At 42.4% G+C, this 141561-nt stretch overlaps 3 protein-coding genes across 8 annotated transcripts; all 3 read right to left on the bottom strand.

Moving 5' to 3' along the window:
* Positions 1–20889: 20889 nt before the first annotated feature.
* WTIP (WT1 interacting protein) lies at positions 20890–103717 on the bottom strand. 5 transcript variants are annotated; one of them, XM_031051874.2, is made up of 8 exons: positions 101971–103717; positions 71655–71756; positions 45098–45165; positions 32281–32343; positions 29750–29880; positions 28599–28650; positions 26691–26759; positions 20890–24872 (listed from the first exon to the last, which is right to left on the bottom strand). In XM_031051874.2, exons 1-8 carry the CDS (start codon positions 103439–103441, stop codon positions 24720–24722), a joined length of 2109 nt encoding a protein of 702 aa, XP_030907734.2. In that variant the 5' UTR covers positions 103442–103717; the 3' UTR covers positions 20890–24719. The 5 variants fall into 5 exon arrangements, with proteins under 5 accessions (XP_030907734.2, XP_033928905.1, XP_033928907.1 ...); XM_034073014.1 differs by lacking the exon at positions 101971–103717 and adding an exon at positions 76609–76720 and having other exon boundaries at positions 23752–24872; XM_034073016.1 differs by lacking the exons at positions 71655–71756; positions 101971–103717 and adding an exon at positions 60329–60379 and having other exon boundaries at positions 23752–24872.
* Positions 103718–112697: 8980 nt separating this feature from the next.
* On the bottom strand, positions 112698–129743 carry UBA2 (ubiquitin like modifier activating enzyme 2). Its single transcript, XM_005152177.4, has 17 exons — positions 129517–129743; positions 125798–125881; positions 125479–125549; positions 124294–124358; positions 123725–123825; positions 123438–123559; positions 122729–122796; positions 120375–120496; positions 119442–119541; positions 118747–118907; positions 117776–117869; positions 117570–117682; positions 116952–117107; positions 116301–116397; positions 115574–115679; positions 114634–114770; positions 112698–113776 (listed from the first exon to the last, which is right to left on the bottom strand). The coding sequence occupies exons 1-17, from the start codon at positions 129664–129666 to the stop codon at positions 113595–113597; spliced, it is 1929 nt and encodes a 642-aa protein (XP_005152234.1). The 5' UTR covers positions 129667–129743; the 3' UTR covers positions 112698–113594.
* Positions 129744–131609: 1866 nt separating this feature from the next.
* Positions 131610–139226, bottom strand: PDCD2L (programmed cell death 2 like). Of its 2 annotated transcripts, XM_005152378.3 has the most exons (7): positions 139083–139226; positions 138802–138965; positions 138598–138667; positions 135815–136215; positions 134649–134762; positions 132847–132995; positions 131610–131766 (listed from the first exon to the last, which is right to left on the bottom strand). In XM_005152378.3, exons 1-7 carry the CDS (start codon positions 139194–139196, stop codon positions 131636–131638), a joined length of 1143 nt encoding a protein of 380 aa, XP_005152435.1. In that variant the 5' UTR covers positions 139197–139226; the 3' UTR covers positions 131610–131635. The 2 variants fall into 2 exon arrangements, with proteins under 2 accessions (XP_005152435.1, XP_030907701.1); XM_031051841.1 differs by lacking the exon at positions 134649–134762 and having other exon boundaries at positions 131623–131766.
* Positions 139227–141561: the final 2335 nt, after the last annotated feature.

Below are 141561 nucleotides of genomic sequence, written 5' to 3' on the forward strand. Positions count from 1 at the left end.
TCAATCCCCTTCATCATCTTCAGTGGTTATAAAGGTGATATCAGATAGCATACAATTTTTGGTTTGAGCTAACCTCTGGGAGATAGAGGTAAATTTTGGCTGCAGATTGTTAGTAATATTTCTCTATGGCTAGAAATGGGTTTCATTTAAGCAGGATACTGTAAAGTAAAGCTGTCTTTCCACAGTCAGTGTGATTTACTTTGAATGCTGCAGCTCTTCCTGTTTACCATCTTGTTTTATATAAACTTTGTCATAGAAACAGAAGTTTGTGTGATTTTCTTCTTCACTATATCATATTAGTCATAGATTTCTTTGGTGGGTTTTTCCTGTTTGTTTTGTAAACCACAGCGAAATGTCCTACTCCTTTTGTTTTAATTCCATGTGCAGCATACCAGGAGAATGAGGTGTCACAGAAACATCTCTTCCCATCTGAGTAGATGCATTTCACAGCTAAAAGAGTGTGGGGTTTGGTGTGCCTCTCTCAGCAGCCTTAGTCATGTAGCCCAGGAACAGGGCTTTTTTGATCCATTAATTCGACAGCACATGGTCCCTGTAATGTCTACAAAAAAATCATAGAATCATAGAACAGTTAGGGTTGGAAAGGACCTTAAGATCATCCATTTCCAACCCCCTTACCATGGGCAGGGACACCTCAAACTAAACCATGTCACCCAAGTCTCTGTCCAACCTGGCCTTGAGCACTGCCAGGGATGGAGCATTCACTGCCTTCCTGGGCAACCCATTCCAGTACCTCACCACCCTTACAGTAAAGAATTTCTTCCTTATATCCAATCTAAACTTCCCCTGTTTAAGTTTTAACCCATTACCCCTTGTTCTGTCACTGCAGTCCCTAATGTAGAATCCCTCCCCAGCACCTCTGGAGCCCTGCTTCAGATACTGGAAGGCTGCTATGAGGTCTCCACGCAGCCTTCTCTTCTCCAGGCTGAACAGACCCAACTTTCGCAGCCTGTCTTCATATGGGAGGTGCTCCAGTCCCCTGATCATCCTCGTGGCCTCCTCTGGACTTGTTCTAACAGTTCCATGTCCTTTTTATGTTGAGGACACCAGAACTGCACACAATACTCCAAGTGAGGTCTCACAAGAGCAGAGTAAAGGGGCAGGATCACCTCCTTCAAGCTGCTGGTCACGCTCCTTTTGATGCAGCCCAGGATACATTTGGCTTTCTGGGCTGCAAGTGCACACTGAAGCTGGCTCATGTTCATTTTCTCATTGACCAACACCCCTGAGTTCTTCTCTGCAGGGCTGCTCTGAATCTTTCCTCTGCCCAACCTGTAGCTGTGCCTGGGATTGCTCCCACTCAGGTGTGAGACCCGGAATTAAAAAAAAATAGAATAAACTTGTGGTGCTTCTCCAAGGATGCATGGTCTGGTCTTCTGAGATAACTGTAAAGCCTTTCCCTGTTTCATTTTCTAGATGAAGAGGGTTTTTGTTGAAGAAAGGCCCAGTTACTTTGTCTTGTTTGAAAACTGGCCCAAGTGCTCTTCTCACCTTGGCACAGCCACTGGCTGGAGGCACCTGAAACATCACCTATTTTCTATAAAGTCTAAGACCTCAGTTACTCAGGTAGATGGACAACTTGATGAGTTTCCTAGGGGCAGAGTGGGATTCTCTGAGCAATCATTGCAAATAATGCAATAGCAGACAAGCAACACACCTATGTATGAGAATACATGATATTGCAGTATAAACATGTAGTGTTGTCTTTTTGTGAAGCATCACTATGTTCCCAAGGAAGGGAATGTGCTGCGTTGCTTCAGGTATTCAAGGATAATGGAGTCATAACTGTAGCTTCATAGAAATTAACCTGTGCAGTGGGTATTGTGCATCTACCAGACATTTAAACATAGAGAGTGGGCATTTTTAATGTTCTAGAAGTTGTTCTGAATTAAATAAGATCTTGGAAATTAAATTAAACCGTTGTGTAACTGTCACTTAATTCTTTACAAGAAAATATGCATCTATTCCTGTGAACTATTTTAGCACTTTTCCTTCTAAGAAACAGGTTTTTTTCTTGGAAAAGAGAGTTATTTTTACCTTCAGAAATCTGCTTTTTGTCTTGTAACTGTTTGAGATGCTAGGATGGATCTCAGTTGACTTCAAAGTCAGATTAAAGTATCCAAAATATTTGCAATGACATGTTCTGCTAGGAAACAGCTTTCTAAATTTCATCAGATAATGGAAAACAATCTGTCTTGCCAAAACTTCCCCTACATGTTTAACAGGATTTTGATTTAAAAAGTCTATTTTGTACTTAATAGCAGAACCACTTCATTTTGAATGCAAGGTGATTTCATATTTTGCTGTTTGGAAAACTTGTATTCAAATCTCCTGCAGTAAATGTAACTGTTTGTTATGTGTCTCTGTTTATCAAACATAATATTATTATGTTACTAATACTTGTATTTTGGTGATTTCAGTGTTTTGTCTCAATCGTACCATCACCTGAGGCATGGCTGTATAAATTTGAAAATTGCAGAAAAGAGTTTTAAAGTGTCACCATATTTTGATGCAAGATAACAATATAATCTGAAGGAGCATATTTTAGGAAAAGATGGGTGCAGTGTATTTGCCATTTTTTAAATACAATCTTATTTTTTTATGAATAAAAGTATAAATTGCACTAAATACACAGTCAGTCTGTGTTAGGCAGGGTCCCTTGGGCACTAATTCAAAGGCTTTTGTTAGCTCATTTTGAGATCCATGGTAAAATGTTCTACCTAACCTTTAAATTAAAATCTTTGTCCCAGTTTTACTTGTGCATGTGGATTTTATCTGGTGATTCTTGATGATCAGCAACATAGATATCTGCCTGTCTCCTAAGTATAAATATTTTGCTCTGTGCTTTTGTATCCAAGACAATAACTTTTCACACAGGACAAGTCGAAGTGACATGACCACAGGGAGTAAGGACGTAAGATAAGATTAGAGATAGTCAGACTAATCTTGGCTGAACAAAACGTGAACAAAATGTATCATGTTACTGGAACATCTCTGTGACAAGTGAGACAGGAGAGGAAACATGGGGAGAAAAACTTTGATTGCACTTGAGACATGAGAAGTACTTGCTATGTTTGAGACAAAGTGGGGTTTTTTTTTCACTCCAGGTCTGACAAGATGAGCCTTGAGTGGGGCGCATCCCAGTGAAATCCCCAGCATCTACTCTTGTGTGTCTTAATGACCATTACTGTTTGTTTAAAGATATCATGCTGAAATGTCAATGCTTTGCAGGACTTGTGTTTCTTGTGCTGTGTGGCTTTTGGGAAAAACTAAAAAGGAGTACAAGATGCAGATACTTACAGCTGCAACAGAAGAGGCTTGTTCTTGATCTGTTTTAGTCTGTATTGAGTTCAACTACTAATTAGGTCTGGAGTTGGCTATGTTCTTTCAGTGTGACTTCTGTGAGAATTATTGCTCAGCTGGTCTTTGGGAGCTTCTGGCTGGAGTTTTTTTGATCATACTTCTCTCTGTAGAAAGGTCTTTTTCTCCTGCAAGCCTTGTGTTCCTTCCAGTCTCCACCACTGGAAATGTCAAGGAAGAGAACTTTTTCTGCTCTGCTGTTGTTTCTGGGACAAGAGTGAGCAGGACATGGGCAGAATGGTTTCCAGAAGAGTGAACCTGAAGCTATGAAAGGAGCAAGAATTAATGCACAAAAACAGTAAAGAAAATAGATCTGAAATATTAGCAACAAATTCTGGACTGCAGAAAACTGTGGTTTGTCTCTGTGTCTTGCCAGGCTTTATCAGCTGGCCTTCACTGAGGTAGAAAGCGGTGTGGGATGGTAACAAGAATGTACCAATGACTAACCATAACTAAAAACTGTTCCAGATAAGCAGCTTGTAAGCGGTTGTCCCAGGCACTTTTTTATTATTTGCTTATTTTTTTTGGTTCTCTGAGATGAACAACTTGTAATGCTCTGAAATTGTGCCTCCTTTGAAAGTTGGAGTAAATGCCCATGTTATGCAGACAGTTTTCAAGTCTTGATTAAGGTATTAAGGCAGTCAACATTATGTTCTGCTGGTTCTGAAAAGCTGCCTTGCAGGTTATTGTGGTGTTGTTTGACTCAGTGAGGCACCAGTCTCTGAATCCTGATATGTGGGAAAGGAGCAGCAGGAATATTCTGAGATTTAGGGCCAGCAGTCTGTGGAAACACAGATCAAGGCTTTGTTGTGTACAGAAACTTCTTGTGAGTCTTCCCTCTAATATTTGTTAGTAGTATCCTAACTTTATTGATTTATACAAGAAATTCTTCCTCCTTAAATGTCAGCTGTGTGATTCTAACACATAGTATATGAGGGTTTGCCTGCTGAAGTGCAGTCCTTATGTCAACTTGACTGGCTGTCTTCTTTTACCCTTGTCCTAAGGAGGAAAGAAATGTTCAGCGCAAAACATCTTCTCTCTGTTATCTCACAAGCAGTGCTGGGGATACTACCATACAAAGTATAGTCATAGAATCAAGTAGGTTGGAAAGGGCCTTTAATATCATCAAGTCCAACAGTTCCCCCACGACTGCCAAATCCACCACTAAACCTTGTCATTAACTGCTCGGTTTACATGCTTTTTTTAACAATTCCAGGGACAGTGATTCCACCACTTTCCTGGGCAGCCTGTTCCAATATCTGACTATCCTTTTGGTGAAGAATTTTTCCCTAATACCCAATTGAAACCTCCCCTGCTGCAGCTTGAGGCCATTACCTCTTGTCCTACTGCTTGTTACTTGGGAGAAGAGATCAGCCACTTTTTCACTCATCCCCCTTTGAGGCAGTTGTAGAGAGCGATAAGGTCTCCCCTGAGCCTGCTTTTCTCCAGACTAAACAACCCCAGGTCCCTCAGCTGTTCCCCATCATGCTTGTGCTCCAGACCCTTCAACATACTTGTTGCCCTTCTCTGGACCCACTCCAGCAACTCAGTATCTCTCTTGCATTGAACTCTAAGGAAAAAGAACATAGACCTTCTGTTGTAGTTTAGTTTGTTCTGAAACCATCCTTTAATTATGCTTACCAAGTAGGTCTCTGTCAGACGGATTTGGATTTATATAAGTACTAAATATTATATGTTTACACATTCACAGGTGGTTTGGGTTTTTTTGCCCTCTCCACAGACATCTGTTTCTAAATTTTTCTCTGGTGCCCTTCACTACACAGTCAAAGCATCTTACAGACATCATTGACAAATTATTTCTGGGGGATTTCGGCTTTGTGGACGGGTTATTGAGGATTAAGCAAATTGCTTAAAGAAAGACAGTGAGATAAGGCAGGAACAGAAGTGTTAAGTGTTGTCCCTGCACCCACTCACCAGGGAGGGCTGCGCAAAGGAGCTATCCATTCAGCTGACAGAAACGCACCCTGTAGTATGACACTGTCTCCCTTCAAAACTTTATGTCAACAGGCCAGGCATCCATGGTATCCACAATGGACTTGGAAAGAAATGTCTGTTTGCACTCTGAGCCCTCCTCTTTTTGGAAATCTCAACCTTGGAAACTTGTTCTACACAGAATTAGAGGGAGGCTTCAGTTTCAAAATGCGATTCTCATCTTTTTTTGTCATTTTGTTGACTCTTCAGCTCTGAGGTTTGGTGTCGGCTGTATGTAGCCATAGTAAGATTGCAGAGAAGTCTTTTCTGTATGTGTGCAGGCCTTGGCAAAATGCTCTGCAACTTTAGGTGAAGTTTTTCCCTATTAGAAAGGGCCGTTACTGCTCTTCATATAATACTTAGCTTCATTACTAAGAATTGCATTATTTCACCTATTTAATTTCTTTCTGAATATCAATTTTACATGCTAACTTGTGGACTTGCAGTGCTTTTTTGGGTTCTGGATATAATTATTGTCCTTAAATTCTCTTTCCCAGTGTAACCGTGTGATCATGGTTGTAGGTTGCTTGCTTATTCAGCTTCTTATGGTGAATGCTAGTGTAATTACAAATGTTGCTTCACCTCAGAGAGTCAGTTCTCTGATGCTGATAGCACTAACTTACCAGTGTTCTGCTTTATTTGTGAGGTGTCCCTGCCCATGGCAAGGGGATTGGAACTTCATGATCTTAAGGTCTTTCCCAATCCTAACTATTCTATGATTCTAAGTCCATGTTATCAGGATAAGTGTGTAGACCCAACAACTTTATTTCTACCTGGATTCCAACAAGTCTTTGTTTTGATAGAGGAAAATGTAAAGGCTTAGCTTCTGCAGGAAGCTATTCATGTAGTTGCTCAAAAATTATTTACTCGCTTTCAAACACTCACCAAGTGATGCTTTGATCCGTGAACAGGATATCTTTGTGACATCTCCTACACTATTCTCTTTTACAGTCTGCCTTTTTTTTTTTTTTTTACTTCATAAAGTCATCTGCACCACTTAAATTTCTAGAGTGAGACTTCAGGAGGTCAAGCACGCAGGAATAAATAAGAAACAATATTGGGTGTGTACATTTGGAAATTACAGATTGTACCTTTCCATTTTGCTTCCATTGTTTTCCATTCAGTTATGAGTTACTGAGTTATCATGTGATAGGGGCACACCAGTGATTACTGCACAGTAAACCATGATGTGTATGTACAGTCTGTACCTGCACCCTTAGAATCAATCAGATGGGAGATGAGGGAAACTTGTTTCTGAGGACGTAACCAAACTGGAGTGTTCTGCTGGATTGCCAGAAATGTCCTATTTCCAAAAAGTCACAGTAGAGAATATGAGCTTTTGCTTTTTTGGCAATATTATTATATTGCTGTCCTACAAGCAAAGCAAGAAAGCAGTAAATGCATAGTTTTAATGCAACAAAGGTATGCATATAGATAGATGCTTTTCTGGATGGAAATGAGGTTCACCATTACTGCCCATGCTGGTTGGGCTAGCTGTGGTGCTTGCTGGTTATGTACAGGAAGGACAACATGCAAATACCTGAAGGGAAGAGAAAGACTAGGTTTGGGAGGGATCTCTGTAAATGAGCAGATGATAACGACTGCCAGCAGGAAACTTGAGGAAAAGTCAGGTGTGCAAGCAGCAGTAGTGCCAGCTGGTGTGGCTGTCAGTATTTGGCACTGGTGTGGTATGTTACTGCCACAGAAATGGTTACAGGGCCGAGGTCCTCCTAAGGACAGCCAAATGTGCAAGGAGAGGTGCAAGCAAGCTTCCTTGGCATCAGGAATCCGTCAAAGGTTGTCTTGGTCCAATCTCCCATACAGAAATGTATCTGGTGAGTGAAAAGCTGTTTGGTTTGGCTAAAGTGTGCATGGTAAACAAAATATCAAGAAAATAAAGCAGGAAGGCATCTGAATACAAATTCTTAAAGCTCTTAAAACCTCACATGGAGTCTAACTTAGCAACTGAAATCTTTTTAGATGTATCTGATTTCTTGAGCCTGCAGTAAGTATTCTCATGGGTTACATTTCAAGCATTTATGCTGTAGTCACATAGACCTCTGCATATATATTTGAATTCCTTTTTCCTCCCTTGTATCATTTCAAAGATTGAGGCTACAGCAAAAAACAAATGTGGAGGGGGGAAGTGTTTCTTAGGGTGGGTTGGATGGTTTGTTTGTTAGTTTGTTTACTACTCCTCATGAGCCCTATGAAACATTCACTACCATGAAGAGGCTTTGTGAATAATTTGGGGGAGCTATGGGAAAACAGCCCTTCTGATCTATTTTAGTCCTCCAAGATGGCAAAAAATACCCTCAAAACTGCAAAAGTAACTTGGAGGTAGGAGGTTTACTATTTCCCCTTTGCATGCCACCACTGCTGCTCTGGAGACTTTTAAAACCCCTGAATGGCATGAAAGGTAGATGTGACATTGCGCAGGGAGTTGCAGATGGTAGGCTCCCACAGGCCCATGAAAGTAAACTTTCTGGGGGCAGCTGTTCTGTGTCACTGCTGTCACGCTGTTGTTTAACAGGAGGCAGCAGTAATGAAAGAGAGATGGTGCTGCACAGAGCTGCTTGCTGCCAGTCATACAGGGAGTTTTACCCAAACAAGGGTGTTTGACAAATGGAAAGAGAATAATCATCATCATCAAAGTAATAATGCATTAATTCAGGACTTTGCTTGTTTTGCATTGCCATACTCTGCTGTGGGACTTTCAGATGCAACAAGTTACAAATGGGGAACTCCAAGCCTCCTGACTGCTGTTTCTGAGCACCTTTCAACCGTCCTGCTTCTTGCAGATAACTCTGAAGCTCTGCTGCTTGGAAATGGCTGTTCTGGTCACTTATGGCATGATTCAGAGGCTTAAAGTTAAGATGATACTTTAGGACTCTACCTGATACCCTTTTTTGGAGAAAGAGGGTTTGTGGGGAAACCCAGAATACTCTGCTGCATCATTGTCTTTCAGCGATAAAGTGCCATTTAAGACACTTCTGATGACACTTTTCTCCATTTCATTGATACAGAAGTAAAGAACAGCAACCCATACAGATATTCTTATTAGTACATTTGGCTGAAGTTTAACAGGTTTTCTGGAAAAGCCTTTCTTCCATCAGAGCATGAAAATCGTCTTTCTTCTGTGCTACAGTCATGCCAAAGGGCATGTATAAATGTATATACAAAGATCTGGGATTAATTTTAACCTTTAGATTATCATTGCTGTTTCTTCTTTTTCAGTACACCGTGTGTGTGTAGATTAACTCATGAAAAAAGAATAAATAACAGACTGTCTGTGTAGGGCAGAGTTGCAGATACTCTTTTAATTTTGGCCAAAAAGGAACATTTGCCTTTGTTCGGCATGAAAAATGACTTGCCAGTGAATCGTGATTTTTGCTGATAAGACAAACCTTTAAAAACCATCCCAAGCAAGTCCACTGGCAAAAAATGAGTTTACCATTAATTAAATTAATATTTTCATACCACTAATACCAAGCTGATGCTTTACATGTTACAGGAGAACTAGCCTTCAAAAGCCATTTTAAAAATGTCTCTCCTATGTAAGGCAGAGCTGGATTGCTTTGGTGCTACTTTATTATGTATCCTCATCTAGCAAATTGAGATCTGGGGGGGTTCCCACTGAAATAAGTGTTCAGAACACATGAGGAAAATGCTGCAGTTGTCCTGGGAGACACCTGTGGGTGTCTCTACCTACTAACCAGCAGGAGCAGGAGCACTGGTCTTGGCACTTTCATTTAGACACCATAACATGTAATATTTCTCTGATGTCCTTTTGGTCCTTTTTCTTGAGGAACTGCATCTAGTGAAGCCATTACTGTAAACACAGGAGACATTCAGTGATGTTCCAAAGTGCACATTTTTGGCAGCAGTAAGCTTTCTCCAGATAGCTGCCTGGGAATTTACAAATCGGTAACATCTGAACCCATTTTATGAACCTTACTTGAGTCCTCACCTGCCTCCAGAGACAGACACAAAGAGAGAGGCTGTAGATATGTTATCCATTTGCTGATGCATAGTTAGAGCTGAAAGGAAACAGCCACATTTTAATGGTCCAGTTACAACACCTTGGGTGGCAGGACATCATGTTGCTGGTTGGAAGGAAGCACTTGGTGAGTCAGTTCTGCTTTTTTGCTGTTTCCCCCTGGACTACAGGGGTGTATTTTTTCTGAATGAAGCACAATTTTCTCCAGGTTATTTTTGCTGAGAAGAGCACACAAATACAGAAGTAATGGACACTGAATCACCAAGCTGGAGAAATATTCCTGGCACCGTGTGCTTATGCATTGGAGCTGATACTGGAATAAAGAGGGCAGCAGCGAGTCATGATTGTGCAGGGTTGGACAGGATGAACCTGGGTGTGCGAGTAACACAGCAGAAACCTCTTTGAAAGATTTGAGTATTGAATTATGCTAAGAACACTGCACCAGTGTTCTGCATGTTTACTGGTGAAATATAGGCCACAGCAACTCTTCCTGCAAAAATTATCAAAATGTTTGTCCATAAAATATGAAAGCTTGTTTATTACTGGCATATGGCAGGTTGTCCTGTTAGATTCAGCTATAGAAACTGAATTTAAAGCTTACTAGCATATTTTCAAAGTGATTTGGTTCTTATTCCAGCTCAGCACCTTTGGAAATGCACTGAAATTCTTTTAAGAACCACATAGGATTCTTAGTTGATTCATTGCTTTTTCTATCTGCAGGGCAGTTTCATTACTGACCATGTCACTCCACACTTGTTGTATTATGCGATTGTTATAGGAAGATTGCAGGTTGTTTTGGTTTTAATGTTGCTCTAGTCCCAGGTACAACTTGGTTAATGTGAGTGCTCACTTACTAGTGGAACTGAATGCTCTGTAATGACAAGAGGAGACTGAAAGCCTCATTTCTTGGTAACAGCTTTTGGTCAGCGAGAAAAACAAACCCAGACTGTTCAAGGCTGGATTTAAGTCCTTGGGTGCAGATGCTTTTATAGCCCCACTGGTTTCAATGAGATCAACCACAGAGGTATGAAACTATGAGGAACTGACAATTCGTGTTCTTTCATGATTTCCAGAGCTTTGGGAGGGGCTCTCCTGACCCACTGTGTCCCTAGGGCGTTTACTAAGAAATACATCTACATGGGCATATACACAAACACATACATACTGGCTAAAACAAGTGCTTTCTCTCTAATTCTTTTGGAAGTCATCCTATCAATGCTGGCAACGACATGAAGGTAGAGTATCTACTGTTTTTCTTTAAATAATTCTAATATCTGTTTTCTAATACCTGTTTTTAGTGGGAATAGCATCTCTTAAAGTCTTCCTGGGGTTTCATGAAGAATTCCAAATGTAATTCGTGATGTAGCCTCAGGGAGGCAAATATTGCTCTACAGATACAAAAGGCATCTGTACAATTGCAAGGCATTCTTTACTAACAAGGAATTAAGTTTTTTACAAATAAACTGTTGAATTTTATCAGTTGTTCTCCCTTTTTTATGGCATGAACTTTGCTGAAGAAGTTTGAGGCAGCCTAATGGTGACACTCTGTACAGTACAGCCTATCTTCACAACAATTTACAGTATGTTTTGTTTCTTCCCCTCCTTGTTCCTGCTTAAATCTCCCGATAAAAGCCTGGTTTTATCTGGTAAGGTACCAATAACATCTTTCACACCTCAGCTAAATAATTGTTCACATGGCAGCTTTAAAGGTGTCTAGGTTTATTGGTGGAAAAAATGCTTGGAAATGAGAGATTTAGGACTTTAAAAAGTGCTGATGGAATTTTTCTTTCTTTTCCCATTTTTTTTTTTTTTTGGCTGGGACTTGTTCTCACAGAACTTCAAGCTGGATTATTTGTGTTAAACTTCCTGACTGAATTCCGAACAAGTCATCCTGCCCCACAACGCTGACCTTTAGTACAAGGCCAGAATAATTTTATTTTGTTTCAAGTTTTCCTTATAAGCAAGAGAACAAGAAACCATACCCTTCTAAGACCTGGTTAGCTATCTGCATGGCAAAATATTTATGAATTCAAAGGGGAAAAACCCAATAAATTTGGATATTCCAAACTGACATCCAAAGAGCACACTTCCTGAGCAAGGTCAGCTCTGCCATCTTCCAGGCAACCAGTCTGAAAGTTATGGGAAAATAAAGACTTTAAAGAAAGGTATTCACTAGCTAGCCTGGTTTTAATCAGGGTTGTCCCCTAATGGAGGCATCACAGGGCACATTCTGTTTCTGGCCACAGTGGAGGCAGAGATGGTGAGCTGTGCTGTAGTTTGCTGAATACATCAGACCTGGTGCTGGTGCTGCCTGCAGCCTCCTGTTGGCACAAGCATCTGTTCACCTATGCAATGAACAGGAACCAGGTAATTGATCTTGCTGAGCACAAACCTTTTTCTTTTTTTCTTTCTTTGCTGGATTAGTTTTAAACCAGTCTCATTCCCTGATCTGCTCCAGTGCACATCTGCATGATTGCTTGTGCCACCACCTGGGAGGAGGTGTATGAATCTAGGAGCAAGTGACTTGGAAAGAACACTCTGTGGTTTTATTTTATAGCTGTGCTTATATGTGAGGATAGGCAATCTTTGTCCTGCAATTCCAGCAAGGAATTGATGAGAAATGAGAAGATTTATTTGAAGCAAATTTTGATAATTTCCTTTTAGGAAGAGAGCAAGCTGTTTGGAGAGCCAGAGCAGGGAGGGTCAGCAGTGGGGTGGGCAGCTCTTAAAAGAGTGGGTATCCTTAAAAATAAGTATATATTAAGTATATACTTATTTTATATAAGTACATACTAAGTATATATTAAGTAATATTTAAAAGTAAGTAGATCTACTTGCTACTCAGCCAAGCAGCACAGAGGAAAGATGCCACAGATAACAACTGCCAGAGAATCCACAGTCAGTATCCATGTCTGTTGTGGGATGTTTCTTTTTTCTTTATCAGGATAAAAGCACGTTTCCTGTGTGCATAGTTCATCAGCCGTTTTGTTCTCAGACTTACTGCTGCCCATAACTGGAAGTGTGCATTCTTGACTTTTACAGAGACTTGGCTTTTGCTCCTCCTTGCCCGACTCTTGGTCTCAAATACACTTATGGGACTGCAGAGGATAGTCACAGAGTGGGGAAAGAGATTTTGTTTCCAGCACTAGGTGGCTGTATGGAGTTCTGCAGCACCCTACACACAAAGACTCTAAAAGTTGGCAAATGGGCCATATCATCTAACAGAAAATCTTCTGCCTTTTCACAGCTCTTCTTCAGTATGACTACTTTTTCCTTCTAAGTTAGAAAATCAAAGAATACAGACTTTTTATTTATATAAGCTTGCCACTGGCTGCAGACACCTTCTTCTCCAAGGAGCCCCGGTGGGTATGCAGCCCACCACAGAAGTGACTTAGGCTACTGGACAGTGACTGCTAGAGTTGGCTGGTGTTACTGCTACTGCTTTTTTCTTAGAGGCTTGGTTTTAAGTATTAAAGGGATAGCCTGTGTGTGCAATATCTGGTCCTGCTCTTTCCAAATGCTCATGCTATTTGGAGGCCTCTTGGTGCCCTATACAAGACATGAGGATGGCTGGGTGGAGAGTGTCAAGTCCCATACTGCAGGTGATCCTGAAGTGCTGTGATGGGTGCAGAAGGACAGGATTAAGTTGTCCTAAGACCTGACTGTGCCTCTCCCCAGGCTCAGTGGCTTTGCCAACACTAACAAACTGCCTGGGGAGCCATGCTTGGCTGCTGTTTTTTTCATGAACCCCAGCCCTGAGAAGCAATTTGTCTCCAAATGAAAGGCAGGCAGTTGTTTTCCTTCTCCCTTGCTGTACTGTCTTCTTTCCTTGCTTTTTTCTCAGCCATGATCTAGTCTCTGTGCATTTCCCTGCACAGGATGTGCCTCTCATGGGCAAACAACAAGACCAAGAACTAGATTTCAGTGTAAAAGGGAATATAAAATCCTAGAGTAGTGGCTGTGCAATCTATCATGTATAAAGACTGATGCAGTGGGGGTTTGGCAATATTTGGTGGTGCCTCTCTTTACTTCTTTGCAGTTAATTGCAATGAAAGCTTTTACAACCAGGATCCTTTACATGTTTGAGCTTCACCTTCTAAATATTTTATAGTGATTGAAGCTACTGTAATTTTCCTCATTCCAGAGGTCTCAGGAGTATAGCTCATGTAACTCCACACCAAAAAACCACGATGATATGAAGCATTTATTTTGCATTCTTATGGTGCCACATCCAGTGCAATGATAAATATTTTTAAGGGAAGATGCCCAGGGTGGATTAAAGATGTTGGAGTATTCAAAGCCCCCATAAATGCAAAAGGTAGGACATCTAATGAATTATCGGATCTGCTAAAACAAAAGAGTTTATTAAACCATAAAGCTTAGGTGCTTAATGATACATTGGGTCTTCAGTGTGCTGGGTACTGTGTGCAGATAGCAAATGGCTGGTTTAGGCACCAGTGTTTTTTGTAAGTCTGCTTAAATTTTTAAATGACATCACTTTGCAGTCTTGTTTCATGCTTGCTTCCTCTGAATGCTCTTGAATGAAGACCCCCAGGACACAGGAGTAACATGCAGGAGTATTTGTCTGCAGGATTTTGCACAGTTGATCAGACGTGAAAGGGAGACGCTGCAGTGACTCATCTGACCTTGCAGACCCAAGGCTAAGAGTGACGACAGTGGTCTCTCACTGAGGTCCTCATCAGAAGAATGCAAAAGCATTCCAGAAGCTTTCCTCAACAATTCTGGATAGTGGCCAGCAATTTTTCTCACCAGTCTTATCTATAATGGACAGAGAAAGCAAAAGACTAATTGGGTAAATTATTGTGAACTGCTTGTGAAAACTCTCTAAGTTATACTTACCCACTGCAGCAATGGTACTGCTAAGGAAGGCTGTGATGGGTTTCTTTTATTTATTTATTTATTTATTTAGTTAGTTAGTTAGTTAATGAGGACAGATTTCAGTGCTAGACATAGAAATAATTCCTATAGCAGAACTGCACTACATTAAGCTAAGAAGGTTCTGGCAATATTGAAGGATTTGTTGGCATTTAATTGTAAGCTTCTTGTAGAGTTGCAAGTCTCTCTTCCTTGTAATTAAAAAATGACTTTTTGCCCTCAAAAACTTACTATCCAAATTTAAGATGGGATAGATGGGTACAGATGGTAGCCATAGTGTGCTACCGGCCCTAATTGGCAAAATTCATTTAGATATCACAGCAGATGAGGGTATTTGGGAGGGATTTGAAAGAAGATAATGAGGTAAATTACTGCAGTTTCTTCTCAACACCAAACCACCATAATTAGGAAGGGCCTTGCAGGAGAAGGCACGTAAGAAGAAGCAGGCAATAAGCAGAGGGCATGCTGGTAGCTGGTAGTGGGGTTTGAGCTCTGTCACAAATGCTTACACGTGACTTCAGTGGGATGTGAGCTTCCAGCCCTGGCCAGGAATGTATCCAGTGGTACTGACAGCAGGAGGGGAAAAACCATAAATGCTGGCTTATACAAACCAAACCACTCATATACATGTGAAGTACTGTCGTGGAATATGTTTAATGGAGAAGTAGTAGTGCAAGAGTTTGGGTTTTGTTGGGCATTTTGGAAAGACTCCTCCAGTGCCTAATCTTCTATTGAAATCAAGGTTTGTTGTTTGCTGTCTGGAGGCAGCAGCCAAGCATGATGGGTCTCTGGGGGGGCAGCAGTGCTGGACGGAAGTGGCCTGCCAGGGCTGCTCTGGGATTTGTTTTCTTTTGATTATGGGAAAAATAACCCGAGATATTTCTGTGCATGCAGAGCATTCTTAATGACTGAAAAATCTCCTGTCAAGTAGGAGCAAGGGGAAAGTGCCATATTGAAGGATGACACAAATATGTGTTTGGATTCCATTTAAAAACACAGATATATTTTTAGTGAATTCCAGAAGCTTCTAAAAAAAAAAAAAGAAACCAAAACAAACAAAACCCAAACTAAAAGAGAGTTGCACAGCTAAACCTGGGTTTGCTGTGGTGGAACTCAGTGGAGTCCAGTGCAGCTCACAGCAGCAGGCTCAAGAGGAGGGTCTCCTCCATGACATCTCAGATATTAGTTACTGATATTACCCAGGTAAGAAACATGGCAGAGGTGGTGTTGGGCCTCTTTGGGTTACTTATACAAAAATGAGTCTTTGTGCCAGCCCTCCTTAGAACAGCCATTTTGGAAGAGGAGAAGAGGGACTGGTGGTGCTGCTCTTGCCCTACTAATGTTTGTTTGCTGTGTACACCAGGAAGCACTGGGGAGGATGGAGTATACACCTCAGGGGTGTCTGTTTTGCAGTAACTTTGACATTTCCACTGGAATAGGAAAAGGGTGACATTCCCATGTCCTTCAAAGTCAGGGCATTGGCACCACGTGGGAAGCTGAGCAGTGGCCATCTGCCCCTCCAACCAAGCCATTGATTGGTCACCTCCATCTCTCCCACCTTTTGGCCTTGTTTACGTTAGTCCAACATGCTGCAACCATGTCTTTCTCATCTGAGACCCAAACACAACAAAGGCCAGCAGGGTGCCTCTTATTGTTCTCACAAGCCTATGCTCTATTGCAGCAGGCTGTGGGGCAGCACCTAGAAACAACCACCCAAAGCAGTAAAAAAGTTTGATCCCCGTCATTTGCCGCAGCCCTGCCCCAGCTTGTGCCCCTCCACAGCTGCAGTGGGCAGAGCTCACAGATCCCGCGTCTGCTGCCTGTCCTTGAGCGTGTATCTACAACTTGGACAGGGAGAATTCCCTCCCTGGTAAAATGGGATAATTAGTAAACTTCAGCTGAAGAGGGAGTGAGGAGTAATATACACTGCCAGATAGCAAGAGGGAATGTGCTTATGTATGTGTAAGCATTGCTACCACCTTCTTCCAAAGAATAATATTAAGATACATTTAAAATACTCTGAAAACCTTTGCCAGTGAACCTCCTGTGGCCTGCTTCCCTCTAAAATGAAATCTTTGCACAAACCAGCCATTCAGCCCACTTACACTTCTATATGTGGATTTATTATTAATGTATATTGTGTACAGTATAGACAGTAAGTTCATCTATGTGGGTTTGTTTTCATTTTGAGTTCGGAGTAGTGTTAGGACAAGCAAAACCTTTGCCATTTCCATGGGCAGATACAAAGGATAGAATTCAGTGACAGTAAAGCTGCAGAGATTGTGGATGAAGAGACTACTCTTAAACCACAGAAGAGCTAGTGGCTTGCTTTGCTATTCCTCTGCAAACAGGGATGGCAGATGGCAGGTTATGTACAGTCCTGCTCACCTCTTCACTCCTGTTCAATACAGAAGCATTGCTGAGTGTCTGCAGCATCCACTTTACAACACTGCTTTCTTTTGGGCTGTGTGATTATACACAAGGCTGCAATTAAAGATAGGCTCAAAGAAAACATCAGTCTTTGGTACGTGGGGTGCAAATAAAGCCATAGAATTTTTGAAAGGTGATCTGGAAATTACTGATTGCTGTGCAGTAGGTGCCGAGCTTCAGACTATCTTTTGGCTCATCAGCAAAGGAAAAGATTTCACCTTTGAAGATGTTATAATTAGTGAAAAAAAAAAAAGAAAAAGAAGAAATCTAATTGAAGGTCAGCTATGTCATGGAATCCAGCTGCTTTAGCAAAGCATCGTCCGGTGGCTGCCAGAGACATTGATTTAGCAGATTTTCTGCAGCATGTTGCAGCTTACAAAGAAACATTTAAAGAAATCTTTGTTTGATCTTCTTTTTGGATTCCATTTGGAAGATGCAATGGCACGTTCTTTAAGGAATTCTGCTTCATTTCAGATGCATTCATGTACTCTTACATATAGAAATGTTAGTTATTTTTTCCCCATTCTGATGGGACTTCTAAAAAATAATTAGCAAATTACACATTAACTGGCTGTGAATTTATTAATTTTTATTTTTTTTTTCTGGCTTCAAAAAAACCCATGATTTTGGTCCAGAGCTTGGAAAATGTGCTGTGAGCAAGAGAGCAGCCAGCAGCTGATGCAAGGCAAGTAAGTTATTTAAAAAAGGTTGCAAACATATTTTTTATTTAATTAGAGAATGAAATAATGTTTATAATGAACTAAAGGCAGATCTTACTACAGCTGAATGTCTGTTATTTTTACCATTAAGTGTGGTATATTGGGGTGATAAAAGAATAATGAGCTATATAAACCATTAGGTATAGCTTTTATGGGTTGGGAATGTAGGTAGCAAATGATCTATTCCAAATGATAAAACATTGCTAGAAGCAATAGTGTGTATAAAGTGGCCAAAATGTTTGTTGGACCAAGACTTGCTATTTTGATAAGAGGAATCCATGTGTGACAGTGACCACTGGCAAGCAGCCTGTGCTGAGGTGCCAGAGCCCTGTGCCAGGCAGGGTGTCATCTTCCTCTTCTTCCTTGCTCCAAAGTGGAATGGGATAAAGTTCCTAATAAGGAATGGAAAAGTGAATGGTGCATAAAGCTGTGATGATTTTTTTCTTTTCTATTCTTTTTCTGATGTAGGAGGGAGGACTGAGGAAAAGGGCTAACTCCAAGTAAGCCCAGGTGTGGAGGAGTGCCACAATCCTCTTGGACAACACTCAGCAGTTTCTGGTGCCCTTTTTTACCTCAGCACTTTAAAGATGATCTGTGAAAAAAAGATCTGGGAGCCATGTCCACTAGTAGCAGTAAGTACAGTTTAAACATGTGGCTTGCAGGTATTGAAGGTAAGTCTTGTTGCTCTCTCCCCAGCGTTGCACCCTGCCACACAGGCCAGATTCATGTTTTCCCCTATTCTGTTGCTGTATGCATCCTTACACATAGTGTGTGACTTTTGCAAACTTCAGGTAAAGGCACTTTGGTGAGACCAGAGCCACACAAGAGCTGCCCTTCCCGGAACAAAATTTACTGCTGCTTTATTTCCCCTCTGTAAGCTTCTCACACTTGACTCATGAAGCTTTCAGCTGCAGAATTTAGGTGGTAAGAAACACAGCTTGACACAATAATTTTCTTTCCTGTTCTAATGCCCTGTGTTACAGAAGGCATGAGACACACTTAGCATGAGCCAGCTTAGCTTCTTTGGTTTTAGTAGAACAAGATCCAGTTACACTAGTTGGGAACTGAGCATGTCACTGTTCCCTTACTATGCCTGGAAGCACTGAGGGGTGCCTGTGGCTCACCAGAGCAGCCAGTAATTAACTGGTCAGTTGGCTTTAACATTCCTGCAATAATTTAAATGTGCCAATTTTTTAATGAACGGTCCTTTTTGGACAGTCCATTTAAGCACTTGAATTACTGTAACTAACCAATGCAGTACTTGTTCTCCGAGGTGATGACTTCCCAGACACTCACATACAAATATGGGGTTTTGTGGATTTTTTTTCAGCCATGAGACAAACCTTTAAGAATTTGTTGTTAAATTTATTGCTGGATAGATACTTATCACTACTGGAAAATCAGCTCTCCATATGGTTTCTTTCTTTTTGTACAGTTTGTACTTCTCCTTTGCTGTTTATTTGAGTACAGTGATTTATGTTATCTATCTAACGCAGTGTATTTTCTTCTGATGAGACAAAAAACTGCCAGCACAGGAAAAATGCAGGTATGTGCTCTTAAACAGTATGGTAACTTCTTTTTGTTATCCTAGTGTTAAATGAAGAGATGGCGAGAACTGCACTGAGCACTAGGATAGGATCTTGAATTTGAGTTTTGAATGGTAAGAAAATATTTGTTGTTTTCTGCAGTTTTCCCAAAAATTGTGGTTAAGTCCATAGCTTTTGAAATACGTTAATTCAACTGCTGATGAGCCCTATAGCAGTGACTGAGGTGTGACCTCCAATTTATTCCAGAAACTATGCCCTCTGCCTCATGTGTGACACTTTTATGTCCAGCTTAAGGCATCCAGAGACAACTGATGTGTCCTACTCAATGTCCAAGCTGTGCAGACCCCAGGAACATCTGGTAAGGTGAAGCACAGGGCTAGCAAAGCCTCCTGAATAATCTGCATGCCAGATTTAGCAACCATTCGTCACGCAACAGCTTCCAGTTACACACTTCCCTGTGGCTCAGACACCATGCCAGGGAGTCCTACAACACTGTGGACTTCTGTGGTGCTCCCCTCTGGGAGCTACGTCCCGACTCACAGCCTTCCTGCAGTGAATGTATGTTCATTTTCCAGTATATGTTTCCGGCAGGGAGGCCCATGAGGGGCAGTTAATACATTTAAATACTCTGTTCTTTTCTATCAGGCTTGTTATGGGTTGGTATCAATTCTTAGTGCATTAAGAATATGTCCTAGATTCCACTGACTACATTTGTGTCACCTTTGTGTTAAGAAACTGTGAAAATTCTTTTCAGCTGGCCAGCCTTTGTCATTCCCTCCCCTCTCCCCTCTCCCACCTTTTTTTTAATTCAAGGGCATGAATTGCTTGTTTTGAATTAATTTTTAAAAAATTAGGAGAGTGAGAAAATAGCATGTGTGTGAAGACCCTACAGCAGTGCATACATCTGTTCCAAAGCACAGAAGTGCAGACTGAGTCTCTGACACAGTTGTGGTGTTGGTAACTCCTTCTGTTCTGACTGTGCAAAAGAAAAATTTGCCAAAATAGCCACTGTGTGAAAAATGCCTGAAAGTTCCATTTCCAAATGTGAAGGCAGTTGTACTTTGCAAAGCCAGGGTGAGAGCGCTGCAGAGCAGGCCTTCCTCCACTAAAGTAACAGCTTGTGAATATCTGCACTCTGCCAGTCACTGGAGGAAAGAGCCTCCCCAAGGGTGGTAAACTGACCAGCTTAATGGAAACCCACTAAACATGAGAAAACCAGGAAGAAACTGGTTATTGTACCCTTTACGTGGTCATTCACTTCTGACCATAGTTGGAGACAAGATACCAGCGCTGATGAACCTTTTTCTTGACAGATAAGAGGTGCTCTTGCAGGACCACTGTGTGCAGAATATAAATGTAACCCATCTGTGCCATGAAGATGGAGACAAGAAAGTGGCAAAGAAGTTTGTAAAGGTAAGATATATATATATATAAGCATAATTTTGATCCTGTGAGAGCTCTGGCTGAATTACTGTGACTTAGCACGAATATTGATAAAATTGCACCCCCACCTCCACCCCCCCACCCCAGGTCTGAGAGCTTTATGCAAATTTATAGCCCAGGCAACACTCCTTTTCTGGAACACTCCAGAAAATTATATGAGCCTTAAGAAGGAAGTGTTCCCCAATACTGACTGTCCCATAAGTGAGCTAGCCACACTGGTTAAAGCTTAATTAGAAATTGCCAGAGTGGCTAAATTCTTTTCTAAGTGCAGCTGCAAAATGTTAACTGTGGGCATATTTTACACATTAATTAGTAACACTTGCACTGGAGGACCAGAATCTTTCATGAATGCAGCTGTGATCAATTAGTATCAGTTAGGCATTTCTGTAGGTAATACAGGGGTCTCCTGAAAACTGTTTTAGTGCCCACCTAGATTAAAAAAAACCCAAACCAATTTATATGCAACAAACTACAAAATCAAAGATCACTACAAAGTGTCTTTATTGAAAAAAAGCAGATTATAGCATCTAAGGTTAAATGAAACTTCTGACTTTAATATTAAATAACTTAGAATGATAGGAAGTAGCTTCTTCTTTAGATAAATAAATCTACATTTCCCAATTTTTTTCTTCAACAATCAAGGGAATCAAACACTGAAACACAAAACCACAAGTAATTCTAAAGACTAAGACAGAAGCACATTGAAAAGTTTTACAAGGAGATATATATATACAAAAATAGTTAAACTAATGTATATTTTCAGCATGTAAACTAGTTACATGATATACAAACTGGGAATTTATATATTTCCTACAAAATAAAAATCAACGTTGGTCCAAGTTCTTGGAAGAAAACTATATTCTTTTAAAGAAAATGAAAATATTTCTTAAATGAAAACTTAATTTAAGTCAAATTATATACTCTAGTTATGGCATTAGTTACAGGATGAATCACAAACTTTTAAACTTTTCTTCAAACACAAGAAAGCAGCTTTTGTCCCCTTTAGAGCTTTGGTTTACTTTACTACTCTGGAATTTCTGGTCTTAAAGAGCTCCTCTAACCATGTTTTTCTTTTGAAGCTCCACCTTACAAAATACATACACACACGTGCACACAAGTTAAAGGAAAAGGAAAGAAACCCAAACAAGCCCTCTTTGAAAGCTCAATTATCTGAGTGCATTCTTGTTTTGTTTCATGTTATTATTTTGGTCCTTTCTTTGGAATGCGTCCTCCAGTGCATGAGGAGACTCTTGAATTGCCTACAACAGCTTTGCGCTGTAGGGACTTTGTAACATTCATTACCAAAATGGAAAGGTGTTGTCCTGATGCAAATGAGAACAAGTTGTTATTGTTTTAACTTTATGGAAATAGTCTGAAAGTACAGCAAAGGCTTCTGAAGAACAATCACATAATAAAATTATGTAAAATTAAAAAAAAACATAAAAATGTAAAAAAACTACAGAAAGTTTACATCTGTGTTGAACTGATTTAACATAATAATACTCTTTAAGAAAATCATTAAGAGAAGCTTTTACATCTACATAAATCCCCAGACAAGAGGTAAAATGTGCAGAAACTATCACTAGCACGAAAGAGTACAGCACATCACTATTTTAGATCTGCTTTTATTTTTCTTTTTGATTGAAAAAAACCTAAAAAACCCAGCTGACAATTTTCACTCAAGCTTTTTATACTAGAAGGTGGAAAAGCAAAGCTGTACTTTGTTATACAGTAATGGAATGCACTTGTCTATAGAAAATACTGGAATAACAACTGCTGCTTTCTGGTTTTAAACAAATTGCTTACTCTATATAGAAGTATTGATGATACTTAACAGAACTGAGAACTACAAGAAACTGACAAATTAACATGTGAAATATTATTCTGTTCTACTGTATGATTGTTTTCAAAAAAGAATAAAAGGTATGGTATGTACATGTTAGCCAGTGTGCTGTCCCTTGAAAACTATGTTGCAGTGGAAACTTAAACTTGCCACTTAATTTGGGTCCCTTAATATATGTCATAAAGACAAGCAAGTGAAAATGCTTCAAAGCTAAATGTGGTCCAAAGCAGCTTCCTTACATGGAAAAAGTATTACATTGCAGCTGATGCTAAAAAGTGTATCCTGAAGCTCTGATATCTTCCATGTTTGTAATAATCTTAAAGAACTTAACTAGAAATACACTCCAATTTAAGGCATTTTTTCTCCTTTTTCTAGCATTTGCTGTTTTGGCAAGAGGCACACATGTACTTCCACTTCCTTCTGAGGCTGGGCTGGTGATTATGAACACAGAGGTAACATTTGCAAATGCAGAAAAAGTGTGCATGTCCCCAATGGCCTCTCTTTTAAAGGCCTCTTAGGCCAAACTGTAGAAAAGAGGCACTAGATGCACTGCATTTACTTGAAAACATGTCTATCACATTAAATATGCTAATCATAAACTGATACATATTAATTAGAAAATGACTTTTTAAAAGAGCATCTGACTTGCCAAGGAGCATTCAGTAGGACAGGTTAATCTAGGCCAATGAAAGTTTGGCAAAAGTTCAGAAAACATACCTTTTGTTCCTTACTATCAGAAAAAAAAACAGAGTTCACAGGAACTGTTCCTGCCCCTCCCTTTTCCCCTTGAGCAAATTCCAGACTATCAAAAATTTCTGCTAAGGGAGTTAATTATTCCATTTAGGAATTAGTGTCCATTGGATGGTCTTTGTATTTTTTGAGAGGGGCTTTCAGAAAGTCAATGGAGCATAAGAAACTAAACAGCAATGGTGTTGCCAAATAAGTAATTTCATCAGTCTGCATGCTGACTTTAACTTGGGATCATTTCTGAATGGATCCATCAATATCCCCATGTTTTGAGAACTGTCATGGAAATGTCCCAATTTACAGATGGGGAGAATCTGGTGTGGTATTTCCACTGGAGCAGAATAATTTTATTTTATTGTAATTTTTGGTACAGTTGAAGACAGCAATGATGGATTTATTTAAAATATGAATTCAGGAAGGCTGGATTAATTCTCATGAGAATGAAGGGAATTTTTTTAAACATACAGATGTGTGATTTGCATGTAAATTGTCAACACATGGTAGAAAACAAACCATAAAAAAGATTCATTTAACTTCCTATATGGAAGACATATATTTCCCCAGAGCTCTGAGGTTACTGTAAAAGCTTATGCAAAACATGAAAGTGTGTACATTCTATGTACATCTAATACTTGTTATACCAATGTTTCAATGGTCTCTCTAAATTATTTTTCTGCTAAACTGGACTTTGTTTTCCAATTAAGACAATCATCATAATCAGTTCAAAAGTACATCTAGAAAAGAACACAAAGCTGAAAAGATAATACAAAAACAGTCCCCTTTTTTTTAATAACGTATCAACATACAATCATAAAGCAGTTGGTAACAAATGGAGTCTTGTATAAAACAAGTAGCATAAATACAAGTGTACCTTTGCATAGAAAGGGGCAGCTAACCCTATTAAACAAAAAACAGCTCTGAAAGATGAATTCTTTATTAAGTGCCAAATCATCAAGCTGATATGAATGCATTTTGAAACCATGGCTACAGTTGTATGCAGCAAGCAATTACAGAGGTCTGTAACTTTCTTCAACTGTTACGACCCTGCATGTGCCATCTTTTGATATAATCCTCTCTAACGTAGTTTTTGAGAGATGCTTGCTATGTTTCTTCAACACGTCTTTGGATGACTGTGGAACCTTGTAGGACGGAAAGCTGGCCTGATGCTACTTTAGAGAATGCTATTACTTAACCCCTGCTGAAAACTGTCCTTACTAAAAACACTTGTTTACTTCCTGTTACATACTTTTGGGCATCTATGTTTTAAAAAATGTGAGCCTGTATTCTCCAAGCCCAGAATTCAACAAAGCTATCTAAAATACTAGCATTTATCTTATCAAGCTTGCTGCAATATGATAAGGTGCTAACTTTTGGAGAGTAATTCAACATTCCTTACTCAAGTGAAATCCCCACTGGTATAAAGTGAATAGGGAGTGCAGAACAGCCCTTTGTACCATTGCTTTTAGAAATGCTGCCATTTACAATTACAGTTTAGTGCTGAATTATTTGTTCAAGTAGATGGTGTCTCAGTGAAAACATCTAGATAAAAGAATGCATATGTACAAGATCAGAAAAGGACCCCTCACCTCTGATTTAAAAAATAAATAGCTGGTTTAGATGGCTATTACTGGAATCTCATCTTTAAAGGAAAGGAAAGGGAAGGAAACTAATTTTTAGATATTTGTCTTCTCTTTCAAACGGCTTATTGGTAATGGAAATGTCTTTCAGAGTTCTGTGACATGCATCGGATAGCTCGGAGGTGGATGTGATGGCAGTTTAATATTAAGGCGCCTAATATGACAGCCATGGCAGAGCAAGTGGCCCTCTAATGGGTAACAACGATGGCCTTCCTCATCGTTGAGCTGCAAGCCGCAATCCTGGAAGAAACATATGCATCTCGTGTTATTGAGTGATTCAGGTGTCATTGCACAACAGTGTTGACCTACCTAGCCTATGAAGCCAGCAAACTCAAGAGTTCTTGGCAGGTGGACTGTGACTATCTCATATTATGCAAAATGACATTGCTGAAATCAAACAGGAAGTCTACAATAGTACACAGCATTTTTTTTTCCTGTTGTTTTCTCATTCTGGTCTCTTATCGAATAAATGTTGATGCAAATCAAACAAAAAAAAAATCAAACAAACAAACAAAAAACCAAACAACCCAAACAAGGCCAAGGACTGACCCTGACACATACAATCTGGAAGAGGTCAGGAATGAGAAGGAGCCAATTCTACAACAAGGCAGCAAGCAAGAATGGGGGAGCATAAGTGAACAAAATGGGTGAACAGCAGTGGAGGAACAGAGACAAAAAGAAGAATAACAAACAATGATCCTGCCTACTATTATGTATGCTTCAATAGAGACAATCCTGGTTTTCAGTTGTTGTCATTATTATTTGGGCATATAGGTCATTTTAGTATTGAAAACTGCTGCAAAGTTTTTAATTGGACACAATTAATTGATCTATAACCCTACTTAAACTTCTCAGCGTAACTTAAGTGTGTTACGTAAGCGTAACACAAGAAAGAGGTCATAGAGAAAAGCAGCAAAGTTTCATCACTGCCCACTGACCTTTGCAAGGCCACCAGGTGATGATGACTTTTAACAGCATTTCAGAAGTGGCTGGTCACAGACTTTGCAGAAGTCTCCATGTGAATACCTCAAAATACTGGCACTAACTTTTCTAGCATGATTCCAGGACAGCAGTGACCCAGCATGTACAGTTTGAGAGCCTGATTTGAGACCATGAGGCAATAACTTACCCCTGTTAACATATGGCTAACCCCTCATTTCTGTACATAGATGCACTCTGCCATTCTGGGCAGATGTGGAGGCAGCTTGATTTGCCTCAAACTGGAAGGAGAATGGGGAAATGAGTAATGAAACAGAACTGAAAATAAACCCCCATTGGGACATTCTAACATAAAGTCAATAGCCTGAGAGAGAAGGGGAGGGAGCTGTCATTTTAGGTGAAGCCTGCACAAAGCAATCGATGGGGGAAGAAGGAGGAGGGAAGTACAGCTCTCCAAAATAGTGCAATTTCCTGTGCCAATTTCTTGTTAAAATTTAATAGAAAAGGATGGAGTATCAGGTATCTCTGTTGGAAGGAGATAGCTGAGTGGAAGGGGTCTTCTTTACACCTAGGTTCATATGCTTTTCAAGATACTCCAAATGTTGTTATTTTCTCTCTCAATCAGAAGTCACTTTATAAAACTTTTTTTGTGCAATAATGCATGGAAGATAATATTGCTGTATTTCTGCCTCTGGTGCTAAGACAGGTAGGATCTGTGTGGATATTTTGGGTTGATTCCAAATTAAACTGTTTCCCTCCTCATGCCTCTGGATGCAAAGCTAGGACTGAACTCAGCTCTTCTCTCCAAAGCAAGGACACTAATTCCACAACTTAATCTGCCTCAGTAGAAGTTTAAATTTTCTGCACAAAAAAGAAACTACTGCCCCAAAAGTAACACAGTGCTATCCCTATCTATTTTCTACTAAACCAAAACAGGGATGGCAGCACCACTTGCAGACCAGCTAGCACTCATGCCTCCCTCCAAGAGCCAAGGGGCAGAGCCCTACCTGCCCAGGCATGTAAGAGCCAGCAAGTGCACCCTGGGGTGCAAGTCAGGCACCTAGCAAGAGGCTGCTAGGTATTAGCAAAGCCTTGCCGTGGGTTGGGCCGGATGCTTACCTCACAGTGATAGCACTCCACATGGTAGTCTTTGTCCATTGACACCACCCGAATGGTCTCCTCAGAGCCCTATTGCAGAAGCAGAAAGACGGTAAGAGTGGGCTTGTAAGTGGTGTTTTCTCCATCTTCTCCCAGTGCCCAACCTTTTGCTTTTCAGAGATGCTTCCCTGGGGGATCCCTCCTCCTTTGTAAAGCAGGGCTCTGTGACCACTGGAGGTCTTGTCCCTGGTGCACCCCTGGTTTTGATGTAAGGAGCCGCATGGGTGTCTGACATATCTAAGCTGTAGAGGTCATTTGGGAAGTGTAGCCAACACTTTATCCTCAAGGGAGAAACTAGTCTTGAAATCAAATAATTTTCCAAGGGCACCCAGGTTCTGAATGAATTACCAGCCAAAACCTATGATCTGCTGACTGGGTAACTTTTCATTGTAGACATCCTGGCCTGAGTTTTTCAGGGCTTGTATTCCCCTCAAACCATCTGCTGCACAGCTATTTTGCACATGCACATGTCACTGTATGTACCCCACACAGAGTTACATACCAGTTCGGCAGGTAATCATGTGCACCAGCCAAAACCTCAGCATGAGAGTGGATATGGTGGAGTTGTGTAATTCCTGGCTGAGCCCCAGGCCCTGCAAAGCAGCCTGTACCCTTCTTGTAACCTCACAGACTCCCTGATCTGCTCTGAAGCCTCTGAAGACAGAGCTCATTAAATCTCTTGCCTTTCATTGTTTCCAGTTCTAGGTGTGGTTTAAAGCATCAGATATGACGTAGACTATGTCTGAGAGAAGCTATGGGCAAGTTAGTACCTGCACTGCTAGACTTGAACTACCTAAGAAACCTCCATGGGAAAGAATGTGGAGTCTACCCTGCTAGCCATCAAATGAGTCAGCAGTAGCACTGCTTTTTCTTTCCCCCCTTTTTTATTCTTTTTTATTTTTAACTAATTTTGTAAGACACAAATCCAGTGACATTTACAGAGGGGTTTTCTCCTCACATCCCATCACCAGAACAAGCAGTTCTGGCTCAGCCTTTATGAGGTTTTTAATTATGTGAGACCTGTCCATGTAACAGAAATAATAATGACAAATGAGACTAACGTGCAGAGTGATGAAGGTGGGCATGCTGAGAAGCTCTAGCCTCAGGCACAGCAGCTTATAGGATGCAAGCTCTGGCTCTATAAACTTGACAAAGAGGAAAAAGAGGGAGGTGCTGAGGCCCCTGCTTACAAGTTATCTGGTCAGTGACCTCAGCAATGGGTCCTGCACCCTGAGAGTCTGAGGGACCACCACTGCAGGCAGGCAGAAAAGGGATGTCTTAATGCAGAAGTCTTATCATGCTAACTATCCTGTCAAGATAGGCTGAGGTTGCAAGTATGTCTTCACTGGGCTTCCCTCTCAGCCAACTTTTCTGCTGCCTTCTTCACCCTTGTAAGCACTTTTATTACGTTATCACACCAGGACAAGAGACTGTGGCCTTCTCACAGGGTGAGGGTAACTCTCAGCTGCCTTTTCAAGTTTGAGCATCTTAACAGATCCACATCAGAAATGCAGACGTAGCAGACAAGGAAAATTGTTAATTGAGCTAACAGGAGATTCTAAAAATAAGCAAGGCTTCTTGGGTTGTCCTTGGAGCCCCAGTCAGGGCTTTCAATTAAATGAGATTTATAACAGCATAATTAAGAATTGGAAAGCACCCTAAAGATACAAAGTACTAAACTCCATAAGTAGTATGACTATTACAAGCTCTGTGAATATTTGGGAGTGACATTGCTCTGAACTGTATTTTATTTAGTATCTGACAGTATAGATTCTGGGAGAAGGAGGAAAAGCATCAAATGTGTTTTTAGAAAGTGTTCATATGCCAACAGCTGTTTTCTCTAAAGAATGGATGCATGCTAACATGTACCTGTGCTGGGAGGATCGGCTGGTTACAGGAAGCGCATTTTGGTGCAAAAACCCTAGGGTGCAAGAAGAAAGTGTTCAAATCACATTTAAAGCTTCTTCAAAAAGTACAACCAAAAGACCTATTCTGATCATGCCTTGTTTTTATCAAAATGGAGATCCACAGGAGTCAAAACTACCCTAAGTGTTTGATGATATTCAGAGAAAAGGAGACCGATGCTAGTACAGCTTTATTGCTTAGCTCTTCCTGACCGCTAGGCATAGTGAACCCATCCCTCTTCCCACATACGCCACTTCTTTTACCTTCTTTTACTCAGAGTCATTCAAATTCTTCTAGAGATTCACTGCTTTGACTGCACAGCAGCTCCTGACTTTGGGATTGTCACTCATGTCAGGGAGACATAACTATGCTAAATAGAAGAGGGGCTGCTCGGAGTTAGGTTCTACTTAAACCAAATACATCAACTGGTCTTGCTATCTACAGCTGCATTTTACAACAGTAACTGGGCCAAAACCCACTCTGTCCTTGTAATACGGCTGTGTTGGTACCAATAGAGTTGAATACTCTTGCAGCATATGCTGAGTTACTGGTTGACTGGAGCTAAGAGCACATTACCTTTGAGCGGAAGAAGGGAGTCCAAATGCAGTCACTTAAACCACAAAACTTTCTGTCAGGTGAGGCTGTAATCATTCTAACACTAGCTGCTAATTACATGTCTACTATCCAGTCTAAACTAACCAGATTTGCACTCACCAGTGTCATGCACTACCAGAAAGTCAATTCTTAGGAACATCCAGTAGAAACCTACCATCACTTGCAGAATTAGCCTGATCTAATACTGGAAGTCCTAAAAGAAGTAGAGAAACAGCCACAAGAAAAGTACATTCTCTGACATTTTCAACCTCACTTGGTGACTGTATGTTGCGCTGGGCCCATGAAGTGACCTTTAATATAACTCTAAAAATCTTTACAAATGCCCATGTGTGAGAGCAGAACTTAGACATCTGAGCAAACAGGAATGACCCTTTTTATCTACAACTTACATAGGCTTATAATTATAAGGTTTATAACTATAAGGCTTATACAGGCTTATAACTATACCAATAATTTAACTACTATAATTTTACTAAGCATCAGTGGATTTGCATACTTACGTATGGTAATCTTTGACACAGTAAATATTGTTCTCCACATCTACAGTGAAAGGGACTCCATCCAAACACTCATTACACACCACGCAGCGGAAGCAGCCAGGATGGTATGACTTTCCAAGGGCCTGTAAGATCTTAAGAGGTGGCAAACAGCAAAATAAGCAGATGCCTAGTTACATGAGATCCAACCCTCATATACTGCTGTGTCTGATTCTTAATAACGACAGTGAGAAAAGCTCTTCAGGATGAAATTACCACTCCACAGATCTGTCAGCAGGAGGCTTTTAAAACAATCAACTTGCTTATTTCAGTGGGTTTCAGTTGGCTCCCAATAAAGAGAGCTAACTGTGAAAATCAGTCTAACACCCATCAGTCGTAGCTCTGCAGGGCCAGTACTGCCAACAGAAATTAAAAACGACTTCAGAGACCACTTCTTGGAAAATCTGTGGCAGCCAAACACAAGTTAATGGGATACAGAGTTAATTCACAAAACTCAACAGGCTCTAACAGACAGAATCCAAACCAGTCATTACTCAAACTTTAAAATACCAAACCAACCAAATAAACAGGTGTCCCTTCGTTAATTAAGGATCCTAATCCACCAGTTACTGACTGGTTATCACTCAGTCATAGGGGCCCATCAGTTTCTGTTAAAATTCCATCTGTATTCGTGTGTACAGATACAGATTCATCCATCTGCCCAGGCTTTTCCTATACTGACCTTCCCTACTTCATCTTAAAGGTTTCAAGCGAAGTGCCTGATGCAGTCAGTTTCAGTTACACCACCACAGAACAGATCCTCACCCTCCTGGCATCCCTGTCTATTACCCTCACTGTGGCACTGGGCCATCAAGGAGGCAGCACCAAGCCCATGAACAGGGAGATATAGTATCATCTTCAGGCAGCTGTCAACAGATTATAGCACCAACTGTATACATTTCAGGTATAAGAAGTACCTTTGGAAAGTAATTTCAAAAGTATCTGCTAGCAGCAGTACTCAGCTAGGAGCTGCTAATAAACTGGAGGTGAAAAACCTCCACGTGCCAGTCTCCATGGTCCTGTAGATGATTCTATGAATAACAATCAGATCAACAAGAAATAAGAAGTGCCACATAGAAAAAATGTGCAAAGTCAATTGAATTTAATCTTCACTCTCCCCCTTCTAATTGAGCCCTATAGTTCAGTTCTGGTTTGCAACCCTGTTCCTAGCCAGAAACAACTCACCTGTGTGTGTTGTGATCGAGGTAGATATGCTACACACATATGCCATAGCCTGGCATAGTTGTGCAGCCACCTCTTTGCACAGAGTAACTCCTAATTCAACAGCACTTTCAGCCCTGAACATCTTCAGGTGTGCCCAGGGCTGTTGTGCAGCTCCCTGCTCCTTAGCTGCACATGGGCACCACTGCTGTGCAGTCATTTTTATTTTATGTGCACTCCCAGGGAGCAACACGAAGGAATCAACCAAACAGGACTGCTTAATTCCTGGAGCTCCCAGAGCTGTTTCCTTTTGTCAGAACACACTTCCAGAGGGGAGGAGGGCAGACAAGCACCTGACATGCTTCCAGCTACAGAGCTCCACCAATTATGGACTCTTGCCTGGGATTCTGCCATTAAGGGCCAGCACAAAGCATGCATGTCAGGATACCCCTCCCAGCATGACAGAACTCTAGAAATTTGCTCTTGGGCTAAAACAAACAATATCCTTGTCCAACCAGTGGTGCCAGGATATGAGCCAAAATCCTTGTTAGATATGTCTCAGTTCCAGCTCACGCTGAACCTCTGTGTTTGCATCGCAATAGTTATTTCCATTAGGCATACTGAAGTTCACGTGCCTTTTAAAGAAAGAGGAAAATAGGTATACTACATGATCTGCACTGCTTTAGTGTGGAAGCTACTTCATTTTGTTTGGGAATTTCTCATTAGGACGAACAGACTTGATTCTTCCTATTTTCACCTACTGAAATAAATGATGCCAGCAGTACCTGGCCCAACCCCCAGCCCTTTGATTCTGACTGCTGTCTCCCTACAAATCCCAGGGCAAAATGCATTTTAACTAACATGGAGCAATTGGCAGAAGGTAAATAAAGTAAGCAACATATCAGGAAACAAACCTCAAAACTACTGATACTGTCTCCTCTCTAGCCCAGTTTCCATCCACCTGAGCTCTTGCTATTCTACTGTCTTACACTGCACACCCTGTTTTCCTTTACCATGTTCTCATACAAAGCTGTGCTATATTTTCCCTCCTTGGTATTAAAATTCTATTTATCTTTTTGTCCTTAAACTGGCATGTGGCAGAACAACAGCTTTCCATGATCCCAGCTAGAAAAGAAGCCCAACTTACTGTACTTTAAAAGTAATAGAGCATGAAGGTATTTCTGTTTATTTACTGCCTAAGTTTCAAACTATAGGTTGAAAGTGGTGAGGACACAATGACAGTCTGACTAATGAAAAGCACAATGTCTCACAATGCAGGGCCTGAAGTACCTTAACAGCAAGCTGCTCCATGATTAGGGATTTAGGTCTCTTACCATTTCCATTATGAGGTGTCCACAAACAAAGCACTTGTCCGCTGTTTGCTGAAAACCTGAATACTATTCAAATGACAGAAAAGAAAGGATTATTAGTAGCCACTCCTCTAGCTGCAGAAATACCTTTTAAGTGAGTGCTATGCTATTTTCCAGCCTGTGCTACATATGTGGCAACAAACTTATACAGTAGGTTTGCTCTTGCAGCATGCTCAGATACCAGCTTGGCTATCCAGTGCAAGGTTTCCATGAGATTTTCAAAGCAGCAACACTACTTTAAAGTTTGATTTTTATTTTGGAAGCCCAATTATCGAGTTTGGTGTATTAGAACTCACTTGACTTAACTCTTTTGGTTGATATTGTTGGGTAAGTAACACAGGACTTCCCTCCCAACTCCTGTTCAAATTAGTGACCAGATGCTACTGATCTCTACCTACATTTCACTCTTACATGCAGGCTAGAAAAATGAATACAGGCTCAAGGAGGATTTAGCTGTCTCATGGATACCAAACATTTTATCCAGGGAACTCCAACCATAGGAGCTCAGCCTCCCTGCACAATGTGAACAACAATGAGGTACCTCAGAAAGATGATACAAACCCCATCCACCAGCCTGTGCTCCAGCCTTCAGTGCGAAATGGGAACGCTGGGCATGCCTGGCAGCAGAGCCCTCTTGGGTTCAAATGCCAGGAGCACAGCAGCAGGGAGTCACTTGGCCCACCTGGGACCATGTGGAATCAGGCAGGTTCCCTGCCTCAGTCGTTTTGACCTTAACTTTGTACTTGCATCCCCAAAGTAGACCCTGTTTCAGATGCCAAAGTCTGTCTTTAGCCTTGATTTAAAAGTGTACAAAAATACCAAGGTTATCAGGCCAGACAACTGACGTACCAAACAACCGCCCTTAGAGGCAAGAGGAACTCCAGCCATGTAATTTTGAAACTGGTATTTGCAGTGGCTGAACTTTACCCTCAGCCACTGCAGTTCCATATAAGCAAAGTTGTGTGTGCTTACTCTTTCCTGCCAGAGGGAAGGGTGCCCTGTTATTTGTACGCTACTGCAGAGTGATGCTTATTTCAGTAATTAAGGTTGTAGCAAAGCTCACCTGAAACGTACTTCAGTTGCACAAGATAAAAGAGAGGGAATTGGGAGAATGACTATAAACTGGACTCTTCTCCCAGAGCACAGGTTAACTGGCTCATGCATCTTCAGAGCCTCAGCCCAACAGAGCTTAGGGCTTGCTCCATCGTCCCTTGTATTAGTGAGGATTAACCGTCCTCTCACTTCACAAGCAATTGGTTCCCACCTAGAGCTGCCATATGTTTTCCTTTTTATTGGTGCTAGAGGTTCCCATACTATTTCCAATCAATACATTGGAGACAAAACTACTGTTGCTATGTAACAAAGTAATTATAAAGGTAAAGGTCTCTCAGACTCTCTGATGGACCCAGAAAGTCAGTACATGACAGTATGGCAGCTGTCACAGCTTCAGGTTTACTACAGCTTAACTACTCTGTGTTACTACAGAGTAACACAGCTTACATAATCCTAAAAAACTGAAACTCCATCAAAAGAGACTGGGGTGCTGAGGAACAAATATAGAGTCAGACAGTCCTAGCTGGCTATTACTACAAGATACTGGTTTGTCTTTTTCTTACAGATGCAGAACAAAAGGCCTCACTGCTTGGGATGCTTCTTGGCTGCACTGTATCTGAATAACCATCTGGCTAGACTATTTCCTAAGGTTGCAAACTCGAGGGTTACTGGAAACAGGTGGGTAGGTCCAAGTGGCGCAGACAGCAGAAGATTAACAATAGTACAGACCCAGCTAATTCTAAAATCCTGCTGGAATGAATTTACCAGCTCCATCTGGCTGTCATTTGATAAGGAATGCAAAGAAGCATTTACCCAGCTATTGATTAAGAGGGAACATTATTCCCCTGGAACAGAATGGTATAGTGGTCAGAATAATGTCATTTATTGCTAACTAGATTGTCATAAATTACACTGTTTGCCTGAAAGAAAGGTTTTGCTGACACAAAATCACTCTTTATATGACTAACCCTATTAAATTAAAACCATGATTTGTTTTTAACAAGAGAATTGTTATTTGTCAAACACATCCAGAACTGGATTACCCAATTAACACTCTGCAAAAGGGCAGTACGTCTAATAGCAGTGATTACATATTTCATGGGTTTGGGGAGTTGTCCTTTACCACTACACTCTCTTCTGATCACAGTCTTGATCCCAGACAAACAGTGAGATCAGAGTTTTGGATTCATCTCTGCTTGTGTTTTAAATCTACTTGGACTGGAACAGAGAAACAGCCTCAGATCCCTGCAGCAGTTTCCTACACGATGGTAGTACTGTGAAGATTGGTGTTTAAATGTAAATAATAAATAATTTTCTCTACTTGCCAACTTCTGCTTTGCAGTATGTGTTCTTAACTTGGAGACTTCAAATAGGGCTCTTGTGCTAAGTTTTCAATTTTAGGAGTAGAGCTTACCCATGAAGTCTTAAAATACTAATTAAAATTGGCAACCTCTGTCTTTGAAGCATTTTATTATTATTAACCTTCAGAAATCCTGCTTGTGCAATGAGAAACTGTGACTTGCTTCAGACTGCAGACAAGGCAGAATGGCCTCTTTATTATCTCTCAGCACACCCAAGATCTTCCCCAGTGGTGTATGCCCAGTGTGGCTGGGTGGAAGAATCACTGGTCCCCCAGAGCTTGTGAACTAGGTAACTGCAAGAGAAGAGGAGGTTATGCTCTACAGACTTGTAGCCTCTTTTATTACTGACACAGTTGGAGCAAGAAAATGAGCTTTTGCACACACCAGCCCTCCCTTAAAACCTGGAGATGTGAAAAACAAACTGAGGTGAAACAGTGAAATAATATGGGCTGATAGGCAAGAGCCTTCTGGAGAAGCTGCCAACTCGCAGCTATGCTTCCTGTGCAAAGGGTATTTTATATTGCAGTTTTGTTTGGGACGTAAGCAGTCCTGGGCTCAGTTCTAGACTTACACTATGAGGTTTTTTACATGCCAGACTTTTATTTTGTGTGGGGTTTTTTGTGGGGTTTTTGTTTGGGTTTTTTTTTTTTAAATTTTGTTGGCAGACCAGTACAATGATGTAAATACAAACTGGTCTCAAACTAGTCAGAAATGTTCAGAAGTCCACAGGCAGTTTGTACCCAGGACACATAAGAAGCTTAATTTTCAACTTTCCCAAATATTCGTTATAGATACTCATGAAGCATATATAAAAACATTGAAAGAAGTTGTTATAACGAGAACACCTCTAAGATTCAAAGCTGAAAATGCACTATTATCCTCTACTCTCACTTCTGTGACTTAGAAATAAGATGCTAGTTACCATGATGCAAAGAAAACAAGCGCATCTTGAAGAGTTGGCATAGTATTTTTCTAAATTTCTTAGTTTGGTCCCAGGTGTTTCCTCCCATATTTACCTTGTCCTCACAGGATAACAAAATTACACTTCATGTGCATGAATCAAGACCCTGTAATCAAGGTTCCCAATGATACTTATATAAAATAAGACTCTGGGAAACTAAATAAACCTTGAGAAATATGTTAATTATGTCAGAATAGAAGAGCAAAAATAAAGTAGAAGACTTGGTTTGCTGATCCTTTCTTTTGTTTGCTGTCCAACATACTTTGATTATCAAACAGGCAAAAAACCTCTCTAATGATTCTGTCCAAGAGTCTTTGTTTCAATGCAAGAGGAAAACAAGTCCCCTTCTGTCCTGAATATTTAGGCCTCTTAATGTCCTCCTGTGTTAATCTTGGGGTTTATAACTCTTCTGTCTAATGTGCAATACATCCAAAAGAAATTAACAATGAATTTTGAGCATATAATGAACAATTATGCATGGAGGATAATCCCACCAAGTACTATGAGAAACCATTTCTTCTGTTTGCCCTCAGTCCTGTAACCAAGCCTGGCTGCCTACACAGGGTCTTTTAAAGTTTGATCTTCTCATCACTGTTTTCTAAAGCAAAAAGCATTCAGAAAATAGCATGCCTGAAAAAGGCTGCAGGACCCCAAATTTCTACCTTAGGCAACGTCAGATCTCTGAAAAGACATGTTGCAGCTTCTCCTTCACATGCCTAACCGTGCCCAAGGAGAGGCTGATGCACTTCCCTGCTGTTATGTACTCAACAAGACAAAACCTTCCTCCTGGAAACAGACCCTGGAATCTCATTCAGGTCAATTTTCTTCTTTGATGAGGATGTTCAAAACCTGCTGAAGGTTTTGCAAGCAGATCAAGAGGGTTACATTTCAGTAGGTGTGGCAGTTGCTGCCCCGGTAATGGTATGAAGCCGTAAAAACTACAATTTGCTGTTATAGCACTGCAAACTCACCCAGTGTGATTGCTCAGCCTAGACTTGAGATTCCTACTCTTTTATGCTTTAAGGGCTTCTGAGAGGGATGATCAGGAGTTTTTGCCAAAATGCCTCAGGCATTTAATTCTGAAAACTAATTTCTGAATTGGGTGCTATGCTAATAATGTATTCCAACCCCAGGCTGCCTGTAATCCCTCACAGACTCTCTTCTCCTTGGTTTCCTATTAGCGGAGCATCTGTCTTCTCGTTGCTTTATTGTTTGCTCTCTGCATGGGATCCTCAGTACATGGGACTCAACAATGCAAGAAATTCATGGGATCACGTTAAGAGAGGGAGAAAATATCAAATTTGGTTTCATGCAGATGGGTTCTGCTGTTTTTTTGTGCACATATTTAAAGGCAGTGATCAAACTGAACTGAACAAAACGAGCCCTTCTCAGGCTCAAAGATATGGGAGCCTCATGGCAGGTGGTGCAGAGATTAAAGGAAAATAGCTCAGAACTTACTCTTCATCTCACTGAAACCGTTTCATATACCCTGCTGCTTAACCCTGTCTTGCTGCCAGTGAGGAAACACTACCACAGCTTATCTTCTTGCTTCTGTGTTTCCACTTTGTTATGTCTGAAGGACACGGGTAGGGCAACAAGGGACTTCATGTTCTGCACAGAGGTAACAGTTGGTCTGGCTATGCACAAAACTCCGCCAAAAGTTAGGAATTCAGGTGGCAGCTAACCTTGCCTTAGCAGTCAGGCATTTCACAGTCTCTGAGGAGGGAACAGCCATTTACTTCCTAGAGAGCCTACAGAGACCCATGTGTACACTCACCAAGACTATTTTCTGTCCAATTAATTAAGAGACGGTAATGATTTTCTCACCTAGAACTTTCTTAAACAAACTCCTGCGGAACCTTTGAAGTGACAATGATCAAGGAAAAAGCTTGAAGCAACAACTCTGCCTCATACCGTACAGCCCAAAAATCTATTAGCTTGACTCACATCATACATGGTACTGTTAGAACAAGTCCAGGGGAGGGCCACGAGGATGATCAGGGGACTGGAGCACCTCCCGTATGAAGACAGGCTGAGAAAGTTGGGGCTGTTCAGCCTGGAGAAGAGAAGGCTGCGTGGAGACCTCATAGCAGCCTTCCAGTATCTGAAGGGGGCCTACAGGGATGCTGGGGAGGGACTATTCATTAGGGACTGTAGTGATAGGACAAGGGGTAACGGGTTGAAACTTAAACAGCAGAGGTTTAGACTGGATATAAGGAAGAAATTCTTTACTGTTAGGGTGGTGAGGTACTGGAATGGGTTGCCCAGGGAGGTTGTGAATGCTCCATCCCTGGCAGTGTTCAAGACCAGGTTGGATGAAGCCTTGGGTGATATGGTTTAGTGTGGGGTGTCCCTGCCTATGGCAGGGGGGTTGGAACTAGATGACCTTGAGGTCCTTTCCAATCCTAACTATTCTATGATTCTATGATTTATACTCTTGCTAGGGGTTATTATTGTCACTGCTACCATCTACTATGTACACTGCAAAAGAGCTGCCTCCATTAGAACGTATCTTCTTGGAAAAAAGAAATAAATCTGGATCTTATTCAAAACAGTTGTTGAAAGATTTCAATTCAAAACATAACAGCAACTAATACCAACGTTTACTACAGAGTGGAAACACACCACTTTCTCACATGTTTTTTTTTTTCTGACTCTTCCCATAGAAAAAAATTAATGCTGTCTGCTTCCAAGTGTTTGGCAGGAGTTACACATAATTAGAAAGAGCTCTAAGTCTTTTAAGTGTGCTTGAGTTATTGTGATTTATTTTTCAATGTAATATTAAGAAAAACGCGATAATCTGACTTTTGGATTGCCATCTCAAAAGGAAATAGGGGAGTGACTATCTGGCATGGAACCAATTGGACTTTGTAACATACTCTTCGAAACATTCCACTAAATGAAAATGTAAAGTACGGACAGTTGTGAAAGCTAGCACCTAGTGATACGTCTCAAAAAAACCCCCATCCTTTCCTTGTCTAGTTTGTTATTGCCTGGAGAGTGATTCCTGTGACCTATCTGACAATTCATAACCTAGCTAAGGAAACGCTGAGCATCCTTAAGTGAATACAGACCTTTCATCACATTATGGTTATCTACATTATCACCTGAGTCTAGGTACTGCCTGTGTTTGCTCTTGAGAGATTTTTCAGGACTCTAGTTGATCTTCTATTTCAAAACACCAGTGTTCTTCAATTAGCAGACCTGCTAATGGCACTTGCTGAGCCATGCAGCATTCACCCTTAGCTTTTCAGCCTTGATGCCAACATTTTTATGTAGACCTTAGCTCTGGGATGAATTCCTGGGAGAAAATCCAGACCCCCCTGAAGTCAATGGGACTTCTGCCACCAGCTTCAATGGGCTTGTAACTTCTTGATATGGAATACAGCACTGCAGTACTGTGTTGCAATGAGAGGTGAGCCCAAACTCCCAGAATGACATGCTCCTCATGCTGATTCACATTCAAGCCCAAAGTGCAGAGGCCAATCAGGATTTGACTATCCCCAGATATTTTGAAATTTGAATTTTAAAGTCCATCTGTAGGTTTGATGCAACACTCTAATTAGAACACCCCAATTAAGTGTCTTTACTGTCAAATTTGTTTATAAAATAAAACCAGACCACTGGTATATTACAAACTTAGGAAAAACTAAGGAAGGGAAGCATTCAAGCTTTTTTTTTGGCAGGGAGGGGCTGAAGCAAGACACACACAAGTAGCAACACGAACTTCACTCCCTCATGCACTGATTACAGTAACACGTTATAATCTGTTTGCCTTTGTTTTCAGTGACAGTATTTGGGACCACAGCAACACTCCGCATTCATGATACTTCTGGAACTTGAAAGGCACCTCCTGTCCCTGCTTAGAACCATCAACGCCTTGAAAACACTCACAGAATTCCTTACACTTCTGTACATCAGGAATATTGCAGCAAATCCCTTTTCAAGCATTGATTCCACCATTCTGTTAAACATATCAATAAGCACCCATATCTGCCTGTTCTCTGACTGGAGTATGCATTTTAATAGCAAGTCTTCTAAACACAACATCTTCATAATTATCTAGAACTTCATTTGCTCTGTGATTCCTATTAGATATGAAATGGACACAAGCTGCAACTTCCATCGCTTACCTTTTCAACTGAGTAGCTTTTCTGAGAGTCTCGCTCAGCAGCAATGTGTTCTGACTAATGCACTAGTCCCAGTGATCACCTCCCAAGGGAGATCTCCAAACATTTATGCTCACTCAGATGGAAAATCAAACCTCTGATCCAGCAGACACCGGCTTCCATTACACTAAATAAAAACCCTCTTCCTAGGGTCCCAGCAAGTGGGCAGGCCATTTCCCCCGTCCTCAGGCTTGGAAAACAGCATGTGCACAAACTGAGAAGAATAGCCTGGTTAGTATTAATATTTACATTTCAGCTATGGCCAGAGGCCCAAATTAGGGTATGGGTCTTGTTGTGTTTGGTGCTACAGGAGATGAGGGCACAAGCCCTGCTTTCCTGGTGTTGATCACCCAGATAGCACCCCACTGATATCCTGTTCCTTTCTCCCCATGAAAAGCTCATCATTTCCATTTGCCACCTCTCTATCAATCTCACACATCCTCATCACCTATTTAAATCATTGAGAGTTTTACAGTTGTGGATAGAAGATGAGGCCCTGTATGTTCTCTGTAGTCAACTTTTGTTAAGTGGATGGAGAGGAGAAGGAAGACTTGAGAGGCAACCTGCAAGGCCCTGGAGGCTTATAATGCACTAAGTCTCTCCCTCTGGTTGGCACATGCAAACTGAAGTTTTTAGAGCTTTTCTCTTTGAGGATTTATGGGCAAAGTGACAGATTTTCTCCAGCCTTACTCACTGAAATGGATGAACAGCTTTAGTAAAACTTTCAACAACTAATGACATCAAGGTTAGCCAGAGGCAAAAACCTGGCATGAAGAAGTTCAACCAAGATGATTAAATTTGGCAAAGTTATAAGACAGTGAAAGAGGTAATCTTAAAAGGGGGAGATTTTGGATGACCTTAATGCTATGCACTGCAGCTTGTGGAGTCTGTAGTAGGTTATTTTCAGAGCATCTAAGTGTCTTCCAGTAGTGCATTAAGCACTGTAACTAACATCTGTCACGAGGTTCATTTTACCCCTCTCATCTCCTCCCTGGAGGGAAACTCTCCAATTTCTTAACCTCTACTGGACCCCCACTCAATAATGTTCATTACCTCAAGAGAAAAAGGGAAAACCTTTCAAAAAGGAAAAAAAAAAGGGAGGAGGGGCAAAAAGAAAAGATAATAGATGTAAGATTCGGGTTGCTTTGGTGACATTTTTAAGTCTTTTTTGCCAAGAAAAACAATAATTTCTTTTAAATTTCTTTACATGATATTTAAGCACTGAAAGGGAAAGACAGAGTTATTGAGCTGGTTTTCTGTCACCCATGATTATGCAGCAATTTATCAACAAAATGGAACAAGAACATCTGACTGAGATTATTTATTACACAGCAAGGCATTTAGTTTTTGTTCACTACACCAGGAACAGTGTCCCTGTTATGGCTAGTTACCCATCTGTGTCCAAACAGCTTTCAGGGAAGGATTAAACTGCCATTTATTTTATTTCCTTTCATGAAATAACCATCCTAACAGGGCTAAGGCAAGACTTGGATATTGCTGGACTTGTTACTTTAAGGTGGCATGAAAAAGCATGACTGGATCTTCCCTGGAGCTAAAGCAAAGGACGTTTGAGGATGACTATGGCATGCAGCATCCCTTCCCCATCCACAGCTCCACAAGCATGTCTAAGAACTTCTAGCATTTCTTTCCTGAAGAGAATAAGCAAAACAAGCTCCCTGATTCAGAGAAAGACAATCTGTGTCCTCAGTAAGAGCAAACATGTGGGAAAACTATTTGCTAGAAGAATGTACCTTGTGGCTATTGCCAAAGGTTTTGATGGGTGTATCTGCATTTTGGATAGCTTTATGGCTGTGCAGTGAAAATTGCTCATAATGAATAACATCTACATTTCTCTAACACCTTTTGTCCAGAAATCAAAAGCACTTTTCAAAGAAAGGCCCCAATTTTGAACACTTGACACTAACAGCTCCTTATGTCACACTTTTATGGACCGATTTCTTTGGAAACAACTCTGGCACTTCTAAGGATCAGGTAATGACTTTTCTCAAGGTCTTGCCTTCATGGACCATATGCAATACTGCAGCAAATTCCATGCATCACCTCTGATAGAGGGAAAGAGCTGACCTGTCTTGAGTGGAACTTAAAGAACCAGGTATCACATATAAGCCACCAACCACAGTTCTGGGCACTCTGCTGTGGCAGGAGCCGTTCTGATACAGAAAACAGGAGTGTTACAATAGAGTTAAAATACTGACATCTTTAGGGTGTTAAACATTTCTAACAATTACAGTAAGAAGAAACTCATAAATAACATAAATTCTTCCCTAAAATTTCCTACATTGACTGGCTCACAGAAAAAAAACAGCTTCAGCTTTTTCACCCATCATTGTTCATGTGCTATTTACTGCAATCCTAAAATGGGACTGACAAGTTCCTGTGTCTTGTCTGGCCTGGTCTGCAGGAAATCCCCAGAGTGATATCAGGGATGAAGGGGAAGAAGCACCTGCATCATGTTCAAGGGATACACAGAGGTAATAATTGGAAGGGACAGAGCTCTGCAAGTACTACAGCCCTCCATGCTGCCTGCTGAGTGTGGGAAGGGGCTGGGTTCTCCTCCAGGTAGTGGGGAGACTCCTACCACCCCTGCTCCGAATTGGCATTACATTTGCAACTACTTCCCACCAGGATGCCTCTTGCTGAAAGGGTAAATGAGGGGATCACTCAAACCACTGCTGCTTTAGTAGGACTGTGAGCAATGCAAATCCTCACATCTGTCCCTGGCAATCCATCGGAAGAGAATCCTGCTATTGCAAGCCTAACCATGTACACATAGGCCCCTCCAATTCAGTTGTTACTGCATGGATTTCACCACTGACCCCAGCCTGATAGCACGGTACCTCCTGCCTAATTTTGTGAAGCTGCTCTGCTTTCCAGTTCCTATTATCTTTGTGTCATACCTGACATAACCAGGTCACAAGCTGCAGGGTCACAACTCTGAAGAGCTGTGGCCTGGCTCCCATACCTATAGGAGCACCTAATTCTCCTGACCAGCTTCCAGGCAAGCGAAAGCTAAGGAAGAGCAAGGACACTACCTGGGGACAGTATTTTATTAGCTGGAATACAATCATAACGGAGGTAGACTACCTTTGTTACCTCTCCAAATTAAAATAATCTTTTTCCTATGCTCTTATCTAAGAAAGACATCCCACTACCATACTGTCAGCAGTATATATATATATATACACATATATAATATGTATAAAATTGCACTGAGTTACAATAAGGACTGAAATTCTGTTAAACAGAAAAAGGTTTGGTTATCTGCTTTGGACTGAGAACACCTCTTTTTAGAAAGCACTGAGGTTTCCAAGTGGTTAAGAGGAAATATGGAAATATGAAGCAGTTAAATAATGTCCTTTATAATTGCCACTTTGCAGCCTTTTTCTCCGAGAGAAGCTTTGAGCTTTATCTGTCCACAGAACTCTAAAATAAATAAAGTTGTTTTATTTTATTACAGAAACAAGACAATTCCATCTTGCTATAACATTTGCTCAGGGGAGCTGAGAGAAGATGAAATCACTTTCTGAGAAGCAGCTGGCTTAATGCGGGCAAGGACAACGTCAGAATTTGATTTCTTTGCTGACCTACACAGCCTAGAGTCCCTTGGTCTGCTTCTCTCCCATTCCTCTGTACCACTGGGAATCTGCTAAGCCATACTTGTGGAAGGTTTGGACTTTTAAATCCATGTCTTAAATGTCCCAACAGTTCCCTAACATGCATAATTTATTCCTGTCAGGCCCTTAATCTCTTGGGAAAATCACTGCAAGTATCTCCCTTCAGAAGCTGACTGCAGAACATGTCGAAGAACCAGAGGTTCCCCATCCCTTGAAAATGGAATGTCCTCCAACAGACTGATATTTTAAGATTTTAAATTCTCATGTTTAGTCTGGAATTACAAGCTAGTAACAATAACAATTTCATTAAGTCTGGATGAAAGGCTTTGGCCATGGGGAAAGTACACAGTTCAAAATAAAAATCTCAAAGGTCTGAGCCCCCCCACCTCACGCACCACTTCTTCCCCCTCTCCCTATGCTTCTGCAGAAACACAGGGGAGAACAATAAAAGCTGAAAAAGCAGGGGAGAAAAATATTTTTCCCTCCAAAATGCCAGCAAAACAGTAACATATTTAAATTATAACAAGAAACTTACTTTCTGCACAAAATATAATCTGCTCTTTTCAACAGGGTCCAGCTGTGGTAGGCTGAGAGTAAAGGTATAACACATGAAGGCAAATATGGCTTATATTTTGGGGAATTTCCATGAATTTTATGGATTGAATTGATGAGAAATGCATTTGTACACTCTTTGAACCGCCAGTAACATTTTTGTTGTGGGATGTATTTTGAATAATTCCTTTGCAAATAAAACAGCCGTATTTTCATCAGAAATGGAAAGTAGTTCTGGAAGACCCAAGCTGGTATTTCAATAAATAAAGGTGGTATACATTCAACATACTGGCTGTCCAGCATCTCATCCTCTAAGCTAAAATACATCATTCCTCTCTCATTTCAATTCCCAGACATGCTGTCTTCTTAATCTTAATTATAAATGGTCTACCACTTATCAAATCATTCTCTGTGTCCTGCACAATCCTCACTCCTAATTGCAGAAATATTTTATTTCTGGAACAACACAGCTCAGCAACAAGCTTCATTTTTCTTTTCATGACTTAGTCCCTATTAAAGTAAAGCGTTTATGAAAGCTCTGTGTGCACGGAGAGAAAATGAGTTGTTCCTCTGCGGCTAACAGTTTTTAGCTAATCACAATGCAGCTCCACATCACTCCGAGCACAGCGGTTATTAGGACTGTGCCTGCAACAAAGCAACATTGTACATGGCGATGACGTGCTCCAGTCAAAAACGTCTCCCCTCTTGTTATGACTGGTATTCCCCAGGTGTTTGACTTTGAGCTCTAGCTTGGCAGGCGAGCCTTTGTGGCTGCAATTCAAGTCCCAGGCTTGAGCAGCTCCAGTGTTTACTCTCATAATTTACACTTTGTGATGGCTTATGGACAGTTACGTCCTTGGTTTCATAGCCACCACTTCAAACCAAGGGCCTGATCTTGCTGTTACAGAGTTAGTGGTAAATGCCTCCCGATTAAAGCACTGGCAGGAGGCCTTAGATGACTAAACTATGTCTCAAAGCAAACAAAACAATATAAAAGAACAATTTGGTTTAAAAACAAAACAGAAAAAAAAAGCCTGAAATCTTACTTACTAGGAAGTCTTCTTCACAGTACACCTTCCCATTGACACTGTAGAATGCTTTTCCTCTTAGTCTTCTCCCTGTTAGAACACAGTACTGTCAGGATTTGTGCTCCATGCCCAAACCCAAACTCAGGATGCGAAGTGGAAAGTACACCCTGCTGTGCCTGTCTGCATAGCCAGCTCCTGGCCCATCCCCTCCTCCTGGGTCAATGCAGAGACATATGTGGCAGTTTGGCTCTCAGCTCCATTCTGCCTTAACAAATCCCTTATCAACTGAATGTTGTTTCTAAGTACAGGTCATGGAACCCGGCTGATACCAGTTCCTGGAAATCTAAACCCAAAAATTACTACTCTGCGGTGGGAGGAAAGCCTCCTTTGTAAATTAAGACCATCTCCTTAGCAGGTGAAATCACAGCAGGCATACGTCCACTGCAATCAGCAAGGTGTTTGTCTCTGAAGGACCAAACAAGGGACACTACAAACAGATGTTCTGTCACCTTTACAAATATTAATACATTCAGCAATGCCCCAGCAGCTACACACACAGCTGCCTGCATTACTAGAGCAGTACAAGACACGCATGATGGAGGGAAGGGCTGAAAAATCACACTGAAAACAAGAGATCTCATTTTCAAGTTTGAATGTTTGCCATTTCATTAGCGCTTTTGGAACTCTATTGACAAAGCCTGTGATCATCATTAACTGATGGCTCCCTTTACAGCTAAGAATGTACAACAGACTCCAGAGAGTCACAATAAAAAGGATTAAAGCCAGGAATTCAAAAACCACTCAGCCCAAACAGTTCTTGGATAGAACAGATCAGCTCTGTCTTAACCAGAGCTGCTCCACTAAAAGCAATGCCATTTTATCAATGAAAACCAGTGAGGGAGAAGGGAAACTGCACTTATCCTGACTCACCTTATTTCCACTCTGTCCCAGAGTCCCACTGGCCAAAGCTCCCAAATGTTTGGGGGCACTTACAAGCTGTTTGCAGCCTTGGCAAGCAGAGGGCATGGTGCCTACCATGTGTATCCACTGCTGTTAGCAGTGCCACAGAGCGAGGAAGAGGGCAAAAGGCTCTGTATTTACAGGTCAACAGATGAGCCCCCTGGTCACTGCCTAAGCTTTTACTCCACAGAGTAAGCCTGGATGACTCCCATCAAGGCAGAGCGAGTGGCTCCACCATAAACACGGCCGGTCTTTGCAGAGGGTTTGACTCCAAGGGCTGGTGAGCTGAGCCAGCTGGCCGAGCACAGAGGCGCAGGAGCATTCTCCAGGGTTTCCATAAACAATGTTGAGGAAAATATGATTAATTTTCAGTGCCTGAAAATGCCTTTTACACGTTGCCACTGTGATCTGATCCTGGGAAACAGTGTGTGGCACAAAGAAGTTGGGATCTGGGCTGATGCTTTTGGGAAATCACATGCTGCATGTGGTTGTCTGGTGGTTTTACTGTCGTGGCCGAGGGAAATGCTTCTTTTGTGTGCACATTCTTGGGCTGTCGATCTCATGGGCGGCTGTCTCCATATTGCTGGTAGGTGGAGTCAGCTCTTGTTTGTCTTTCCAGCTGCCTGGTAGCTCTGGTGGGGATCAGGAGCCTGGTAGCATGGGCAATGCACTCAGACTGTCCTATCTCCTTTGGGACTCTTAGGTCAAACTGGTCCATTGTACATGACACACAAACAAGGCACGGGGCTGGGACAGCAATTAGTGGGTCACAGGGCCTCTCTCAACTGATGCAGGAGCAATCACCTCTGGATCATCCCCCTGCTTATCCAAGCTTTTTCAAACCTCTCTACTGAAAGGTAAAGGAAAGGTATATGGAAAGGAGGGAAGAAAAGAAGCCAGAATGGCTTTTTGAAAGACACATTGGCTCTGCCAGACCCAGAACTGATACACAGCTTGTCTTTAGATGATGGAAGTCAAGTGGCTGCACCCAGAACAGGGACTTGCCTTAGATGTGCTGATGAAGTACTTCTACCTTGCTCACACCATCACCAGTGCAGAGCTGAGGCATTTGCTTCAGGCAGAGAAGCATTGGCCACCACCCTGACCACACACCACTATTATGGTTGGAAGCAGCAGAGATAATTAAGGGACAAATCCTGAACTCCATTGCTGCAAGGACGTCTGCAGGAAAGGAAATCTCTAATTCAGGGACGCGTAAGCATCTCCTGAGGTGCTGCAGAAAGTCCATGAAGACCTGTACATCCCACTTCGTATCCCAGTGTGCAGATCCTGGCAGTGCTGAGATTGATAGAAACACCCCAAATTCTACTCCTGTTGTTTTCATACCACAGCATCACTGGCAGAAGCCTATGGGAAGCCTATGATCCAAAGCTAACAAGGCAAAAGCGATGTTTTGGACTGTGTCTCAAAGACATTTATGTTATCAGATGCATTTGGCAGCTGATGGCTCTGTGACATGAAACAAGCTCACCTCACTGCAAACATCCTCCTCAGCCAATGCACAACCCATGAGGCCCTGCTCACACCCTGTTCTGCCAAAAACAGACCCCTGCTGTCCCTGCCATACAGCTGCCTTGGTGAAACACCTTTGTCTCACACGGCACTCACAGAGCAACACCTTTCAACACTGAGGAAAAATACCATTTTCCCCATTTTACAGCCATCTACTAGGGAACTGACTTGCCTAAACCCATAAAGCAGGCAAGTAGCATGCTCACTTGATATTTACTATTATTAGCAATAATTAATAAGATCGACAGGCCTTTTATCTTAGAAGAATTTCATTCAGGGATATTACATTATCTCATAAAAAAGAAACAGCAAATTTTCACACAAATAACCCTGGTGCACTATATGGGCTTCTACATGTTGCATTTTAGAAATAAAGGCAAAAATGCACATTCCACTTGCTCTCCAGAAGAGTTTGCTGAATGATAGTACTGAACACTGAACTCTGCAAACGTCCCCGCATCATGTGAAAACTACAATCAAGAGGAAAGTACTGGCAGTTGCAGCCAGGGAGATACAGATCCTGAGGAGAAGCAGAAGCATTGGTGCCTCCCAGCCCCAGGGCAGCCTTGCAGATGGGTGGATGCAGCATCCTCACATTAGGATACCTGCCCTGAGCTCAGTGTACTGGACAAGGCAGTTTCACCTCTCTGGTCACACCACAGAATCACAGAATGGTTTGGATTGGAAGGGCTCTTAAATCTCATCCAGTTCCAACACTCTGCCACAGGCAGGGGCACCTTCCACTAGAGCAGGTTGCTCCAAGCCCCATCCAACCTGGCCTTGAATACTGCTGGGGATGGGACAACCACAGCTTCTGTGAGCAACCTGTGTCAGAGCCTCAGCACCCTTACAGGGGGAAACTTCTGCCTAGGATCTAATCTAAATTACCCTCTGTCAGTTTAAAGCCATTCCCCCTTGTCCTGTCACTACACACTCTTGTAAAAAGTTCCTATCCAGAGTTCTTTTAGGCCCCCTTCAGATATTGGAAGACTGCTATAAGGTGTCCCTGGAGCCTTCTCTTCTCCAGGTTGAACAAGCCTAGTTCTCTCAGGCTGTCTCCATAGTAGAGGTTCTCCAGCCCCTGTAGCATCTTTGTGGCCCTCCTGCAGCAATTCAGGAGCCTGTACAGCACCAGCCTCTTCTCTGTAGCCATAACATATTATTTTCAATCAGGCAGAGATTACAAGTTTTAAACCTCTAATGCTGCTTTAGCCAGCTGAGTCAAGGGCCTGGCCAGCCAGACAAGTAATACCATCCTGCCCAGTGGTCCACAGAACCTGCTGCCTGGCCTTCCTTTGAGTGGCTTCATGTAGCCAAGCCTGGATTACTGTTTGCTTTCGTAATATTGAAACAAAAATGTCAAGAGTTTCTGACAAAACTTGATGCAACTTGCAGATAGCTCATTATAATAATAATGAGCAGTTACAAAGAGCAGCCTAGCACAGAGTTCAGCAAGTACAGGGTTTCACACACACACACTGTGCTTCCCTCCTCCTTCCTCTGGATACCCACCTTGGCACATCTGCCCTGTCAGACCAGTTCCCAACAGCAGTGGGAGGCTCCAGTTCACACCAACCAGGGGAGCAGCAGGTTGGCCGGGAATGCACTGGAGGGACCACGGATGGGGTAGAAACACCCAGCCTGCAGCCCGCCTGCAGGCACGTAACACCAGCTTTGGTAGGGAAGCTCCTTTTTGTCCTCGAAGTGCTCTTTAGCCTTGTTTTACTGTAGAAAACAAAGCTTATGCACTCACAGTGACAGCAAATGCTTGCTGCAAGTAACTTTTCCTGACTGATACCACACCTTTGAGGGGTTCTTAGTGGCAGGATAAAGGGATTCCCCCATCTCAGGTGGGGAACAGAGATCTTGCAAATGCTCCAGCAAAGAGAGCAAAGATTCCTGTAGATAACCTAGTAGTTAATAAAATGCAAGCTAGAAATGACTGTCACAATGAACAATTACAACTGGTGTTTGCAACCAACACAAACATCCACAAGAACACAAGCTTTTGAACTTCAAAAATATTTATAAAATCAGAATCAGTTCTAGACTTTTAATATAAATTCTCACATTTAACCAGTTTATGTGTGTCTGGTATTTAAATGTGTCTAGCAGTTGCTTGCTGCACAGTTTTATCTGTCATGCGTTGCAAACTAAATGGAAGGCACAGAAGAGCTGCTGCTTTAGCAAAGGGCTCAACTTAAAGGTTCAGCTTGCAAAAGGAAAAATGACCCACAGTTGACACCAGCTGTCCACAACTATTCTTTCCAGTCTCCACAACACTTCACTGGGTGGTGAAAACACACCAGCCAGGCAGGCAAGATGGGGTAAAACTCTTTCCAACACTGTTTCAAAAGCTGCACCGGGTCCTCATGGAACAAAATGTGAAGTAGACCGAGTTTTACAGCCTTGAGGAGGTGCTCGAAAGAGCACTGAACATGTTCTGACCTTCCCCACTAGCCTCAAAAGCAGCTCCAAAGCCCTCCCTGCCGCTGCTGGCAGTGGGGTATTTGCCTATAGGGAAGTGAGTTTATCAAGTCACAACTTTCAGTGGTAGATCTCCAGTCTCACATGGGATGATGCAACCTCGTCGGGGGCTAACACCCCCCTCGCCTTTGTAAGACAAGAGATAGCAGTGTCTCACTGTCACAGCATGGTTATTAGACCTAATTACTGTTTGCAGCGTGCTTTGAAGTTGAAAAGTGCCAAGCATTATTATAATATTTTAAGTACTTTGATGATTAAAAACATACAACCGTTGGGTAATAATCATGATTTACTAATACTGTAATGTAAGCAAGTTCATGTGAGAAGCCTGCATTGTTTCAGTGCCTGACGCTACTTGAAACCAAACAGCTCCCTTCTGACATAATGGGAATTCTGCAGCCCGGGCCCCGCCTCCCAGATAAAACCAGCATCCCTCCCCACCATCACGATCTCTCTCATGATAGATGTGCTTCTTGTCGGAACTTCATGGGGAAAGTTTCAGCGTTAGAAGGGACAAAGTGTGAGTTGATTAATACTGTCCTTGTTATTTCTAACATTACAGCTCTGTGGGCCAAGAGGACTGTATTTGAGTCAGAAGATGTAATTAAAACCTCCGCATATGGAGTGCAACCAAAGAGTTCAGCTGTATGTATCTCTTTTAAAGATAAGAAATTCGTTAAAGCAGAGCTAATTAAAAGCCTGGACAGCCCAAGCTATTGCCATGGAATATTATTCAAGTACCTGCTGCTCCTGGTGGCTGGGGACATGCCTGCGTAGATCTGACCACACACGAGCACAGACCTCAGCTCTGCTGCCACTTCTGCCATGCAGCATAGCTGCTCTGCACAGGCAGCATGTGGGGTGCAGGGTGTGGCAGGACTGGGCAGGATGGCTGCGGTTGCCCTTGCAGCATCAGGGCTTGCTCAAGCCCCTAGCACTGCTGCTGTCAGAAAGGGGCATCCATGAGGAGCTCCACGCTTGTGTCACAGCAGCAACAATGCACAGCATCCTTCTTCAACAGCTCTTTGTGGAGGAAAAATAGCACATCACATTGCGTCTCTCATTGCTGAGATGGGGTTTTGAGCAACCTGGTCTAGTGGAAAGTGTCCCTGCCTATGGCAGGGGGTTGGAACCGGATGAGCTTTAAGGTCTCTTCCAACACAAACTATACTGTGTTTCTCACTGGGATTTCTTCCCCTTCCTTCTTATTTTACCTATTGTCAGCCCTAAGGATGCAACCGACACTCTGTGAGAATCTCTGCATTCTGGAGGCTCTGGTCCATGACTTGCACTGCTTTCTGAGCATGGCAGACCGGACGCTTCATGCCTGACTGACCGAAGAACTGTGCATAATTGTTTTAGTTAGCAATGTTAAATACGGACCTAATTGCTTGTTAACTGCTTCAGACACCATTTCTGCAGTGACTGATGTGACACAAGCACCATTACCAGTTGCCTGTTAGCACCTTAAGTGACAGTCTCTCAAAGCACCCAGACTAAAGCGACATGTAAACATACACATAGGATTAATATGCAACAACAGTTGCTCAAATATTTCCCAGCTTCTATAATAGGGAATGAAAATTGCCATGTATTGCCCCAAAGCCCTACAGAAGTGAAACCAGACACCAGGTGCCTTGAGCTGAGCAGATTAATCTGCCTGTCCACTGCTCATATGGGGTCACAGCCTCCACCACTGTTCAATGCAAACACAAAATTCACCACATCAAACACGGTGATTTTGCTTTGCAAAAGCCCCTGACGTAGGCTGCTCTGATTCAGAGCCTGTATGTGGTGAACATTCACAGGCTGCCCATGCTCCCAAATGCAGACGGTGCCCAAATGCACTTTTACACCCCACACAGCACCCATGGGCTGTGGCAAGGCCTCTGTGCTCTCTTACATACACATCCTAATGATTGAGAAACTGGGACCAAAATAACTCGAGAGCTGAAGGGTAAAGGGAACCTTCAGAATCCAGTCTGCTCTCCACAAACACCCAGGCTGGACAATTACTATTTCTAAAAAGTGGATGCTAAACTCTGAGTCACAGGATGATTCCAGGAGCTGAAACTTCAAGAGAAATAGCAAGTTTACACACACGGGATAAATCATTGAAAACATTAAGTAATAACAACCCACCTCTGCTACCTCCTCTTCCCAGTCATCTCAAGATAAAACTGAGACAGGATTTCACCCAGGGTTTCACTGTTCTCTTTCACTTGGTAGAGGAGGCTTACCAGCCCAGGCTTCAACAATGTGTCAAAAGAAAACAAAAGCTTCCAATACTTTATTGCCATTTCTCCTTTAACTCACATGTGAGTTTGGGCCTGCTGTTCTCCATTCTTCCCCTCTGGCTTATGACTGTCTATCTGCACCGAGATTTTCTTTACATGGGATTCCTGCCATTCCACCCACTTTAGAACAGGGAGCATCAAGGCTACTTTAGCCCTGGAATAACTGCTAATTACATTTTCCTCTTCCATCTTCTACAAGAGACTCACACAAAGCCACCAAGGAACATGAGCACCAGCTCTTCATGATGGGGCTCTGCGTTCCAGCCACAGCATCTGTTGTGGGTGCCAGGGCAGGGAAAGGTCTGTGCAGCGGGAAGGGAATGTGGGAAGCAGAGGACCACAGGAAGAACTGCATGAGGACCATAGAGAGGACTATTCCAGCTTCAGCCCCTGGGCTTGGAGAATCTTCCATCCCCCACTGGCACTGTCCCGTCCTCACAATGCTCAACGTCTCAGGCTTTGTGAAAGGAGGGGTGAATTTCTGGGGCTTGCAAGGTTTTTAAGATAAAAAAAAAAAAAAAGAAAAAAATCAATGCCAGATTCCTTTGAATAGAAGATACTGCCTGTTGGCAGAAGCCACTTTTCACAGACTCCAGCCGTTTGAAATCTGAAACACTAAAAAGCTACTGTGGATGTGCTGTATTCTTCTTTTCAAAGGAATCTGGCACACAATTTTGCTCCCCTGTTTCAGGACCCAATCCTGCATTCTTTTCACGCTCAGACTCCCATTGACTTTAAGGAATGCAGGACTGGATCCTAAATGTGTGCTTTACTTGCACAATAGCTCCTCATGGTTACGATCTATTGAGAAAAGCACACTTTAAAAACCATTTGGAATTGCAGGCTCATCCACCAGGCCAGAATGCCTGTAAAGATCCTCCATTATGTCAAGAAAAATGCTCAGTGTGTGAATTACACACACACTCTCACACATTTTCCTGGTTTCAAGCTGCAGGCACAGCTTAGCTTGAGATGCATCAAAATATTTTGAGCACTGGCCTGATAGCTCATACAGAAACCACGTGTAATTTTTGGTTTGGAAAAAAAAGAACTCCAGGGGAAAAAAAAGCCACCAAAGCAAACATATAAGCAGCTGAACCTATAGCACAGTTTTTCAGAGGACTTTTGTAAAAGCCTCCAAAAGACCTGCATTGCCCAAGACAAAACAGAGCCTTGCCCTGCTATTTTTGAGGATGCTGTATATTGAGTTACAAGGCTATTACGATGCAAATCTCAGATGTACAAGCTTTTTACTTGGCCATAAACACAAAACAGTATACATTGTCCTTTCAGAAGAAAAGGTTTGCTGCTAAAATAGCAGAAGCCCTACGTAAATAACCAACATTCTTTCTGCCTGAGGTCACCGACTTGGCCTATTCAATTCCGGGCTAGTCTGGGATTTGACAATCTAAGCAGGGGAGAGGCCCTTTCCTTTTTTTTTTTTCCCAAAAGAATGCTGGGATTTTATTTGAAATTTAAACTCTTGCAAACAAAAGGTGACATCGTATGCTAGAGGCCTATGAAGGTGCAGTACAGCATGTGTATTGTTTTCTGCCTTTACATAGGTTCTTTCAGGGAAGAGTATTCAGAGTCTGTGAACAAATTCTAATCAAATATTATCATCGGGTAGGCAGACACAGCAAGATACGAGCTAACACTTTTAAGAGATTGGGAGATTTACTTTTTAAAAGTATCGATGCAGTAAGAGCATAAAAATGATTTAAAATTATAATTTATCATTTAAAAGAAATTATTTTTAAAATCCAAATTGAAAATTTCCCCTTAGTTTAAGTTCCTATAATAATTCATATTTGTACACTAAAAAAGAGCTTTTCAGTGCAAATTAACTATGACTACAAAGTCAGTATTCATTCTCTCTCTCCATCTCAAGTTGATATGTCCTGGAGAGGCAGATGGCAGTTAACTGTTTTTCCTCCTGATTACCTCTGCCCAGCTCTTACTTGGGCTCTCACAAAAGTAGGCTCTTGTATAACACAATTATCATTTCCATTTCTGGGCTGCTATCCAGGTTCTGCACTGCTCTGTGCTCCGTGCCACCTCTTCGGCACGGCAGCAGCATGCCAGCTCCTGCTGCATAGACGTGCTAGTACCACTCCCCTCCCACCCCAGCAGACTGTGTGAAGCTGAACTTGCAGCTGGTGTGAATCGTGACAGCATCACCAAATTCATCCCCATTTACACAAGCTGCAGACCTGCCCCAAGGAACTATCTTTGCGAGAAAAAAAAAGTCTGTCTTTGCTATGCACTCACTAACGTGCAGTAAAATCCAGATGAAAACAAAGCAGTTCATCATCTTGACATGTTTGTAGCCCAGGGTAAACTCCAGCATCTCCTCTGAAGTTTACCTTAACCTGCCATGATGTCAAGTGAAAAACTTCATTATCTTCCCTAGCATTTTGCCTTGTGTCAGCTACCGCACTGAAGAAGCACCCACCTATCCAGAAAGCACACCTCTCCTGCCAAAAATCCTCGCACTGAGGCGGGTAACGTGTCTTGCTCTGATCACTCCACAGCATTCACTACCACCAAAGCCAGCAAGCCAAATACTGGTTGGAGAGGAAGTGGAGGGTACATTTCTGCCCCAACCCAGCTGTATTACTTACACTGTCAGTCTCCAGCAGGATTATGTAGATAACTAGCTAATATCTTTTGTTACCTTGCTGGAAAACCACACCTTTCTTGGCAGGGTATCCATAATCTCCGTGCCATGTTTACTCTAGTGTGGAATTCTCTCTTCCCCCCCTCTCCTCCTACTCTCCAGTCAGGTTATTTAACCAAAAGGTTACTTAACGCTGCAGGGATGAGAAGATCTCTGACCTCTGGTACTTGGGCAAGGCGTTCCTGTGCAGACCGTATTATAAACTTAGCAGATACTTTCAAGCTTCCATATAATTTGCAAAAGTTAAAATTGGCAGATGTTTCCTTTCTCTCCCACTTATGTATTTATTCTATCCCATACCACCCATCAATTTCAGGGCTAAGGCATAAATTATTTCCATGGTGCTCCAACAGGGCTCATGTTGAAAAGGAGTTTGTAAAAACATAAGCCAAGCCATGTATTTAAAAACAGAAATACAAATGCCTGCCTTGATCTAATAGTTATTTTAGGCCTACAGATTAATATACATCTTAAAATACACTTCTTAGTAAGCTAGCAAACAGGCACACTAATAGGAAAATATAAACTAAAACTAAATGTACTTTAATTAAGTTGTTTTTTATTTTTCCTCGTGCTGGGTTTACAAAGGCAAAAAGAAAATGAAGAACAAGGGCAAAGCAACACAGACCACTGAGTAAGAACCACAAGAGGCCTCCCCAGCACGGAGCAAGCTGTGAGGGGAACCGGTAGAGTTCTCCCTCCAAGGTCGCTTCCACTGTGGGAAGCTTTCATCACTCCATCACAGACCCCGCTTGTTATCAGCAAAGAATGCCACTTTCCCAGCTGCTGCCTCTAAGCCGGGACTTGAAAGAGTACTTGTCTTATCACACTGTCCCAGGGTCTCAGTGCCAACCCATTCTATGGCAAAAAAAATGAATCACCAAACTGCAGCCTATTCCAACCCAAGTCTTCCTGGTTCTTGCAGGATGCAACCTTCCCAAGCAGCCCTGCTGGCAACTACCCATGCAACGTGGTAGGTGGTTTTCATTTGAGCTCCAACAAGAACCACCATGATGGCAGCAACAAGGATCCATCTAGCACGGTATCCAGCTCTGGCCAGGAGTGGCAGCTGAATGGGAAAAAGCATCAGAAACAGGGCTTGCATAGGCTGATGTGTTCCCAAGAATAACCTCCCAGCTTCCAGCAGCCAGCACTTAAGGCCTTCCTGCACTGCAGGTTGCATCATAACTATTATGTTTAATAGCCTCACTGGACCAATCCTTCTTTAATTTGTCTAATTCCTCTATGAGATCATTTATACTTTTGGCCTCCATGCTGTCCGTATGGCAGTGAATTCCACAACTGCATTATGCATTGTATGAAGCATTCCCTTTTGTTTGTTTAAAACCTCTGCTGATCTCAAGCTCCTGTTGTATCCTAAAGAACAAAGCCTCTACAGCCACCATGAACAGACTAGAGAAGAGCTTTGGAAGTCAAAGCCTCAACCTTAAGTCTTCAACTCTGGAAATGAATGGCACAGCTGGTATTGTAATCTAGCATCTCTTTTTAAGATTCTGCTCAGGTACTCTTTGTACAACAGAGAGGTGGACACATAGAAGTGGAACCAGTAGTCCTGGCTCAAAATGTTCACACTCTGTGTGTGAGGTCCTTGCAGGAAACCTGACCAAGCCACTGAGTTCTGTACTGCAATGAGCAGCTTTCACAAGATGTGAATACATCCAAAAGACGGTATCTGGTCCCTATGCCATCTGGACTGCTACCTGGACATTTGGAGCAGGGCAAGAACACACTGGAAATTTCACCTGACAAACTTAACTAGTGAAAGGTAGGTAAACTTGTTAAGTGCACAGCATACCCCTCACCATTACTATTAGGTTCTTTCTTGCAAGGCATCATTCTCTTCTTCATTCAAGTTCAGCCTCAACTAAAAATCCCAGCTTAGCCCAGCTGTGAAGGAGTTAATCAGAAATCTGATCAAGACCTGAAGCAACAGGTGAGATTACTGAATGTCATCTCTGCACAAAGTGAGCTGCAGCATCACCTTCACTCCTAATACTTTGCACATAAAAGTATGTTGAGCAAAAGGAGTGGACACAGCCCAATCCTGTGGCAACATGCAAGTCAGCCTCAAGGGAGATGAGCAATTTCCCTAAACTATCTTCTGCGTTGTCTCAAAAAAACAAGAATGGATTTGCACAGGAACACTTTACTTTTTTCCTCCCCATAGCATTGCATGCGTCAGCACCTCAGTGTGAGCAGCATCAAAGGGTGCTGCTGCTGAACCTCAACATACCAGCAATGCTGGATTTGAGTCATGTCCAGAGAGTGTTCAGCAGCCAGCACCAGTGGCACCCATGTGTTTCTGAAATCAAGTGCACAGTTCTCATTTTCTTGAGATAAATCTTCACAATAAAGTGAAATTGTTGAGACCCACAATGCCTAGAGATAGTATCTTGAGCAGTAACTTTTTTTTTCGTTTGATAATGGAAGAATGTACTTGGGAATGATCCTCAGGACTAGACAGGTTAGTACACAGTAGAAAAATATCTAAATATTCTCAGGATAGCAAAGTATTAAACAATCTGCCAGTTTTCAAGCACATTTTTGGGTTTAGATTATTTAGCAGTATTGCACAGAGACAACTCTTCTCTTGCTCACACTGGTGAACAGTTATACTGATGTGAGTAACATTACTTCAGATTTATTCTGTATAACTTTAAACAAAACCTTACTAGAACCTTAGTTATGTATTTTACACCACATTCCAGTATATTCTGGTGTAAATAAAATAAACCTGAAAATTACAGTTGTACCATATTATTGAAATGAACTGGGACTTGCTCAGCCAATTCCAAATGTAATCAGAAATCAGCCCTCTAAAATGCCCTGTCCTTGATGTTTTGTTGTGGACTAACCACAGCTTCCTGCAGCAGGTCATATTAGAACTAAAACCACAAGCAGCTTGTAGACACAAAACTGAATGAATAGGTAGAACTCCTGATAGTTCACTAGCTTCTTTTGGCACTCAGGTACAATAAGGATATTGTTCCTTTAATACTTAGCTTTTCTTTTAAGAAGTATGTGAGATTTCAGCCAATTCTCCCCAACGATTAGTTCAGGATGAATGTACTTAACTCAGGATTCAGCTGGAAAGAGCCCAAGTAGATGCAATCAATTTTCCACTAAATCCACTTCCTTCCTCTCTTCCCTACCCAGCATGAGACATCAGCTCCCCACTACAGCCAGCGATGACTAAGACAACCAAAACCCCTGCCTTCAGCCATGCTCCTATTAAACCTGGTTATTCCTTCTTTTGACTTCCCCTGGTTTTCTGGTTTTGCATATCCTGTTCACTTGCCTCCTATTTGGGCTAGGTGGAAAAGCAGCTATAAAGCAAATACGAAAAAGCAGCTATAGCAAACCACAAACATCAAATGCACTGTCTGCTATCAACCCCAAAGTGCACAGAATCAGCTGCAGGCTTCACTGATAAAAGATAACTTTACCCATTGCAAATATTTAACTGGAATCTATCCAAGGTTTCCATGTGCAGGTAATGTATGTCTGCATCTGCCACCATCAGTGCTGTGCCATCTCTGCGTGCAACACCAAATTCTCTTCACCGTCATCATCTGGACACCACAGTACTTCTGAGATATTTCTAGCTGCTGGTCACTTTACCTGAGCCAACTTTATGCAGTGTGGCCTGAAAAAGAACTCTTGTAACAACAGGGATGATTTGCTACTAGAATTTAACCAAGCCAATAAAAAAAATAACATCTATTAAAAAACAAAGCTTAGAAAACATGATCTCTGGCTCTCACCTACTTGCCTTCTCAATAGTTTAAGTAGATGATTTCCACCCTCATTTCCCCAAGCATATACATTCTCCTTTGCCAAATAACTTGTGGAAACAGTAAAATAAGTCCTAGTGGCTGTATATTCCTCAGGGTTTCTTCCTCTAGGACAGCAAGCGGTCTCCAGACTTTTTCAGTCTTGCTTCCCTACCAGTAAAATAATGTTTGAGCATGCACCCCCAGTACAGGTATATTTATTTGCTTATAAACGCCTCCACTTTGGAGACTGCTGCTCTAAGGACCAGTGGACCGTCAATACTGACTCACAAATTGTTTCCACAGGTCTGCATTTACACTGCTGTGGTTCCTAAGGTTGGTAATCCACTGACTCACTCAAGTAAGTTATTTGCATTATTTCCAGGAAAAATTGTGCAGGGAATGCAGTTGGAAGAGGAACAGTGTAGAGTACCCAGGCAGCCTGCTGAGTTAAGTGACTGAGGTACTATGCCTATATCCAATTTAATGTTAGGAAATAGCACACTTGTGTTTTAAAACATGCTGATAAGACAACCATTGAGACACAGTAGTCAGTAATAAAAAATGATTTCTAAATCCATTCCTGCTTTTAAATACTCATTAAATCAGATGCCTTTCACTCTGCACAGATACAATTAAAAGCCCTGTGGCATACATCAGCAGCTGTATTCTGCATGTGCGCTGGCACTATGGGTCACTCAAGCTAGTCGGTCAACAGTGCCCTCAGAAGCCAGCAGCCACTACTGATTTTATTTCTTGTTACAAGACATAAAGATTCCTTGTTTATTTCTTGCCTAGATCATCATTCATTTTGCTACTGCTCCAAATAAGCTGCAAGCTCACAGGAGCTCAGCAAACAGAGTCAAGACATGATGGTTCTAGGCAAAAAAAAATCAGCTCAAGGCCTAGGGGAGAAAGAAGCAAGCCTAAGGATACACCTACAGCAGGTAGCACCGCTGCAAGAAGACTCCCTGCCAGTGGAAAGCCAGGCAGCTGGGCAGAAGGATCAGGCAGGAGATGGCAGCACTAGGGACTGACCAGCTGAGTCACGGGGGGGAGATGCAGTAACACCAGATAAGGAAATGAGGACAAGGTTACATGGAACTCTGAAGAGGAAAGGGAAGGAATATGGGGGGGCAGGGTTTACATGTATCAATGAAAAAGGAGCGGGACAGCACACATAGTAGCGAGGGAACCCCACACTAAGCACCCAATGCCTCTGTGCCACCCTGTGATGAACGGGCCAGAGGAAAGGAAGGGTAGCCATGCAACTGGAAACTTTGCAAGTACACCCCTAACACCACAATGCAGCAAGCACTCACAGGGGACTTCGGGAATGACTTTGCAAGGCCCCAGTAACCTCACAAGCAACTGAGTTTACCATGGGGCTTGAACCCCATCTCGGAGGCCAGGCCTGTCAGCAACATCCGCTGAACCTTGCTGTTCCGAAGCGCTCTTCCCAGACTGCTCAACACAATGGGAGTGCTTGCAAAATCACTCACCAGAAAGATGCTTCAGGAACATTAAGCCACATTTACGTGCCTCCACCAGGCTTCCACACCTCTCTAGTCACGTCTGATGCACAAACTGAAACTTTAGTGCAAACATACCGACCTTCATCTTCATGCGCCACTTGGCTCTGTCCAACAGAGACAGAGTCTGGAACGCTCTGCATCATTTCAGCTTGTAGGGTGGCTGTTTCATCACCCAGGAACAGCAAGGTTGTGGGTGAAATGCTGAAGTACCTGTGCACCCACTACCTCAAACAATGGTAGGAGGTTATTCTGGCCCAGAACCACAGGATGCAGACCTGTTTCCTCAAGTACTTAAAGTCCCCGAGGAGTGAGAGGACCTACTGCAGAGCAAATGCTCAAAGCTGTTCCCTGAGAAAACCCTCCTGACTCCTTCCATGCCCTAAGCCTGTTTGAAGCAGGCAAGGAACACAGGACGACACCCAAGGTCATTACACTCCCACTTTCTCCACAAAAAAGTAATTCTCATTAATTTATTTCAGTGTTGAGGCAGGCGAGCAGGTGAGCGCTCACGAGAGGGTGGATCACCAAGAGAAGGCGACTGCTTAAGGGACAGCACAGAGCATCTGCTTATCAGGTACAGACCCAGTCAGACTGCTTTCATTCTCTGCAGCCCAGCATGGGTTTCGAGGCATGCACGGACACTACAGCGTATCGCTTTACCCCTGCTGGCTGCCAATGCGCTGCGGGCACTCAATCAGATACTGATCCTGAGAACTGCCAAATGGAGTCAATAATCCTATAAATGGAGGGAGTACTGAATACAGACTGGATGCTGGCCATCAGGAGGCCATGGCGGGGTTTTGCTTCAGGTTTGTTTTTAGAAAGTATTTACTGTACCTAATTTGAGACTGTGGGATTGAGTTTGAAAGCATGAAGATTTCCTATTTTTGTTGGTTCAATGCAGGGCACCCATAAAGAGGTTTCATGCTGGTAAAATACTAGGAGTTTCTCAACGGCACCATAAGATATTTCCTTACTATTTCTGGCAAGGTGTTCATAATCAAAACTATATTGCAAAACTACCTGCTTTAATACAAGTACAGGGAGCAGGCTCACCTGTGGCAAACTACACCATTCATGTCAGTGTGATGGGAGCAGGCTCCTGCTGCCCAGCTAAGAGCTCATGTTTCTCTCCACAAAGTCAAGAATACTATGATGCTACCTGAAATGCGATTTGGCCATGGGTGATGATAAATCTAAAAAGTCCCAGTAGAAGTACTGGTCAAAGGCAGGATTTTCAGGAAATGAGATATTTATTGGAAGGGGAAAAAATGCATTCTGGCCAAGTCAAATTTATTGAGTTTCTTCCTGTGCTGTGTTTTGAGGGAGAGGGGCAGAGAAGAGTGGCTGGGAACAAAAGCTCTCCCATACCTAGGTTAAAACCAAGCTAAAATTTCCTGAGAAGTCCAAGGACAGGAAAACATCCACTGCTGGTAAATAACTTTTGAAAGTGACGTATAGAAGTCCATTTACCAGAACCAAGCTGGTCACTCTATAACAGTAAGTTTATAAGCAAGAAAAACATTCCACTCATGTCAAATACCAGGGGTCACCAAAGCACTTTCCTTGGTGCTCAAGGACAGCCCACTGCAGCTATAATCAGCCAATCCTCCTGAGTCCCGTCATTTAAACGAGAAAAGATTTATGGTTGTTTATGTAGGTTTCATGCCAAGCCTGTTTCTCTGATAAGCTTCTCTGGTGCATTTGTCTCTCACATCCGATTTAGAGTCCTCCAAATACTGGAGACAGCATTCCTTGGATACTTAAAATAAATTAAAAACACAACTTTGGGCTTGGACAGAGGAATGGGAACGTTATTCACGTGGCTCAGGCACTAGGGGCTCTGGGGAGTGATGCTGGGAAAGTAGTCTTTTTAAAATCTTGCATTAGCCTATGTATTTAATGATATATAAACCTCAAAACAGTCCTCCATAAACTAAATATGCATTATTTGACCAAGTAATTATTTTCAGTAGCATGTTGCAGCAGCTGTACGGCTTGGCTGCCAGACACTGCAAGTGCTTCCTTCAGCAAATGCATCTGTTGTGATCTAACAATAATTATTTAATAATTTATAAAACTTCTCACTTCTCCAATATTTCAACCTCAGGATCTCCAAAATTTCAAAATGCTAAGGAAATCAGCACAATATCACCCATCTGAGGTAGGTGAGACGAATTATCTCCACATGGGTACAGTAAGTGATTGGCCCGAAATGAGAAGGAAGCCCATAGCAAGTGGAATAAACCCCTGCCCTCTGCCTTACAGGCTGATTTTGTGACCACCAACCTATCAACCCTCTCAATCAAGAACTTTTTTCTCTATTGGTTGCCAGTACCCTATACCAGAAGAAAGCCTGAAAGATGGAACACTGAAGTTTGCTGCCACCATTAATTTTATAAATGTTAAAACAAACTGAAAAAAAAAATCTTTAATTTTGTTTTGTACATGGTAGATTCTTATGGGAAACACCTTTTCTAGACCTGCAAGAAGTAAAAGCATCCTAAAAGTGAAGAGTGGAAGTAGGTATCTTTGATCTGCAAAATTAATTTGTAAGTAAAAGCCAGGCTGCTTTCTGGTGTGGAACATCAATGAGTTTTCAGGCTATACTGACATCTCTTCCTTGAAATAAGCAGTAAACAAGAATTACTAAGCATGAGTTAATAACTTAGCCTAGACGGGAGGCATGGATGAGATGCAAAGCAAAAGAATTATTTTGTTAGCGCATGAGAATGAAGGTAACAGAAGGAGCAAAAAACAGTTTTCCACTTCACACCATCAATTCTTCCTACATGCCAAGAAAACAATGGTGGCCCACAGACCACAGCTTGGGTTGGTACAGAGCAGTAATGCTGAGAGACACACATCCAAAGGAATGGACAAAGGAAAGATGGAGATTCAGGATTCAGTCAAATGACATGAAATCATCCTGGTGAAATACATTTAAGTGGGAGGCTAAATACATGAAAGCAGGGGGATTGGAACTAGATGATCTTAAGGTCCTTTCCAACCCCAACTATATTATGATTCTATGATTGTATGTTTGTGTACATGGTCAGGTATGTGTGAGAGGACCAAATTTACAGAGAAAAGCACTGGAAAAGAAATTATTAGTTGGTTCTGGTAGGAAGAAGTGATTTATTAAATTATGAAGGACAAAACTGATTAATTGGCACACGTGGAGACAGAGTTGAGTTATTGTTGAAGAACTGATGATGATCTTTATTAAATAAGAAATTATTTCAGAGAGCTATGGCATTCTTGGATCTAGTATTCAGATGACTAAAGGATCAAGGACATCATTAAAGGACATTAAAGGACATCTGCACTTCGCAAAATACATGGGACAACATATAGCAGAAACTTAGATTACTGAAATTACAGGAAGCCAACTGTGTGTTTCATTCATTTTCTGCTTCACTCTCTTCTTGCCACCTGTTTTCCCCTTTTAGTTTTAGGTAATACTTAAAAATTACAGAACCAGGGAATAGGAAACAGAAACATCTGTTGATAATGTCAGTGTGTTGCCTGTGATCTGTTCTGGATTATCTGGATTTCTTCTTTGAGAGATGAACTTACAAGCAACCCAGGGGAATCTTCTCTTTTGGATAAACTGAGATGTGTTCCAAGAAAACATTTTAAACTGGGGCAGAAGAAGGGGAGGCGAGAAAGAGGAGAATAAAAGAGTAGAATGGAAAGACAAAAAAAAGGTGCAAGAGATGTGGCTTTCAAACTAAGACAGTTGAGACCTGCAGATAATAGATGCTGACAAGGAAACGGCAATTTTAGCAAATCTTATTACACTAAACAATGGGTGGCATTTCAAACACACAAAACTATGCAAGGAAGTGATTAAGTTCTCTGTGGTTTTTACAGAGAAATAAAAAACACAGGAAGAAACCTTGTTAATTAGAGTTTGTGGGGTGTTTTTTTGTATTTTATGTGTTTTCCAACCCCTGTCACTGATTGGCTCTGCACTATGAATACTAAAATATTGTGGAAGGAATACATCTATGGTCATCAATCAACACAGAAGATAGTTTCCATCCTTAGTTGCCAGGCAACCCCATCCAACTAAAACAACCATCAAAAGCCACAGATATCATGCTGGAATAATTAATAGCAGAATGCAATTACCACTTTTCAAGGAAAAAAGGGGACAAACCACCAGGCAACTATTGATCACATGCTCTCTGATAATCAGAAATAAGGAATGGAAATATTTCCTGTTTCTCTGTCAGCTAGAGACCTATCTACATCACCTTTCCCTGGGGATCAGCCTCCAGATCTACCAAAGCTAAAACCAAGCTAAAAGCAGCCTTCAGAGAAGACTGCCCCAACCAAAAAGAAACTTTAAGCACATGCATCTTCAAGCATCTGAGATGCCCCCATGGAATTAAGGCCCAGGACTGGGCCAATCAGATAATCCACCCTTAAAAAACAGGTTCTCTCCGCAAGTTGAATTAACTTAAAGTAGTCACAGAATTGAAAACATTTAATTGTAACATCTACTAGTATCATCTGTAGAAGGGGCACAGTCAGTGGACTGGACTATTTATCTGAAGTCAAGCGCACTGATCAGTGTCCCACTGGACCAGAGCTAGCTGGGACAACAGACAGCAATGCAGCGAAACTACTAAATACCTCCTAAAATATAAAATCCAACTAAATACATTCTAAAAAAAGAGAGTTTCCTGTCAGTCCCATCTCAAACATTTCTTGATTACCCTTTTCCCATCCCATCCTTTTTTGTTTTTTTAAAGCCTTGAATATTATCAGACTAACCACAAATCAAGATAAAGGAAACATTTTTCTACCAATCGGTACCTGAAGGTACTCGGTGTCTTACGGGCTGCTATCCAAGTCTGACTTTCAATTACTAAAAGACACGATTACATTCTTTTGCCGAGACTCATTCATGTTTCAGCTTTGCGCAAGGTGAACCCGAACCATCTGAAGCCAGCTGTCATCTCTACCATCCAACTGACTGACTCTTTCTAAAGCCAGCACCTCCCTTTTCGTGAGCTCTGCATTAATGGGTTTGTCTGGGACTGCAGCTGCAGACATACCTGAAATAGCTTCAGCTATCTGTCTTGATAGGTGTTAAAAAGGAAAGTGCAGGCCTAAGCACAGGCTGTAACTTATCCTGATGATGCAGAATGGCTCAGGCAAAATTCTGCAGTCCTGCAGCAGTGCTGCAAGTTATCTCCATTACACATCTACACAAACAGCAGCCTTAGCAGTATGTACGGCAAATCCTTCGGTCCTTTTTCCTAACAAAACTCCACTTCTTACATGTTTGGCTTTTCCTGTGAATCATACCTCAAAGTAACTGCCCATAAGCGGTGTGCATCAGGACCTACTGCCAGCTCCAGTTATGGCTTGGAAACCACCAAACACTCAGGTGGTCATGAATTCAATTCAAATGCAGGGTGTGAGCTTGGGATGAGTAACAATCACAGTTATGCAAGTTGAGGGCACCCAGCTCTCATGCTCCAGGCCATGGGGTCGGGGAGGAATGTTCCCACATGCAAAACACTGAATCACCCGCTGGCTTGTCCTCCCCTGAGCTCCAGGTATTAGCCAATGGCTCTGGCATGATTGCAGACCAAAAATCCCAAAATTCCATTCCGCTCCAGTCTGAGAGTATGTGGTTAGAAAATGGCAGGGAAAAGTGTGCAAGGACACTAGCTACCTAGCACTTTCACTGCACAGCAATGTACCCCTTGCAGCAATACTCATTAGCTCCTTTCCCTTAAGTGTTCTCACTGTGTTTCCCTGGTGCTCAGAATAGCTGCATAAAGTGGTGGCCCTCAGATGAACAGATACGAAACCTACACCTACGTCAGCTAAAAGTCAGCCATGAGGTACTGAAGAGTTAAAAGCCACTGACACGCACACATGTATCTGTACCACTGTGATTACCAACTCTTAATATTGGTGGGCATACAGTGTAGAGCTCGCACATTTGACAATGAACTTTGTTTTATTCTATGTGAAAATCACATCCACAGAGAATTTGATTTAAGGCTAACAAAGCAAGTACTGTCAGTGTGCAGTTTGGATGCAGCGACTCATGCCAAACTTATAAATATGCTGTGGGGACAGAACAAACGTGAATTAAAAATGAACCTTCCACTGGGAACTGGGGTATTTTAAAAACTCACCAACTGTGGATAAATGCACACTGAAGGGACACAGCTCCCTTAAGATGTTCTACGCTTTACTACCACCAAGAGCAAACAAAGGTTCAACCTAGGACAGCAAATAACGCAAAAGACCATTTCCAGTGTCACAAGGAACTTCTTCCTACAAGTCCAGACATGAGCAACCTCCTGTTAAGAGGCATCTGCATACAGTAGCACTGAGTGGCCTCAATCAGAAGGAAGCTGTTGTCTCCAAGACTTAATATGAGAGAAAAAGTAGGTTGGGTACACAACCATGAACCAATTCCCCTTTCACACCAGCTGGAGGGCATGGGCTAGTTCAGAACGGCTCATTACACCTTCAGGGTAACGATACATACTGCTACAACTGTCCCACACTGGCCTTTTCAAAGGGCAATGCTATCAGCCCTCGCTGTGATCCTTCTCTTAGAGGATCATATTCTAGCAATGAGCTTGTGAAGCCTGAACAAAGGCTGGTGTTGAAGCAGCAGCCACGCCAGTGATCAGCTGAACTGCAATACCTTTACAAGCTGTCACTTAAAATTAAAACTGCTGTATGAAAACCCCATGAGTGCTCCAGCCTGATCAATAGCTACCAGGTAAGAAATAAGCTATATATCTTTGGGACTATATGGTTTGCTTTAGGCTTCTGATTGATTTGTGATGATTTCTTGTGCCTTAAAACCGTCAGCAAAAGTGCAAATTAAAGATGAATGCTTTGCTCAAACATTTGCCATTGTGTAAGAGCAGAAAATGTTCCCTGTTTTTATGGTCAAATACATCTCAGCTTTGACAGTACAGAGGCTTGAAACCCTTAGCTCTTCAAAGCTCATTCCCTGCCCATTTCCTACACCCTCAGAGTAACAAACAGTAAACTGATATTCCTCATTGTAAAGATGTATCTTACTGTAGCTTCTACAATCACTGCCACTGGGTTCAAATTTTCAGCCTGAAGAGATGCTGTGAATGGCACTAGGGTCTGCAAACTGGAGGCACATGGTAAGTTACCTTCTGTAATGAGTATCAAATAGACCCCCATTAATTCCTGCAACTGATCACCTACATTTACAGCACACAAGCAATCTGGCGTTACTGCAGTTATTTTTCAAGAAATCTTGTTATGCTTTGAAATACTACCAAGAGGAATTGGATGATGAGCTTTTCAGGCAGATATCATCATTTATCTTCCATAAGCAAAATTTGCAACTGAACTCCTGCCAAAACTAAAATTTTACACTTAACAGAAGGGACAGTGTATGCTGCTGCCTGAATTAATCTGTTATTTAAGATTCAGCAAAGCATGATTACACATGAGCAACATAACATATTTAAGCACATATCTATTTTGCTGAATCAACAGGTGTTAGGGCTGAGAGAGGATTTGAATCTACATTTAAAAACCATCCTAACAAGTTTCATTTGTTTTCTGTAAGAGATTGTGGATAAAGATCTGCATTGAACTACTTGATCCAAGGAAACCAGACTGCTTTGGCTTTTACATTACCTGAAGAGAATTATCAGGCCTCTGAAAAAAAAGCTATCTGAGGAGCATGGCTTTTTGCAAAAGGCAACAGGGGTTTACAGAGAGATGTAATAAAAAATTAACTGTCAGAGCAAAGTTCTAAAACGGTGTTATGGAAGCAAGGCTCAACTATCCACAGCCCACTGAACACAGTACAGAGCCAGAAATGCAGCACATGAAATATGCCTGCTAGGTCATTTACTTTTCCTTTCCATTCTGACCTCAGCTCACTGGCAAGATTTCCTTTTTTTTTTTAAGGACATCCTGTAAACTCTGAATTAACGTATTACTGAGTTTTATCCCAAAGTTCTCAGAACTTAGGGAGACAATTAAGAGATTTACCATCTGAGCATTTACAAAAACTAACGGGGACAGAAGTCTCCGGATTATTTACTGTATCTCTGGAGCATTTCCTCATCTTTCTTCATTTGTGTTTCAAGAGCTAACCACCATCACTGCAGAAGACCCCTGAGAATTCATCCTTTGCATCCTCACACTTCTATGGTAGCAAGGCTGAAGTCTTTACAGAAGTGTCTGCATCTGTGAGTGTATTTTAGGTTAACTCTTTAACTACAAGCAACACAAACTCTCCAGCAATGGTGGGAGTTGAAAAGGACAGCACTGGGGCAAGTGCTGCATGCTCCCTAGAAGGTGAAGGATTGCCCATTCTGCCACACACTGCCCTTTTCAGCCAGGGCACCCTGGCAGATGGCACTGAAACCAAAGTTAAAGAAGTGCCTAAGAAGGGACTCTGCCTTGGGCAAAATTTCCTGTTGAGGGTCCCTTCCCACTTCTCTACATAACTGCACTTGTCTTCGTTGAGTTGAAAATTCTCACTTCTGAGTGCTGAAACGAGGTCCTTGGAAGTTCCATCACTCTTTATCATATTTCAGCCTGAGTGGTCTCCAAACCACAACTTTTCCCAAAGATCTGAAATATTTTTTATTTTGCTGGTTAAATATTTGGCCCTTACCTAATCAAGTATCTTCAGGTACAGAATTTTTCCTCTTGCTACTGCCTTTTACTTTCTAGATCTGTATATTGAAAGTAAGACCAATAACTGCTGAAGGACAGTTTGGATCCCTTTTGCTATTTGGGAAATAAAGAAAGGCAAGCTTGCACTCTGTCTCAGATTTCTAAGTTGTATTGGGTTTAGCATGGCAAGGTGTTGATAAGAGTGGCTTTGGTGGGGACCTGGTGTCCAGCTGGCGTCAACCCAACACGTAGATAAGAACTACTGTATAGGTACCTGTTTAGGCAGAGAGTACTAACATCCTTCTCTACTCTCCTGCCAAAGGCTCATAGGTGCATTATTGTGTGTGCTGTGACCTCTTGCCTAACAAAGGTCATTAATGATCACCCAGCTACCTATGTCTTGAATCTAAAAGCTTGGCTCAACTTAAAACACTTTCCAGAGGGATATTTGGTCTTAATTTGAAAACAATGAAGAACAGAAAATCTACCACTTCTTTTGCTTTTTCATTCCAGCAGTTAATCCTCCTCACAAAACTGTCTTTGATTTCCTATTTGACTTGTGTAATTTCAGCCTCCAGAAAAGATCTCTCATGTTTCGACTAATATACGAGACTACTTTCTAATGCTGTTTAATGTGAAAAGTATTGACAAGCTCCAGCCACGTCCCTCCATAATTTGCCTATACACAGGGCTCCCACAATTAGCTTGTCTTCTCCCTTTTAATAGACTATGTAACTCTACCACATTAGCAGCACACACCCCATTTCAGTTCCTAACATAAGAAAGTCCCCACACATTCACCTTTCAATGGGATTGTACCAGAGGTTGCAAGCAGAAGGAAATCCAAGCCCTCACTTGTGAAACATCCTGGTGGATGACAGCTGGGCCCTCCAGCCTGCAAGCAGTACAGCTAGAAGCTTGGAAGACCAACCTGAAACACCATTTCCCTGTGCGTGTGCGTGACTCATGGGAAGTGCTGTGAATCATGAAATTCCGCTGGCATCGTGAGGTGGGCAGAACTATGCTCCCAACAGACATGTCTCAAGTCGCCCTGTGGTAGATGTACACTGGCCACACACACCTTGCTAGAACAGTCAGAAAAGCTTATTGTCCTTTTGAATAACGAAGTTGGGTTTGGATTTTGCTGTTAAAATACATTCCTTGGCCCTTATGCATTCTTCTAAGGAACAGAGTGACCTGTGTACAGATCTCTGTGGTAGCAAGCTTGTATCCTGATTACTTAAATAAAACACATCTGCCCCAGAGAAGCTGGAATAGAATTAGGCTAGGTTAATGTTGGCAATGAGTGGATAGATATTATCTGATACTGTATTTTGTAATCCTCTGCTAAACAGGATGCTGTTCACTCTGGGAGCCAACAAAATAGCTGCTCATTCACTGTCAGACTTGAGCAAAGTCAAGAGCGATCCCTGAAGGTTTCAGATGAGTTTACTCTAGAACTTGCTAATGCTCCAGAGCTATTTATAAAGGTCACTAAATTCTATGTTCACGTTACAGGTTTCTTTAATATTTATCTGTACAAATCTCAGGAGAAAAGACAACATTTCTCCTTTCACAAATCAACTTTACAATGGTCTTTTCATTATCAACTTATTTGGTTCTACGCCAATAATATTTTACTCTTTTTCTAATCCTTAATTAATCTTTTTTATAAACAATGTACACTTGGCATATTCTACCAGAGTAAATCTTTTTCTGTGTATATGCATCGCAACAAGATCTTCAAATCCACATACTTTCAGAAATTAGGTACCTAAATAAACATGTGGACATATCAATAAAAATTACCTGACTCATGAAAATTGAGCTCTCATACTTCCCTTGAACTTGTGCGAATTTGTGAGCTCTCAGCAGCTACAGACCAATACACTGAGGAAGTTTGCAACTTAAATTCACAATGCTTGACTGAAGGCAAACACTTCAGAAAGTGCTGCCCTGAATTTTCCAAGTCCTGTTTTCCCTGACAACACCATGACTTCCCCAAATCACATACGGAATAGATCACTTTCAGATGCATTCAGGTTTGAAGGGAAACCTAAAAAGGTCCCAAGAACAGCAGAGAGGAACTAGTGATAAACCTGCAAGTTTTCTCCTGCAAAATGAAATAGCTTAAAGTATTTCAACATGCAGTTTCTATTTGTTTTTACCGCATTCAAACATAAGAGAACAATTTTGAGCATTAGGTATACACAGAAATGACAAATATATGTGCTTGGCTAGAGTTACATTTGGAAATAGGAAGTGGGGGAAAATACAGTTTTGGCTGCACAAGTTTTACTGTTTTTCTGTAAAAATGATAAATGAACATTACAGTTCCGTAAACACAAGTGATCTGAAGTATGTAGTGCTTATAATGGCCAGGTTGAAGACATTTTGTAAATGCAGGCCTTAAACCAACCAAATACTACTTTTCTGGGCTGTTGCTTAGGAAAACACCATTGAAAACTTACAGATGGCAAACAAAAAACAACTTCTCAAGCTGGAATCTTGCGTGGGAATTTTGCCTCAAGAGCAGGCAAGATGAGGTTTCACTCTGCATACTGGTTGCTAAAGAAATACATATTACAAAATAAAGCCACTTAATAAGGCTATGGTAGATTTTACTTACCACAAGAGCAGCACGTGAAGCAGTTGGTATGATACAGGTTACCCATTGCTTGGCAAGCCTGGCTTGCTCCATACACACCTTTTCCACACTTTATACAAATACCTATAAAGGAGAAAGAGAATGAAAGTTAGAACCCTCCACTGCTCCAGGCCGTTGATTCATATCACTCATGATACCCCCATCAGGCCCTAAATCAATGAGATCCTCACCCTGAACTGATTCAAGTACCCTAGACAGCTGCAGGTAGCTTTAGTGAAACAGATGCATGGAAATTAACCCAAAATAAAAGGGAGGAAGCCTCTGCTGCTGTTTCAATCCATGAAGGCTGAGGCTGGCTAAAGACAGAAATTCAAAGGAGGCTGGGTGCAACAAGAGGGGACAGAAAAACACACACTCTCCAGAAAGAACTCTGTTTGCCTAAGGAATTATTTCACTTTCACAACTAGGTGTTCCATCACATTACATTCAATAACCACTAGTAATACAACAATCCAGTTGAAACCCAAAAGGCTTCTCTTTGCCCTTCTCCAGCAAGGCAACACCAAGAGCACTGGTCCCTGTTGAAAGCCATGCAGCACCAGAAAAATGGGCCTGTCAGTCACATTTGAGAATTGTGAGAATGTAACTCTCCACAGTTACATTAGATAGTAGCACCTAACCACATACACATAACCTGGCACTTTACAAAACAGAAGAGTAAGGTTTCTATCTTCCTAAGGGAAAAAAATACTGGCTGGCAGTTTTGCTTCAGTGGGGTCAGAAATTCACCTTCGCTGCCCAAGCCTGCTCTTGATGATGCTGGGGATGACTCTCATGAAGCCTGTATGAGATCAAAGTACGAAAAACCAGAGCAGCACTCGTAAAGTCGGTGGTTAGCTCCAAACAGAGCCGACTAATAGGAAAGGTCATGATTTCAATGATCTCTCTACAAAGAGGGTTTTAGGAGTGGTCATTTGTTCCATTTTAAAAAGCTTTCTCCTCATAGTTGCAGCTTTAAGAGTCTTTTGCCTACGCATTTATTTCTATCTATGCATAACCTTCCTAAAGTCAAACAAGGGCAGGCAGATAACTCAAAAATCACTGCTTCTGTATCCTCATAAAGAGGAAATGGAATGCTGGAGGAGAATCATGTCCTTCTGTCACATAATCAGGACTACTGATTGTAAATTCTTCCAAGATGTCCATTGGTCTCTATTTGACCACAGCAGGACAGTACATCCCAAGACAAGGCTGTGTGATTTTTCTAAAATAGTAGATTTTGCCTCACACAACTCTATAATGATCCATGTGCTTGAGGGTCTCTTTCTACAGATACACTCATGAGCTTAGCATTAATCATTAGTATCAACAAGATGGTTAATACACTTTCAGAGTCTAGGAACTTGAGAATTACAAAATTTGGCTTTAATCATCCAAAATTCTCCCCTGCTGTGCTGTGAATATTTTATACAGACACACACAGAAAATTCAAATGCAACCTCTTTGGGGGTAAATTAGCATATTATGAAGTGGTAGAAATTTTAACAGCAGAAAAACCAGAATTAAGCTAACAAAGCATTTGGTGTCTTCATTCAATTTCTATGGGTTTTGGTTTTTTCATTACCAGCATACAAACTGGCATATTAGTACTCTGCCTGAAACAGTTCCTACGCAGTAGTTCTTATGTACAATTATACGTTGGGTTGACCCTGACTGCACACTCCCAGAGCAGCTCTTATCAGTCTCCTCGTCAACTGGACAGGGGAGAGAAAATATAGCAAAAGGTTTGTGGGTCAAGGTAAAGGTAGGGAGAGATCACTCATCAATTACCACCATGGGCAAAACAGACTCCAGTTTGGGAAATTAGTTTAATTTATTACCAATAAAAACAGATTAGGGTGATGAGAAATAAAACCAGATGTTAAAAAACACCTTTCCCTCACCCCTCCCTTCTTCCCAAGCTTAACTTCACTCCCAAATTCTCCACCTCCTCCCTGCCTCCAGCACTGCAGAGGATGTAGAATGGGGGTTGCACTCAATTCATCACACATTGTCTCTGTTACTCCTTCCTCTTCAGGGGAGGACTCTTCATGCTCTTCCCCTGCTTCAGTGTGGGGTCCCTCCCATGGAAGACAGTCCTCCATGAACTTCTACAGCATGAGCCCTTTCCATGGGCTGCAGTTCTTCCTGAACTGCTCCAGTGTAAGTCCCCTCCACAGGGTGCCATCCTTCAGGAACAGACTGCTCCAGCATGGGTCCCCCATGGGGTCACCAGTCCTGACAGCAAACCTGCTCCAGCCTGAGCATCTCTTTCGTCACTCACCTTGGTGCCTGCAGAGCTGTTTCTCTCATATTCTCATTCCTCTCTCTGGGTACAGTTGTGCAGGTGTTTTTCACCCTTCTTAAATGCGTTATCCCAGAGGAGCTACCACCATTGCTAGCTGATGAGCTTAGCCTTGGCCAGTGGTAGGTCCATCTTGGAGCCAACTGGTGTTGGCTCTGTCAGACCCAGGGGAAGCTTCCAGTGCCTTCTCACAGAAGCCACCCCTGTAACCCTCCCACTACCAAACCCACACCACATAAACCTAATGCAACACCATTTCCAAAACTGAGCTGTTTCAGTTCAGTGTAGCATTAACGCAGCCACCTGTATGGGCTGTGTAGTGTGATCCATTTAACCAGGATATTGTCAACTTAAACACATATTGCATTTGAAGGAAAGAATTTTCCTGTACTATTAATTCAAATGCGGAAATGAAAGACTTTTCTTTACATCACAGGTTTCTTGGTATTTATACCTTTAGCTCCCTCATTTCAGATCACAGAGATTAATTAACCTTTCACTCAACTAGCTCAGCACAATGTCATTTTGGACTGTAAGCATATTGCCACACGAAACTGTAATTTTGAAAAACAACAACAATTCTAAAATCTTAAACCTGATGTCAGTGTTTCCGTGAAGCAGGAACTACAATATTATCAGGCACCAATGTTCCAACCTAAACCTGTAATACAAATTAGCTGCCAACTAGACCCATCAGCTCATTCCATATACAGTGCTAAGAAAATGCTGATCCTCAGGGTAGCTCAACTCTGATACAGCAAATGAGAATTTCAGAAAATTTCTTGCCTTATCCAAGGCTGTTACATCTATTTATTTTTTTGTAACCAAAGGTTATGAAAAACGTGTGCTATTTGCTGTGAGTTAATGGTTAGCTGCTGCTGAAAGATGGTTATTGATTACTGTAGATACTGTGATCAGAAAAGGTGCCCCATCAGCTAACTGCTGCAAGAATTACTCCCAGCAGCAGCACAGCATCCATAAGCCTGCCCTCTGTCCTACCATGTACCATGAACTCTGCAATGGTTCCCCTGAGCCTGGGAACAGAAGGGGTTGCATACACAATGACCATGAGAACATGGGGTTCACATCTGAAACAAGCAATCTGTTACTTTAGTGTCAGGTCTTGGTAAGAGATTCAGTTCACTCTTGGCAGTAGAGCCAGAAGAAAGCCCCTTTGGAGCGCCCTACCTACCTCCACCCTTTCTGCCGGTCTTTTCAAGCCAAACGTGTACCCAGGACTGGCAACTATTAGTCTATCCAACTGTGAGGTTACACCAAGAGATATACCTTTTCCCATTTACACTGAGTATTACTCAAAGAGCAGCAGAAATCATAGTCTGTAACTCCCTTGCATCTCTGTCTATAAGCTCTCATGCTGAAATCTGCCATGAACTGCTTTGATAAATGAAATTATTGCCTCATTTCTTTGCCATTGCTCCACTGAACCATCAGAAGCAAAAGAAGGATTTATTGTGAATGTTAAACTTACACTGGCCTCTCCAGCAAGTGATTTGTTAGGAGCAGCTGTCAGTTTGTTAACTCATTTTCTCTAAGAGAGTAGTCATTAACTCCAGGAATGAATGACCACAGAGATGATTAGCATGCTAAGAAAATGTATGTATAATTCCAAAAGTGTATTTTGGAAAACATATATGCAGCTGTGGTGTGAGTATAGTGTGAGCTCATAACTGCCTAGGAAAAGCACTGATTACATGGCTGCTCTGGTCTGGTTTTCTACCAGTCACATCCCAGACAACACACTGCAAGCTTGTGAAAGCCTTGACATAACAGCTACATCACTTTTTTTTTTCCAGATTTAATTCCAAAGCTTGTTAAACTGCCTATGAAGAATGTTCTGTTACAGAGCAGCATGTCTTGTTTCTGACACTTCACTTGACATGACTTCAGATCAACCCTTTTAGCCTCTATACAATTCCTTGCCTCTCCCCAACACTGCTATTCCAAGCAGCCAAATATACCTCAATTTTTTTAAACACATCAACTATTGCATTTCCACCTAAAGACATCAGCTCTCCTACAGATCTGGTGTTTCTCTTTAGCTAGAAAAAGGTGTTGCATGTACCCAAAGTTTGCATAAAGATTGGCTGAGCAGGAGCACAGCATCACAGCATTCCTTCTCTGCAGCAAAAAGACGCTAGCATCCTCATGCGGTGTTTAACCAAACATGAGAGCAGAGACTGAACAAACTCTGTAGATCATGGCAAAAAGACCACCACCAAAACAACACTAGCAAGAGAAGAAGCTCCCAGAGATTCCCTGCTGGAGTTAGCCGCAGAACTCTGCCAGTGCTCCCCACACATTTAACCAAAACACCTCACTGAGCCTGACCATGTCAGTTAGAACACCATCTCTGGATGCAAGCCAGGCAAGCTTCCAGCACCATATGGCAACACAGTCATCAGAAGCACGATACTCTGGGTAATTCATGCATCAACAAGAGCTAATACAAGCACTGGGAGAAAATATGATGAGTATCTTCTGATGTAGTCAGTAATTTTGCTCCAGACCCAAGAGCATGGAATGCATTCTAACAAGTAAAACTATCAGCAAAAACTCAGAGAAGATATTAAAGCTATGTGATTTTTGTTCAGCCTGTTATAACATACTTACAAGAGTTCTCTGTAGTAGCCTACACATCAGAAGTTCCAGTTCAGACCTGTACATCAAATTCTGGGACGCTCTTTTGACCACGCCAGTACAGGCTGGCAATTCATATAGACTTCCAAGTACCCAGAATTAGGGAAAAAGCGGTAGAGTAACGTTAAATAAAGTAGCTATAATAGTGATATATAATAATGATGAAGAGACTTGTCTGGCTACTGTATAACAACCTTTTGGTTAAGCTTTGTCCTCAGAGATGTGTGCACCTCAGCCTGTGCCTACTGCCATCCTTGCTTAACCTGAAGTCAAGGGTTTAGCACAAATTCAAGAAAAATGGTACCATATGGTACCATTGCCTCCCAACTCCAGTACAGAGCAGGTATGTGAGTCAAAAAGAGAATTTGGCTATCACGCTGCTTGACAGCGCACAGCAGCTCAGGGATGAGCTGCAGCTTTGCTGTCTTACAGCCACACCGTATCTCCAGGATAAGTGCTACATGCTGCCTACAGTAGGAAACACCAAACCCTGTCATCAAGAGTTATGGTAAGGCTAAAATTAACAGCTAACACATGGCACAGATGACTCCCTCCATGCCTCTGCAGTTCTGTTCACGCTGCAGTGCTGGGAAAAGTGCTGGTGAACATCATGCTGCGTGACTGCAAAAATCCCCTTTTCTTCTCTTGGACAGGAAAAGACCATCTCTATGTAAGTCCCCAACATGGCTTTCCACACCTGTGGTCCAGCCAAAGCACAGGGACAATGAAATGAAAAACCTACAGCTGTGAAACGAGACGAGTAAAGGAAGAGGAGAGGCCTAAACCCAGTTCAAGAAGTCAAACTGCAGCAATAGGGACCAGCTACAAGAGCAGGAGGCTTTGGAAGGGCCATGGCCACAGGAGGTGTTCTCCCACACAAGCTGCAGGGCCTGCAGCCGGTGATCTCATGCCTGGCCAGGTTTTACACAGTGCTGCTACTACCTTTAAAGAAATACACTGCTAAGAAGCTGGGTAAACAGTAAAGCATCAGAGCTGCCTGCGCCTGGGTAGCTGTGCCACTGCTGCAGCAGGACCTGCCCAAGCTGACAGTAGCTACTGTGCAGACATCCTGGACTGTGGCAGCTCAGGTGCCCAGAGCTGACTTCAGGAGAGAAGAATGCTCTCTTCCTTCCAACAACCCCAGGAGGAGGGATCCTCTGACACACGTCATCTCCTGGGCAGAGGCAGATAGAAGAAATGAGGCACCTATGCAGGGCAGAGCCTCTACCCAGCAACCAGATGGCAGCAAGGGAGGCAGCCCTTGAAACCCTCCTGGCCCTCGCCACCACAGGTGGCTCTGGCTGGAGGACTTAGTCACCTGGCAGACATGTAGCAAACGGCTTGAATAGCCAACAAAAAACTAAATGGTATGTACAAGTTATAAATAAATACATAAATTACTACATCCCAGACACACTCAGCATCAGCATCTTGTGACAGGAACAATGTAGGGACTCGTCTGGCTAAGCCACTGGCACTGCCCTCTGCAGCAGGGGAAGACCAGAAAACACCACAGCTTGAATTAAGATTGAAAATGACAAACTAAGAAAAGTGGGAAATGCTCAAGTACACATTTTATGCTCCCTTTCCCATTCACACCTGGCACTGCAACAGCTCACAGCCAGGAGGGACCTCATCCCATTCAATAAGACTGCTCTGGCTTTCAAGTACCCATGCGCTCTCTGCAGCAACCATGCTGGAGGTTGGGGCAGGCTAAACTGGAGGAAGATGGGCCAAAACACCTAACCCAAACCACAGCTTAAGCAAAGCAAGGCAAGAAGCAGACTGTGGACCAAGAAACCTTTTGCTGTCATTGCCAAACCTTATTCCTTGAAAAGGTGGTAAAACCCCCACAAAATAAAACACTTATAGGGCCTTGAGATACCTACCTGCTAACTTAAAAATATGTCCATCACTTCAGCATCTGCCTCCTACAAAAGATTTTACTCCATGTACAGACTTCGGGCAGGAGAGATGCATGTGTTGAACTTACTCAAAACAACCAAAATTTGAGGTTAATTTATGCTTGGTTACAAACACAGTGAAGTTCACATTCACTGGAAGTTCTGCATAAGCAAGTTCTAGGTTCTAACTCTAGCTCCTGGAATAACTTTCAATTATGTTCACTCTGCCTATCTCTTAACAAGGCTATGGGTCATATAGGACGTAACTGCTGGGAGACATCATGGCCACCAAGGTAGGTGATGGGATCAGTTCCAGGAATGACAGTGCTGATTCAGAACACAGGAGTTGAGCTCTACCTGCTAAGGACTTGGTGCTGCCAGCAAGGTTCAGCCTCAACCTATTCCCACTTGCTTTGGTAAATACATGGGTTTGTACTGTTTTGTCAGAAGCCTTCTTGTCAGATGAGGTGATGGGCAAGAGTTTGGAACATAGAAGGCTGCAGAAACAACTCTAAAACACCACCCTCCCTGACTCTGTATTTTCACAGCTAGGAGCCCTGGGCATGTCTGTGCTGGTGAATTAAGCCACAGCAGCTCCAGGTTAACACTGTAAAGCAGGAGATGCCATGGGAGCTGGAATCAGCTCTGATTAGCAGCTGCTGGAAACTGGAAGGCTTTTGTTACTGTTCAAGTAGATCCACCTGGTCACTCAGCGAAAGCCTGAAACTAGCACAGCAAACGCTTATTGCTTCATACAGTATGTGAAATTACTGCTCTGAACCATGAAATTACTGACGCTATCAGCAGACAGTTCATCCTGCCTCAGCCGCAGCCAGCATGCCTCTGCATAACTTCCCTTTGTGTGGATCTCCGACTCCACCGTGGAGCCTCCCGACGGCACAAGGCATATCACAGGCCTGTTGTTCTGCACCATGTTTTAGTTACACTGACACTTGGTTTACAAATATTCATTCATTTCTCTGCTTCTTGATTTAGTGCATGGCAGTTCCAGGATGATTTATACATCTCGCTTGGCATTTATAGAAAGATCTTTTGCTACTGAAGCAATGAACTGGAAGACCAAGTTGTTCTGTGGCTGCTCTATCGTCTGTGGCACTTTGGGGTGCTTTGTCCACAATTCACAGCTCAGCCGACTGCTCAAGGTTCATGCTCAAGCTGACAGCCACAGCACAAGGGGACTTGCAAGTAACATTAGCAACTGAATTACTGACAAAAAGGGGGGAAAAAAAGACACAAAAAACACACAAGAAAATCCTGCTCCTAGAAGATCCTTGTGATTACTGGGATTAGTAATCAGCTGCATGGGTAAAGCCGAGCACCCTTGGAATGAATGACTTGGAGGGGAAAAGAGTGTCTGTAAAGGCCTTTCCATGTCCTACTGCCCCTCTGCTGCTGAACATCTGAATCTCTCACTGTTGACGTGCATTCTCATACAGTGCAAAAGGACTGTGCCAACCTGACCTTTCAGTTCAAACCATGCTTAATTTGCCTGGGATTATATGTGATTGCATACATAATTCAGCCTAATGTAGGAATGTGAAATTTCTAGCACGGTGGATGTAGCAATCAAGTGGAAATAGGCTAGGCCAGCAAAAACTTGACCTTGTACAACTTCTAGCAGCAGAAGACACATCATCCCATCCAGAGTCACCAGGCAAGCCCAACAGACACACACACATAGGTCACGCAGACAGCAGACACGAACAATGCTCCTGCAGGTCCCAGTTTCAGTTGAGAACCATCTAATACCAACATCCAAACCTCCCCAGTGCTGCTGAGCAAATTTCTTGTTGTGAGGCTGCTGTAGAGCACCAGGGCAGTCAGCCCGGCCATACGTGCACACTGAGAATGAAGACAGACCTTCACACAGAATGGGCAACAGAAGAAGTGGCAGCTCACAAACAGTGCTAGAGAAAATTTCTCAGGGAGAAAAAAAGAAGAAATCAGGTTGCAAATGCACTCACACAAAAAAAATTGGGCTTTAATTCACATAGATACTGCAATTTCTACCAATGTTATAATTTCTACAAGTTGCACCAACTAGAGCTTATTCAAGCCCTTGAATGAGATGCTTGCTCATGCCATTGTTTTAGACTTATTCTGGCTACTGCAGGTTGAAACGTGGACATGCTAAGTTTTATTCAAGCTGTTTCCAGTGGCAGATTTGCAGACAATTTTATTACAGCAAGTAAACAATAAACAAAGTACTTAAAGCTTGTATTTTCATCACCTTTCTTTGTGCAGGCTGACACCACATATTAGTAATAATCTATTTATCTAGACATAGCAGATTTTCCTATATACACAACAGTATAAAATCAGTGAGCAACTCTACTGTACCAGCCCCCTTTTCCAGCTTTGACTTTCTTAGCTGTCTTTAGCAAACCATTTAGCTTCTCTGTGTCTTGGCTCTTTTTGGTATTCTATGGGAGGCTCTGACACCTGTGTGGTCTTCAGACAAAAAGCCTTCTAGATGACATGGAATAGACAGAATCAATATAAATGTTTTGGCTTAGAAAAAAATCTGTGCAACCAGGTGACAGCAGTGATACTGAAAGCACCAGCAATACAGCCCAAATGTCCTATGCTCCACAGCATGTCAGACCTGAAAACTTTCAACTGCACAGACGTCAAGCTGGAGACTTTTCATTACGTTCTCCTGACATTGCATATGAGTCATCACTTTAATATATGGCAGGAAAAGGTCATTTATTACAGCTGCCCTCCCTGACATATTTAAAATGGGCTCATGATTAAACAAGGAGACTAGTCTAAAAGTTTCCAGGTGCACTTCTCCATTTTCTCAGATAACGGTTCATTTCCAGAACATGCATGACAGTCTGGAAAAGGCATGGCATTAGGTAACCATGTCTGGTTATAAATTCAGCAGCTGCTGCCACAAGCAGTACCCAAGCGCTACATGTCCACAGCAGCCCACATTTCCACTACCCACCCTGCAAAGGTGCTACCAGCACTGGCTCAATAGTTCTCACCTGCCTCATGGAGGTTCTTTATCATTTCCAGATGTATAAATAGGTTTGCCTGAACAAAAGCATGCATATATGTAGGTAATATATGAAGATATTCAGAAAGACTGAATTACTTAAGAAAGCTAGAAATTACTTTAAACCTGTCACTTCAACCCTCTGAACGTGGGAGCTTTTTTCTCAGTCACTGCAAGTCAAGTGACACAAAGGTGCTTTGAGAACATAGGGAGGAGGGCTATGCTTCCTGTGAGGATATCCTTCAGGAACCATAGTCTGGTTTGGGTTGGAAGGGACCGTAAAGCTCATCCAGTTACAGACTCCTGCCATGGGCACGGACACCTTTTGATTCGAAGAAAACTCCAGGAACAAACTTGCCAACAAAGTTTTCAAGCTGACAAGCAGGTATTCTTTATTGCGAAGCCAGGAGACAAGAGGGGATAGCTCCTCCTAACGTGTGTCTCTCTATTGCTACACAAGCTGTCCTTATACAGTCCCTGGGTGTACACACATATTCATGAGGCTACATATGGATTACATCATTTTCCAGAAAGTTCCCTGCATGCATACAGAATTGTGGTGGTGGTCTCTGAGGGTCGTTTACTTCTTCCAACAATCTTCATCACTTCTGGCAGCCTTTGCAGCATGCACAGTAGATGCTTATACCAGCTTAATGGGTTCGTTAGCACCAGAGACATAATAATCCTCCTGTCTTCCTACTTATCAGTTAGTTTAACTGTAGCCCATCCTGGAGACCTGCCATTCCCAGATACTCCTTATCACTGTGTCCTGTCCTTCTAGACTGTTTTTCTTAAAACTACATCAACTATAATGATTTATCTTGTGCCAGTACGTTCTCTAGCTGTACTCTATTTTTTTTCAATATACCATGCACCTCAGTAATTTTCCATTGCTACTGTTACAAAGTCATGAAACTTAACATTGTTTAAAACTAATGCCAAAGGTTTATATATTCCATTTTGTGATTTTGTGTTACCCTTGCTTCACTTCCATTACAGCAGATTGCTCAAAGCCCTGTCCAACCTGGCATTTAACACTTCAGGGGTTTCTCCCTTCAGCTCTGAAGTACCTAGCCTGGCAAGCCTCACCTTCCCTGCCTCAGCTGCAGCAAAAAGCCCTGTCTCTGCAGCTGCAAGGCTCAGTCCTGAAAGTGCTCAGAGTTTGTGCAAACAGCCACACTCCTCTATCCACTAGATATCCAAAAGACCCTCAGACCATAACAAAAGCTTTGCCCTGATCTAGCAAATTGAAAACCCTTAGGACAACTGGTCAAATACAGCACTAACAACATGTAAACAGGATATTCAAATTTTGCCTCCTCAACTTCCAGGAAAACAGTAACAGCAAATGCTATACATACATATATAGGCTCATGTCCTTCTTATGGATCCAACTGGAGGGGAAGGTGAAAGTTAGAAAATCAATACGCTGCCAATTTCCATAGCAAAATGAGGATTCTTGGGCCTGGGCAGTCCCAATGTGTACAGCAGCTCTCCACTGCATATCTAAGGCAGGCAAGTGGTGATTGTTTCAGGCTTTAGTCAGATTCCTGTCTGCACTGATTCGTACAGGAGGAAAGGACTATGAAAGGACTTGAGCTTCATTTTCACCTTCAGTGACTTGCTCTTCAAGGCAGCTGTGGCCAGCCAGCACCTCTCAGACCCATAGGAGTAGACAGATCTTATTTTTCTCAATAGCAAAGCAACCCTTCATTTGAGATGGGCCAGTAGTACTGCAGTAGATGTGCTCCAAAGACTGAATAAATACACTTTTACAACTCCTATTACTGTACAGAAGATGCTACACATTGTAAACTACTGATGGTTAACTAAGCATTAGCAGGACTTCTGCTAGGTCAGGTATCATCTGTCTGGACTGATTTGACTTTTTGCTGGATCAGGTAACAGTCTGCTCTCAGCAGCTGGCAGGAACTCCATGGTACGTGATCTGTCTGGCTAATATGACAAATGTGAACACACAGTTGATCCTTGTCCAACTGGTATTGAGGAATGATCCAGAAATGCATGAATATCACACTCGGAATCATCTGTCTCCCCTGCTTTGTCCCTGTCTCACTTATCTTGACACAAAGTGGGTACAAAAGGATGGAAAATTAGAAAAAGAAAAAAAAGAGTAGAGCTAATTTTCTCAGATGAAGACGGTGAGAAACAGGTATGGTCACAGCACTCAGTAAGTAGTATGTGTTGACTGTGCTTACACACTCAATCGCAGACTGTTTCCCAGCTAGTAATAAACCATCCTCCAGGTTAATAGGCTGCATGCCTACTTGGGGTTTTGCCAAGCACCTTTTACATTCTCAAGGCCAGACCAACGGTAGAAGTGCCTGGCTGCTCTGCAAAAGCTGAGCACAGAGCTAAAAAAAAGAAGTGCAAGACACTGATGAGTGAGTTATCTCAGGAAGAACATGGCAAAAAAGGCAAGCCCTAACTATAATGGGGTTTTGGCATCATCTGCTCTTTTAGCAACCTGCCCACTGCACCTGCAGCCAAACCCCTGGCCCAAAACCCTCTAGAGGAGAAAACCTGCAGCCACTTAGCTGAAGTGCTAAGCTGCTCCTGTTAAGGAACACATGTCCTTCTATAGCACTTGGCACTGAGATGCAAACAGTGAAATATAGTTTGGCCCCAATGGCTAATGTCAGAGGCTATTTGCTTGAGAGGATAAAAGGATTTATCTTTCAAAATGATCACTTGTGTAGCACTGGTGCCCTGGTGCCTAATAAGTCTGGTCTTCACAGAAGAGATGCTGGCAGCTGCCAGCCAGCCCTCAACACTGTGAGACCCAACCCCATGTCACAGGAGGCCTGTTCCCAAAACCAGCACTAAGTGCATTCTGCAACCCACCCCGCTCACTGTCTCCATGCCAAGATGGCAAGGCACCTTCATTTTAAGCTGAATTTTGGAAGATGGACTCCATTTATTTTGGAGATGGATGACACACCCAAGTCAAAGTGATGAACCAGAAGCGAGATGCTCTTCTCTCCCCTCTCAGCACCCCACCATCACCTCAAGCATCCCACCACTCAGACATCGCTCATTTAGTAACTCGTCAGCGCCACTGCCCCCAGGCATCAGGCAGCAAAGGAGTTGTGGGTAAATTTTTTGCAACACTTACAGAAATATAGCTAAGCACAGCTGTGGAGCAAACCCTCTAGGACAATTCATTAAAAATCTTTCTGGAGGCAGCAAAAAGGAAAATCAAGAACCGCAAAACCAAGGAAACCGTTAGCAGATAGAAAAAGCCACAGGGTTAGGAAGGTGATTTTCCACTTTTTTAGTTACAGTAAATATCTCCAAATAGATGTGATCTTCTGCAATTTATCAGCCAGACCTCCCTTCCTTATTTTGAAAGTTTATACAAAGTGGTGAAAGGTTAGTTAATTTATGTCTTAGGAGACTGACTAAAAATAACAGAAATGTGTAATCTTCTCTTAATTGTAAAGTCAACGCTTAACTGGTATGAGAAGTCTCTATTCATAGCAGCTAAAAGGAGCATTCATTCCTCTTGACATTCCTCTCTTGACAGTCCTCTAAGTTCCTGACGACTGGAAAAAGGGAAATATAACCCCCATTTTCAAGAAGGGGAAAATGGATGACCTGGGGAATTACAGACCAGTCAGTCTCACCTCTGTGCCTGGCAAAATCTGGGAGCAGATTCTCCTGGAAGGCATGCTAGGGCACATGAAAACCAACAAGGCGCTTGATGACAACCAGCATGTCGGTTTATCCACCATTACAGAGCCTGGTGGAAAACCCCATGTGCAACATCAGCGGTAAATTGCCTTCCCTACCACTAAAGCAGTGGTTCAGATTACGATCTTGACAAAAGCAACAGAAGATAATTTATATCTGATTATGGTCTACGTGGTACATGTTTTGTGGCCTTTTAAGTTTGAAAGGGTTCACCTGAGAAGTGGGGGCCAGTGGGGCTCCTATTGGAAAGACTGGCTAAGACCTGAGCTGCCCACAGGCTCACATCACAGCAGCAGCACCTTCCATCTAGGCACTGGTGAGAGCTGGCACCTCTCCCACCCAAGACCTACCTGACAGAAGCTGACACAACTCATTCCAAAGCCTCCAGGCCCTGCAGTCCCCTGTTTACACACAGCTCTTTTGGGCAAGCTGCCCAGACATTGAGAAACCATTCTACAACCTGCAGTGCATGGACAGAGCATGTGGGCAGTTTCCAGGCAGACATCCAGGGCATACATTCCGCTTCGATATTCCCATGATCCCAGACAGATGGGTCTGAACACCAGCTGAAGATGGTGTTGGCTTTCGTTACCACAAGGGCACACTGCCGGCTCAGGTCCAGTAAAACCCTAGAGGGTCTTTCTGCAATGCTGCTTTCCAGGCAGTGAGCCCCCAGCTCAGACCATTTTACAAGGTTGTTGCTCCCCAGGTGCAGGACTTTGTGCTTCCCTTTGTTGAATTTCCTGAGGCTCCTGTTAGCCTGTTTCTCCAGGTCCTGCTGAACGACAACACATCATCCACCTGATCTGCCAGCTACCCCTCCCAGCGTAGTACAATCTGCATAGTTGCTAGATGTGTACTGTTCCATCATCCAGGTCATTACTGAGCAAATTGAACAGTACTGACCCCAGTACTGACTCCTGAAGTGCACCATTCATGACTGGCCTCCAGCTTAACCTCACCCTGCTCATCACAGCTCTGAGTCCGGCAGCTCAACTGCACTTCATCAGTTTGGCTAGAAGGACACTACAGAAAACAGTATCAAAAGCTTTGCTAAAGCCAAGATCAACAACATCCACTGCTCTCCCCTTACTCACCAAGCTTCTTACCACAGAAGAACAACACAGTACCCTGCTCCACATTTTCACTGTTGCTCATACATCTGCAGAAGCACTTCCTGATCTTCACATCTTTCACCAGATAAAAGGCTTCAGGCTAGCCTTGATTCTCCTGACCCCATCCATGCATGCTCAGATATTTATATTCCTGCCAGGTCACCTGGCCTGCTTCCACCTCTTATACATTGACATTTCTTTTTCACTTCTTCCTTTGGAGCTGTTTGCTCATCCATGCAGGGCTCCCGCCACTCATGGTTGAGTTCTTGCACATCAGTATGAACTGTTCCTGAGCCTGGAGACAGCAATCCTTGAAAAACATCAACCAGCTTTCCTGGATCCCTTTTCTCTTCTTCCTATATAAAGTACAGCTACTTTCTAACTCCTTTCACTTAGAAAGGTACAAATTTTTATATGCAATAACTAGTGTCAGGACAGTCCACAGGAATGCTCTCCCCTGTTGTAGGTTCTACTAGAGACTGGACTTCAGTCTTCAAGTAAAGCTTTCCCTAACTAAACTCACAACAAAATGACATGGGTACATAAAGAGCTACCTGTGAATATTTATACCTTCAACTTCTAATTAGAGGTTTGACTCCCCACTGGATTCTCTTCAGACATCCAAATTAGACGCTAAGTGCATTTCTGAGTGACCTTTAATCAAAACATTCAGGATCAGTGTGTAAATCACTCGGGATTTTCCTTCTCACACTAAATCAATGGCAGCATAACCTAATGCAACCATTCCCTCAACTGCAGCAAAAGTCCTTCTGGAACATCTCTTTCATTGTATCCACTAACAAATAAATTTGTAAATATTCCCTAAGAAAAACCCACAATCCATAATACTTCTCTTGAAAACCAGAGAAAAAAATTGGTGCATTTTTTTGTGGGGTGGAGTGTACTGATTTTCCCCCCCCCCAATGTTTTTTTAATTAATAAAGCCTTTGTTTTCACATGAATGCAGCCTCTTCAGTAATTATATTAATGAAAATAAGGGTAGCTTCTATTAAATCAATAAAGAATCTCTCTACTGTGCTGTCTCTGTAAGGTTAAGAGTGAAGTACAGAGTTGGTACTGAGCTGGTGCCTACAAATCCCTTGCTTCTCTTACTGGTATCTTTGAAAGATGAAAGATGGAAGATTTTATCATTTCTGCAGAGGAGCTATTTGTCCATTTCAGAGAGGGGAATCATTGTTTATTCTCAATTAAAACATTCTGTTTCAATCTAGTATCTAGAAAACAAAAATGTTTTCTCCAGTTGTCTTCCATCATAGCCAAAAGAGAGATGGCTCTTCAAGCAAGCAAAAATAAATAACCACTACAGATGTTTGCTCCCCGTTGGTCTTCATCTGATGGGAACCATAGTTTTTATCTTGCAGTGGTATCAATGACTCAGGCTGACAGGAATGGCTCATGCAAGGTTTCTGTCATGGAAAGCACAAGATCTTCCCTTGACACAAAGACTTGCTGTAAAGATGTGCGATATCACTCAGGAGTTTGCCAAGAAACTTGCATCTTAATAATAATAGGCCCCGTTCCTCTACAGTACTGTGTTTAAGGCTTACATCCTGACAAGTATCCCACTCCTTTACCCAAGCATCTGTTGACAGCAGAAGGACCTTCAGCTCAGACCTGAAATACTGGGTGCACCCTGGCCTTCAGCCCCTTCTTCCCCCTGTACAATACTGCCCAGTGCACTGCTTGGTACCATTTCTTTATTACCTAATCCTGGAGCTCTTTAAGAAAAACACAAAATATTGTGTTCCTATTTGGGATCACTGTTCTCCAGTCTCCTGCCTGCACAGAACAACCCCATCTCACCATCCCACCACAGGCTTGAAAACTGTGCCCTGACCCACAGGATAAAAACATACAGCTATTGATTATTAAACTGTCACACTTGACCTTGGAGTTAGTCCTGCTCTGATTTAGACCCCAAGACAACACGAACCCTGTTCTCTTAAGTCAATTGCTTGGTGAGAAGCAGCAAACCATAGTCAAAAAAAAAACCCAAAACCAAACAAACTCAAACTACAATTTGTTCACAGGCTTATTGAATACTTTTCTTTCTTTCTGGCTGGTAACTGTTTTTTTCAGAATGGCAGCATTACAGAAGGAAATGATGTGTGCAGAACTGAGCCTGCACCAGCAGTGTACCCAGGCCCCAGCTGCTGATCCTTCTTCAAAACAGGAATGCCTTCTGTTTAGGGAGATGTTTTCACAAATCACTGCTACATGGGTGTATCTTTCTTGTCTTTAGAAAAGGGAAGACTCCCATCCATCTCACTGCAGTTTGGTTGCAGTCCAAATCCAATGTAAAACATATATAAGCAAAATAAACCTTACAACCTAACATTCTCTCTAAATGCCCCTATAACTTGTTCCTGTGCTCAAAATGAAAACAGCTGAAATTAAAAACAAAGTGATTTTATAGCTACTTTCAGCTCAGCCCTGACACTGGCAGTTCTGCAAACAATGCCTTGAATGGCAAAAGCCTAGAAAAGTGCATGTGTTAACTCACAGGCATAAGCTTCACCATAAAGGTGAAATAACATTTCTTAAAATTTAGGCACAAATATTGCCACATACATGCTGAAAAACCTCTGCAGCAGCCCCCTCTCTAGTTCTGAATCAAAGTCCTCTCTTGTGTTTTAAACATTGGTTAGGAACATGAATTTAAAACCTCTGCAAACGCACATGCTGGTGAGTGGGCAGATCATCCTCACTCCAGCCACACAGGCCGGGTGAGTAGGAGGAAAAGATATTCGGACATGGAAGAGAAAAATTCTTCTATCAGCTGTTACCCTGACGTCTGTGCTTTCAGGTCCTGCTAATGTGAGTGCATGGTTGCATGCTCTTAGCAGCACCCTAGAACCTACCCTCACCCCTTTAGCGCTGCTGCCGCCGACCTCCAATTCCCATGGGTGGGATTCAGCTCCATGCTGAAAGCCCCCAGGCACAACACACAACACTGCTGGGAGACAGGGGAGACAGGTCTGCTTCCATCCAGGCACAGTGGCATTCAGCAGCTCCTCTGTCATCCCACCTGCAGAGCAGGGCTAGAAATTCTCCACGCAGGCACACTGTGCTGACCAACCTATTTGGAAATGAAAAAGCTCCAAGCCAATACTCATTATTCATGGGGTACTTTGTCAGAAAAAAATTAAAGACCCCAGACCTTGCAATGCACCCTTTCTCTGACCTTGCAACAGCCTGTCCTGGCTTCAGCAGTAGCAGTCATTTTTTCTCCTTGGTAGCTGGTGCAGTGCTGTGTTTTGGCTTTCGGGCTGAGAACAGTTGCTGATAGCAAGCATGTTTGTAGTTTCTGCTCAAATGTTTGGTTTGTCCAAGGACATTCTGAGCTCATGCTCTGCCAGGGAGGAGGGGAAGGCCGGGAGGAAGGAGAGACAGGACACCTGACCCAGGCTAGCCAAAGAGGTATTCCATACCATAGCACGTCATGTCCAGAATGTAACTGAGAGTTACTGGGAAGGGCGAGAACTTGGGGGGTTGAAGGAGGTATCAGTCGGTGCTCAGTCAGGCAGGGTGGGGTGAGTTATGGGTTGGCGGCTGGTGAGATGTTGTATTCTCTTCACTTGTTATTTCCTTTATCATTATTATTAGTGGTAGCAGTAGTAATTTGTGTTATACCTTAGTTATCAAAATGTTCTTATCTCAACCCAATGGGAGCTACGTTCTTCTGATTCTCCTTCCAAAACTCTCTCCAGGAGTTGGGGGAGCAAGGGGGGGAGCGAGTGCACAAGCTCTGTGCAGCTTGGGTTAAACTAAGACACAGCCTAAGACCACGGTTCCCAATTCTGCCAGTCTTTAACCAAGCAAAACAACCCAGTGACTTGAAAGGAAGTTCTGCCCACAGAGGAGTCCAGGATTCAGCCTTAAGCTCAGGAGCTAGGATGTTCTGTGGCATTTTTCTCTTTCATGAGCCTTAGAAATAAATTAGACACAAGTGACCCAGCCAAAGCCAAGCCATTGCTGCAGCCAGGTGGGTCTGAGCTGCCCCCATCTCCCTTCCCAACACCCCATGGGGAAGCAGGCAAAGCCCTGAAATGTGGGGAACAGAGACAACAGCAGGGAAAGGCAGAGCTTCACACACTTGGCACACAGGAAACTGATTTGCAAGTCTGCACTTGGAGCATCTTCAAAGTATCTTCTTTGTGAATAAATGCAGATCAGCCTGCAGGGATCACCTCTTTCTGGGCTGGTTCTTCACCCAACCTGAATTCCTCCCAGGTGTGGAGCAGGAGCTGGGAAAGCCTTTTCCGAAAAGAGTAACAGCAGTTTGCTCTTACACAGCATTCAAGACTGTTTCAGCCTAACCCAAGCTGCCCCTTTTCCCTTTTTTTAGTATGTCGGGTGGTTTCTTGGTTTTGTTTTTTTAAGAGCATGGTCTGGCACTCTTGAGTCACTGCACCCCACATAAGGGCTCTTTGAAGCTCCAGGGCAATGTGGGATTTGGTGAGTGAATTGCCACATCTCCACTTTGCCAGAAACTACAGCAAGAGGCAAACCTTGCCTTGTGCCTATCCTTGCTGCATTCAAAGCTCCAAGCCCAAACCTGCAGTGGATTTGGGGTTTTCTGCTTTCTCTGAACTGGGCAGTGACCTGCTCTGCATGTGCTGTGTGTGTTGCTATCAGGAAGCCCTGAACCACTCTCCAAAACCAGGTAACACCTCCCAGCACAGCCACTCTCACCAACCTCACACTGGAATATCTCCCTCAAAACTAAGATACAGATAAAGGACTGGGAGGGTCTCTTTCCTGGCAAAGCAAAACAGAAAGCTTTCTTCTAATTACCTGTAACACAGCATCTGGATCAACACCTGATGGACACTAACATTTTAGTAAAAACCATTAAGTATCAATAAGCAGGACCTTTTTTGTTGCTGAAAAAAAAAAAGGCATCAAAAAGAACAAAGGGGCAACAGTACCTGGAGACCCCAGCTTTCATTCACAGCATCAAGGAGCTCTCTGTAATTACCTGCAAATCAGAGGCAATGGTGTCACACTGAATCACCCATGTTCCTCTGCTCTGTACAACCTCTCCCAGTTTAGGCTGTGATATTTTTATTATCATTTATTAGAAGTAATTGTTCTGAACACAAGAAAACAAGGAGAGGAAAAGCAGGAGGATGCAGAACTCCACTTCTAGACACTACCTGTACCACACCCTACCAAAATCACACACAGAGAAAAGTCAGGTTCAGTTTCTGGATCTAGTCTCTTCTCACTGGCATTTCAATGCCCCAAGATGGTGGGATCCCAGCTTTTGCTTTCCTAGGATTCACACACATCTTCCATAAACCTGTCTCCTGCAAGCAAGCAGAGTAACTTGGGAACACAGTGGCAATAGCTGGCTTTGTACAAGCTGAGAGAGGTCAGCAAGATTTAACAGCACATTATAATCCTCTTTCACACCATTAACTCCACCTGCTCTTTGTTACTTACTTCATAATTGGCTGGAATCTGGTGTCTATCTGTCAAGGTACTAAGCTCCCAGGGTCACTTTTGCAGCCACAGCTCAAAGCAACTATATACTCAACAGCTCTACAGTGGATATATCCTGGGAGGTGCAGAGGCAGCCTGGCAGGCCAGGCAGAGAAACATGGCAAGGGTAAAACACAGCCATGAATTCACTTACTCCCTGGTCTCTGTAGTGTAATAAGAACAACTGGAGATGACTACAAGCTGTCAAAACCAAGTCAAACATGCCCCCGTGACCTAGCCAGGCCTGTCATGAATGAGAGGGGTCTGGATTTATCAGATAAGTGTTCCATTTTCTAAATAAAAATGTACTTAGTTAATACCCTGCATGGATTTCATTGTGAGATGCCTTGAGAGGGTTTCCTTCCCGAGTTAAGCCCCTAAGGTCTGAGCATGTGTTGCAGGGGTTTTCCCAGAGCAAGTGCATCACTTGCTGTGAACCACTACTGCCTTCCAGGGCTGTACCGCAGAGGCTCAGCCTTGCTCTAGCCAGAAACAGGTTCAACAAGCGAACCCACTCTTCCTAAAAGACTTACACTTCAGAAAATTACATGCTTATTTCTCAAACCAGCTCAAAATCTGGACACTAACATGTTGTTGTGCAGCTCTGTTTTCTATTGAGTGTTTAGATCTAGGAACGTGGCTTTGATTAAAAGTGGGCAACCCACCAATTGCAGAGAATTTTCACATAACAGCTTGGCAGAGAGCGTGCTGCAATAGTTATCAGCCATTCATCAGAACCTGTGCCTTGTCCCTTGAGGAATTGCCCGTTTCCCCCATCTACACCTGAGAATTGAGACGCTCAAGGTTAACAGCATGGCAACTGCTGCAACACAAAGAGGAACACTGAGAGTGCCAATATTTTACCAATTACAGCTCTTTCTGCTGTCTGGTATAAACAGTTGTTTCATCTCAGCTGATGCTGGACTCCAAAATCTTTTGCTTCTTCTACCTTTTTCATTACTACTTTTTTAAAAATCAACATTGTCTTTGAACTAGCTTAGTTATGGAGAATTGGAAAGAGTGCCTGGTGAGAAAGTCCACAAAGACCCTGGGTCTGATCCTGCTGTGTTTCATGTTGATGGCAAGAACAGGTAGAGCAGCAGACAGCAGCACATGGCCTGGTCAGCATGCTTTTTGAGCAAAGGAAACCATGGACAGTGGCAAAATCTACTCACTATCCCCTCAGAACCATTTCCCTAGTGATTACTTCCTAGTCATTCATCACCAGGCCCAAACAAATGGATTTAGTAGGAATTTCACACTAGGAAAAAAAGACATTAAAATTGTTCAAACATTACCAAGGCAGTGTCACTTCCACAAGGCCAGGAAACTGAATCAAGCAAACAGCAGCAGATTTTTCAGCCATCTCAATTCAGTCAGGTCAGTGCTTGATGTATTACAGTAACAACCAACCACACTTCTCTCTCCCTATCTCATTAGATATCTTTTCCTAACAAAGGTTTCCAACCGGCTACATCCTGCTCCCTGAAACCCCATGGGCTGGTACTGCCAGCACACTGTGAACACTGGGGGAGACTTAGAAAGCACAGCAGGATCCCTCAGCTTCCAGCCCCAGGGCTTTACTCATGGGATCCCAGGTCCCCGTACCACATACACTTGGGGACAAGCCTGCAGCACAGGAGAAAGATTTATGCAATGACCACGAGAACAAAAGGGTATTTCCCATGCCTGGGAGAGACCACAGGGTCTCCACAGACCACAGGAAACACGACCCAAGTGAGCTGCAGCATCTGAATGTGTACAAGTGTCAAACTGCATTTAGGAATTGCTTTTCTCTTTATTTTAAGTTTGAAATTTTCCAATTTTTTCAAGCGGCCACATTAAAAGGGAAACAACATCTTGTTTTCATTTTCCAGAAGTTCTGTGGTGTCACAAGTGAAACAATTCACCAATTAAATTAATGTTTGGATGGCCAGGAAAGCATCTGAGAGTCCCCAGAAATTCTTCCACAGTAGCCACGTACTCTTCACAAAAGCTATAAACATGTTCTGAACAGAAACATGACTTATTCAGCCAGACATGACCTTTTATAACCTATAAAATGCCTCCTCGTGGTCCACTTGATCCACTCCCTAACTATTTCATGCCAATATGTGGTATTAATATTCTTTGTGTTTACATGCCGCCTTCCCTGTACTTTTCCTGACACAAATACACACATTAACCCTCACAGCAACCCTGATGCATTTCAGTGCTCCTGCCTGCAATTAGAGACTTCAGAATCAACCATCTCCCCCAGATCTAGTGTTTGGTATTGGTGATGTTATTCCAACCCACTCAAATCCCTCTTCAAAGTCATTTGACTTCTCATCCCTGACACTTGAAGGAATTCAGTTCTGTCAGGTACCCGAGCTCCCAAGACCTCATCTCACACATGCCTGTAACATACAAGCATCATGCAGCACCCATCAGCAGATCCCATGCCAGCCCAACCGCAGTGGGCAGCCCCTTTCAAATCAGACCAATATCCCCCCTTTCTCCAACCATGCAGTAGCTGCCACTGCTGCCCCCTAATTTCAGGCACAGGGAGGGTTGGGACTTGCATCTTGGTTGGGTTACAATGGCTGACTGAGTTGCTCTTGTCAGCACACGTGCACCACCACAGCCCCAGCAATACAGAATAGAGGTTTGAGCCCAACTGCCTGCAGGTTTTCGTGCAAACCTGCCAAGAGGAGCTTTTTCAGCATCTCAAATTTGGAAACAGATGTCACTAGCAATAAATCCTGACCCCCAGCTAAGTCCCCCTGTGTAAGCCCTTACATGTTTTATACTCACAGTAGTTCTCAGCTGAGCATTAAACGAGTGTTTGTGCGCTGGGATGCTGGGTTTTTTTCCCTTAATGAGTCATAGCCCTTTTTCTTAAAAGTTTGCTGGAACACATAAATGTGACATTACAGATTTAGTAAAACTGCTCCAAAAAACCAAAGAATGAAGTTGCAGATGATGTGAAATATTCCAGCTGGAAGAGACACACAACTTGCTTGGCCGTTTTCTTGTGCTCCTTGTATCACAGCACAGTAATAAACACGGCTGTGCTGACTGGGAATTAAAAACACCACAGTAAGTTCAATAGAAACAGGTAACACATACCACACAACAGAAATATCTGTTCCAATATAGAAAAGAAGGGCAAAATCTACTTCCAGAGACAGCATCCACACAGGCACAGTGAAAAATCATGTAAACGTCCAGCCAAATACTGGCATTTACTGGTCAGTTGTTAGCACATCTGCTAATTTTGTTAAGATCTGAAGGCTGGTCCTTCCTGCTACCAAATAAGCCAACAGGAATCCTGCTGCGAGCCATTGGATCTGTCACGCCCCTGGAGCATCTCCAAGCAATGCCACATCAGAGCCCCAGGCACCTCCATCCTGTCAGGACTTGATCTTTTCATGCAGTTGAATGTAGCCCTCCAAAACAAGCCTTTTTAAGCTCATTAATAAAGTTTACAGATACCATGCACATTCCCACATTTCTTCCTTTTTGCTGCTTAAATTGTGCTTTAAAATAAAGTATGTTACCAGCTCTGTCAGAGAAGAGGAACTTTGTCCAGGAGGGACATAAAAATCAAATGGCACATCATACTCTAAGAGACACCTAGTTTCTCCAGCCTACAACTAATTCTGAATGCAGAACCACTGTGCTCAGGTAGGCTGCAGGACAAAGCAGAGACTTTAAGAGACCACAGGAGCAGCTGTACCTCCTCTTCCACCAGAGAGGTAGGGGACCCAGGTAGCAGGCTCTCACAGGATCCCAACACCTTCACCCCAATGACAGTGATTTCATAGAATCCCAGACTGGTTTGGGTTGGAAGGTACCTTAAAGCTCATCCAGTTCCTACCCCCTGCTGCAGGCAGCATAACCTTCCACTAGATCAGGTTGACCTAAACCCCATCCAGCCTGGCCCTGCACACTGTCAAGGATGGGGCAGCTGCAGCTTATCTGGGCAAGCTGTTCCAATGGCCTTCCCTGCGAGTTCCAGTGCCTCAGCACTGGAACACAGTGTAAGAACTTCTTCCTTTATCTAATCTAGATGTACCTTCTGCAATTGTTTCAGTTTTAGTAGAACTGTTCGACTTACCACTGCTGGGTTTATTTTTTGTTTCCTTTCCACTGCTGAATAAGCCTTGGAAACATCTGGAAATTACTGTGCCAGATTTTTTCCCCCATTTTTTAATAATCATTTTAGTATTTGGCAAATACTTTTGCTTTGAGAAGGCTTTCTAAGCATCCACACAGCTATAACAGAGACATCTACATCCTAATTTATTAACTGTGGATATTAAGGATTTCAGTCTACACCAGTATCTTCGCTGCTGCCATCAAGCCATCAGCAAGAGCACATGAAATTACATTTCACATGTGTAAATGATATAAAAGCGATAGAACTTCAGGGGAATTTTCCACTATGAAACATCAACTTTAATCATGTTGTAACTGCAGCTACTTTGACAGTTACCTGTTCCTTCACAACAGCATCATGTTCCTACTCCACAACCTACAGCAGCCACAGAATTCATTAAACTATTTACTCCCAATTCACACTCCACTGTGTATGAACTTCCAGTGCATGATTTAACACCAAACTGGGACATTTGCGCCCACAGATCTTTGTGGAAGATGAGGCACAGAGGGCATGTGAACAGCTGACAATACAAGCTGAACTGCTGGAGAAGGATTTTTGTGCTTTTAATCTCACTTAGGAGGTCTCCTTGACCACCCTAAGGCTGCATACCTGATAGGGTTTTTTGGGCACAGGGAAGGGTGTAAAAAAAAGCCTGATGTTACTTCCGGGAATTTGAGAGCTTTTACTTGGGGAATGCAATACAGACCTGGCTTGAAGCTTGTGACAGAGCCCTAAGAAACCCTGAACAGAAATAATGAATTGCTCAGTGTTTCAGGCAGCAGCCCCTTGGGTCTGCTATCAGCAGGCCCATAGCATGCTCCAAACCAAACTGCAACATGGGCTCCACTTAGCCTTTGCAAACCAGTAGTATCCTTTCCACAAAGATACAGACTCTCTGAAACAGGCAAAAAGAAAGTTCCTTTTCCGTGTGCAGTTTGCATATAACAATCCCCTCAAGAGCCACCACCCACGATGTTCACAGGGATACACACAGTATGTTACCTGTATTTTCATGGAAATAGAAAGATCTAATATTTCACAAAGAAAGCTTAAAACACTTGAGCAAATACATCAAGAGTTCTGGTCACCAACTGCAAGCTCGCCTAAATTCCATTCAGATTTTCAAATCTCATCTTTAAACAATGCAGCTTCTAGGGACTTACCAACTTTGCATGTGCAAGCGAGATCAAAATTAAGACAGACATCTCCCCATCCACCAACCTGTACACACAAAAATTAACTCACAAGAATAGTGTACAGCCCAAAAACCAATGCAGATTTGCATGGATGACTATATACATAAAGGACAAAAAGGTCCTGGATGGGTCTAGGAATCTATTCCTTCCCTTCACCCTACTTACCAAGCCAGAGGCTTTTCATCAGGATGTTACCAGAAGCATTTCCTGGTGGTGCTCTAAAAAAACTCTGTGCTGGTACTGCTGGGTGGCTTTTCTGGAAAGATCCAGGAGCTCTCAAAAGGCAAGCCAACTTGCTAGGATAACAGCAGATTTTTGATAGACAGGTGACTATAGTTATTAACAGGATCCAGACTTTGCATCTCATTCCAAGACATAACTCACTCCTGATTCGCTTGGTAAACCTTCTGCATGGTTTGAGAAAGGAGCTGTTTCCCTCAGGATAGAGAAGGGTCATAGAAAGGCATAAAGTAACAAAGGTGACAGCTCTCTGCAAAGGAATCACTTGTTTCTCACTACCACATGTAGTATGAACTTGCTGTATCCTGATGTGGGAGGTAAAGGGGTGAGGTGACCACAAAGTGGGGAGGAAGGCACTTGATGTGCAGAGGGGGAGAAGAGCACCTTCACAAAGGGCACTGCATGGGGGTACCGAAAGATGCCAGCAAGACTGCAGACTTGCTTGTCTCTCTAGGCTTTGCACAAGCAGGAAACGAGCCACACTTTCCCTGCCTCATTTTCTCACAGTGCATTTTCCATCCCCTCTTTACTTCCAGACAGTGAGACAATCCATTAACTTCTTGCACTGGATCCCCCACCCTGACCATGATGAGCAGACAGCCCTTGTTGGACGACGGCTGCAGCACAGCAGGAGTTGCCAGGAGCACACGATAGCTGCCTGCACCCCTCCATCAGCTTTCCTTCTATTCCTGACAACAGGCCAGCACAGCCACAGGACATAGAGATCTTGTTCAAAAGCAACAGCCAAATCAGCCTGACTGTTCAACACGATGACATTTCCCTGCCCAACAGATGACAAGCTGTAGGTTTACAGTCAGTTCCACAAGGACTGCTTGATGTGGATAACCATGCCAAAAGCCAGTTTTTTGCCTTAAACTGCCTCTTTTAACATACAGACGGACTGAAGAATTCTGCAGAGAAAATAGGATTTAAGAGAGTGCCTGAGCTGATGACTTTCCAACACACACAAATATCCTCTTGACACCTCAGGATGCACATTCAGTTCAAAGTACCCCTGAAACAACTTTGGCAATTCACCTCATCACATACAAACACTCAGCTGAGAGTAGTTATGAAAGCAAGTGAAAATACTCTTCTATTACCTCTCTTCTCAGCATCTGCCACTACACCAAGCACATTACTAAGCTGTCAGTATCTAGACAGGGGACAAGCAGGAGGTCTCAGAGGGTGGAGGATGAAGCAGTTTGGGCTGGGGCTGCATAGGAAGCAGCCACAAGCTTTACCCAATCCAGCTGTAGGCTGCTGCCAAAGGAAGTCTCAGCTTCTCTGAGCCCTTTCTTTGCACCCTCTCCCTCGGGTCAGCTCAGACACCTCATCGACAGGGATGAATTGGAGCAGCTCACCAATCGAGCCCGGGACAACCCTCCCTCTCCCCTTCCTCCCCTGCAGGCTCCATATTCTGCAAGATCAGTGCGCCCATGTGGCTGCAACGTGCTGGCGAGAGCACTTGGAAGTGGCAGGGCGCTACCCTGCAGCTGTGCAACTGGGGTTAGGGCAGATGCAGAGCGCTCCTTTGCGGCGCTGTCATCTTCAGTCAGACTAAACCAACTGCGGAAGGGCGTTTTCCTCCTCACTACAGATGTGCTGAAGCCTGCCGGAAGAGAGCGGAGGATGGAGAAGGTGAGGCAACAAGGCAAAGCACCCGGCACAGCACTGCTCACAGCCGTTCATACCAGCATGGGTAGAGGCAGCTGTCAGTCCCTCAGACCTGCTAGTTTGCACACTCTTCAATGCTCAAACCCTACACATGCCCTCCATTGCCTGTTTATTTGCCCCAGACTGCAGGCTCCTACTGAAGCAGAGCAGTGAGATGTGTGAGAGCAGCCAGGGACTGCCAGACTCCCCAGGTTAGGGAACACTCAAACTAAGCCACAAACAGAATGAGGACAGGGTATAGTGCTCCTCCTCCCGTTAGTCACTTGACCTCAGTTTCAAAGACACTGCCCAAATTTTCAATTAATTTTCAATTCCTCACCCCCTTTTGTTTTTTGGGGGGAGAGTGGGTATGAATGGGAGGAGGCAACAGGGGAAACAGGGGGGAACACTGAGATTACCAGTGTCCTCATAGAAGCATTTACTCACCAGATAATTGAGCTCATCTAATTAAGGAGTATTAAACCATCTCATTTTTAAGGAGTATTAAACCATCCCCTCTGTTCCCTCTATCTTGTTAAACTCCAGGCTCAACACTTAGGCCCTCCATGTGCATCACAGAACACTTCACTACTGCCTACAGGGCATGCCAGACACCAGCACCAAGGGAGTGAACATGTAAGCAAAGGCTTCAGCTGCAGTATGTGTGAACTGCTACATCAACCAATGCATTTCTCCTTGCTCCCTTTCATTAGCATTGTATGACCATTCCAGGTACAGACATCTCCCTGTCCTGTTATCACTTTCCTTGTCTTTGACCCATCAGCCTGCAGTCATTCCTGCCAGCCCTCATGTTCTTGCTCAGCTGAAGCTCAGCATTCACCTGCATGTGTGATCTGAACTAAAAAAGCACGATCAAGCCCACCAGGGTTTATCAAAACCTCAACAACTCATACAAACCAACATTCTCCTTTAAAGAACCCCAGTTTTTTTGGGTTTCAGCTGCTTCTAGAGTATGAGTCACAGTGGCAGTCTTTGTGCTGCTACAACAAATATCCACAGAGCAGCTGGTACACATGCTCCCTAGGCATAAAGGCACAAGCTTACTGCTGATCCTCCACAGGACACATCTGCCGACATTCACAGCATGCTGCAACATGTTACTAGAGAATATACCTACAAGTAGTGCCACTTAAAACTGGCAAATTCTTACAAATTAGGAAAAAACCCACCCACAACAGATTACCCAGGGCTGCTCCTGGAGTTGCTGATCATACATGCAGCTCCCCAACCACTGAAAACCCCACTCAGAGCCTCAGGACAAGCTTGTTTCTTACTCTGAATATGTCTATTTCTCAATCTCCAATGCATACCACAGAAACTGAAGGCAGCATTTCCTGCACTCAGTGAGCATGTTAACTGAGCCCTCCCATTCAGCTCCTGCACAGACAGAAGCAAACTCTTACTGTCCTCAGCCTCTGAGGAGCACCATGCCAGGTTCCAGACCCTGCAAAAGATGCCATGGACAACCATTGGCTTTCTTACCACTCCCACAAGGGATGAAGGGAGGCAGAAGGTACTGTGCTCAGTTTCCCTTGGGCACAACAGCTTGTAGAAATGCTGCTGCTGCAGTTCACAGAAAGGTTTTTCCTAGTAGGAGAGGGTACTGCTCTGTTAGCTACCTCCAGGTCTGTCTCACTACGAGCCTCTTGCAGATGCTTGCAAGGAGCCCTGTAACTCTACCTTTCCATGCAGAGTGCAGTAATGCCATGCCAAAACCAGTCTGAATCCTTGTGTTTAAATTGGCAACTAAGGCAATGCATGACTCCATCCTCAGCAAGGCTCGTATCACATGCCACTAAGAAGCAGCGGCCTCATGCAAAGGCAGCGCATAAAGGCAGAGATAAGTGTCCCCTCAAAGGCCACAGATGGTGGCTGGGTCACCCACAGACCCTCTTCTTCTGAGGCTTCTTTATCCCACCTCTGCTGGGAGCTCTTGCAGCCCTAAACAACAGCCCTCATCCCATGATCAAGGTGTGAACAACCTGCTCCCGAGGACTGTCCATGTCCTGCAGTCACCCAGCCCATCTGCAGCCCACAGCGCAGTATTTCCATACTCCAGGATCATCTTTCAAAGGCATCTTGCCCTTTTCCAGCCAGTACAAAACAAGAAAAACAAGGGAACTTAATCCTAACTAGTGTGACTAACAAAATGCATTCACTCATTTCAAGAAGTTACTTTTGCTCTATGAAGAAGCAACAACAGTTCAGAGATGACCAACGGGCTTGCTTAACCTCAGCAGGGACAGAGGGCTGTCCCTTCCCCAGACTCGCAGCCCTGGGAAGATGCTGACCCATGACAGCCTTTCAAGTTCTCAAGGGCAGAAACAAAGCCAGGATTCCACTCTTACTCCAAACTAACACACGGTAGTGAACGAGGCACTAAAAGTTACTTCACCAGCCACACTCATGTCTGTAAGGGTTATCACACAATGGCTGAGAGGACGATGTCAAACGCCACAGCCTCAGGGGTGTCGGAAGTTATCAGTAAGCTCAAGAGCAAGAGAAACACACGAAAGCCACTGCAAGTACAAACAGCTCCTGTAACACCTCAGACAAGCCTCCCATTCGCAAGTGGAAGGGAAAGCACCACATGTCCCGGCATTTTCTGCCCAGTCTGTGAAGACTAGATAGAAAACAAGATCACATACCCGGAACGAGCTACGGTGCAAGTCCTTCCGACACCAGCTGGACAGTTAGAACTGCGGCGATACGGGCCTCCAGCAGGTGCCTGGCCAGGAGCAAGTCCGGGCATCACACGCGGCCCCGCACCCCGCCGCCCCCCAGCCCCTCACTGCCTTTCCTCACTCACCAAAGTACTCCTTCTTCATGTGCATCTCCAGCTCCTTCTCCAGCTCCAGCGTCAGCGCCTCTAGCCGCCTCTCCGCCTGGCTGGGGCCGCTCTCCCGGCACGGCGTCACCTGGTAGGGGAGCTTGAATTTGGGTGCCGAAACGGAGCCTTTGGTCGGGCTGTAGGCGTAGGGGAGCCCGGCCTCGGGGACAGCGGCCGGGTGGTGCTGGTCATGCCGCGGCGGGGACTGGGCATGGATCTTGTGGTAGACATCCCCCAGCTCCGGCGCGGCGCCGTCCTCCTGCAGGCCAGGTCCCAGCAGTGAGGAGCGGGGAGAGGGCAGCTGCAGCTCTGGGTAGGCGCTCATGGAGCCACGGGAGCTCCGCGAGCTCTGGCTGGAGATGCTGGAGCGGGGACTCACCACGGTGGCGCCCGCCGCGACGCGGACCTCGGGGCCGCAGAGGCTGGTGCGGGGACTGGCCAAGACGAAGCCAGTGCTGCCCGCAGCCTCCGGCTCGGCGCTGCTGCTCGGCGGGCCATATCTAGAGTCCGAGTAGCTGGAGCGAGGGCTGGTGGTGCAAGAGTACTGGCTGGCGGTGCTGGAACGGGGGCTGGCGTGGCGCTGGTCGTAGCCCATGCTGATGCCACTGGTGCGGTTGCTGCTGGGCTTGCTGCCGCCGCCGCCGTCGTAACTGGTGAGACTGGCGCGGGGGCTGGAGTGCTTACTGGTGTCGCTGGCCGTGCTGGCGTAGCTGGAGCGCGGGCTGAGCGCGGCCCCGTCGTACTGCACCAGGCTGGCGCGGGGGCTGCCGTACTTCTCTTGGCCGGGCACCACCAGGCTGGACCGCGGGCTGGAGAACTTCTCGTAGGGTAGCGCGGCCGCACCGCCCAGGCTGGAGCGCGGGCTGGAGAACTTGCCGTGCTCGGCGACGGGGCCCGGGGAGGAGGCGGCCAGGCTGGCCCGCGGGCTGGCCGCACCGTACCTGCCGTCCGGGCCGGGCACCCGCCCTCCGCCCTTGGCCACGTAGCCGCTCTCATAGGCGCTGCCCGCGACATAGCGGTAGCCCTCGGCCGAGTAGCGCTTGCCCTTGTCGGCGAAGCCGCTGTAGCAGGGCAGCGCCACCTCCGAGCGGGTGCACAGCCCCTCCTCGCAGCACAGCGGCCCCGCGCCCGGCGGTGGTTCGGCGGCGCGGCCGTTGGCGGCGCGGAGCGGGACGCCCGGCGCCGCGGGCGGGTAGACTTTGCCGCAGGGGGCGGCGGCGGGGAAGGCTTCGGCGGGCGGCGGCACGGCGGTGCCGTTCATCTTCCGGCCCCGCTGCTCTCCCGTCATGTGGGCGGCAATGACCCGCTTGGTCTCCTCCAGGTCGTGGTGCAGCACCATGTCCCGGCGATCACCCCGGCCGTACGGACCCTCTGGGCAGGGTTCGTAGAGGGACAGATCCTCCATGTACTTGGTAGCCTTCAGTGCCATATCCTCCACGTACTTCTCCATGCTCGGCCGGTGCCCGGTGGCGGGGCGGGAGAGGCACGGCGAACTCTGTGAAAGCACAGCCCGGAGCAGAGAAATAAAAAAAAAAAAGCCAAACCCTCCAGAAATCACCACAAAACCAAAGGAAAAAACACCCCAAAAGCAAGCCCCTTCCTGCAGTCCTGGCAGGGAAGTGCCGGGGACGCGGCTCCCTGGCCGGGGGGCTGCGAGGCGGCGGCCAGGCGAGGAGGCAGTCACGTCGCCGGCATCCCCGGCTCGGTGCAGCCCGGCTGCCCGGCGGAGCGCGGCGAGCGGAGATGAGGAGCCCCTGTGTCACTTTCCAGCCTTAAATAAGTTGCTCGGTCCAGTCAATGGCGCGCTGCGCGGAGGAATTTGTGCTCGGCGGCTCCCTGCCCCCGCCGCCTCCGGCGGGCCGCCTCGCGGAGGGGCCGCGTTCCGGCCGGCACCCCTGGGGCGGGGGGCGATAGGCGGCGACCGGCACGAAGGGGCTTTGCGGCCCGGCGAACGGAGCGCAGGACGCGGCGAGGCAGGGACTCCTTTGTGTGGGGCAGGAATGCGAGGAAGGAGACTGGGCGCTGCGTCCCGCTGGAATGTAGTTAATGCTAGAGCCAAACAATGATTTTCACCGAGTCAGTCTGGGAGAGGGCGGCCGCGGCGCTGATCGCGGCTTCCCCTCCGCGCCCCCGCTCTTCTCCGTGTCCGGCACTTACCAAGACCCCCTGCCCAGGGTCGGCTGTCGGGCGGTGCCGCCGGGGCTGTCACCGGGAAGCCGGGAGCTCGGCGAAGCGCACTCAGGGCAGCTGCGCACGGTCGGGTCTGTCGGGGAGGCAGCCGCGGGGGTCCCGCTTTCCGGGAGACTCCGCTGCCCTAGCCCCTCCACGGAATTTTCCGGCGGGACCCTCGGAAAGGGGTGGTCCCCTTCGATCCCTCGGGGGCTGCGGTCAGCGCCGTGCGGCCAGTGACTTACACGTGTGCGTAACCGCGGAGCAGGGCCGGTGACCCACTCAGCACCCACGGTCCGCACCGCAGCTGATCGCCATTGGCAGTTAGGTAGCCTCCTTGTTTTCTTTTATAGGCAGTGCTGAGACATATGATAAACATATTGTGGCCTAAAGCAATCTATGAATTGACACGAGTTTAAGAAAGCAAGCTACTGTGTAACTTTTCAAGAGCTGCATCTGTTGATCTGGTAACAAGACCCAGCCCTGCTTGCCATTTACATCTGTACATACACAAAAAAGGCTGCCAGAAAATAACACCCCCAAACCGGCTACTGAACTGAGGATTCCCGTTCTAAACCAGTACCTTACAGTTAATTTTATTACAACTAAGCTGAAATCCCTGACGATCATTGTGTTATTGGCAGAAATGCTGACAAAGCCCTAACAATGGGTACCTGAACAATGTTCTCACACTGCCAGGTGCTGGGCACTGTGAGAGGGGAGAAATACGTTGCAATATTGAGCCATTGTGCCATGCCAAGAACATTTTATCCTGTTACCATACCTAATTAAACATTGAAAGCAATTGTGTACTCAAAAATGTCCCCAGGTGTGGAGGGCAATTGACTGGCAATCTGTTTGTGTGGAGGGGTGGCAGGGGGTGGAAATCCAACAAATCATATAAATACATAAAGCAAGACATGAAAAGCAAATCTATTAGACATGGGAGAGGTAGTCACAGTGAATGTGATCATCCATGTGCCAATACAAATGATCTTGGGAGCCAAGTGTTCTTTTCTAAGTTCACATCTTTCATTACACTTTCTGCCAATCTCCTAAACAAGGTGTTACTTGTGGGACAAGTTACATTTCACCTGTAGTCTGCAGGTGTGTAATGTCTGGAAGCACCACTTGCAGCTTTGTGTCCTGGTGCATGCCGTCCCTGGCTCCAGCTAATACAGTGCAGGCCCATGGACCAGCAGCAAAAGCTTCATAGCAAATGTGCCACAGCACAGAGTAGGATCAAAGCAGCAGTTCAAGTCCCATTCAAGCCTTGCGCTTTCTGGTAAAGCTGTCAACAAAGACACAAATTGTGCTGCTAGCCACATGGCATGGACACGCACCCACCAAGAACAAAGAGAGGTTCCTTCCACAGAGCACATGGAAATTGCCATTAACTTGAGCCCTCCATCTACCCCACCTGGGACTCTGCAGAGTGTTCATTTGGGACAGTGGGTGTCTCAGGAGCTGCTGCCTTCATGCATAGGAACTATTTCTTCAGCCCTTCCTGGGGCCTGCGCTATGATGCTCTATCCAGTTACAGACTTTGAAATACTACTGTGATTTTTACAGGGTTATCTTCCTGAGAAACTAGGGGAGGGTCATGGACAACCTGGGGACTTGGTCCATCAGAGCACATGCAAGGAAAAATTAATTAAATTTTTGTTTTGTTTGAAAAAACTTTACAACATTAGATAACTTTACAATATTAGATAACTTTACAATTAATCTAGAAGTGGGTAGGACATATTGGGAGGCCCCTCTGGTATGCTCATGCATGGAAGCATTATGAGTGTCTGTCTTTACAGTAAGAACTGCAGAGCTGATGCTTCATGAAGTCAGAAGTGTGAGCTGCAGCAGAAACTGCTTGTCCTTCTGTAGCTCTACCCTTCTGAATCAGAAATCTGGCCCTTTTTCCACCTTTTGAGGCAGCATGCTTTTATATTGCTTCCATTGCAAGCAGATAGCAAGTTTCAGTGGTAGCAAGTCTCTTGCTACTTAAGTCATTAAAGCATGTTGAGGACGGACTCCTGGAAGAATCATACAGGAGACCAAGAGAATATGGGAAATATAAGGAAACACTTTTTTAGTAAGCAGTATGAATCAAATGATAAAAATCGCTCACTTTGACTGTTGAGAGCTTATGCTCAATAAGTAAATCCTCAAAGCCAGGCCCAGATGAGCCTCCTGCAACCCTGGGCCAGGCTACCCCTGTGTTCTCACCTCAGCCCTGCTCCAGGGGTAACACTACAGACCCCCTCTTCACCAGTAAATTGTACTTCTGTCATACACATAATGAACATAACATTTATCCACACTATAGCCACAGATGCAGGCCACATGGGTGAAATAAATACGCTTGCAGTGGTACATAGCACACTTGAGCACTGCTGCATTTCTCACAGAGGACCATATGTGCTGGGCTGTGCAAACAAAAAGTGTGGAGTTGAAGCTGCTGTTACTGTAATAACTACTCCCATCACTCTCCTAACTATTATGTACTAGAAAACTCAAAGTTACAGCTCAGCAATCCTGATGTGATTTTCTTCTCACTTTATTCTAAATACATTTGCTGAATTATAACAACCAGCAGTAAAATATGTATTTTTCAAAAGGACTCACTTCCACAACCACGAGCACAAGAGCTGTCACAGCATTATAAAAGCTGAACCTAATTTCTTAAGTTGGGGTGGCAATTCTTACGCCTGATTTTAAGTTATATCAGTAAATCAGATATTAAGGGAAGCCAGCTGCTTCTGTTAAACTCCTTTGTCTGAGACTTAAAGGGGGCAAAAAAGCCAGGTGGAGTTATTGATCTGTGAATACCAGCCGGCTGGGCCTCGCAGGCAGCACACTCCTGTTTCTCCTAATTGCCAGTGCCTTTAAGGAAAGGCTGCCCAAGCTGGCAGGCAGGGGATTTGATGGCTTGTTGGGGATTTTGTGTCCCTGAGTTGCAAACAGCTTAATGCCAGCAAAGCAGAGAACATGTCCATATAAGAGTCCACCAGTGAAACTCTAGCCCTGTTGAGGACAATGGCAGAAATCTCAATGGCTTGTGTTGTGGTGTATGTTGTATCAAATGTGGTTCTACTGACACAGTGCAGGAGGAGAGTGCTTTGTCTCACTTCATTTATTTAATGATTAGAAGCTACTCTACAGATTTGCTTACTGAACTGGATGCTACCTGAGTTTTTGCAGTTTCTCTCCTTGTCTCCAGCTTTAAAGAAATCGGTGAAATTATACCTTGAAGGCCAGAAGGTAAATAAGGCTTCTTTTACTCAGGGATTTACTGTTCTGATTTCCACTTTTAAAGCTGATTGGTTTCTTTGTGAGGAATATAATGATAGTCCTTTCTCTCTGGTCTGTTTCAAGTTTAATTAAAAAAAAACCCTCAACAAAGCAAACCACCAAAACCTTGTGAATTTCATACAAAAATTATGCTGAGGAATGTTTTATTTAGGATGGGGGGACTGAGGTTTTAGTTTTACTGTAAGTGATAGTGGTCTTGTATTTTACATTGCTTTGTTTTGCATGCTTGGGTGCTGTCATTTTGTGTTGTGATAACTTTAAGCAAGCTTTTTGAAATGTAAAGTTTGGATATTAATATATACTTGGACTTAGGCGATTTGATTGTAAATCACCTTGTTCTGCCATGTTTTAAATGTACTCATTTACAGTCGATCATAGCGTTTAAAAGCTGAATTTTTGGACTGTGTTTTAGGGCACCATCTTCTGGTAGACAGAACACATTGTATTTGAATGACTGCCTTTGTGAGGCACAACTATTTAAAGTATTTTTGACTAACACCACTCTGCAGGCATACAGGTCCTTTCTCATTCTAAATCTGCAATAAAACACTATTTAACATTTTTTACATTCTTCTTATTCATTGCAAATGCAGCTATTCACTGTGCTGCACAAATTTAACTTGGGACAGGCCTCTGTGAAATTCCAGTCACAACAGGCGCTTTGTGGACCTGCTAGGTTAGACAGACAACATATGTCCAAACACTTACAATTAATACACCATTTATGTATCTTATTTCTTTTATAGTTTCATCTTCTACTTCTCTTGCATATTTCAGACAATAACACTTCTGGCCAAAGCCCTTTATTGGCTTGTACTTCAGAGACTGCAGATGGCCTTAGTCATACTTCCTTGCAGTCACAGGACATAATCCCTGTATATTCAAACACAAAATTAACTTAACAGCAGCCATTACATTTGCATAAATACATAAGTCAGCTCAATTAGCAGTGTACCCACTTAGTACTTTTAAGGAGGTCTTAGGTTAATACAGCTTCTTAATTCAGGAATTTAGGACTCTAAAGAGCTAAAATTTATCTTGACACATTAAGAAGAAAGCCTTCATTATGATACTGCAAACCGTCATCTGGCTAAGAAATCAGATAGCACTAGTGCATTTAATAAAAATGAAACAGAAACACTGTGTGAGGATCAGACTGCTAGACACATGGTTCCCTATTCTCCACTGGTGAAAAGCATCAGATTAACTGTATGTATCTCTTCATGGCCATTCAAGAAACAAGGCAAGCTACAGGCACTGACCTCCTGACTTGGCAATACAACGCACTTCAGCTACAATGAGAAAGATCATTGCAGAAGAAAGAGGACACTAGTTTCTGGACAGCACCAGTTACATTTACATTTCATGGTATTTTCCATATAAAATGGTATTACAGAGATAACACTTGCTAACTGAAAACAATGAACACATTTGCAAGAAGTATAGAGCTGTTTCATTAGCACTGGAACTAATGAAGGATGGTCTCCTACAGGTCTGTATTCTACATCCTTTGCATTCTCCCGCTTGTAACTTCCTCTCCAAAACCCAAGTAATGCTGCAGTTCTATCATGCCCTTTGTCTCACAGAGCTGTCCCACTGCTACAGACTTACCCTAGTCTTTGGCCACTATAAGCAGTACCTCCAGGTTCCTCCCACAGTATTCACCTACATCTCTAGCCTTGTCAGTGTTCTTTTGTCTCTGGAACTCCTCTATAACATCTTTATTAGTCTCCCAGGCCCACCTACACACCACCTTGTCTCTGTCCCCTTTATATCCACAGCTCCCAGAAGCTTCCTAAAGTCCTAGTTTGGTCTCTTAGCCACCCTTTCTTCTTAATACTCTTGGGCTACTTCCAGCTGTCAATGGTTAGATGCAGACTCTTATGTGGACTTGTGTAAAGTCTGGCACAGTACTGCACCTCAGAAGGCTAAGTGCTACTGTAGAAGTGGTTCCCTGTGTCTGTCTCTCCTTACCTACAGCCACTTACTGATGGAATGGTAGCTTTGAGATCACTGATGTAATTGCTTAATGTTTGCAAGTAACTTCAAATGCTGGAAAGGACTGGCAGAGCAATTCCCTATCTTTTCGTTAGGAAATCATACTGAAAATTTGTCTGCATTTCTCATGCGAATGAAGAAGTATGTGGATGAGAAAGACAAAAATAATAACATGTACCTAAACAGTGATTTCCCTCTCTTAATAGAAATGGGTGTTAAGCTATCTCAGGGTGTACCTTTAATTCATCCTATTCCTCCCTTAGAGAAGAATCAAGGTCTCCAAAACAAAGCACTAAATTGCCTCACTCTCCTATTCAATTTTCTTTATGCCTATCTTATTTGTAATCCCCCTGCTTAGACACCAGCCCAGAAATAAACTCAGGTAAGCAAAACACAGATGACTGGCTTGTGTAAGATTTGTTGTGTTACTTTGATCCTGGTTTCTGTGTTTTAGATGCACAAAAGTGTGGGCTTCTTTTCCTTACAGCTGCGAAGTGAAGAAAGAAAATACCTCTACCTGTAGACACAGAAACAGAACACAGGAAAAAACAAATCTATGTTCCTTAATTCAGTGTTTATTCAGTATTCTAATCCAAATTTAAAATTGCTTGAAACAGGTATCAAAGATATATACTAACTGAACAAAAGCCTATTTTATCTTCTGGGATTAGCAAGAGGTCTTTGTTGTAAAGGTCAGAACCTTAAATGGTGTAGCAACCTGTTTCCCAGCTGTCAAAGCCAATAGGTGAGGAAGGCATGCATCTATCCTATGATTCAACAGTGGACTGGTTTCATAAAGTAAAATTAAAATGTTGCATAGTTTGCACTACAAACATTAATTATCCACAGGTTAAATTTGCTCTTTAGAGGTGGACTGTCTGTTATCAGTTGCTCCTTAAGGGTGATCCTCTCGATGCTTTGAGAATCAGACGGGTGCACTTCTGCTGTTACGAAATATATATATTTATTTCTTTTTACAATAAGGTTGTGGGAAGGCATTACAAATTTCTTCACCATAAGCCAGAGCAGCTTAATGAATCTCTAGCTGTATATCAACAGTGGTTGATACTTCTCTCCATGCTCCACTGCATAAAAAGAATATTGAACTAGCATACAAAGATACACTGCTATGTTCAGCTACGCTAAAGTATTTTCGTCTTTTTCATACATGCAACTGAAATTTACCACATAAATAAAAAAACAAGCATCAAGAATTAATTTTTACTATGAAAAGCAGCCAGAAAAGCTTATAATCTGCTTTACAGAAACTTGTTTCAGTATAAACAATTTGAGAAAGCTGTAAGACAAAAAGAGTAATTTGTACCACTGCAAATAGGAACTTCTAAACTGATTAAGGAGCTTGCCTCAAAAATTGTTAGTGAAGACAGAGCCTACATGAGAATTGCCAAGCTAAGGTGCTAGGAAGAATTTCTCCCCCAGTATTAACATTTCAATCTTACGTTTTCCAGCTACACTTCGTTCCATATCGGTATTACTGTGATTAGCAGCTGAACAAGTTGTCGGTTGAAAAGTGGCTTGTCTTGTGGTATTTTTTTAATTACTTGAAAGCTTAATAAATGCTTCAATTTATAACTTGCTCTCAAGGGCATGAGAAAGTTAAGGTGGAAAATTCTACACTAATACAATGTTGGTGATTAAAAGCCAATTAAGGACACTCATACTTCAGTTCTGAAAAGCAGTTTTTCATTTAGCACAGAAACAGCTTACATTTTTTATTCAGCATTGACAAACTTAAAAAAAACAATTAGAACAGCTGACACTATATGAACAGCCTGTTGTATGTTCTATAGGAGCAGCCTGTGAAAAGAGATTAAAAATCATTCACTTCAAAATATCTTGCAGGAAGGATGTAAGAGCATTTTTCGGCCATCTAACTTACTAACCAAACAAAAGCAACCCAAATATATCAATATATTGTAAATATATCAAGATGTGATTGCTTGGGTAGTTAAAATTCTAGACTGCCTTTCATGCTGCAAACCAAATGATGGCGCATCATAAAAATTACTTGATAATTTTCCAAAACTTAACCTAACCAGTGTCCTGCAGCAGTACCCCTCCATCAGATACTGTCTGATCAATTCTGAACATTTCTGCAATGTGGCCTTCTTGACACTTGTCTACTGACCTGAAAAACTACTGACTATCTTCTTGGATGGCAGCATCCCAAATACTTCATAATTCCAGTACTATCATCTTACACTGTTAACACTAGTAACTTAAGGAGCCAGTGAGACTGAATGGGACTGGATAGCGCACCACCTTATCAACCCCAAAATCTGTTAGTGTTGTGTGTTATTTCAATTCAGGTCATCTACCATTCAACTTCGAAGTCATCTTCAAACTTACTCAACTTCAGTAAAACTAATATAATAAGGTTACCAGAACTATAGTTGAAAGCTAAGTTCCTGTGTATCAACCAGTACAAACAGGGCAGTAAGGTAGGATCAGACTGTTTTAGATATATTACACATGCTATCAGCTTAGATAAAGCTTTGTCATGGCACAATAAATACATCTTATTACACAGCTAAGCTATTAAATAACTAATTTAACAAACCAGTAACTTCTTTTTAGTAAAACTTTAAACCCAAAATGTCAGCCTTAATTTTGGAAGATGTAACTAGACATATTAAATTCTAGCGCATCAGCTGCTCATAGCAAGGAACTATAAAAGCTTCTCACCACAGCATTAAAAATCCTTTCTGTAATGCCTCTAATTTACATCTTTACCTCTTAGTCTTCACACATGCTGTCCAAGAAGCAACTAACTCAAAAGTTAGTTTTTACATTCTGCTTCTATACAATTAAAATCTTGTTCAAAATTCAGTTTGCAAATTTTAACAGAATAAATCTTGTCCCATCCATTCCTCTGCACTGAAAGGCTAATTCAGCATACCTAAGTAGAAGTAGTAGCAGTTTTGGTTCGCTAACACAAAGCTGGAAAACAATGTTAGTGCAGTGACAAGCAAAGGCTGATAAATGTGTTCTAAGGATCAACACTGATGGTTTTGAGAGCTACCAAAATAGATGAATGCAGCTGGTTTTAAGATACAGATTCTAAACACTGCACTTTTGTCCTATGCACAAAATGTAACATCCAACAAACTGATGCTTTCTTCTTTCTGAAGGCATGAGGTGGCAAAGCATTTGTGTGATGATGCAAATGTTCCAACTGAAGAGGCAAATAATTGATTGTCCAAGAAAAGAACCATTCACAAAAGTTTTATTAAAAAAAATCCCCTTTCACCTCAAACAAGTGAAGCTTAAGTTCTGTACTACTAGGTTATGTTTAGAAAAATGAAAATAATACAGTAATTTTTGAAGGCTATACATTGTAAAATCTGATAAGTGCAAGCAAATATAGCAAGTATTTCAGATGTCATTTATTTGGTCCATCAGATGTACAGTATAGTAGTAGTATCTGAGTTTACAAAACATCAAATATAAATAACCTGAAACTGTAACAATACACAAAAATTTGCTTCTTACACTGACATACCAGGCAGTACGAGCTGAAAAACTTCAGTAAATTAACAGTTTTACAGTAATGTACATAGTTCCAGCTGAAGTTCAAAAACACTGTTAGAACATGGCACTAATCTCTTTTATCGAATTTTTTTTCTTCACTTGTTCAGGGTGTGAAAAATGTTTAGGACTAGGCTAAACCTGGTTTTCTTCAAGAAAAACAAACAAAGATAAAAAAATAAAAGTACTCCATATCTGGACATCAGATGATTACCCTTTACTAATATTGGTAGGGTTTTTTTTGTCCTATTGAATTATACCTAAACAGTATTTACACTTCGTAACATGCTTTTTTTATGACTGTTTAAGCAAATAATTATCTGTAAGTATTTCAAAACTATGTTTCTACTACATTAATATATGGAATTCATATCGAAAAACTTCTGAAAGAGTCTACTGAGAAGAGATCTTTATCATTAAGAGAAACAGATACAAATTACTTAAGTCAGTGTTTTGGTATTCACTTGGAACAAAGGCCTTAAGAATAGTCTAGTTCTGTGCATCTTTCACATCCCAACATAATATGCTGTTACTGTATTACATTATCTGAATCATTTTGTCAAGAGGCATTTGCATGTTCAGTCTAATGCTATAATTTCATCTTGCTCTTCTGTCTGCTCAGTACGCACTCTCTTTGTACTGACACACTCTTCATCTTCTAATTTTCTCTTGCGGGCTTTGTTTTCCATATCATCATCAACATTGCTTGAAGTACCTTCATCTTCAGAATCAACAATCAACACATCATCTTGATCTGGAGCTGCAAAATATGTTTTTAATTCAAGTGGATTCTGTAAAGACAGCCTACCCTCAACCCAAATTTCGTACATAAAAATGTCCCTAATGCACCAAATACAGCTTGGAGCATCCTTTATTATTCTTTGCCATTTAACTGCAAGAGTATTTTGAAAAGTGTAAAACAGAACTAAGAGATATCAAACATTTATGTCACAAGTATTCAGATTCATACGCTACCCCTATAGAACACTATGATGTTTCCAGAACATGAGCCTTCAAGTGCTGAAGCATCTGATATTGATTTAACTTAACCTACTTTGAGTATGTTCTTATCTTGTACATTAGGAAGGTGATGGTACTTCTTCCTGAATAGGAAATACTATTTTCTTGCCATGCTTTGCTTGACAGGTGAAAAAGAATTATTTTGGAAGCAGATAATAAAGATATCTTTTTAAATCAACAAAATGAAACATGATCAAAGACATTTACAAAATAATTTTTAATCTGCTAGGAGAAAGTGATAAATACGGTTGATGCTTTTTTGCCAAGCAATAGCATGACTATCAGATAGAATGGATCTAACTTAATTTAAAATACTCTGCAAAATGATGCATTTAAGATGACGCCCCACTAAACCCTTGGAAGATAAATGTAATTTCAGGTTGTATGTACTGTAAACCTTTGTATCGATCTTAAATGTGCATTTTTTTAGCAACTGTAAATGTGCATTCTCCTATTTAATATTACATTTATACTCTAAGGCAATTTAAATGCCTGTTATTTCATGTTGGCAAAGTCATAAAAATGAACACAACCATTTTAACTGGACTGCTCTACTGAAAGACTTTTTTTAATTTCATACTTATTACTGTTACTTACCTGTTGATGTTGAGGGCTGCGCTCCATCATCACTCCCATTGGTAATGTTCTTGGATGTTGGCTCTGATGGTTTAGGGACAACCTTTTCAGGGGTATCACCAACAACTTCAAACTCTACATCTTTTTCTAGGTCTTCACTGTAGAAGAATACATATACTTTTAAACAACTAGGTGAAAATAAAAAATCCTGTCTTTTTAACAAAGAATGTATGTTATTACAGTGTTAGAGCACCCTGCAACTGTGACAAAACAAGAAAAACACATTAAAAAAGAGGAAAATATGTTTAGTCCTAATTCAGAATTTATGCTTTAGCTACTCACAAACACTGTTCCACCCAGTGCCATGACTTAAACACATTACCTGAGCTTACCTTTCTTCCTCAATGTCACATTCCTGCTCTCACTCTTAAGTGTAGTGTGTTAAATTACTGTACAAAAATGTATGTTACTTGTCCAGGGTTAAATACACACATCAGTTATTTCAAAGTGACTTCTATTTGCATTGCTGTATCTGAACACAGGTAGTCAAACACAGGATTTACTACCTCAGTGGCCTGGGTGGCTTTCTGCCTTTTAAAAGATTTTAATGGCAGTTTCTCATTTGCTGGCTGCCTCAAAAGTAAATTCGTTTTCTGCACTGTATATTTATGCTGTGCAATGACAAATTATTCAAATAAACATTTTCCAATTACTCTTGGAAAGAAACCCTGAACAAACAAGAAAACCAACACCCCACCCCCCCAAAACAAAAAAATCCACAACAAAACCCCAAACACCCTGAAGTTTACAAATTCATTAAAAAATAGTAATTTCTCTTTTACTTCTTTATTTTCTGTCTACAACTTAATCTTTGAGCTTTTTTCATTAATTTAAAATTCTGAGTTGGAAATTCCTGGTGGAACTGTTCTATATACAAAAATAATTATTTCAGAATCCTTACCTATGAAGCACATTGATTAATAGTGTATAGTCCTGGAGGAAATCATCTGCTTGTAGTCGAGTGCCATTTCGAATTCCAAAGTCTGATAACTTCCTGTGGTTATTTGCTACAAAAAAAGTGAAAGCCTGCAGTATGTACAGCAGTAGTGTATACAGCTATCTATGTAAAGATCCTTTACACCTGAGTGAGTATGATGAAATGAGTACTCCAGAACTTCTATGTAGAAATGTAAGATTAACATGTATTAGCTACATTTAAAGCTTGGCAGGAGCTAAAACTGCTTATGTTTGACATATTTACCTCTCTTACATCATGTTCAAGCACTTCCCTATTATTACATTTAGAAACATTTTGGAGAGAATATTTGTATTACAACAGTGCTTTCAAGCATTATTAAAATGACCACAATCTAAGAACAAGAAAACGAAGTAGCCTTGTGAAGACAGGAAAACGACTGGAGCACTTTCATAGCTGAATACCTACTCTTGAAAGGAATCCTGACACTTCAGGTGAAAAGTACTTTAAATAGGAAAACTGAGCTGGACATGCAAGCTTGCAGATGATACCAGTAGCTATTTTTGAAGCAGTTAAATACTTTCAAGCCAGCTTGCTTCAAATATTAGTCTATAGGATGAAGCCTAGACCATTTGCTATACTTTCATTCTGTATATCTTGGTTTCTTCCTAGTTTGTATCTACTTTTATCTAAAAAGCTTCAGTATGCATACCTTCTGTTTCTCCTTCTTCTGAAGAGATAAGGATAGTTCCTTTTCCATCATCTATTTGTACATCTGGTGCTACCATAGCAAATTTTTCTTTCACTATCTGAAAAGATGTAGATAATTATTTAATTAAGATTGGACTTAAAAACACAAAAAAGCCCTTGAATTGTGTCGAGTTTCTTATTCTGGTTCATTTTGAGACATCTGCTGAAAAACTCTAATGCTCATACTTTTTTTTTTCTAAATGTCCATGAATAAAAGAATGGTATTTTGTGCTGTCTGAAATCTACAGGTTTAGATATGCTGAAAAAAAATTAGAATACTTCATAAAATGGCAGACACATCAACTATGACTATACAGCTGTAATGTGGCTACTGAACAACTGAAATACAAATTCATTTTTTTGTTGTTACATAAAAACAGGCTTTTAAACCACCAAAAAGTCGTAAGATACAAACATTCTTTCACAAGATAAAAAAGTGCACATGGGCAAGAAGCAGACTGGCTTATCTAGGTCTTGTTGCTCAGAGAAATGCAAAATGTAAAGCAAATATAAATGTTAGTGTTCAGTCAAAATACACAGAGCAAACCCCTAACTTTAATAATTTACAATATTAGAATAATAACAGAATTCATAGTTAATACTCAAGATTTACCTTATCTTGGAGCGTTAACACAGTAACTTTGTGTACATTAAGTTTCACAGTCACTTCTGGCTTACTTGCACATACGTAACAGTTAGGATTTGGAGGATCCAAAGCACAAGGAACCAATAGCTTCTTTCTGGGATTTGGCTGCTTGTTCAGAAAAATCTTGAGGACAGAAGAGAACAAAACAAGTTATTCTGTAAGTAACATCAGTCATAAAACCTGTTTTCCTACAGATTTATTTGTTTAGTCTCACAGGTTGTTGTTCCCTAATTTTTCTTGACATGCCTGCAGAACAGGAAAAAGTATGTATTACAGCCAGTCCACAGTAACACCTGTGCTGACTGACCAGCTGCTGCCAAATTAAGATGAAACAACCATATTTCAAATGATGTCAGTTTGGTTCTATATCCTATTCAGCAACTGAATTTTATTAACTCCGAGGAATGTAATGTTCCTAAGACTTCTACCTCTTTGTTTCATTGTGATTGAAAGTTCCCAGCACATTCAGAATCTACCGAAGCAACATCTGAGAGACAGTAAAACTACAGAATAGTCAAAGCAGATTAATTGTGACTTCTAAACAAATAAGTAACAAGAAAGTGAAAGTATCTCATTCCCACTTACCGTTCTACACTGATCTATTTTTCCTGATAAAATCTTCAAACCCTCCAGCACTATGAGACCAGCTATTACCGCATTAGTAGTAGCTATAGCTGGGATAATATTTCCTGCCATTGCTGTAAAAAAAGCAAGAGTATGCAAGATTTTTAACAGTAAATGAAAAGTTTAAATTATTATTTAAATAGAACAGTGTTGTATTTTATCCTTACACTTGATATCAAATCTGCTCTTCATATTCATACTGAAAACATGCATCCTGAGGTTTGCAGCAGAAGTGACAAAATCCAGCGCAGAAGGATCATCCTTGACAAGAAATTAATATATTAAGTATTTAAAAATCACAGTCACTGGAAAAAGCTTGCAACATGCATTTCCTGAAACCTTAAAAATAGGAAGTTTAAAAAAAAAATCTGTGCAGTATTCCATTCCAAAGCAATATACTTCCTCTTTCAGATGTCATATTTAGTCAGAGCAGTACTACTTGAAATACACGTTTAACAATTGTACTTACTATTTCAGTAGCATATTAGTACCAATAAAATGTGTTGCATGTTCAAAAGAATACCCAAATCCTAAATCTTACAATGTTTTAAGCTCAGTTTCAAAAATGGGTGTTTCAGAAAGAAGTATTTTTACTGTCTGTTGTAGTATTATTTTATTATTTTGTCCCTCCTGTATTTATGTATTACTTTTTTTTTTATGCTAAACGACAATGACTGCATGAGGATACACTGTGGTGCTAAGAGAGAAAATTCTTTTCTTTTTCAGTGAAACTCATATCACATACCTATCATCAGAGCTAATTAGAAGGTACAACTCAGTAGAACTCTAACTACAACTCACTGTTTATGAGCATGTTTTAGAGAAAGCTAAAAAGCAAAAAGTGAAGTTGCATTATTAAAATATTTCCAAAATCAAAATATGACAAGTACTCCTGAATCTGTGCTTTCTGAAGCTGGTGAATTATTCTACATCACAACTAATACTTACACTCACAGCAAGTTACAAAATACAGTGTTTAAAGTTTGTATTTGTTTACATATGCAAAGCCCTTTCAGAGAGGTACCAGATATTGTTCTAACTAGGACCAGAGGAGTATTTTGGAATGAAACGGAGTATAATTAATATTTATACTACATATGTAGGCTACAACTGGTTCTTATGTATTTGGCAGACTAACTTTATCCCATATAAGCTCTGCTCCATCTCCCTTCTCAGCCAGGTGAAGTCTCAGGGTTTCAACACTCTTTGAAAATAAGCGTGCATAGCTCTTGACATCAAGAACCTGCTGATCCTTCAAGACTGCAGAAGACTCATTTTGTAGATCAGATGTGTTTTTCTCTTTGGGAAAAGGAAGAAAAATGTTAAAATCAGGAAGACTTAAAAATCTCACAGAAGTTCTCCAAAGAGCTAGGAATTTTCCAATTTCAGCAAAATTATGTCTTTTCTAAATTGAAGAATATCCCTGAACTATAGCAACCCAAGCATTTGACAACAAATCTGCATTTAAAACTGCAACTACATTTATATTAATTGCCTACACATGAACAAATTCAGCAAATGTAAATTTTCAGCAAAACTCAGCTTTCAGAGAAAAATATATCAGTGCTCCTAGAATAAGATGATACGTAATTTTGTGAAATGTGAATTTTCTACAGCCAATACCAAGTATCTAAAATAACAAGTGCAAAACAGTTTTAGAAAGAAAATGTTTTCTATATAGAGAAAAATTTTAAATCTTCAGGAATTGAAAAGAATTAAGATGTTCGTTTTTCAGTACTCGACTGTGGCACTGAGAAAATTAAGTATCACAGAGATGCCTTAATAAACAGCAAGTATGGCTTACAAATAAACAGTGGGAGGAGGGATAATTACCTTGACTTTGCACCTCAGCCCAGTCCAGCGGCACTGGAGGTTTTCTTTTCCTCCAGAGCTTATCCATTGTCAGCAGGTATCTAATGTCATCTTTGAAAAGCTAGAAAACATTAAAATAAACAAATAAAACCAAAACAAAACACATTAAAATGAAAGGTAAAAAAAGAGCATACTTTATATCTGCTGTGAAATTGAAAAATCAGCATGATATTTATGGGTTCTTGCTTTTGTCCTTGAAAATATTTTCAACCATATAAATAAAAACAGATTTGAAAAAATTCATATTCCCCATCCTCTAAAACTTATTACATAAGGCAGATATAGCTTTGATCAATCTGAGAAGGAATAAAGTAAAAATCAAGAAACAATTCAAACAAGCAGTGGGTTCATTTGCCTGCTGAAGCCAACACTACAGCTATTTGTAGCTCCCCAACACATTCTTACCTACATGCCAATGTGTGTTTCCAAAGTAAAGTTATTACTACCTATCAACATTACATTCTATACAAATTTCCTCTATTCATCCACTTTCAGCAACTATTTGGAAGGAAAACTCTTAAACCCGTTTGTATTTTCTCATGCTGTAGCGTGATTATACACAGATGACTGACAGATTTTAGGTCCTCAGATTGTTTGTGATTATACCCAGTGAAATTCCTACAGAATTCAGGTTTACCTTTTCATATTAAAAGGAATGTGAATGAAGTGTTTCTGTGCAGTACAGACAAGCTGCTGAAGCCATCTGTACAACACATATGGAATGTCATAAAACAAACAAGTGTTGTAAAAGACCAATATTACAGCAAAATTGGTGGAAATTGTGGCATAATTGCTTAATAAATAGCTAGCATTAAGTGTCCAAACTGGGGTTTGACAACTTTACAGCACCTCATGCACTTCAAATAAAGAAATTTATGGGGGTAAAGAAGATACCTTAGTAAAAAGTTTAACTGGATCGTAACCAGTTGATTTAGCCCACTCCTTAGTTGAAACACGTTTAATCTCACCATCTTCATTGGATGCTCGTGCTCTGGCTTCTGCTTCTGCTGGCTCCCCTATTAATAAATATGAACCAATATTTCAGTCAAAAACAGGAAAGTTCCCATCCAAACATTTCCCCTGGAGTCAATAACCAAAATTATGCAGAGACCATAAAATGGCTTTACTGTGCTGAGAAAAGCTGAATTAGACACAGTGCGACTGTTTGCTTCTGCAACTGCAACTCACTAATTTAACTTGTTGTCATCTCTTTATTGGCAGAAAGAGTGAACAACTGTTCCCTAATACTCTCCACATAATATTGTGATTTCATTGTATGTCCAGTGATTCTCCTTAAGTAGTCTCCAGTCTTCATTTGATTAGAACTTCCAACACAAAAACACCCATCTTATCTTAGCTCTTGTTATTTCTATGCAAAAGCATTACATGCACACAGATGCTATTCATTTTGTGTTCCTTTCCCAGTCACATCCAGCAACTGCTATCATGACTCCTAATAAGCAGCAGGTTGATGTTTTTTCATAAACTACCTATTAACATCTTGACTGGATAAGAGAATTCAGAGACCATCCTTTATATGTCAACTTGTGCATGTTTCCCCTTTTCACCAGTGCATTATTTGCATCACTTTGTATTTATCTGCACCAAATCTACCTAATGGCACATTGCCCAGTTACTGTGCAGCATTTCACTACTTTTTGCAGTCAGTTCTCACCTTTATTGTCCTAAGTGACTTCGCCTAATCCTGTATGCTGTACAACATTGGTCCCATCCCCAGTCTGAGACTCTCCTCTAATCACCACTTATCTCTATCATTTAAGTAGTTTAGCCACTTCAGGATCTCCATCCTTTTTTGTCCCTATGGCTGCTGAGCTCCTTCAGGTTCCTCACAAAAAGCTTCTGAGTGCCCCCTGCAGATTCAGAAGAATATAAACCAGATATATTTGTCCACAGGCTTCCCGATTCCTTTAAAGGACCTGCAGAGCTATGCGAGGCATAAATTCCCTTTGCAAAGGTTGCACTGTCTCTCCCCCATACACCACGTAGGTCCACAGCACCACTGCTATGGACAGTTTGGCCCACTACAGCACAGCTACAGGCTGAGGACCCCCTACAATTGCACTGGTATCTTTATGTAAGTGGCAGTGTGACTGCTACCTTCCAAGTATTCCAGAAGCCATTGCTTTGAGTAACTTTATATACCACTGTCTTAAAGGCTCAGCTATTTCATCCTACACATCCTCTAGGAACAATCTGCTGGGTGATTGCTATCTGATGCTCAGAGAAGGCTCTAAGCTTCCTCTCCCAAGTCTATTCATCTATCAGAGGATCCAAAAGAAAGAACAATAATGCTTATGCACCTGTACAGTAACTACAGTTACTGTCCTTACAGAATAGCTATAAAAACATCACTCAAAATGGCCATATTTCCTATACAGATTAACACAGAAATGTTTCAGTCTGGAAGTGTTCACATAAAATCCTGGTATTTCCTTGCAACCCCTCAGCTATCAATGGAAAATATAGAGTGACTACAAACACCACTCAGTTTTCAGTTCAAAAGGGAAGCTAAGTAAGCATTACTTAGCAACAACTAAAACCATGGGTGTTATCAGCATTGTTTGAAAGCTGAAAGTCAAAACCACAGGACTGCACCAGCTACTAAGAAGGTGAAAATGACTGCTACTGCTGAATCCAGGACAAGAGGGAACAGGAGTCTCCCAACAGATACAAGCCCATTCATCTAAATCATATCTTAACACTTGGATGTGTTAACTGGAACTTTATGATTAGCATATCGATTGTGTTCCTCACAGCTGTTGTACACACACTACCTGAGAAAATTTGGTGAATGCCAGTGACCCATCTTACACTGTATTAAAAAGCCTTCACAACAGCTGAAGCAATCATTTAATAATGTTTTAGACTGCCCACAAGGGCCATGCTTCTGACAGGTGAAACTATTAAGCTGTTGTTACTTTGCAATGGCTTTTTTGTTTTGCACATTCTCCGCGCAAAAACCTCTGGTATGCACTATGGATCGAGTTAACTAAAAACATGGAAATTCTTTCAAATACGACAGTAGGAGGGAACCAAATTATGCACCATGTACATGAAGATCTGCTAGGGAAACTAGTGTCAACACATCCCAAACTCTTACTGCTCAAGGGCACAGTAAATGGAATCATCTTAAAAGAACATGCAGCTGACCTGTCTAACTTTAAAAGATGTACAGAAACAAGAACTGCTTGGTAACAGGGTAAGCTACTAGCTTATTTCACACTCACAGGCAGCTTCAGGATCAGCTCTGTCAGGAGAGACTTCTTGATCAGCATCTTCTTCTCCAAACAACTGGCTATATAATAATTAAGAACAATAACACGACACTAGAATTTTATCATATCTTGTAAAAGACTAAAATATTTGCTAAAAGATACATATATCCACTTTAGAATTCTTGCTATCAGAGCACCATTTCACATATTGCTTTTTAAATTGTTGGGATTCATTACATATGGTCTTAACACTGGCAACACAAGATGTCCAATACAAAAACTAATTTAGCAAACCAGTTCTGTATTACTGTTCACCTAGCATTGTATTTATATTGTAGTACTGAATGTATTGCCTATAACCCTCCAAGATCCCAGCAAACTTTACATCTGTTAATACATCATTAAACTGAAAAATGTGTTAACTTCACACACAGGTGAAGAACAAAGTAAACAGTACCATGCCAAAATGCCAGATTTTCTGTGATATTAAAACAAGGTCTAAGTACTAGCCAACCTTTCATCTTTGTATTAAAATTAAAATAGCCCCAGACTGCACCTTAAAACCCAGGCCAAAGAACTGGAGATTTTCCCTATAATCCGTATTCATTTGAACAAAAAAAAAAACCAAAACCAGCATGTTCACTTTATTTCTCTGTCTGTAGGTTTAGGAACCAGAAGAGTGAACCACAGTACCTGTTTTCTTTTTAAATAAATCACTTACTTGAACAAATACTTAGCCCACACAATGCAGTGGATAGGTTCTGATGGTGTATTTCGGATTGTGCAGCCTGGAAAAGTCTTCTGAGTTGGTTTGGGATGGCATTCATAACATTCTGTCATTCCCTGGTGAAAAGCAGAATATTTACGTGTCACACTGTGAAGGCTACTGATAGCATATGCTATTACCAGCTGAACTGTAACTGTATCTCAAAACACCCAATGCCCTGTTGTTTAAAATAGCCAATGATTTAAACTTAAAGTGACAAGAGTAACAATACACAAACTAACCTTTTTAATAACTGTTACTTGTCCAAGGTAGCCTGCTGTTCCACTCTCTATAAGAGGAACATCAGCAGCCAGACACATCCTGTTCACATGGTTACGGGCAGCTGCAAACCAAGAGATTTTAAAGAAAAACAGAAAAAAAAGTTTTACTTCTCCAAATTCAAACCAGCCTCCTATGCAAACATTTATCCTTCAGTGCCTTATTTCATCATAAAGCACTACTACGCCTTTTTGACAGTTATTTTTCAATTAACACAAAATACACCAACAGTATTAAATATAGCAAACTCAACTGAATAAAATTACACATGTACACATGATAATCATTGGTTCCCATAAAGCAGCAGCACAGCAGTTTATGTTTACCTTCTAAACACCGGTTAAAGCACTAACTACCTTTTCAATTTCTAGTAAAGCACACAAGCATTAGTGAAACTACAAAGAGGTTAAGAGGATACTTATCTAACTGACATTGCTGAAATACTAAAACACATTAAAGTTCTGTTTGCATGATTATTCATGCAAACAACAGTTATTTTCATCTCCAGTAAAAATCATAGTGAAAACTTCACCTCTGTTATCCAGAGCATTCATAACCAACGTAAACTGGCGGAAGAATTCTACATTATAGTCAGGGCTATGGAAAAGAAAAACAATACTCAGAATAGTATATCAAAGTTATTGGTTATTATGGCACAACAGAAACTACACACACGCAAAGGGCAGACTGATGTGATAAATTATACATATTATGATTTAACTGCTAGGCTTTAACTGCCCCGTTTGCCTTCTGCCCATTTTAAAACTGGATGAAATAATGGATTTTATGCTGCTGGAAGGAAGCTATTGCAATTAGCACTAAGTTGACCAATGAAAACAGACAGTCAATGAAGAAACGTTTATACTGTTCTGACAGTAATATGAGTAAATTGTCTGAGCAGTGGTAACAGACCTTAAAAACCACCAGCTGAGGCTAAAATGTGCACACTGTAATGACCATTCCATCAGACTGTTGATAAGTCATTACACTGCGATAGCTCAATTGGTTTTGATTGTACTTCCATACTTTTAGGATCCAAGACATAGGATTTTAAAAATCTTGATGCTTTAGTACTTTTACATTGCATTTTTCTGATTTAAAGAAGAACTTTATGAGAGAATAAAGAGGAAACAAAATTAATTGTTTTACAGTTTCAGAAGGATGGAGTGAGTGAGCGTTTCAGTGACTAATAACAACATCAGAGTTCAAATCTTAACATGTCACAGTATCAATTTTAAGAAACCAAACAAATTCAAATTAAAACACAGGAAACAGCTAATGAAAATCTACATAATCCTGTACTCTACTCACTGGTTATGGATTATAAAGACCAAATTTTAACAGTTTTGGGCACACATAATACTCAGTTACCTAAGATAAAGGACTGCTTTCTTTTCATTGCAGACTCAACATTCACATTTATTTTAACCTAATAACAGCTTAAAACATTAGGGCAGCCTTACAGTATAGAAATGTATATACTAAATCTTGCTAATAAAGTGAGAAATAGATATAAGCAAATGACTACAGCATAGTACCAGAACTACTCAAAACTCATTCAAAATCCACACTCCCACTCAGGTTTGTGGTAGTCTCACAGCTTTTTCTTCTTACTCTGGTAGCTGTGTAAAATATCTTAAAACACCCCATCATTGCACTTAAATAGCACAGTACTTGTAAACTAAAACATGTAATTAGAGCATAAGACCAAACCTACTTCATGATGCTATCATGGTAAGCTATAATATTAGCCTCAGGATAAAACTGTAACACGCTTTCCTTGGCAACCTAGAAATAAACACAAACAAAAAACAACTTATTATTTCTTCCTTCCTTCTAAAGATAGACTTGGTATCAGTTGAGTATCAAGTTGACTACCTTAAGAGATTTAAATACTTTTTTAATTAAATGCTGTGGATAGTCAAGACCAACCAACCAACACTTCCCTTTCACAATCGAAACAAAATAGTGACATGTTTCTAATACTCAGTATTATTTTGTGGACAGCAAAACATGATCATTGACTTTCTCCTCACCTGCGATTTTGATCTTCCAACATGTTTCTTTTGAAACAAAAACTGCCTGTTGAGATTGCTGACATCAATAGTATCCAAATCAATCTATAAACACACAAGAGACAGCCATTTCACTTTCACAGAAACAAAAGGAACACAATCATTAACAGAATCTGAAAAAATGAGGTTGACCAAAATCCATAAACTTTACAAACTCCTTTTCAGACCTGCATTCAGGAGTTACATCTACACTCTAACAACTGTGGAGGCACAAGTGATCACCTAATCATCTTCATGAATTCTGTCGTTTTAAATAATTACTAACAATGGAGCCATATGTCAAAAATTAAGGGTTACACAAAATGAACTTTCTGAATAGAGTCCTTACTAAAACCACAGGTGAATTTTGAGACAGGTATGCATAGTAGTTAGGACAATCAGTTACTGACCTTGTACTGTTTACTTCAGGATAAAGATGTGAGAATTCATAAGGAGCAGTGTAAAGACTCAGAAGGGACACTGCAAACATCAGTCTAGGTAAGTCCAGTAAGACTCAACTTGGGACTAACCACCATGACCACTGGCTCTGTTCCACACTTCCCCAAGGTCAAAGAAAGACTATTCAGCAAACTAATTAGTATTTCTACTTTACATTTGAACATGGCTTTGAGCAACTGAATCAGTTCACTGGGGGCTGCACTGTGTAATACATACACTGCAGAGCAAAAGGCTTTACTGGTTGTCACCACGACTAACTGCTTAAGTGTGTATTAAAAAATTATTAAGTGTATTTGCAAAAAAAAAAAAAAAAACCAAAATCCAATCATGCAATCAAGATGTGTAAGACCATGTACCATAGAACACCTGTGAAGTGCAACCTCAAAGGACACCATGACTGTAGTCCCCCTAACAGCCATGATTCTATCAATACATGCACATGAGCATCATAATTTCAAATGTGTTTACCTTCCACCGTAAGAATTAAGATTTAATTAGAAATTTGAGATTTATTCCTACCTTTGATGCCACTACTTTTGCTTTAATTAAACAGTTGCTCTGATCCACCATCCTTTCAGAAGTCCTCTCCTGTCCCTAACATTTTTAACTAGGATGGGAGACAATTTTTTGGAGCCTCAGAGATATTTCTCCCCAGTTCCCATACACAATGTTGACATAATCAACACAGTAAAGCTTCCAGCTATATGGAGAGAACTATCAGACTGTTTGTGCAGCATGGAGCTGAAACATGATCTACTGACCGTGTTCTCATGCACTTCTAATTTTATTAACCAAACTTGAATAATGAAAAAGTGTGCCATGCACTTCTCATTGAAGACCCTTTGCATGTGAGATTCATGCTCCAAAATTAAACTGCCTGTTTTCTGAAGAGAATATTTTTTAAATCTAAATTTTAATATACTAAGAACTGTAATAGTAAAGAATTTTATTTAAACACTAAATATGTGCTTATAGAGCAATCAGAAAATACACAATGCTTTAGGGAACTATTATAAAATATTATAAAGACTCTTAATTTTTATAGGACCCTAGTCACTACCCATGGTCTTGCATCTTTAAATGAAAATGGTATTTGTGTGAACACATTTCTACCTCCTTTCCTTTCATTGAGACACACTCAAAAAGCTTGCTTAGTCCAAAGCCAGAAAGCCCAAGAACCTCAAGTGAGAATGATCAAGCGCATCACTGCTAGAATTTCCACTGCCCAGTGAACATTCAGTTTAACTGGAGATGATAACAAATGATGTAAGCCACGCTTGAGAACAGTACTACCAAGACCAACAGAAGCAAAGGAAGTTTTCTCTAAAGAGAATACCTGAGACCTTAGGCCTCAAGAGAAGCTGCAATGTAGCTCAGAATAATCAGAATATAACAGTTCTCTTACTAAAACAGCTTTTACATTATTCCAATTTTTTTAAGTCAGAAGGAAGGTCCTCAGAGCTTCCTAAGAATATACATATTCATATTCAGACCTGGCTTTTGAGTAATTTGATTTTGTTCTTCATGGGACAAAGGCACTGCCTTCCATAAAGTATACTTAATGAAATCACATGTTTGCAAGTTGTCAGGTATTCAAAACTACTAGATTTTTTAAAATAGTATTAATATTTTTTTAATTCACAACTTATAAAATATAAAGCTTTTTCAGATGTCCATGTTTGTTAATATTTAACAACCAACGAAAACCCTCAATAATACCATGTTGATAAAAGCATTTTATTCTCCCAGTAGCACATTTCATCTCTGCATACCAATTCTTTTTGCTCTCACCTCATCTTCTGCCCACCCAGTCCTTACACGTTATTAAAACATTACTGTCTTGCATAGAACATTGCCAATGATATTTTTAAATTAAAATGGCCCTGATCCAACATGTACTTAAGTTAATGGAGTCCAACTTGCCTTGAAAAACAATACAGAAAAATCAAACTATAGTAAGTGAAAAAAAAAACGTACTGCAATGAGATTTATACCTAATGACTAACTGGAAAATCAGTAGATATTATACTCCTTCTATCTGAATGGACTGCAGGAGTACACAAATGACGTATCAAGGTAGGAAAAAGTAAAGAGGGGGAAAAGACCAGTCAAAAAACCACAGGATTCCACTTTTTTTGCGCGTTTATTTCACCATATATAATACTAAAATCAGATGTGCTGTCAGCACAGACTGAAATCAAAGGGACAACCTAGAGTTACACTTAAGCATAACCTACAAGTTTAAAAATACTGCAGTAGAAAGGCCTTAGTTTTCTGAACAAGGCAAATCAGTAGTTGCACAACTCTATGATCAGATATAGTTTTAGACAAAAGCTGTTTCTGCGTCCTGTGCTCAACAAGTCTGACGGTAAAAACTTCTGACAATTTGTCATGCAAAACTCTCAGGTGTGACTCCTGGCCAGGCACAAACATGAGCAAATGTATTCAAGGAAAGCCTTCTGCTCCACCTGGCTTTGTACTTCCATGAGTTCTTAAAACCATATACTTTTTATAAAGCAGGACATTACTAATAAAGGTCTGGAAGCTCGGTAATCAGACTTTTGCTAACAATATTTCTCTCCAACCCCTTCTTCTCTACCAACTCTCAATTCTGCCCTTCCTACACACACTTACAGATTAGTATCAGGAAGCAAAACTTAAAGCACAGACCGCGAGAAGCTGTCGTGGCCGGTCTCCTAAGCCTGACAGCTCTACAGCTCGGTATCTGAAAAGACAGTTCACCTCCCAAGAGTTCAGTTTCCTATCACTGGACCATTACTGACCGCATCAGCGAAGGCGGCATTAGGATCTCTGAAGACCGCTCGTGGGCAGCTAACATGGCACACTGCTATCTCCTGGGATAGTTCACCTACGGGATCCCAGAGAGGCGCAACCGCTCCTTTGCGGAGCGACAGCGGGACCCAGGACGGCGGCCGGGCCGCCGGGGGTAGCAGCGCTCTCTCCGCCGGGCAGCCCAGGCACGACTCGGGCCGACCGCCCTGAGGCGGGGACGCGGATGGCGCCCGCAGGCCGCGGCCCCTTTGTGGCGGGCCCTGTCCTCGCCTCGCCCTGCCGCTTTGGCGGGCCAGGCGCAGTTTGAAAACACGCAGACAATGCGGCCGGCGGGAGCGGCCGCGCAGACACATACCACCCCCCTGCCCCCCCGGCCTCCGCCCCACTCCCCGAACCCCCGGCTTGACCGCCGACCCCTCACCCGCCCCGGCCCCGGTCCCGGCGCGCACCACGTCGATGTTGCTGAAGCCGGTGAGCACCAGGTCCTTGAGGAGCTCGCAGCCGATGCCGCCGGCTCCCACCACCAGAAGCCGCGCCTGGGCCACGGCCTCCGCCAGCTCGCTGCGCAAGGGGCCCGACACCGACACCGGCACCGACATGACTGCGGGTGAACAACGGCGGCGGCGTGCAGCGGGGCAATGCGCGCGACTCTCCTCAGCCGGGCCGCACTCCGGACACCGAGTCAGGGCGAGAGCAGAGCGGCGGTCGCCCACCTCGCCCGCAGCGCCCCCTACCAAACAGGAGGGCCTCGGCTCTGTCCCGAGCACCGCTCCGGAAGGCTGCGGCGGGGCCGGAGCTCCAGAGGGGAGGAGTCTATCACCGGTTCGAGTCTTGCTCAAGCCGCTACTGCTCGGCCCAGCTCTGGCTGGAGACTGCCCAGGCTGAATGACTGCCAGGGAAGCCGGCCTTCCCCTGCTACAGCCAGGGATTAAACCACGGGCACCCGGGGTAGCGGCCGTGGCCGGGAAACAAAGCAGGCGGGCACCTTTGGGAGCGGGGGCAGCACTCCGGGCCAAACACGAAACACGCATCTGCCAGCCTAGCCTGACTCGCCCCTTGTAGCCCCACGCGGTGAGCATCCTTCCTTCAAAAAGCAAGTTTTTCGAAGACGTTCCATCATGTTATCCCCCGCCCCTCCCCTTTTTAAACGCACACTTAAAGACACTTAAATTACTCATCCATTAAGTCATTAAAACACTGCAGTTCAGCCTACACTAACAGGGAACTCCACAGAAGGCTTTAGACTTGTTATCAATGAATGAGCCAATCTCGTTTTAAAAGGCAAATTTATAAATTTACAAAATTGAGCAAGCGATAGCGGACAAAAAAAACCATAGCACTGAGTCCCCTATACAGTTCCCAGTCCACCCAAGACGCGCACAGCGAGCCTTTGGGGGGCTGTCATTCATCCTTCTCGGTTCAAGGCTTCAGCCAATCCCGCTGCCTCCTTTCGCCCGGATGTCGATGTGGCGTTTTTCCATTGCTTCCCTCTGTTGCTGGGGTCTCATCGTCGAGAGGTTTCGAGGCGCTCCCAGAAGTTTCGAGAAGAGTCCGTTACCAGCCTCACCGTCACCGGAACCTCTATTCCTTATATGGTGCATGTAACAAGATATAACTTCAAACTACCTAACTCCCCCTCCCTCCACCAGCAGGGGCGCGCTCTGAACACTAGCTTGATCTCGCTGGCTCCAACCTCAGCACCGGGTTCGGGGCTTCCTCTCTGCCCCCCAGTCCCGTGCAACAATACAACAGACTTCCCCTTTATAACTCACAAAGTACAATAATTACAAACAAAAGAAATATGGTTCCATACAGTGACAGTTACAGAGAGTGTCTTAGAGTGTAGCAAGCAGTATTTCCCTTTAAACCTTTTGATGAACAAACCCCACACATTAGACTGTTGAACTAAAGCAGTGTGATGAGCCCGCAAGTACCAGGCTGAGGTAACGAGGCAGGTGCTGTACCTACTCCATCACTGTACCCGAGAGCACAGAAGCTCCAACAAAACACCTCTTTCCCATCCAAAGCAACCTGTCAGAGCACATTTTACCATGCTAATGCAGCTTATCTCTCATCAGAAAAACACAGAGAAAAGTTTCATGATAGGAACACTGCAGTGGTAACAGGGCTCCTGCCACTACCTACAGAGTTTACAATCTGTAGTCAAAACAAATATTTGGTTTTTAAAATCAAGCTTATATTAAGTTCTTCACTGCTTATAGTTCTAAAAACCGAATAGTGTTTGGCTGATGAATTAACAGGTTGCCTCATTACAGTTAGCTATACTTCCTACTTTACTGTCCTCCCCAAACATTAAGTCTTAACTACACTCAGGAAACAATCTCTACAATTTCTATGTGTAACCGAAGTATGCAAGTTTCTTGCCACCACATTTTAAAGGCATGTTCAATCAGTTATTTGTAGAAATAAGCACAATGTCATTACATCAATTTCATTTTTCACCACATCTGAGGAAAGTTCTCTTGCATAATTGCACTCTTTCACCCATAGTAAAAACCCCCACAAAACTAAATCATCAGACTTTCCATTTAGGCAGAGAAATACAATTTATTTAAATAATCTCTGATCTGGGTCTTCTTGTACAAATATAAATTCTTCAAGAGGGGTGTGGTGATCTGTTGGCCAACAGCTTCTCTCACACGTGTAAACAAGAGCAGTTCCAAATTCCACTGACAAACCTAAAAACAAAACAACAAAGGCACATAATGTAAAGATAGAAAAATGTGTCATGGTTTAAGCCCAGCCGCTAACTCAGAACCACACAGCTGCTTGCTCGCTCCCCACTGCCCCCCTTTCTTCCTCCCCCTGCTCCCAGAGGAATGGAGAGGAGAATCGAAAGAATGTAACTCCCACCGGTTGAGATAAGAACAGTCCAGTAACTAAGGTATAACACAAACCACTGCTGCTACCACCAATAATAATAATGACAAGGGAAATAACAAGGGGAGAGAATACAACTGCTCACCACCCACCAACCAATACCCAGCTCAACCCAAGCAGTGATCTAACCCTTCTAGGTAACTGCTCCCAGTTTCTATACTGGGCATGATGTGCTGTGGCATGGAATACCCCTTTGGCTGGTTTGGGTCAGGTGTCCTGTCTCTGCTTCCTCCCAGCTTCCTCTGCCCCTCCTTCCTGGCAGAGCATGAAACTCAGAAAGTCCTGGTCAGAGTAAACATTACAAAGCAACAACTGAAAACATCGATGTTATCAGCGTTGTTCCCAGGCTGAAAGTCAAAACCACAGCATTGCACCAGCTAAGAAGAAAAATGACTGCTACTGCTGAACCCAGGACAAAATGGTATCATCTGAGCTGTTGCTTGTTGCTCACTTCAGTCTTTGCCAATTCAGAAAATATTTCTCATATTCAGTCTTCTAGTGGTAAAGATTTTAAAGCAAGCACATTCAGAATTTTCAAAGACCTTAAGTGTCTGCAGTCTTACCTGACAATATTTATTTTTCAAGGCCTCACTTAAGAGGTAATAAAGACAAATTACTCCCCAGGTCAGGAGTTACCTACAATGCTGTTCACTCATCTGCAAATGAAGTTGCAATCACAGAGTCTCCATAAACCAGAGTTGTATCTTTCGCTTAGTGAAATCAATAATGGAAACAGAGTGGATTTTATATATGAAGATGACTACAGTGAAGCACATCAGTGCAGATGGCTAGCGAGAAACAATCCAAACTGCAGCCATAAACTTTATCAAGAAGGTGACTGTTTCTGGTATTCATTCATTTAAATCAAAGATCAACACCTGAATCACTCTGTAGTATGCTGACCAGTGCTGGCATGAGTTGAAATTCAAATATTCTGTTGCTTCCACAGTTACTGCAGGCTGGAATACATTTGCTAAAGTTGTCTGGAGGACATGTGATGAATAATGGCTGGCCACCCCAAGAGTATCTAAGAGAAGAAAGAAAAAAATAGTATATATATATATATTTTTTTAATCTGAATTTCAGAAGAAAACTTACATTTTGGCAATAGCATTCAGGATTCTCCAAAACCTCTGAACTTGCTTGTAGTAAAAAACACTATTATGAGCTAGAATTGTTGACTCAGCTTCAGATGAATCATTAAACAAAGAGTAAAGATGGGGAGGGGGAAATACTTGTAAAGTCAACATCTCGAAAGCCTCTAAGCAAGAGCGGGATTTAAAGACAACAAATGCTTTGAACTGATACCTTTAAAATGTACTGTACCTGACTCAATTAAAAAAACTATCCTGAAAAATGAAATCCTAAGCACTGGCAGATATTCAGCACAGAATATGTCTCAAAACCACCGTTAAGTTATGCCACAGAACTGATGTTCTATTTGTAAGAATTACTAGAGCTCCACAACTAACAGGCAAACTGAAGATAGTTTCTACTGAATGCCAAGGTGAGGATTCTGTGCTAAGCTGAAAGCTCAACAGAGATCAACCTCTAGGAGCAAGAAGGGTCTAACAGGCATACTCACAGTACCCATGAAGGGGAAAGGGAGGGCTAGGTAAAGACTGTAACTAGTGACAGACATAGGGATCACCAGAGGTGATGTTTCAGAAGAATGAAAAAATCAAAGAGTGTAATACTGCAAAGCAACAGATCCCATGGAAAAAAAACCCACTTGTCTCAAAACGCCACTTGCACTCTGCATTAGTATATTTTCTTTATGATCTTTGATACATAAAGTTTCTAATGTATCTTCTCTGCATAAACAAACCCTCAGACTTTACTTTCTCCTCACGAAGGTACCAGTTAGTTGCACCTGGTTCTAGAAACTAGCTAAATAAACGTCCTGTCACTGCACTGGGACAGCTAGACCAGATAGGCTGCAATGGACTGTCTGGAACAAAGAAGTTAAAAAGCCAACAGTTGGTATGGCCCATGAAAACTACATGTGCTATCTGTTACTATTAATAATTTATGATTTGAACTCTTTGTTATACTTCCATTCCAAATTAACTCCTCTTTCAGGAAAGTAGCTCTTATGCATTTAAATCTGCTTTTACCCTAGGAAAAGCAACAGATTTACAAGAACTGAAGACTGCAGCATCCTAAGGGGTAATCGCAATAAGCTGCAGAAGAGCTCAGGCTTTAAAACTGGTAATCTCTTACTCCAGTAATATATCTGGGACTGAAACAATTAGCACTTACAATAAGGTTACAAAATTTCAGAGGAGCAGATTGCCCTGGACATCTATCACAACAGCATACCACTGTGTATTATACTTCTATCTCAAAAATGCTTCCTGAAAACCGCTGTATGTGGATTTCAAGGAATCTTCAAAGACAGCCTGGGTCTGTTCTCATCAGACTTTATGTTGAAGAAAGTCTCCCACAGCCAGATCTAAGGTCTCTGATCTTAATTCACTCTCATCTACTTACACTTTGCACAAAAAAGCCCAACCAGGGACTGAAGTCTGACCACACATAAATGGTAACAGCCCTTTAAATTTTTCTTACAAAGAAACAAAAAGATACATGTATTTCAAATGAAATAGTTTATGCTGAGGTACTAACAATCCGTATCTATGATCTGTATCTCCCTCCTACAACCAGATGATCAGCATACCTTAGAATCTGTTCAGGACACAGAGATATTCTTTTCATAAATTTATGGAATATGCGGTCCCTGCTTTTGACTTCACTCTTCTCATATTTTTCATTGCCACCTTCACTGGCAAAACTAGAACATCAATAGAAACAAAATTTTCACTGATGCTTTCAGTACAATATGCATGCTTTAAATAAGCAATAGTTACTGTACATTCACATTAAAATTGTACGAAGTCCACAGAAAAAAATATCCATGTTAAATTAAGAAGCAATTCCTGTTAAAGGTTGCAAGTGAGCATTTTGCTTCTAGTTCTTCTGCTTTTGGTGGCTTACAATTACTAATAATGTTTCAAACTACCAAAAGAAATTGAAGTCTACTGTGTACCTCCTTACTACTTCAAAAAATCATTCTTTTAGTAACTTCTCACAAGTTTTTAAATCACAATGTTGTCTTTTTAAATTTTTAATTAAATGCAGTTAAAGTTCCATGGTTCATTAAAGGTCAACAAAACTCAACAAGAATACCACTAAAAAGTGTTCCATGTAGATTCTGCAATTGGCAGTAGCCTTAGTTACCAAAAAATTCATCGTTGTCCACAGATCAGGAAAAGTCACACCATATGTTTATATAATCAAAAGCAAAACAGTAAGGATTCAAGTGCTTGCTGTGACCACCTAAGTTAAAACTTCAATATTTTCAGTAACTATGTCCAAAAACTGTCTTCAGACAACCTTTACAAAATCTTTGGAAGTCTTTCCATCATCCCAGTCTCTAGCCAAAATCCCCAAGTAATTCAAATCTTAAAAATGTGACTGGAATGTAAGAAAAGCTTTAGCCTTGAAAAGAAAAAAGTCAAATGTCACAATATAAACTCATTCCATATAGTGTAAACCATTGTTTGAACCACACAAGTTTGGTTTCAGAGATTGACAGTCCATTGCTCTGTCTGGAGCCCAAGGACATTGCAATTGCTCAGTCACTCAGAAACAGATGCATCTCTGAACAACTTAAAATTTAACACAGCAGAGTGTATTGTCATGTTCTTCCAGCAAAGCATTACACACCAATGGTTACAAACAGAAAGCATTCAGATTTAGTAAGAGTTGGGTTTTGACTACAATCATCAGACAGGAAATTATGGAATCCCTTCAGTTCAACATAAAATCCATATCTGTTCTCACCTTTCTGACATCAGCTGCTTCAAATCAACACCCTCCCTCTGCTGATACTCCTTCAATAGCTTATCTGCATGATCTGCATCAAGGAAACCAGTGTAGTCTTCCTCATCCACAACACTAATGTAAAACGGCTGAAACACAGGAGCTGAACCAGATGTTTCCATTACCATTCCCTCACTGACTGGAGAATGTGTATTCAGGGAACCTGAATCCATAGCCTCGAACAAGCAAAGCTGTTGGAGCTGGGATGCACACTCCACCTCTCTGGACAAGGAGCTGCTCACTGCTTCATTTAAACCAAGCAGCTGAAGGGGGGTACATGCAGGAGTTTCTGCTCCGTCAGAGACTCCCCAGTCATCTGCTTCATCACACCAATCCTTTGCAGTGAAATGGGATTCTTGTTTCTGAGAAGAACAAAGCAAAAAAAAAAAAAAAAAAAGATTAAAGAAAAAGTAAAAAGAACATTGTCAAGATCAGCCACCCTAATGCACGTCAAATATAGTTTCATAGAAGCTAAGAAAACCAAGATCTTAACCTAATGCTTTGTGTTATTTCACCTGTTCTCACGGTGATATGTAACAGTGCACCCACATTTACTTTTCACAGTATTGCAGTCAAGGCAAAAAATCCCTCACATTTATGAGTTATGGCAAAAAATCTCACAGGAGATAAATGAAACAGGAATTCATCAGCTTTTGCCTGGCCTTTGTACATCACATTGCCCTACCTTGGCTGCTGCCAGGGCCACTGACAGCAACTTCGGGTACATTTAGCTGAAGCACAGTTACTGCACCATAGTTCAAAGGGCAGAATATGGAGGAAAATAATAAGAACAACAATACAAGCTCACCACAGACCAGAATTTTACAGTACAAAGCAGCAGCTGAAGAAATACTTTGCCTGTTATCACTACTTTGACAGCCATCCTCCTCTTTCAATCTTTTTAAGCCAACATGCAGCTGCTCTTCAAGAGCAAGAATACCAGAAGTGTATTAACAGTAACTGAATCAGATTAATTAGTACTAATAATTTTTAGAAAATATATTTAAATTAGAAAATAAGTAATTTTAAAGATCCAAACAGTATAGCCCAAACATTTAGAGTTGAAAACCAGCATTTAGGTAGCTCAATTAAAATATTAATTATCAATTTTGACCATACAGTTGCATTGCCATCTCCACTTTAAAACACATCTAACACAGATCACAAACAAGAAGATAATCTAGTAAATAACGTATTGCACTGATGATGTCAAAATTCCATAACCACAGCTTCTCCACACAACCACACATGTGAATCAAACTGGCACATAGCACAGATTCTTAAAAAAGGTTATCCCAGACTGGTTTGGGTTGGAAGGGACCCTGAAGCTCAGCCAGTTCCAAACCCCTGCCATGGGAAGGGACACCTTCCTGCCCATCCTTCCAGCAGGATGCTCCAAGCCCCGTCTAACCTGACCTTTAACACTGCAGGGACGGAGCAGCCACAGCTTCTCTGGGCACCCTGTTCCAGCACCTCAGCACCCTCACAGGGAAGAAATTCTGCCTAATGTCTAATCTAAATGCATCCTCTTTCAGCTTGAAGCCATCTGCCTTATCCTGTCACTACATATCCTAAGTATGGTTACTTAAACTATATATAACATGTTACAGTCACTTAAACAACTACCTATAAGGTGCAAAACTCATCCAACCCCACTGGATTTATTTCCATACAGCACACTGAAAAAAAGGACAGCACGGCCACATGCAAAGAGTTGTGGTCAATAGTTCAATGTCCAGCTGGAGACCAGTAACAAGCGGTGTTCCTCAGGGATCAGTGTTGGGACCAGTCTTGTTTAACATCTTTGATGGTGACGTGAACAGTGGGATTGAGTGCACACTCAGCAAGTTTGCTGATGACACCAAGCTGTGTGGTTCTGTTGATACACTGGAGGGAAGGAATGCCATCCAGAGGGACCTTGACACGCTTGTGAGGTGGACTGATGCCAACCTCATGAAGTTTAACCATGCCAAGTGCAAGGTCCTACACCTGGGTGGGAGCAATCCCAGGCACAGCTACAGGTTGGGCAGAGATTCAGAGCAGCCCTGCTGAGGACTTGGGGGTGTTGGTTGATGAGAAAATGAACATGAGCTGGCTTCAGTGTGTGCTTGCAGCCCAGAAAGCCAAATGTATCCTGGGCTGCATCAAAAGGAGCATGACCAGCAGGTTGAAGGAGGTGATCCTGCCCCTCTACTCTGCTCTCATGAGATCTCACTTGGAGTATTGTGTGTAGTTCTGGTGTCCTCAACATAAAAAGGGCATGGAACTGTTAGAACAAGTCCAGAGGAGGCCACGAGGATGATCAGGAGACTGGAGCACCTCCTGTATGAAGACAGGCTGAGAAAGTTGGGGATGTCCAGTCTGGAGAGGAAAAGGCTGTGTTGAGACCTCACCCAGCATCTGAAGGGGGCTTATAAGGATGCTGTGGAGGGACTCTTCATTAGGGACTGTAGTAATAGGACAAGGGGTAACGGGTTAAAACTGAAACAGGGTAAGTCTAGATTGGATATAAGGAAGAAGTTCTTTACTGTAATGGTGGTGAGGCACTGGAATGGGTTGCCCAGGGAAATTGTGAATGCTCCATATCTGGTGGTGTTCAAGGCCGGGTTGGTACAGAGCCTTGGGATGACATGGTTTAGTGACATGATAGGGTGTTTGGAACTTGATGATCTTAAGGTCCTTTTCAACCTTAACTATTCTGTGATTCTATGACAGAACCCAAAAAAGCAGGTTGTCGGCTATACCTGTTTTAAACTGTAATCTTGTGTTTCCTTTTCTTGTGTCTGCAAGTACTGGGAGCGCAGCACCTTCCAGCTTTAACAAGAAGTGTAAAGAAAGAAGAAAATGAATCAAAACCACGCAAGGCACGAACCATTCGAGATGGTAACACTTATCAGCGGCGGGGGCTGCGCACGTGTCGAAGGAAGCCACCGTGAGCCCGTCCTCACCTGCGGGCGTCTCCCGCGCAGCCGGTCCCGGTGCAGGCAAACACGTTGGCGAGGCGGTGGCAGGGAGACCCCTCCAGCGGGCAGTACACCTGCACCAGCTGCGCCAACAGCCGTCCGCACACCCCGCACCGCGGCTCGGCCGCTCGCACGGACGGAACCCAGTCCTGGAAGACAAACGGCGCCGAGTGTTCACTGGGGACCCTCGGGGGAGCACCGTGAGCGAGCACCCACCACCACCACCGCCACCACCCTCCACCTGCCCCGCGCGGACCCAGCCCTACCGCGGAGCCGCCCAGCTTGCTGGTAGCCCACGCAGGGTCCTGCCCGCTCCCTCGGCACAGCCCCACCATAGCGGCGTCCCGCAGGCCCAACAGCACGACCGGCTTCACCGCCATCCCAACACTGCCCGCCCCGCTACGGCGGCCACCAGCAGCCAAACACCGCCGAACGCGACGCCCCACAACGCATGCTCGCGGGGCGGGCGCTAAGAGCAGAGACCGCGCGGTGGCGGTGTGGTGTTCAGGGTCAGGGTTAGGGTCCGGGTCCGAGAGCTTAGCGCGTCCCGGCAATGCGGCTGCAGCGCCTCAGAGCTGGTCTGATCTATCTGAGCTCCGCGCGGAGGGGAATCGTAGCGAAAGGACGAGGTGAACGCTGCTGCAGCCTTTCCCTGTGCGGAAAACGATGTAGAAGAATCACTGCGGTATTACAGCAGCTTTGCTTCAATGCATGTCCCAGAACTGGTTCCACCTAAATAAAGGGATGAAGGAGCATGAGTCCAGTGCTTTTGCAGTGTACTGAAATTTCTTATTTCACTAGAAATGCTTTTATCTTAACAGTGCTCAAATACAAATGAGTAAACAAAATGATTCCCCATCCCTGGCAGTGTTCAAGGCCAGGCTGGACAGGGCTTGGAACAACCTGCTATAGTGAAAGGTGTCCCTGCCCATGGCAGAGGGTTTGAACTGGATGAGCTTTAGGGTCCCTTCCAACCCGAACCATTCTAGGATTCTGTGATGGTTCTATGATTTAGCAAATCACAGATACGTGCTAAGATACCTGCTAAGATACCTGTCAAGAAGGACTTCCCAAGCACAAAGCCAGTGTCACCTGCATGATCTGCATTTACAGAATTGGGGTTTGAACATTAAGTTGAACTTGGTTTCATGGTTTAAGCCCAGCCAGTAACTCACCAGTAACTAACCCTAACCCTAACCCAACTGCTTGCTCACTCCCCCCTTTCCTCCTCTCTGCTCTCAGAGCGATGGGGAGGAGAATCAAAAGAATGTGACTCCCATGGGTTGAGATAAGAGGAATCCAGTAACTAAGGTATAACACAAACCACTGCTGCTACCACCAATAATAATAATGCCATGGGAAATAACAAGGGAAGAGAACACAACTGCTCACCACCCACAGACCAATACCCATCCTGACCAGAGCAGTGATCTAGCCCTTTCAGGTAACTGCTCCCAGTTTATATACTGGGTATGATGTGCTGTGGTATGCAATACCTCTTTAGTTAGTTTGGGTCAGGTCTCCTGTCTCTGCTTCCTCCCAGCTTCCTGTGCCCCTCCTTCCTGGCAGAGCATGAGACTCAGAAAGTCCTTGGTCGGAGTAAACATGACTAAGCAGCAACTAAAAACATCGGTGTTATCAGCGTTGTTCCCAAGCTGAAAGTCAAAACCACAGCACTGCACCAGCTACTAAGGAGGAGAAAAAATGACTGCTACTGCTTAACCTAAGACACTTGGTTGATGCTGAAATCCTGAAAGTATACTACACTAATAGCCAAGTGAAAGAAGTAACTGAAAGTCATTGCTGGTGATTCAGTGTTACGTGTTACAGCTTCGCTTGGAAGCAAGAGGCTTGCAGGAGCTTGAAGGGGAAGAGTCTCCTGGAGCTTTGGGAACCAGCCTCCAGGATCCCAAAATGACGGACCCTGTGTAGAACCTGAATGACAACCCTAATGTTTCTCTACACTTGGCACTTAGTTCAAAGACATTGCAGTACATGGGGGAATTCTGCCACAGTGTCTGTATCCAAAAAAATGAAACGGGGAGGGAGGAGGAGGTAGAGGGAACAGGGACTAGTGGAGGCCTGAAGTACCTACCCTCACTAAATAACAATCAGCACACTGAAGTTGCCTCTCACTGTGAAAGACTCTGTGCTCTATTTCAGCACCTGCAGGGTGAAAGAATGTTTTCTGTTAGCTTCCATGATTTTGAATAGTCAATAAAACATATAAATAAAAGGCATTGTATGTATCTTACAGTTGGAAGCATAAATCCAAATGTGTGGTTCGTTAGTCCTGTTATATCTAATTACAGGCTGCATTGATTATTTTTTCAGCTAGCAGTAGCAGAGAGAGAATAGCAGGGAGAAATACGCTGTTCACAACTGCATATATAGGAAGAGGATGCTGGCGAGAAAAATATCTCTTCGTTACTCATCTGTCAGTTTTGCTTGAAAAGATAATTCAGCTTTCTTAGTATTTACCTAAAAAAATCACTCAAGTGACCTATTTTTAGCTATAATATATAATGCCAAAAGTAATTAATTTTCAGGCATTGTTCTGAATTTCTCTTATGCAATTTTAGTACCAGTTTTAAGAATTTACTAGCACTCAAACCAGGACATCAAGACAGAGAGTAACTTATAAGTTTCTAACGCCTTAGAGTTGCATGAGTAACAGTGTCAAAATCAGATTACATGGTAAGATTGCAAAAGAACTGACAAGCCAGCAGAGTGATATGGGAAAAA

Source organism: Melopsittacus undulatus, chromosome Z, assembly GCF_012275295.1.
Source record: "Melopsittacus undulatus isolate bMelUnd1 chromosome Z, bMelUnd1.mat.Z, whole genome shotgun sequence".
In the NCBI taxonomy this organism is placed as follows: Eukaryota; Metazoa; Chordata; class Aves; order Psittaciformes; family Psittaculidae; genus Melopsittacus; species Melopsittacus undulatus.

Coding starts and splice junctions, on each gene's coding strand:
- WTIP (XM_031051874.2), bottom strand. CDS start 103,441: ATGGAGAAGTACGTGGAGGATATGGCACTGAAGGCTACCAAGTACATG. Junction 32,344..45,097: donor ACTGTGAAGAAGACTTCCTA/GTAAGTAAGATT, acceptor TCATTTGAATAG/TATTCAGGTTTTCAGCAAAC. Junction 26,760..28,598: donor AGCCGATCCTCCCAGCACAG/GTACATGTTAGC, acceptor CTTCTGCAATAG/GGCTCTGAGGAGACCATTCG.
- UBA2 (XM_005152177.4), bottom strand. CDS start 129,666: ATGTCGGTGCCGGTGTCGGTGTCGGGCCCCTTGCGCAGCGAGCTGGCG. Junction 125,882..129,516: donor GCTTCAGCAACATCGACGTG/GTGCGCGCCGGG, acceptor GTGTGTTTATAG/ATTGATTTGGATACTATTGA. Junction 120,497..122,728: donor AGCTGATCCTGAAGCTGCCT/GTGAGTGTGAAA, acceptor ATTTATTAATAG/GGGAGCCAGCAGAAGCAGAA.
- PDCD2L (XM_005152378.3), bottom strand. CDS start 139,196: ATGGCGGTGAAGCCGGTCGTGCTGTTGGGCCTGCGGGACGCCGCTATG. Junction 138,966..139,082: donor GCAAGCTGGGCGGCTCCGCG/GTAGGGCTGGGT, acceptor TTTGTCTTCCAG/GACTGGGTTCCGTCCGTGCG. Junction 131,767..132,846: donor CATACTACAGAGTGATTCAG/GTGTTGATCTTT, acceptor TTTTGTTTTTAG/GTTTGTCAGTGGAATTTGGA.